This window comes from Falco cherrug, chromosome 2 (assembly GCF_023634085.1).
Source record: "Falco cherrug isolate bFalChe1 chromosome 2, bFalChe1.pri, whole genome shotgun sequence".
NCBI lineage: Eukaryota > Metazoa > Chordata > Aves > Falconiformes > Falconidae > Falco > Falco cherrug.
In genome coordinates this window covers 114153703-114295480 of record NC_073698.1, presented here as the reverse complement: position 1 = coordinate 114295480, position 141778 = coordinate 114153703, and the positions used below count along the sequence as shown (strand labels likewise).

The window sequence follows — 141778 nt, the reverse complement described above, 5'->3', positions numbered from 1 at the left end:
AGTAACAAGTTGTCTTTCCTGGATATATTTCTAAGAGCAGCTGTTCTTCTATTATTCTATCTATAACTTCATATTGTAGTTAATACATGTTTTCCCGTATTGATCACTGCTAAGACTGGGAGAGGCTGTTCTGTTCAGTTACCTGGCTTCTTGTGTAAGGCAGGCTGATAGCATCACGCCAGCAAACTTTTGCTGGGACTGCAACATGTTTTGCAGTATTAGTAATGTCACTGAAAGGTACTTGAATAGGACACTGAAAGTTAGATCCTAAATCTAGGATCGTTATAGATGATGGAAATCAGTGTCACACAAGCAAGACTGAAATGCACTGTCTGAGATTGTCTGATGGGATGCTGACATCTGCTCTAACCTCAGTGGTTGTAAACCACAGATTGTCAGACTGCTGTAAGGAGGTGATGATCCTTCAGACCAGACTTAAACCGGGTGTCTTTGGTGAGGTGTGGCTGTTGACACATGCTTACAGGTGGAAAAGAAGAAAACAAGCCTGAGAGAGAGAACACCTGGGGATGATGATGTGGCATTATGCACATCACAAAGGAACCATTTATCTTCAGATGATCAGCTGAAGGCTATTCTGCATGAGTCAAGATTTGAAAGCTTCCATTTAGCTTTTTTTAGAGAAGGATAAAAAAGTTTCTGCGGTCAGCTGTTTCAGTGCTATCAGGGTGTGCCACTATATTTTGAATATTTCCACTGCGCCCAGGCAAAGCAGTGCTCTCGGTTTGCATGTAACAGGCTCCAAGCCACTGAGTCAGCATCCTTGCCAAACCCTCGGCCCAAGTTTTATTCTGAGTTCACGATCTTCATATTTACACTGCTTCACTGAAGCTGGACTTCTTCCTTTTTCTTGGCTCTGTGTAAGGCAGGAGTGAAGAGGAGGTGGCGTGTGGCCTTCATCAGCCAAATGGCTGAAACTGTATGTGGAAGCCAGCAGTTCCTCGGAATTTCACAGTGCAGGGGCAGTTGCTGACTTCTTTCCTACTCCAGCCACTGCCCATAATTCCTGCAAAAAGCTACAGTGAAGGGCAATGTGCCATCACGCAACCCTCAGCTACCGTCCAGGGTGACCCAGGAGGAGCTCGGCTGTTGATCTTGCAGGCTAGGGTGCAATCCCAGGAGAGCTCCCAAGACTAAGGTTAGCTGTATCCAAGGGTTCCCCTCCACGTGATATTACCCGCCTGGCATTCCAATCAAGACCACATTCTTCTCTCTTCTCCTCACCAACTGTGCCTCAACCAAAGGCCTGTCTTTAGGGGAAATCGAGAGGTGTGAGTTTGCGGTACTCTTGTCATCTTTCACGATGAGGGTCTTGGGTGATGGTGAGCCCAGGGTGTCTGACTCTTCTTTCAGGGCAGAGCAGTCCATGCAAGTGCCATTTAGTGTGGCCTAAGCTTCATACCAGAGAAGACACTACAAATTAGCAGATGAGCCACAAATCCACACTGGCTCATTGCACGCTGACCTTACCGAGCAGAACACACTAAGTGTATTTGTACTCTTCCTTTTCTAGTAGATCAAATAACATTCTTTCTCTCTCTCTCTCTCTCTTTTTTTTTTTTTTTTTTTTTTGTAAGCCTCAGGCGTGAATGTTTATTGGCTCATCACTAAGTTGAAGACTTAGAGCTGGGAGCAGCTACGTATTGTCTCTTAAGATGTTGCCTTCAAGTGTGTGGGAGTCTGTCACCTTTACATGGAAATGTAAGTACGATACTTACATTCCCTGTGAGGAAACGGCTTAGTCTATTACGAAGAACAGAAGAGTAAAAGAAAGAGCAGGCAACAAAGGCAAATGTGTATGACTAACGGCACTTTGTGTTTTTTGCAATGGAAACAGTACCACAGAGATAACTGGCTGGAAAGATACACTGTGTTGTCACACTGTACTCGGTCCTCCGCCCTGCCGTGCAGCGGAGGATGGGGAAGCGTAGCAATGCGGTGGGCTGAACCAAGCATCCTTAGCCATGGGCTGATGGACCTGAGTGAAGAGAGGTCCAGCAGCACCGTACTGGGAGACATCTGCTTTTCCATCGGTGCCTTGGTTTTCCAGCTGGCGCGTGTCTAGCCCAGCAGTGTTGCTTCCTCTGTAGCGGGCTAGAGAGAGGGTGTCTGCAGCGAGCAGAGGCACGGGAGGGCACGGTTATCTGCGGGCTTGGCAGACCTCGCCTCGTCCTGCCCACCACAACTTGGGTGGGCGTTTGGGCTGCGGCAGCACGCAGCTGGCAGCCATAGCTCTCGCCGGGCCTGTCCTGCTGCTCCCTGGGGGCATCGCCAGCTGGAGCGGGGGGCTGCTCTGCCAGTGCCCCCTGCCATAGCTGTTTGCAGGACGTGCGTCCCGTCCCACATCACTGAAGGTAGGCGCTGGTCTCCAGAAGTCCTCTGGGGCAGCAGCCCAAAGCTGCTGTTCTTGCCAGAGATACTTTCAGACACCCTCTCCCTTAGCGCCTTCCCTTGGGGCTTTCCTTGGAAGGAACCAGAGACATCAGCGCAGGGACTCCCGGTGCTTCCCTCCCGGTAACATCCAGAAAATCCTTCCCTTCATTTAAAAAGGGGATTGAAGACAAGTCAGGACTGCAGCATGACATTGTCTTGCTCCTCAAGAGAGAGAAAAGATAAAGCTGCAAAGATGTTGCCATTTCTGCACTTCTTATCTGTCAGGCAGGCTGAGGTTAGAGACCTGCCTTCTCCTTGTCCAGCGGGGTCTGACGGTGCAGCAGGTTTCTGATGCTGGTTAGAAAAGGGGATCCTCAGTGGGATGGACCATGCACACGCCAGGATCTCATGGGGAGTTCTCGCTGCAGGTGGGTGGTGTGCTCCTTTTCTGGCTTGGCTGTGCTTTTGTTAGACAAAATCTCTAAGCAAGTTGATTTTGGTCACACCCCTCCAAGTGCTCAGAAATGTCAAATCCTGGTGCCACTTCTGTGATGCACAGTGGACAGGGGACATCAGCTACTGAGCCCTCACCACCTCTCCCGAGTGTCTCTTCACTCATTTTTGAACAGACCTTTTTATATCCTTTAGGAGTGGTTTCTTGCTCCTGTCTCTTTGTTCCCCTAACAGGCGAAAGCATGCCACGTTTGATGTGCTATGACTGGTCTGCCGGAGCATAGGGGCTTCCAGTCTGAGTAATTTCAGCTGTGATTTTACAAGAGCGCAGGCATCTGGGCATGACGAACTTGATTAACTGAAAGTAGCCAACTTCATTATGAATCCAGGGCATCCTTTTAAGCCCTGTTCTGCTGCTAGGAGCTTTACCTCTCTTCTTTCCCTCGCCTTCACACGCACACACACACACACACACACACATGCATCTTTCCATTTGTATTCCATCTGTCCCAATCCCAGTTGCTGCCTGTAGTCACGAGCAGGATGGCACGGAGCAGGGTCTGTGTGCACAGAGCAGGACAGTCCCTGCCCCAGTGCGCTCGCAATCTGAGGGTGCCGACAAACAGACCAAGCGCAGGGGCACGCTGGAAGCAGGTGGTGGCTTTGAGGGATGTCGCCTGGAGGAAGAAGCGAAACAAGTGGAGCGGAGTGTGGGCAGCGGTTTCAGCGTGCCAGTGGCCTCCTTCCGCTTTGCTTTATGGACCACAGCAAGAAGAACCACAGCGCCAGAGAGGTCGGCTTGCTGCCTTCGCCCAGAGCCCTGTGAGCGCTCGGGCTGGAAGCAGATGGGTCTGAGCATGCAGACCTTGCATGTCCGTGCCAGTGTGGCTGGGGAGAGAGAGGGGTCCCCACAGAGGGGAGAGAGGTCCCCACAGAGGGGAGAGAGGTCCCCGCAGCCCCCCAGGGCCAGCACTGCTGGCACAGTCTGCTGTGCGAGGGAAGATGCCCAGGCGTGGCAGCCCCTGCCCTCAGCTTGTTTTTCTCCAAGGGTAGAAGTCAGGCACAGAAATATCATTTTGCTGCTGTTGCTTCCTCTCTCCTTTTGCATGTGCCTCCCTTGTGCGTTCTTTGTAAGGAAACAGTAACAGAAAGAAGGAAGAAAAGCTAGGTTTTCCCGCGACGTGCAGAGGCAGCAATACTGTGTGACCTTAATGCATTTTACCTCAGGTAACTTTTTCTCCTTTTGTGCAAAAAGGGGGTATTTACCAGCATTAGTACCAGTTACAAATGACAAAGCTGGAGAAGAGAAGGTGTCTTACAAGACCTTACTATAACTTCGAGGAAGAAGAATGACATGAATGAATGAGAAAGATGCATCTAATATATATAATAATATATTACCTAATTATATATATATATAATATATCTAATGGGGAAAATTTATCTAATATACCTTCTGTGCCACAGCTTTTCTTCTGTCTTCTTTCTTGGTCCAAACCCTGCGATACAAAGCTGGAATTGGGAATAAAGATTTTATTAGCCTCTCGTGGTTTTGGACCTAACTCTCATACCTCCTCCCAGCTTCTCTCTTCACCATCTTTCCCACGCCAGCCAGCTTCAGGTTTCTGGTTGCAGGCTAGACCCAGGGTCGTGTTTTCATCCCCTTCCACACTCCCTGTTTTGCAGCTTGCTTAGCTGGCTGTGCCTGTAGGACACCTTTGCGTGGCACTGGCCAGCCCCTCGTAGATCAGACGTGAATGCAAAGCTGATCCTGGCCGTTTCCAAGGGGAGCGTGTCTCCTTTCTACATGTTGTCTCAACAGCTGTTGGCTGCCTGCTCCCCACCGGGGGTCCTGGGCTTGCTGTCCTCCCGCTGCTGCTGAGGCTGGGGGGAAGCAGAAGGATTCCTGTCACCCCCCTGCTCTCAAACCGCCTCTTTCCCACAGGGATGGTGGCATGCGGATGATGGAGTCGAACCCTTTGGGTGAACATTAAAGAGGATGAGGGCTCTGGCTGGCCGTCCAGCTGGGTAGAGAGACCCTGGGGGAATTCCCACATTTGAGTGTGTGTTTTCCGTTGTCCCCATCCTGATAAAACACCCCACTGAGAGGTATTTTTTCCCGTGGTTTTTGTGCCTGTGTGAGAAACGAGAAGTGCTGGGGTGAGAGGTGGAGGAGGGGAGGAGGGTACGAGGGCTGTACCAATGCGTCCCATGACTGCGCGCTCACAGCAGAAAATCCTTCCACCTGCCAGGAGCTATCCTTAGACAAGGCGACACTGGATTTTTTTGATTCTGAAAATGAACTTTAGGAGGATTTTCCTAGCCAAGTGCTTGCTGCTTTTATTTCCCAGTGTAAAATGTGAGTTTTTCTTACTGTTTTTTGCTCTTTCAGGCTAGCGTAGCGTTGTTAAAATTGCATTTTAAACCATTTACAACTTGGTGGGATGTAACAGATAAGAAACTAGTTCCACTTTTCCAATGAGTGAAGATCCTTGGGTTATTGCTATTATTATTTGATTTAGTTTTCAGCCGGAGGGAGGGCAGGACCTGAGTTTCCTATTCCAGTTATAATAAGCTGTAAACAGTTTTGGTTTTAAGTTAATGAGCCCTAATTTGACACATGTATAATGAGAAATGTCAGCATGCAGTTTTCTCTCTGCCCTCGAGGTAGCTTGTACTACATTAGAGATCCAGTTCATGGTGCATTATTGCATGTAATTTCCTTTTCTTATCAAAGATGAGCAAATCTTTTGAAAGTGCAAATTATATTCCATAAATATTAACAGAAAGAGTGATATATCTCAGTGCCTTCAGTGGAGTTGAGGAAGTCTAAGATGTGAAAACAGCAAGCAAGTGCATACATCTTTTATATTTTGCATATTATTGCACTCATTATTTTTTAAAATATGAATCTGAAAACTTAATTAAGGTGTTAACTCATAGATTAGAGAAGGTTGTAAGAAATGGAGACAATGCAATCATGCGTAGATTTCCTCCTCCCCCCTCTCCCCCCATTTCATTCCACTGCAGATTGTATGTCTGTCTCTCTAATGTTTTGCTTTTCCTCCAGAACAAAATTAATAGATAAATAAGGATTTTATTTTTTTTTTCGTACATTATATATAAAACATCTTCCACCGCGGTAATGAAGATTGTTTCCTTGAATGGAAGATTCATTTCAAAGACTTTCTTACTTCTCTAAAGTTACGATGAGACCTTCTCCTTTTAACTGTTTCTTGTGACTGCAAGCGAGCTCTATGCTGCCAGTTTGGGTCTTTCTGCCCCTTGGAGCACACTTCAGTTGGCATGAGCAGAAATGCTGTTGCATTAGCTAGACAGATTTTTAATATCTTATGTGTGGGATACTCAGCTTTCCATTAGCAAGACTATAGAGAACAGATAAATATCCAGAGATGGGGTCTGTTCATAAAGAAGCTACTAAATTATCCTTGAAAACTGAGATTATTTTTTTCTTTACTACCAGAGAGAAAAAGTAAGTGATAGTATCTGTTATGCAAAGAAATCCTGTTGCTAGCTCTAAGTACCTGTGTGTGACTGAGCAGAAACAAGTATCAGAGTTCAAATATTTGGGTATAATCTGTAGCGTCATCTGTGTGGGGGAGGATAGCTGCTTCCAAGACTGGTTGATAGTTTGCTTTCCAAATTATTTCATTAGATATGTCAAATACCTTGTAAGAAATGTAATAGTGAAATAACAGCCTCTCCCTAGACCGGGGGTGAAGTGCCAGAAGCACTTCAGTATTAATTTTCTTGTTGCAGAGGCACACTATTTCAGTTCTTTGATTATCTGTAATATCGTTAGTGTCATAAAATAGTGACTGGGTTTGTTTTCCCCCTTGATAAAGTTTATCATTGTCCTAGATATCAGGAATGAAGGACTTTAATAAAAATATGCATGAATGTAGTTTTTCATTCTGTGGGGCGAAAGTGCTTAAAACATAGAAAATCAGAGCAGAATCAGCTCTATCTGGTGATGAGAAGAGAAATCCCCTCCTGCCAATTGGCTTTATCTTGTAAATTGAAGAGAACCATAAGAAAATGACAAATGCAATAAGCCACGGCTCTGCGTGCACATTCCGTTTTCAGTGAGCTTATCCCACCTGACGCTTGTGACCACTTTTCTACCTCCTCCTGCAAATTTTCCACCCGCCACAGGGGTGGAGACACCACCTTCCTTCAAGTGAACTCCTGCCAAACTTTGCACTCCAAAGCCCCGTTTCCCTGAAGATGGGACTCGTCAAGCGAGAACCCCTTGGGGAGAGGGCAGGCCACCCCGGCACAGCCCGGGGATCCGTCAGTCCCGCTGGCAGTGGCGTGATTGATGGCTATCAGCCCTGGCTTCCCTCGGTATCCCCTTCAGCAGCCACACGCTACGTGCTGCCCAGTCCTGGTAGCACCTTTGGGAGGAACCTCCTCTTGGCTGCTCTGGAGAGGGGACCTGTCACCAAAGGAGTCCTGCAAAGAGAAAGGATGGGTTTTTTTGGCTTTTGCTTGTCTCCTAATGTCAGCAGCACCCGATCGGTTCCCAGGATGTGGTTAGCTCTGTGTTTCTGCCTTACTTGCCCCGTTGTGATCCTGTGCTAGACAAATCAAGTGGATATATTCCAGCGGGGCAGGGGGCCCAGGATGGGTGAGAAGGGGGCACTGCAGGCTGGCAGCACTGGGTCTGCCACCAGTTCAGTGCCTTACACTTACTCGCTGCTTGACATGGGCTACTATTATTATTATTCCTGCCATCACTGTTATTGCTGGACTGATCCTGCTGTCCAGGGCCACAACCAGTTTGTGTTCTTGCTGTCCGCAGTAACGTTTGCAGTGATGGGCACGCCGGGTACCAGCCTGTGCCATGCTCAAAACACACCAAAGTGACCTTATTTTCAGGAAGGGTTAAGTTCACAAGCAGCCATGAGTCTTAGCATCCAAAATCACCCCAAATAAGTCAGGCACAGTATAAAGCCAGGTTTTGAAAGACAGACTCTTAGATTCCTTGCCTCTCAGAATTAAATTGGGTGCTGACATTTATCTAATGAATGATCAAGAGGTGCTTTGGAGCAGGGGAAGAAGACGGCGTCAGTAATGCAGGGAGGCTTAGGCAACTTTGGGGCAGGAAGGGTAGCAAGTGACAACCTTTTTGGTCACCGTTGTGGCTGCCGAGCACGGCAGCCGGGGCTGCTGGACACACGTTGATGGGCTGGTTGTGCTTCCCTTTACAGGCTCTGTCACCAGTTGGATTTACGCGGCAGTGAATGAGTCGGCTCTTCTCAGCATCACCGCTGCTGCTGGGAGCGTATATGATGCAACGTGGCTGAAAGACAGCAGAAGGTTGCTCCAGATAAAAGATAAGAAAGTGAAGTACTATGTGAACAGGGACCAGTGCAGGTGTAAGGTGCTCCTAAATGGGACTTTACAAATAGAGCAGGTGGTGAAAGAGGACAGTGGAAAGTACAGGGTGACTGTTTATCAGCAGGATGGGAAGTTCAAGGCAGAAGAAGATACAATATTCGTCGTTCAGGGTGAGTTTTTGCTCTTCCCATACCATTCTCAGCACAGCTGATTAAGACTTGGTATTCCTGCTCTCTCCTACAGCCCTTCCCACTCGTTGCCCCTCTTTCTGTTTTGGGGGGGCTTCTGTGAGACATATCTCTTTCCTCATGCCGCTGACAGCAGTCTCTCCATGTTCCCCATTCTCTTGCTCCTATTAATGCCCTGTGGTCCCATGCTTCTTTCCAGCTCCACTCTTTGTCAGCTGCCAGGTTTCTACGTGTGCCCAAGCCAGCAGCCCCTGAGCGTGGCTGTGTTGGCAGCAGGGTGAGCCGGTGCTGGGACCCCTCAGACCCTGAGCTGGGGTAGCACCATGCGAGCAGGGTTGTGCTCCCAGCAGCACCCTGCTTCCAGAAACTTCTTATGGGATTGCAGTGACCTGTATGAGGTACACCAGTAGCTGATGCACTGGGCACTTCTGGCACTTCTGGTGCTATTTTACAGGCACTGAGTTACGATTTTTGGTCTCTAGCTACTGTTCCAGCAAGGTGAGCACCTTGGGTTGCATCTGCCAGCCTCCTGAGGAGATCTCAGGAGCCCTGGTGGCACTAAATGCCTGTATTTAGGCAATGCAATCCCACTCCATTTTTGCTTTTAACGTAAAAAATAGCCAGAAGTCACCTCCCCCGAGATACACCACAACAGAAGTTGAATTTGCAGGGGAAGAAGACTCCCGCACCCTATCCTTGCATAGCATAACACAAGAAATACGACGATTGTGCTGTTCAAAGCACACTTGGGCACACGCCTGGGGATATCAGCTGTGTGGCTTCAAAGCTGTGTCTTGTCCTGAGAGACCAGAGCCATGGCAGCCCAAAGCTTTTGGGATGAGTAGGGAAGATGGGGATGGCTATTTTGCTCTTTTGTAGCTGCTGCCACCTCTCCAGATCTCTAAGCTGTAGGGCAGCGTGAGGTTTTTTTTTCCCAGCAAGAGGGTGATTTTGCTTTGTCCTTCCTCAGCCAGCATGCACACCTCTGCCAGCCTCATGAGTTTGTGGGCACCAGCTGGCACTACAGAAATGATGCCTTGATGAGGCACTGATGACAGCTGGACTGGGTTTAGCAGGGTTTCTAGATGGTGGGAGGCCCCGTGGCTAAGGGGCTGCTGAGCAGTGAGTGTCTCACTACTTTGGGAATTATTATTGTAAACTCTCCAGATTCAGGAAGCCATCAGGACCTGATGCTGTTTACTCATGCTTTAAGCCACTGAGCTGTCACTGGGAAGTCCTGGGTTCAATTGTCAGGTTACGGTTCCAACCTAGCTACATGTGCATCATTTCACCTACTGCGCAGCAGAAAGGTTGCCCTACCTCCGACACGCAGGTCTGGAAACAAAGCCCTTTAGTAACGGTCAGGTGCTAGAGCCATTTGTCAGCCAGATTGTACTTTGCTACTAGGGTTGGACGAACAGTTTGCTCCAAAAAAAAGGAATAGCTTAGATGATACCATCACACAACTCCATCACCGGGACCTGGACTGTAGTCTGGGAACACTGAGTTGTTCTCCTGATATATAGGTTACAGCTCGTAGGAGAGGAGTGGCTGCAGGTGTTGCAGTGTGAACCCAGACTGCTACAAGCAGCCCTCGTTGTCTTTAAAATTTATGATGTCTACGACTTACAGTGCCTGTAACTAGAGGTGGCCCTGGCATGTTTTTGTTTACCTGGTCTAAAGGTAGAAATTAATTTTTTTCCATCTGATGTCCCTGCCAGTTGCCCCTAGCTGCGGAAAGCCCCGCAGGCTCTTCTGGCTCTTGCAGTGCCACCAGCGATAGAGAATCTGGAATCAAACTGTAACTAGCTGTTTGCAGGATGTAAGAAGAGACAGACATCAATTCTCTCTGTCACAACCTCTTTGAGAGCTGAGAGGTGTCCATTTTGTGTTTTCAGTTGTGTTTTGATGGGGTTTCATGCTGCGGCTGTTGTGCTAGCTGAGTGCCGTTGGTAGCATAAAAAGCATCGTCAGCAGCTGTTTGTCCTGCCTTAGAGAAAATCTCTTCTGATGGGCAAAGGCAGACCAGAGCTGACTTTATTTGCACCAAAACATCGAAGTTGAAGGCAGCTGTGGCTCCGAGACCCTCCCATCCACCGCCCCCCCTGAAAACACACCTTCCCCCTCGCCTGGCTGACTGTGGGCTGTGAGCTGAGCCTGCAAGTAGTCCACCCATGGTGGTGGAACTCTGTCTTGCTAGGCCAAATATGTAGGCTAACACACTGCTTTTTCTTTATTATTGCCGTGTTCCTTCTGTAGCAGAAGTCTAATTGGCTCTTTGTTCTTCTCTGGTCTCGTTAGCTGATGTTACTCCTTTACAGCTTATTGGGGGCTAAGCTCTTGTTCTGCTTATTAATGGAGGTTTTCAAAAGGAGAAACCATCTCAGACGTGCCTGTCTCTTCTCTTCTTTTCCAGACCCTGTTCCTCAGCCAATCCTCAGTGCTGAATGCATGAATAAAACTGCATCTGTCAAGTGTGAAGTGAAGCCGAAGACTAAAGATGAAACATTTATAATAGAACTGGCTCACGATAAAGGCAAAAAAGTCCAAAATAATGTCACACGGTTGGAATTGCACACACGGTATTCTGGGACGTTCAGATGTGTTGTTAAGAACCAAGTCAGCGAAAAAATTGCTGAAAAAGTACTTAAGTGCTCAGGTAAAAAATTCTGTTTTTATTGGAATCTGCTAGGGCAGACCCACAAAGCCTGACGCAGTTGCATGTATCTGTAGGACTGGTCCAGGTGCCAGGAGCATTGATGGTTCCCAGTACCCGGTATGGCAGGTCCAACACCACCACAGTTCTTGGGAGCCGATGTTGGTGTGGTAGCCAGGATATGAGCCGTGCTTTCTGCTTGGCATTCCCCAGCCTTGTCGCATCTCCACCCTCCCCACCCTGCTGCTGCCTGCCCCACTGCTACCCATATGGCAGCTGTGCTCTAGCAGCAGGGAAGCCAAGCCAGGGGCAGTGGGATGCAAGGTGGGCCACGCTCTTCCTCTTCTCCTGTGGCCAGCGGTGTTTTCCCCATGCTCATTGAGGCCTGGGGGTCACTGGAAGAGGGGAGAGGCTTTTCCAGAGTCAAAAACCTTGTGGGTGGCAGAGAGGCCCCCCCGGGCGCACTGCAATGCTGCTTCCACTGGAGGTGAAGTCTCCTGGGGGAAGCTGCAGCCTGCCAGTGAGATTAGGCAAGAGTGAGAGATTCTTGCGCATCCTGTAATTTTCTCCCTCCCTTCCATCGCTGCTGACTCTTCCTCCAAAAGTTGCCAGAGGTATCCTGACAGACTTCTTGGTGTCAGCATCCTGATGGACTCAGGTGGTGCCAACCATCATTAGTGGTAGACCAATGAAGTAAAGAAGAAACTGGGGAGGTGGTTCTAGAAGTGTTTCAATCACACACAGCAGCCTGCAAAAGGCAGAAGGCACTTTCCCCTCCATTTCTATGCTCCTTCATTCCTTTAAAACTAATGGTACTTCCCAAGGGCTGACTCCAGTCAACCAGTCCAAAGCCAAAGAGCTGATCTCAATAAGATAGTATAAAACTACCCAGGCTACCACAACATAAGTTAACAGCTTATTTTTGGAAAATATGGCTTGGGATCTTCTCCTGTGTATGTGAAACCGCGGCATTGAGTTCAGGGGTTTTGCTCTTGACCGAAATCAGCTGCACGTTATTTTTCTCCTTTCCATGATCATACCTATGAAGGTGGTAGCTGCTCGCTGCCTCTGGATGTGGATGGGTGCTCTCAGAAGGGGAGAAATAAGCTGTTTGGACTAGAAATCACGAGGGAGGTTATGGAAAATTTAGCTGAGCTTTGGGGTGCGTGGCTCAGATGAGCATGGCTCAAATGTACCCTGGATTTTCTTACTCACTTGAAGCGTCATCTTCCTAAACGCCAAACATAGCAAAAGAAATGAAGGAATTGAATTTTAAATGGACAGAGCCATGCTGAAAATTATTAGATAGGCAAAAGAAGTCATCTCTCCCCCTTGTAAAAATTGTGAAAGTTATGGCAAAACCAAGGGACAGACCATACTGGTATGGCACTGGATGTGGTGTTCAGTTCAAAGTTCAGATTTCCAGTGCAGTATGGGGGAAATGTCCTTGAATTCACTGGGCTTGGCTTCATCCCCGCTAACCCCAAGCACTTCATTCAAAGCGCTGCACTCTCTTGCTCTAGATTCCCACTACAGCTGGTGGAGAAGTGGTTGTTGTTGGTGGGGATCACAATAGCGGGCTCAGCATTTCCAGTCTCCAGCTGTTACTTCCATAGTGAATTTAGGGAAAGTGCAAGTCTGAAGGCCAGCCCGCAGTGTGAGAAGGGAGGGAGCAAGCCTTAAGGTGCAGAGACCTTACTGAAGTGACCCAAGGTCTGCTGAGGCTGGCTGAAGGGCAAAGAGCTGAGGGACGGGGTGGCCTCTGCTCTCCTGTGCATCCCTGGCCTCCTGAAGCACACCCCCGATGCCTAAAATAGCCCCCCCAGAAAGGGTTTTTCTGCTGCATGAGCTGCCTGACCTGATGGGCTGCCCAGTTCTGTTGGTGCTGGCGCTGGGAAGGGGCTGGGGTGTGGGGGAGCGGGATGTGGCGTGGGCATGGAAGCCAGGTGTGAAAACATGCTGCTGGATTAGGTCTCTTTATGGCAGAGCAAACTAGCCCAAACACATTGTCTTAATGAGGAAATGATGGCTGACGCTGGCCACCCCAGGGCACAAGCTGGGCAAGCGTGGGCCTGCCTCCATCGATGGTATAGGCAGCCGCTAGCCATCAGCGAGATACTTGGATTTCACTTCTCACCCTTGAGAAATGCTCTCCTTTCACAGGGTCATTTGAGTGGGAAAGTCTGGTTTGTTTTTTTTTTCAAATCATTACATAGTAAAAGTTTTGCTACACGGATCTTTAAGGTACAAATAGAGCACTTCTCAGGCACCAAAAAAACCACTAAACCCCTGTAGCCCTACCTGTCCTATGCAAACTAAAACCACCTCAAACCTTTCTGTGTGGTGGCAGGGCTCTGCCAGGCTCCACAGTAGATGAAAAGTCCCTCAGCTTGCAGCCAAACCTTCTTCCAGCTCTGCTGGCCTCCATGAGTTCTCCATTTGGTCCTGCGTTGGAAGCCTATCACCTTGGATTCTGACCTTTAGCAGACAAGACGTGCTTCAAATGGCCTTCAGCTCCGCTAACTTTTTATATAAGCAGAACTATACGTGAATCTGCCTGGGCTCACCTTACAGTCAGCTGGGAGGAGCAGGGATGAAAAGGGCAAAATACACCTTGGTGTAACACTGGTGAGAAGACCCACATCAATGAGGGCACTCATCTTTTTTTCCACTGGGGCAGCCCAGGCTGATGGTGGCCTTTATACTGTAGACTTCTTGGCTTTGTGTCATCATTCTTAGCCCCCCACACGCATGGCCAGTGGATGCTGAGGACACTCTTTGGAGCTTTGTCCCCCCCCAGGAAGGTAGACTTTTGCTGGGTTCAGCCCCATGGCGCCTGTGCTCGAGCACAAGTGCTGAATGCCAGGACAGCCCCAGCAGGAGGTGGTGAAGGAAGACCAGCATCCAGCAAACCTTATCTGGTGAAAATAAGCAACATTTGTATAAATTTTTTCGTCACTGGGCAAACTGAACTCTCATTTTGAGACTGTGGGATATTTGGTTATGGCTTTTTTCTTTTCACTATTTTTTAATTTGCCTACAGCCAAAAATTGAAGAGGAAGTACCAAAATACTATGAAGCAAGCTAGTGTCAGTGTTTCCAGCTCAGTAGGAATTACTTAAAAAGTTTATTCTGGTTAGATGCTGAGCACTGCCTGGATGCTCATCCTTAAAAGGGTCCATTGCTATCAGGAACAGGGCATTTGTGGTAATTTAAGTAAGATGAGCTAGCACACATGAATGCTCTGGTTTCAATTTTCTGCAGAACGTGAATCCATCAGGGAGCAATCAAAATTCTCCACGATAAGAACCAGCAACTTTCTGCTGTGTTCAGAGAAAAGGCAAAGGGTGGGCTCTCACTGGGGCTGCCTTTACAGTCAGTGGAAGAAAATAAAGAATTCTAGACAGATGTTGTGCAAGTTGTTTCTTTTCTAACACCCTCTTTCATTCCTTTAACTAGGCCAGCTGGACCTTTATCTCATCTTAGGCATAGCAGGAGGTACAGTCGTCTTTGTCACCTTCCTGACTTTGCTTATTTATTGTATCAGGAAGAAGAAAGCAGAACGGCTTGAAGATGATGGTAAGTGCTTAAGGGGCTTTATGTTGCTAACGAGCCACCTAAAATTCTGAAGCTTCCCACTGACAGCAGCCCTGTGGGCAGGAGCATGTTCTCTGCCTTGGCATGAGCAATGACCTGGTTTTGGCGTATGGTGAACCTCGGCAGATTGGTTGGCATTGCCAGCCTCAGTTTCTGGTACATGCTTTGAACAAAAGACTTCATGTCCTCAAGCCCTTTTGTTTATCTGTAGGGGAAGAATTGCCCCTCTAAAGCTGGGCCAAAGCCACCAGTCACGAGCACCCGTGGGGCTAAAATACACAATTAGATATCCCGTCAGCAGACTTTTTCATTAAATTCATACGGTGTAAAATTAAGATCCTTGAAATCATTAGTCAGCAGACTTTTTCATTAAATTTATATGGTGTAAAATTAGGATCCTTGAAATCATTAGTCACATTTGGAAGTTTTGTAGGTAGTGAGTGAGAAGGGGCAAGAAGGGCTCAGCTTTTCTGGGAGTCTCCTCAGGCATCTCACAGAACTTGTCCTCTCTACAAAACAGTGTCCTTGGAGGCCTGTCAACACTGAAGGTCCAACGTGGGGCACAAACAGAGTCGAGGTTTTCCGAGTGGGTAGAGATTTCGTCTGTTGTCAGAAATTCATGCCTCTTTAAGACCACAGGAATTACTCTGCCTGGGCATTGCTGCTGGTTTGGGTAGACGGAGGATGCTAAGCTGCCACGAAAGAAGCGTTATCTGGCCCACTGGAAGGGAGGGCTGAAGCAGGAGGGAGGTGGACCTGCAGGGCTTGTTGAAGGCTTGAGTCCTGCCCCCACACAATGCATCAGGCTTCCTGTGTGGCTCCAAAGGACAGCTGCTCTCTGTGTGAGCCAGTTCTTGAGATACCAAACGGGTGTAAAAGCTCCGTTTTTACACCACAGAGGTCTCTGTCAAGATAAAAAGAGCAATGCCTGAATGAAACCTCAGCCAATACCTCAAAGGTGCCAGCTGTCAGGCTGACAACAAGGGTGAGCATCACTGCTCCCATGGCTGGGGGGAGTGCAGCCCCGCTGCCCCTGAGCGTGGGTAACTTGCCATGGCCCTCTGGCTTCCCCTGAAGCTACAACCATGAAGAATAAGCAAGCTCTTTCCCCATTTGCTGCGAGAGCTCGCCACGGTGCAGCCATGGGTTGTCATCTCAAGAGGCTTGCCACAGCTCGTGAGCGTGACGCTGGTGTGAGCGTAGCCATCGGAGTGTTGTTTGACGTGATGGGCGTTCTTGTTTGAGTGGGATATGTTACTCCCTCCGCTGTGCAGTGGTAGCATATCCTTAGTTCTTGGGTCTGGATTCAGCAAGAATTGAGAAAAAGAGAAGTCTGGGAAAATGAGAACTAACATAAGAGGGGTGACCAGCTCTCTAAAGTGTGTGCTTAAGGTCATTTCAGTGTCTTGAGAGGTAAATCCCTCAATGCCTAAGCTAAGCGGACTGACATTTCAGAAATGATGAGTGAGTGATCAAAAGTCAGCTGGCATGAATTTACTGCTTCTGTGTGTGGAGAAAGTAATGCCGACAAAAGGGACTTCTGGCTTCCAGGTGCCTGGACATCCCAGCACAGATAGTGGCAGGGCAGAGTGCTTTGGTGTTGCCTCCTGGGGTTACATCTCCCTTTCCCTTCAGTGGCCTGTTTCCAAAAGAGGACAGAGCAGCTCAGGCTGGGGGTGTCCACCAGTGGGACATCCCTGGCAAAGTCAGTCCCTGACCGCCCCCCTTCCGCCCCGAGAGGGCAGAGGTGCCCCAGATGCCCCCAGCTACCTTGACCTCAGCCAGGCAGCCAAAAAGCTTTTGGGTTTGCCCGGGATACGTAAGCAGAGGTGATTTTGGTTGTTCCCTGGAGTAGGAGGAACACCTAAGAGTGACCTTCCAAGTGAGACCAGTATTTGGCTTTTTCTTGCTCGGGCCAAGCACTGTTTGCTTTCTGCTTAGTATGTGCCTGACTGCAGGATCCTTCTGTCGTTGCAGATGAGGAGCGAATGATGCAGGCTCGCCAGGTGGACAGTGAGATGGTGGTGCGGGAGCTCCCCCAGCCACCGTGCAATCCCACCCCGAAGCAGCTGCATGTGCAGCAGCGGCCGCTGCCGCAGCCCTATGTGCAGCAGCAAGCACTGCCCCCACGGCCCAGGCCCCGCACTCAGCAGCGGACTCCAAACCACCCCAGAGAAAGACCATGAACATCTGCCCTGGGAGGGACAGTGGTCTCCCTGCTCCACCATTCACTGGGAAAAGAAAGTTTCCAATAGTCAGGAACCCCTCCTGCCCAGCCTTGCGTAACGCTCAGCTATGAAACGGCAGCTTTCGTTGCAGAAAATTAGAGAGAGCATCAAATGGAGATGAAGAGACCCAGTGGAGGAGATTCAAGGTGATGGGCATTCATCCCTGTGGCCATTTTTCTTCAAGTGTCTCCATGTTAGGGTATGGAGCATTGAGCCTTGAAACCTGTGTCTTTCCGTGGTTCACTTGTTTTTACTGCACCTTGTTGTGTCCTCATGCTTTTTGGATGGATTATATCAAGAAGAAGCTAAAGCTCTTGCAAGCCTAAGGATCTTACAAGGTTTTGTCATGTATCTTTCCTTTCTTCTGCCACGCATTAGGACAGCCCCTCTGGCTTCAGCATCAGATGCATGACCTCCAGGATCAAAAAACAGTTGCATATAATCAAATGTTTGTCTGAAGTTGAAAGCATTGGTATCATCTAACGCAGAGAAGGAAATAATGAAAGGAGATGTGGCAGCCTTGAAGCATCTGTGTGGGAAAACACAAGTGGGAAAAGAGTAAACTTTTCACTTTCTCTACCATGTTTAAAGCTAGGAACCAGGGGCTTAAACTGCAGCAAGGGAGAGCAAGGTCAGGATCTATTTATTAGGTTTTTTTGCAAACAAATTACTGAAATAGATTTCTGGGAGAGTATTTCCAGCACTGGGGATTTCAAAGGGCAGATGAGGCAACGATCTGTGAGTCAGCCTGACCTGCTGAGGGCCAGGGGAATGTGCTACGCAGCCTCTCCAAGGACTGTTTCAGTTCGGTTTTCTGTGACTCCTTGCTGGCAAATAAAATGGAATTTTATTTTCAGCATAGATCTGTTCAGCTGTTAGGACAATTTTTTTATTGTAGAAGAGGTCCGGTATCCACTGGCTCACAAAACAAGTGCTACAGAGTGTCGAGCAGTCTGATTACTCATGACATTGTCTGAATTGTCATGGCTTTCCATCATCGGCCCTCCTGCTGATGGTGAGGGACCGTGTCCCTTGATTTTGCTGGTAAGTGCCTCGTGTATAACCAGGTGACGATGACAGCTGCTGAGAGATCTCCCTTCCGGAGGGAGAGGCTGGACTGCAATACCTGCATCACCCTCCATGTGCTGGACAAACGCTGCTCACTCCTCTGGTCCTTGGAGATGTTCCTAACTGCCTCTATGGGACGGCTGAGGAGCCGAGAGAGGACAGGCCTTTTTAGAGAAATGTCTGAATGGGTACACTTGCACATCTGGTGTAAGAAGCAGCACAGCTGGAGGAGGAGAGAGCTGCGACAGCCACAGAGCACGAGACTTCCAGCTAGCGTGTCGCTAGGCAGAAGAATGTGTAGTACCTCTTTCAGGCTTGGCTATCCCAGACATGCCAGGGGAGATAGAACAGCCATCCTTCGTTCCTCCTCAGAAATGTGACTCTTTGTATCTTCTGGTGCAAGGGCAGGGAAGTAACTGTCGGGGAGGAGGAGGTGTCTGCCTCCTCCGGAGCTCAGTCACTTTGCTTGAATTTGGAGGCAAAGCCCTGGGAGTGTCACTTGCTCTTGCCGCAGCTTTCTGCAGCTTGTTTTAGGGCTTTCGCTATTTAAAGTTGCATTTGGTAAACATTTCATGGTTTATTTTGTAACGTCTGCTATATCCCTGTAGTGAATGAATAAAGATGAGTGGGTGGAGAGGATCTTAGTTCACACCATGTGCTGGTACTTCAGGATCTGGATCTCACTTTGGTACAAAGGAGGCAAGAAAAACATTTTGGTCCCTGAGCCATGGAAATATGGACGCAGGAGGTTTCACACCAATCCCCGGGAGGTACCGGCTGCCACCTGAGTGCCGGCAGCTGGTGGGCTCAGGTCGGCGTGGGTGTGCACAGCCGCTGTGCCTGCCTGCCTGCTGTGGCAGGATGCTCTGCCTGTCCTGCGTGGCCAGAGCTTTATCCATGCCCTCTCTAGAGCAAGCAGATGAGTTGAGACTTTTCTGTGGTTACGGGAGCACCAGTCCTTCCTGGGGGAGAGGGAGAGTTACTGGGATCTGAGGCGGAGAGCGGGCTCCTCCTGGGACCCCCCTGCCACTGTGCCCTGGGCTCAACAGAGCTGTAGAGATGCTTTGGAGATGCTTCTTCCCCATGGCTGAGGCTTGGTGAGCTGCTGTCGTGTCTCTGAGAGACCCACCTGGGCTTCCCACCAGCTGCTGCCCCGGGCCCTCCTCTGCCTGGTGCTGGTGGGGTGGCACTTGCCACAGCTCCTTGCAGGGGAGCGTGAGTGCGTGCGTGATGTGGTGCCAGGGTAACGCTGGCCCAGCACAGAGGTGTGCTCGCTCTTCTGGCAAGGAACTGCAGCACTAAGCTAAGGCGTGCCCAGGACAGGAACAGGAGGCAAGAAGCTATTCTCCTGTTGGTCACAAACTGGGTCCAAGCCTGCCCTCCAGACTGGGCTCGAGACCACCCTGTGTACCATGGAAACCTCTGTTGTCCCAGCTTAAGGCATGTGAGGGCTGAGCGCATCCAAAAGCTGCCCTGGGATCCCTTTCCTGGGGAGCAGGACACCTGGGGTGCCAGCGGGCACCCTGACTACCAGGCAGGCCAGAGGCCACAACAGTGGGCACGAGTCAAGTGTGGAGGCGCCTGTTTGAGTACTGCCCTCCAGCTGGCTGCTGTAACTGTGGGCTGAGAGAAGCACTCCCAGCCTCAGCAAACTCACCGAGGTCTTCTCCGGGTTACTAAGACTCTTTTCACCCAAATGTTTCTCTCTTACATGCTAAGAGGCTCAAAACTAAGTAAAAAGAACTGAATTTAGCCTGCTGGGGGAAGTTGCACCACAACATAGACCTCTGTCAGGCAGACAAAAAAATATTACAAGCAGAGAGTACCCTGTGCAATGGGAGTCTCATCAGGGCTATACTTATTTTTAATTGGTGCCTTCCATTTATTAATCACCATTGTTTTTGCTGTCTCGTGTTTGTTCCTGATGTGTTGCAATGTACGATACTTCTACACTCCCGAGTTCTATTTGGTCCCTACTTGAAAAGTCAGTGATTTTTCAGAATGTGTGTCATGGAGCAATCAAATGTCGGGTTTTTATCCTGTAGGGGATGTTTCAGCTCTGGAAAATGAGCTGACAGCAAGACCTAAGAAATAACAGGAAGTGCTTGGCCCTGGTGATACTGGCTGCAACCTTTCGTGGTTCTTCTTTCTTCGACACATCTACGAATGAGTCATACAAGATGAAGTGTTTTTCCTCATTCTTCTTAAAGGAAATGAGACGAGAGGGCTGATGCGCTGAGTTGTGCTTTGTAAGGATGCTGCCTTGTCCTCCCCTGGTTGGAGAGATGCAGTTTATGCTGCCCGGGTGTTAGCAGGGATCAGTTCTGCTTGGTGGTGTGCTGCGGAGCCAGCGCTGAAGGGATGGGAGGAAAGTGCAGCCCGGTGATCCGAGTAGGTCTGTGGTCGTGCTGTGGTCCTGCAGCGCTGGCCAGTTGTGCAGGCTGAGTAGGACCCAAGAGAGTTGTTGTATAGACATAAATCTTCCACCCCAGTCTAAATCCACGTGACATCAGCAGCACTTGCTGCCTAAACTTGGCCTTTCTAGTAAAGCAGACAAGACCCTCTTGTATCTCAGCTGGGTATTAGCCAGTCCAGAGGGAGGTTTTCTTCCTTCTGGCACAGGCGGTGCTGGAACCAGCTAGATAATTCCATTTCTAAAATAAAACTCTGAGCCTGTAAAAGGTCAAGTAGGAAACCATGACTAGTTCAAATGTCTTTCTCAGGACGTGTGCAAAAATGATACTATGGGGAAAAGACACCAATTTTGTCCTTATTCTGCAACAAATCTTCAGGCTCTGATGTGGAGATAAACCCTAGCTGTGGCTGTGCTGCCTGCCAGCTCCCTTCCCCATGCTGTGAGGCAGGGCATCGTCTCCCCAGCCACGCTGAAGCCTTACGATGGAAGTGCTGGGCTTGTCTTTCAAACTGCAGCCCTCTGTGGGATGTACTGCGGGCATCAGGCAGGAGCAGAGCCAGCTGGGTGGGCAAGGCGCTCCACCAGCGCTGCTTGCAGGTGCTAGCTGTGCAGCCAGCAGGCTGGTGTGGCTGTCACCTTCTGCTTCCCAAACTGACTGAGGGTCACCTGGGGTCCAGAGGGACTGAGGGGCTTGTTCATGTGCTGTGACTGATAACGTAAGAGGTCTGGCCTCAGACTTTTGGATAAGATCAGATTCTAGTAGCTATCACGCTTGTGAAATGGCCCTGCTGGGCAATCCTATCTCATGCTGTGGGAAGAAAGATAAAAGTTAATTGAATGGGAGCACAGCAAGAGGCCCTGTGCCAACAGCGTGGCCTCCTGGCCTCCTCTCCCACCCTCATCTCAGGGGAGGGATGCCAAATCCAACCTCCCTCTCACCCTCTACCCCAACGAAGTCCTCCTTCCCTCCCGGTAGGTGGGAGTTTACACAGGTACTGTTCCCATCCTTGCAGCCCTGCTGCTGCCTTGAGCCATGGGTTGGCAGAGGCTGTGGGAGCGCTTCCCTCCCACAGCGGTGCAGCTTCAGCCTTGGCCCTTGCAGAGCTGCTCGAGCAGCCTCTGGTGCTCGCCCCAGACTGGGTGTCCCCTCTGCTCTGCTGCTGGGAGCGGGGGAGAGCTGCAGCTCTGCAGGCAGAGGGTGAGGTTGCTGTCCCAGTGCAGCTGGGGCTGATTTTCCATAGTTGGGCTCTAAGCACCTTCTGGCGAGAAGGGAACCACCCCTGACATGTCTGTCCTGAAAGACCAGGAAAGAGTTTAGACCCCGATGGCCTCCCCGGTCCCCTTGGGAGGGGAGGGTGGCAGTGAAAGTGAGGAACTGAGCAAAATTTCTCACTCTTTGTGGGTTCTCCTGGCAGGGCAAAGGCAAACAACCCCAAGCTGGTGAGGGTGCAAACCTACAGCCCCCTCACCAGAATTTCTCCTCCTTGGCAAGGGGGAGTGGCCCCCCCCCAAGAACAGCAGGGGCCCAAAGCCCACGGCAGAGCACCATGACACAGCTGCTGCTCCCCCTGACCTGCTGGAACTGGGAAGGTGCAAAGGGCAGCTGTGGGGAGAGAGGAGCACGCACGTGAGGAGCTACCTCCCGTCAGGATCAGTATGGACATCTGCCAGGCACAGCCCAGGGCTTCCCAGCTGGGATTTGGGGAAGAGGAGGAGGGCAGGGATAAGCTGAGCTAGCCCGGGGAATAAGCCATGGTCCATGCATGTAGCACACTGGACAACAGGGCAGGTGGAGAGGGATGAGCTGGCACAGAAATGGCAGCTTGAGAAGATGAGGTGGACAACCAGGAAGCAGGATTCGAGTCCCTCATGCTCACAGTCCTGGCGTGGGGCTTCTCCTTCAGTGCAGAGCTCTCATCTGAGCTGTGATTTACCTTTGGGCGGGGGGTAAGTGTTGCATGCCTTGCTGGGCCTCCTGCTTCCCCCTCCTTTTTCAATCCCAGGACCAACCGCCTTGTTGTCACCTCCTGTGACACCTCCCTGGGTAGCACTGCTGCAGCGTTACTTTCTCTTCTAGCTTGCCTTTCCTACAGAATGCCCACTCTGGGTGGTTTATTCTTCCCCTTTGAACACCACCTCGGCACTCCACCTATGCACGTGTCAGCCCGCCAAGAGGGACGAGAGGGGACTTCCAAGGCACCCCAGTGGAGCATGGCTTCTCTTCATCATGCCTGCTCCAGGTTGCTTTGCCGTTGTCAGCCTTTGCCCTCTGTCATTGGGAACGATCCCTGGCTCGAAAAGGACTGAAGAAGGGTACGCCTCTTTGCTGCCTCCTGCCATGGGAGATGCAGAGCTGATGCTGACTCCCAGTTTTCTGAGTCTCACTGGGTGGGCAGTGGGCCCCCAGAGCCTGTTGTGCCAGCAGGCACTGCTCTCCCTCCCTGTGTAACCCTTACAACTCCTTGTAAGTTGCTGCTTTGGTCGAAGTACGCGCAGAGGGAAGGAGAGGGCAAAGGCTAAGGCAGGCGAATGACTAAGGTGATGTTCAACCCTGCCCACCTGGCTGCCAGCAGCACCAACCTCAAAACAGTGCTGGTGCCTTGCATGCCTTTGTTTTGGGTGATATCGTTAGACAGTTTCTGCCTTCGGTGCCTCTGAAATGCAGTTTTTGAGATAACAGGAAGAGATGATCCCACAACAGAGACGTTATCTGCATAGTAGTGCTCATTGCTTGCATTTCCCCTGCGCTTTCTCTGCCTACATAACAGCAGGCAAGCGTGTGGGGCTGCTGCCTGCTCTCCCCCAACAAATACTTGCTTTCATGTCCAGCCCTGCTGGGTGCTGTGGGGCAGGTGAGCGAGGGGGTGCCAGCAGGGATGTGCATGGCTGGAGAGGAACAGCTCTGAAACAAACCTGCCGGCAGGCACCCCCAAACCGCATTTACATGCGCTTACCGCTCTCTGGCTGAACACCAGTGAAGTGGGGACAGGTGGTAAGGTCGGTGCATTAGGACAACGAGCCCTCGAGGAGCCTCACACTGAAATGTAACGCCTGCTGGGACAGTCTGGGACCGCTGCTGTTAGCAGTCGAAGTCAGACAACCCCCTCTTCCTCTGTCAAAGGCAAGGTGAGCTTTCCCATGAAGAATGGGAGTGAAATAAAGGGGTGCTTGTTTGCCAACCAGTTCCTACTCAAGGCTAGCCCTGGTCTCCAGCTTTTCTTCCACAAAACATGTGAGCACCTGGCTTCCATGATGGGCTCTTCCCAAAGCGGGCTCCAGTCCCTTCCCCATGTGGGGCTGGGTGCCCCGGAGCCCCCGCTGTTTGCTGGCAGGTTCATTGAGGGGTCCTGCTGGGCAGAAGCTCAGCCCTGGGAAGGAGCTCTGTGCTAGGGGTCTGGGGGCCTGCCCTGCTCTGCTCTTGCTCCTGACCTCTCATCTCATGCCGATGGCATGTCCTGCCCCTCGGTGGGTCTCCCTGCCCTGAGCATTTGGCAGATGGCAGGGCTGGGGGACCAAGGGTGGGCTGTAGGCTTGGGATGCTCCTGTTCATATCCCTGTCGAGGAGACGGGGTCCTGATTTCTCCTCTTGTCTGAGAAGGGAGTACTTGTCTATCGGTTTATGCTGGCATCACTGTTTTATTCCATTTCTACTTTCCTGGAGGTTTTACAGGTGTTGAAGGCACCACCTGAGGGAGCTGTGTCTCCGAGAATGGCTGTACAACACTGGGCAGTATGAGCAGCTGTACACGGTGCTGGGGCGACTGCAAGGCCTGCATGCTGCAGGCACTCTGGTCACTGTAGTAGCCGAAACTTCAATTTTAGTTGGCTTCAGTGTGATTTCAATAGCCAGGGCCACTGCGAGTGAAGGGCAGAATGAGGATGTTGTTCCTATTGCAGGGGAAGTGCCTGTATCTCAAACCCAAAACCCAACCAGCAAAACCTCCAACACCCTTTCGCTGAGCTTACAATTTCTATAGTTTCTATTTTTCTTTTAGCCATTTAAAAACAGACAAGCTTAGCCAAAAGCTAGCCACTGCAAAAGAGGAAGCGAGTAACGTAAGTGTTTTAAAAAGCACTGATGGGAAGGAAGCATGTCTGCACAGCAAGTGACTTGGAGGACCCTTTAGGCTCTGTGGTGGAAATTAAATACTGAGTGTTGGAGATGTTGCTGGGAATCCAAAGCTTTCCAAAGGAAGGTCTGTTTAATAAGGAAAATGGGGAAACAAATGGTGTCCCCACCTTTTATCTTTATCAGAAATAAAGCCTTGCCTAGAAATTCGGGCTGCAATGGGCTGCCTAGTCCCATGCTGCTGAGAACAGCAAATATGTCCCTGGCTTTTGCTGCCAAAGCACGCTGTCTTATCAGGCTCATCCTTGCCCATCCCACCTCTCTTCCTTGGCATCCCTGTACCACAGGGATGGTTTGCCTGGCATAGGTTCTAGGGAAAAGAGGATGGATATGTACGTCCCTAATATCAAACACTACCTGCAGCAGACCCCTCTGTTGATGTTGAGAAGGTCACATCAGAAAAACAGGGTCAGCTTTAGGAAAACCACCAAATTGCTGCTCTGAAGGGCCACAGATGGTGCCAAGCTTAAGAGGCCATGTTGACAGCTGAGGAGAAGCATTTCAAGATGGCAACTGTAGAAGAAGTAGCTGTGAATCTCCTTTCTCTCAAAGCATCCGTGCTAGAGAACATCTGTGACAGAGCACCTGAGGCAAATGCAGGTGTGATGTCTTATCTAGAGATGAAAAACTGCCCCACTACTGGTGAGGCACCAGAGCAGCTGTCTCAACACATGGACACGTGTTAAACAGTGAGAACTGTTGGTCCTCTCCCTCTCCTCAAGTTTTGAAGGACATGTGCTTCTGAAGCCCTAATAAGATATAGTACAGCAGACTGGTTTAGATTGATCAGAAGGGAAGCAAAAGCTTTTTTTTCCAAGGTATAAAAAGAAGATGCTCCACCCTTTAAGAAACCACTGCTGTAGGAAGCTGGGATGAAAGAAATGGTACAGATGACACCCCTCTGACAGGTGAGGCTTAGCCCAGCGCTGCAGACTGCACCGCAGGCGCCGAGCAGGGCTGAGCCTGGCGATGGGCACAGCTGCCGGGACCTGACACGCTTGGCTCATCTCTCCCACAGGACCTGGCTGCTCCACACCTTCTCCCAGCCCAAAGTGTCATGCCGGTGTGTGAAGAGCAAGTTGGATGGTCTCACGGGGCAGTCGCGCCTTGGAAGCAGAAGGTTGTCTCCAAGTGGCGTGGCTCCCAGCCAGGAGCCCAGGCCATGGGTCTGCCATGGGTCTCCTGGCAGCTTTGGAAGCTGGACATCTAGCTACTGCCACTTCGGGGCCAGCCTTCAGTCAGGTACAACCCAGAGGGGGCCAGGATGGATGCCCTACCTAAAACGTGCCACTGAAGGTGTTCCCTGGGGAGACTTGGCTGCATGAAGGGATTTTGTGCTATGCCTGGTTTACACCTGGAGCTGGCCCTTTCCAGTGGTCCTCGGCTCAAGTCTCTGCCTTAGGTGGTGAACATCGTGGCTGGAGGAGGGGACACAAAGCTGGACCCCTGCCCAAGGGGTAGCTTGGTCAGGGAACTGATGGCTGCTGGGTCTCGCTGGAGGAGAAGGGGAATTCTGGGCCTGGCCGGGCAATGATGACAACAGTTTGTGGATGCTTTAATTAAGCGCAGCCCCCATTAGCCAGCTCCTGGCACACACCTCTAGGCAGGGAAGGCAGTTTACAGCACAGGACTACCTAGCAGCTCCTGCACAAAGCCCTGCTCTGCAGGATTTGGCCCAAGTGCTTTGTTCAGCTGCTCTATCAGCTGTCTCCAGGGCCAAGAAGCAGAGGCAGCAGGTGCTCTGTCTGCAGCCTGCTCGGGGCTGGTGTGTGCAGGGTGCCCAGACCCACGTTGGTGCTGTCATCTAGTGGGACAACACGAGCACAGCCCCATTATGGCTCTGTGCCCTTCATCCCATGCCTTTTACGCCTCCCTTGCGCTAATTTACCTCCCAGCTAATAGACCTGGGAGTATTATTGGCCATAAGGCTTTTCCCTAGAATAGGCAGCGGAAAAGCTGTTGCCATTAAAGGCTCAGTACACAGCTTTTACAGGGCTTGTGTATCACAGGCTAGGCTTAAAGGGAGCTCATCCAAACTCCTGAACTCAGCTGGCCCTCACGTACCTCCCCCAGCAGAGTGTATTTTGTGCCTGTAAAAAGAGATCAGCCCAGTGCACAAACAGAATAATGGTTAATTTAATTTAGATCGTGCTTTGCACCTAAGGAGATCTGAATGGGCTAGAGACTTCTCTGAAACACTTGATTTCTGTTATTCATAAATTCAGAACACATTAGTCGCTACTTTCTGTTTGTGATCTCCATGCCAATCGGGTTCAAGTTTTGGTTCCTCTTGCAGCTGCTCAGACATGTTCTGCCACTTACACAACAGGCGGCAAACCTCCCCGTCAGCTGCCCCAAATTTTCCCAGAGGGTACATTTGAGATGACTTGTCTTCCAGAAGACAAAAAACAAAGACTCAGCATTTGGGTTGTGTTCAAGGCTGAGTGGCAACGGAAGGGCAGAGGTGGGAGTAGGGCCTTGCAGCTCATCTTATGTCTTTCCCAGCCTCCGATGGCTTTGTCCCGCCGGTGCCCCCTCGTTCCTCACACAGCAGAGAGAGTGCTGGAAAATCTGACGCTGCTAATTCTGGTGGAGGAACAGGAACACAAACTGCAGCCTGTGCAGGGTAAAACAGGGAACCAAAAGCAGTCTCCCACATAAGAAACATTGGTGTGGTTTTGTTTTTAGATGCAGGGATTTCTTAACTGTATTTTAAATAGAACTGCACAACAGCCCAGGTTGGAAGGGACCTCAAAGATCCTCTGGTCCAACCTTTCATGGGAAAGGGAGCCTCAATGAAATTATCTGACACCCTGTCCAGTCGTGTCTTGAAAACCTCCAGCAAAGGGGACTCCACCACATCCCTGAGGAGGTTGTTCCAGTGACTGATTATTCTCACTGTAAAAAATTGTTTCTTATACCAAGATACAAGCCTGAAGAAGAGAAGGCTCCACTGAGACCTTAGAGCGGCCTTCCAGTACCTGAAGGGGCTTACAAGAAAGCTGGAAAGGGGCTTTTTACAAGGGCACATAGTGATAGGACAAGGGGCAATGATTTTAAGCTGAAGGAGCATAGATTTAGATTAGATATTAGGAAGAAAGTTTTTACTGTGAGGTTGGTGAGGCACTGGCACAGGTTGTCCATAGAGGCTGTGGCTGCCCCATCCCTGGAAGGGTTCAAGGCCAGGCTGGATGGGGCTTGGAGCAACCTGGTCCGGTGGAAGGTGACCCTGCCTGTGGCAGGGGGTGGGAACTAGATGATCCTTAAGGTCCCTTCCAACCCAAAACATTCTGGGATTCTAAGGTAAAACCTCTCCCAGGGCAATTTGTACTCTTGTCTTCTCTCTGTGGTTCCCTGTGGTTTAGGTTGAAATCCTTCATCTTTCTATCTCTGAAACACTTATTTTTGTGTGTGATGGAAGGTGATCTTGGCTGGTGTCATGAAGGAAATGCAGTTATGAAGGTGTCTCTGTTGGTCCCCATTCGTGCTGTACTTCACCCTTCCTTACCAGCCTTCTAGCCTTTGTCAGTAAGCACGTCCATCTGCAGGTTACCTCTGTTTAAGTGTTTGGTTTCTAAAGGACCCCTAACTTAATTTCTCTTATTCTCTTCTGCTGTGTAAGGCACTCCTTGCCCCCTGGTTAACTATTCCAGTTCAAGATGTCAACTATGGTGACTGCAGAAACTCAGTGGTGCAAGCCGATAGTGTGTGGAGGAAGGGCCTAGCAGGATTCCCTTTCCACATATGGGGATGATATGTGTGTCAGGGAGAAAAAAAAAATAGCCCAAAACACACTTCACAGAATCACAGCATGGTCAGGGTTGAAGGGACCTCTGGAGATCATCCACTCCCACCTTCTGCCGAAGCAGGGGCACCTGGAGCAGGTTGCACAGAGTCACATCCAGGTGGGTTCTGAATGTCCCCAGAGAAGGAGACCCCACAGCCTCCCTGGGCAGCCCGTGCCAGGGTCTGTCACCCTCCGGGTAAAGATGTTCTTCCTCATGTTCAGATGGAGCTTCCTGGGCTGCAGTCTGTGCCCGTTGCCCCTCGGCCTGTCACTGGGCACCACTGAAAAGAGCCTGGCCCCAGCCTCCTGACACTCGCCCCCGAGATGTTTGTGGCCATTGGTAAGATCCCCCTCAGCCTTCTCTGCCCCGGGCTGAACAGCCCCAGCTCCCCCAGCCTTTCCTCATAAGGGAGACGGGCCAGTCCCCTCATCACCTCGGTAGCCCCCGCTGGCCCCTCTCCAGCAGCTCCCCGTCTCTCTCGACCTGGGGAGCCCAGCAGTGGACCCAGCGCTCCAGCTGCGGCCTCACCAGGGCTCACAGAAGTCTGGTTTTGGTGAAAGCTGCCAAAATAGGAACGTGAGGAAGAACGTCTTTACCCTGAGGGTGACAGACCCTGGCACAGGCTGCCCGGGGAGGCTGCGGGGTCTCCTTCTCTGGAGACATTCAGAACCCACCTGGACGCCACGCTGTGCAACCCGCTCCGGGTGCCCCTGCCTTGGCAGGGCTTGGGCTGGGTGATGCCCGGAGGTCCCTTCCCACCCCGACCATGTCACAACGTGACGGCGCTGTACCAAAGGGGGCAGCCGGCAGGGAGCCACAACCCCCACGTCGGGGCCCTGGGGGCAGCAGCCCCCCCGCCTCCCCCCAGCACCCCGCTCCCGGGCCAGGACCCCGCTGCAGCCCCCCGTGCGCCGTGCCCCGAGCCCCGGCCGGCTCCGAAGAGAAACCCCAGCACGGCCGGGAGAGGGCACCTGGAAGCAGCGCTGTGCACGGCTGGGCGCCTCTTCCCTCGCCTTGCTTTTCTTTTTCTCTCTCCTTTTTTCTCACTGTTTTTTTGGGGTTTTTTTGTTGGTTTTTTTTTTTTTTTGGTTTGTTTTGTTTTGTTTTTTTTTAACTCTCCGCCTTCCCCGCCCTCCACCCCGCTTTCCTTTGCACAAACCCTGAAAGCCGTTTTCATCTTCCTGGGAATTTGCTGCTTTGTGGCATGAAAGGAGGGCAGGCAGCCCGGCTCGGTGTGGGAGCAGCAGCATCCAGCCACCCCCGGTCCCCCACTGCCCCCAGTTCTCCGCCCCACATCCCCTCCCGCCAGCTCCACACACATGCCTCTGCCTGCACCCCACAACACACTCAGCTACAAAACGGGTGCATGCGGGTGTATCGTAACCACATAGCGATTCAGAGGTCTGTGTGTTGATTTTTTTCTGCAAAGCTCCCTGAAACATACGGATTGCAGTAAGACAGCACCTGTATTCCAACCACAGTGGGGTCTGGAGGAAGGAAAATCCACTCCATCTCAGTGAGCAAGAATTGCAAGCTGAAAGCAGTGCCGGGCTGAAAAGCAGCACTACGTGCTGGCCCCCTTTGTGCTAATACTGGTTGAATGTTGTTCCCTGAAAAGCCTGGTTTTCCCCAAGGCTGACAAAACACTGAGCTGGAGATCCTGCCCATCAGACTCCAAATCGAAGGTGTAAGCTTGAGAAATGCACGTAGCCCCGCTGCACCGAGGGGCGGATGGGTGCAACACCAGTATCAGCCAGATTAAGAAGCTCCTGGCATTTGTTCGGAGTGAATTTTGACACATGCAGTCACAGCGCAGCATCCCTGCCATGCTTGCCTTCTGGAAGCACGAGCATCCCATGGTCTTTTCCTCTCTCACGGATGCAGAGATGTACTCTTTTCACCCCCAAACGCGCGCTGTTTCTTCCTCACTTCTCATGGGTGCTTGCAGATTCAAGCATGAAATCTCTACCAACAAATGCTTTTTACATGCTCTGCTGTGTGGCTTTGCTGTACACACTCATGCCCTAATTGCATCACTTCCCTGCAGCTCCCTCAGGTGAGCACCCCCGTCTCTTAGTCAACACAGGCACACGATAAACATTTCACGCTCTCTAGCTGTGCCCAGATAGCCCACAGACAGCTCACACCTACAGGTACAGCTCCACTTTTTAAGCACAGAGACGCTGACTGCTCTCTAACAAACTCATACTACAGACGGTGTATACACAGGCACCTTTATCACATAGTCCACACAACTTCAAGTATAAATATACTCATTTTCTTTGCACAGACACACATGCACACACTTACTTTCGTTTCCCTGGAACAGACAAGCCTTTGTTGTTAGGCTGTCTCTGCTCCTCTAGTCTTTCTCTCCCCCCTTGTTTCTGACTCTGTTTTCCCTGATGCCTGTCTCTTCTGCTTGCTCAGGCTGTCAACAAAGCTGCAAGGTGCTGCAGATGAGCCGCTTGAAATCCCGTTCGTCCAAGGCCTTTTCCTGGGGCGACATGTGGCCTGTTAAAATGGACTCTGGGCTCCATCTGTGCTTGCTCAGTGAATCCCCCCTACCTCATTTTAAAGGTACAAACCCCAGCACTTCTGATGGAAAATTTTCCCCCAGCAGGATGCCCTGTGCTGTAGGGGAGAGGGACTGGGCTTCTCCTCGGGGCGGTGCGGTATCTCTTCTGTCACTGTTGCAATAGCAAAACCCCCGATAACCGCTCTTGCAAACAGCCTGCTCTTGCCAGGACAGGCCGGGCGGCTGCATCCAGCCCACCCAGGCTCACCCACACACCTTGGCCCTGGGCGATGTGCTGCTGCCCTGTTCATTTGATGGGGGGGTTGCTCACACGCTGGAGCTGAGGGAGCAGCAGAAAGCTGGGGTGCAACAAGTTGCAGCAGTGAGTGACGTGGGTGTTTGGGTGGCCAGGAGGGGTTTTGGTGTGGTTTGCTGGCATCAGCAAAGGCTTGTGACCTTTGGGAGGGTATAGCTTGTGGTAGGGGGTTCCTGATGCTGGAATGGGAGCAGGCAGCCAGGCTGTGCTGTGCTGCAGCATCAGGGAAGGGAAGGTGATGAGGGTCTCCCCTCACCCCCATGCTGAGTATGGGCACTGCTCTCTGGCCATTCCTAGGAAGGTTTCTTGCACCTTGCTGCTGCCTGGTTTATCTAGGGCTCCCAGGGACCAGCCTCACTGGGGCTTTTGCAAGGGGTGGGGGCCCTGGCCCTGGCTGCCAGCCTCTGCAAAGAGACAGGGCCTGAGCCCTGGGAAAGGGTGTTAGCTCCAGCCAGATTTCAGGTGCTTTCCCAGCTGTGTTCTGCACTTAAATCACACCTTCCTGCTGCTCTGTGTGAGTCACTTCAGGCTGAGGGACTGGGGCTGTAAGGAGATGTGAGGATGATACTGAGAAGTGTTGGCTCTGGGAGATTCTCCTGGTGCAGCTTCTGGCTTTGCACACCTGGATGCTGGCGGTGTCCTGTCCCAGCGCTAAGGGAACCTACAGCAAAAGGAGCTGCACCAAGCGCTTCTGTTCCTCTTCCCTGCCTGTGCTGACCCCACATGCATCCACATGCGGTGGGAGGCGTGTTGTTGTGCGGGGTGAGCAGATGCCAACTCACCTGAAAGGGGTGCGGTGTGTGGGAGGGAGCCCTGTGTTTGAGGAAGCCTCTTTGGCTCCCTTGGGGAAGGCACAGCCAGGCCCCGAGGGTGGTAGCACCTCGTGTTAAGTGGGATTTTTGTCATGAGGGTGACACCAGTGGCAGACCCTTGGGTGAAATGCATTTAAAGACATCCCACTGAGAAGCTGGCCTCCACTGGCTTCTCCCTGCAGTGTTGTGCCAGCAGCCCCCTTGATACTGAACCCATTTTCTTCCCCTACTGGCCTCGGTCTGCTGGGTGCCTCTCACTGAGGTTAGTTGTAAATCGGTCACATGCTCTTCACTTTTTTTCCCCTTTCTTATGTATTCTTTCTGTTCAGAACTGGCATGAGGCAGGCAGCAATGTCCAGCAGATGTGTTGCCTGCCCTGTGTGGTCTCCTCAGGGCAGCCTACCTCCTCAGAGAAGGGACACCGGTGCTGCTCCCACTTGCTTCCCTCTTCACATCCCTCCATCTCAACCTTGTGGTAAGTCACAACAGTTACATTTATGTCTAACAGAGGCAGGGTTTGTGTAAGCTATTTTATTATTCAGCAAGCTCTCTCATCTGCTCGGTCAGGGGATGGCAGCTGGCGCTGCCATGGTGGAGAGCATCTCCAGGTCGTTTTGCTCTGCTGCTCCATTTGCCTCTTGCTTGGGGTTCACAGCCAAACCAAAGACAGGAGCCAAATGTATCTTGTGTACAGTAGAGCAATGGCTCCAGCTTCCCACCCCCAGCAGCTTGCTGACCTGGAGACCTCTGGGCATAAACAAAGCGCAGTGTTAGTGGAAAATTGGTGCAGCCCCCAGAAGGTCCTTAGGAAACATGCGAGCCCGGATGGAGCCAGCTGTTCTGCGTGGGAAGGCAAATGGTAAGCCCAGATGATGCAGAGGAGAAAGTCGAGCCAGAGCTGGAGCACGTTATTTGTCTTGTGGCCGAGAAGATGAGTGGCTTGGGCTGGATGTGGGTAAATGGCGCTGGGCCACGTTTTGGGGAGTGACCTCCAAGGCAAGCTGAAAGAGCCATAGATGTCAGCTCTTGTGAAAAGGATGTTGGAAACCCCACAGCCCCGGGAGGCTGATAGGGCAGCGTATTTCTGTTCATATCCGTTAGCTGGGTCTTTGCACAAGCTTGCTGTCGCCTGCTGTTTTATCTTCACGTTGGAAGGGGCAAACCCAGCAAGCGGGCAGTTGCAGGCACTGTCTTTGCTTCTGGACTGACATTGTGGCATCCAGACTACCCAAAGAGAGAAAATCTCTTCTGTACAACCCCTTGCATCCTGATGAGGTGATTCAGGTTGAAAAGGTCAGTTAAAACGTAATCTGTGTTCTGGAGTCTGGGCTGGATGCGACTGCGGATACTGTGAAACGCGTGTGTTGAGCGGAGTGGTTTGTTGGTGCTAGCGGCCAGAGGCCACAGATTTTTAGCCTCCTTATGAGAGCCACTTGCGTTCTGCATGTGTGTGCTGGAGGGAATCTGGACTCACACACGGAAAGCCCTCCCTCGTACCGCTGCCATGGCTTCGGGACTCCCAGCAGAGGGTGAGGCAGCATCCTCTTTGTGAAGTGAATGAAACCATCCCCTTTTTCCTTCAGAAGTTTCTGGGTGACCAGCCATGTTAAGACAGCTGCAGCTGTGTCTCCACAGGGATGTTGTTTTTTCAAGCTGAAAACAAAAACAATTCCCTCAAAGATGCACTGAGGATAAAAGTGATTAAGCTGTGAGGAGCAGTGTTGTCACTTGAGTGGTGCTTTGGCTCAGACATCTTCCCTCAAAATTGGAGAACTGTAGGATTAAAGCTTAATTTAGGCTGGAGGACACCCCCGTGGGGGCCATCTAGTCCAAGCCCAAACGAACCCCGAATGAAGCAGGTAGACTGTGAGGCATCATCGTGTTGCTGAGTAGAGACACTTTGGAAATAAATCTTGGGTTATTGGGATTCAGCGGGACTTTTGCGACAATGTAAGAGGGGTCAGAGGTTTGGCTTGGCTGTGGATCATGCGCAGACTCTTGGATGCCCATGTCACCCTCCAGAAGTGTTGGTCCAAGCATGATCCCTCACTTCATCATGGATAATGCTGCTGCCTTCGCCATTCGCTTTTGTATCTGGCTGGGAGAGTGTGCTCTGTGCCTGTTATTGTGGCTGAGCTCTCTTTGCTTCGGCTGGGTAAACAATTGTCTCTTTCCCCCTCTAACGTGACTGTATGTCAGTGCAATGAAGAAAGCACAAGGGCTGCATCACACGCTGCTTTGACCCCCCAGTGAAAGGATAGTGGGAATGTAGTGTGGGGGGCAGGCACAGGTGGGCCCAGAAGCAGAGCAGCTGGGAGGAGGACACATTTGATGTCCTGTAGCTTCACGTGGGTGCTGGTTTTGACTTGTTGTTGCAGCTCCCTTCTCCCGATGGTGTCCTACACATCTCTCCTCCCGCCCTTTTGCAGCCAGGGGAAGAAAGGAAGGTGCTTAGAAACTTGCCTCTTTAAAAAGCAAATGTTCTTGCTAGCTAGAAGCAGCCATGCCCTGTTGTACCCTAGGTAGGAGGTGTATCTTACTCACAAAAGTTTAATGCGCCTGATGTTTCTGCTCTCTGCACTTCTGAGCACATGCTCTCGGGGGCCCAAACCTTTCCCAGACCTCCCAGGTTTGCAAGAGTTTGCAACTGCGCTTCCTGCTACTGGTTGGTGTGGATGTACGAAGGGAACAAATGTTGGATGTTATTTAGCACTTCAGTCAGGTCATGCTGCAGCCAGGAAGCGCAATGGTTTGTAATGGAGAACATCTGGGATCTCATGCAAACACCCTCACTCGCTCTGTCCTCGTTTCCCTGCCTGTAAAATAGAAATAATAATTCAATACCTCGAAGAAAAGTTGTGGGGCTTGCTTAGCAAATTAAAATCTGTGAAATGCTTGCAGACCTAACTCCAGAAGGGCAGGTGGGAAGGTGTTGTGTTTTTTTAATCGCAGGAGCATTGCCAGTCTGTCTCCTTCCCTTGCACCCGATGGAAAGGCGATGCTGCGTGGCCTGTTTGAATGGCACGTGGTGGTGCATGGGGGGCTCAGTGGCCCCTGACCACACCGGGACCTCTGGGGGTCCTGCCATGCTAGATGGGGATGTAGCAGCGGAGTGACCCGCCTGTGTCCATCTGCACGATGGCCGCCCCCAGCCCTTGCAGTGGCAGTACCCGAGGTGAGGTCAGTCCCGCTCGGGGGTGGGTGGGTGTTGGATGGTTTTGTGGCCCTGTTGTCCCTGTAGCCATCTGGGTCTGTTTCTCACTGCTGGCATGGAAAACTGGTACCTCCTGTGCAGCCGTCCTTGCACACATGTGCTCTACATCAAATGCTGACTCCAAGAGCAGTAGCATTGAAAAAAGTCCCCACAGATAAGAATATTTCCCCAGATAATAACATAAAGTAAAAGTCAAGGGACTGTTTATTTATTTTTTTCCTCCTCCACCACCTCCTTTTTTTTAAAAAGTGAGGCATTTTATTTTGCCTTCAAGGAAAGCAGTACTTATCTTTATCTTAGAGCTGTTTCCAAAAAATCATTTTCTTTTTCCATGCTGACCTTTCTGAGGCAGATGAAAGGAACAGCCTTTAGTCAGGAGAGCTGTGGAAGGCAGAAACCCCTCCTCTTTCTCCTCATCCAGGGCAATGCATCCTCGCTCCATCCATCCTTCACTCTTGGTGTTGTTTTCCAGGGGAGGAGGACATCGGCTCCATTCTCTTTCCTGATTGACAGGCTCTGACACACACACACTGCCCCTCCCTCCCCCCCACCCCCCCTCCCCCCACCCCTTGGGTTGGTTGATATTTTCTTGGTCTGTTTTCTCCTGCTGAGCCCAACACACTGATGTGACAAGCTTAAGGCTCAATACCTTTGAAGAGCGAAAGTCTGAGCTCCCAGAACACAGCAGGTCCTCTCCGGTCTTCTGTGGCAGGGGTTGTAAGTCATCCATCCTCCTGGTGCCCAAAGCTACGTGTGAAGCAGGGTACTGAGCAGCACTGTGACCAGTGGTGTTTGCAACCAAGTCTCCCAGCATTTCGGTATGGCCTGAAAACCTGGAAGTGTGAGCATGCACTGCAAAGGAATTGTTCCTGAAACCCCAGCTGCTGCTACCTGGCCAGGGAAACCAAATGGCTGGGAGAACTCCTGGGGCCAACAGCACAAAAGGGGGTCCCTGGCAGCCCCCCGAGAGGCAGGGATGGGGCCTGCACTGCTGCTGGGCCAGGGACTCATCCTAGCAATCCTGCATGGTATCTGGTGGAAATCTGTCGAAGCTGAGATGCAGTGAGCACACTAAATTGCCAGTAAAGCAAGTGGCATGTTTCCAGAGAAATTTTTGCTCAGCAGAAACTCTGTGGCTGCATCTGATATGAACTCTGTAAATGGCCATTAGCCTGTTGTGGATGAGAGCAATATAATTGAATTTAAGGAAAAGGTTTAGGAGGGAACAAACTTTTTCTTTTGCATAGTTTCTCAGAAACTTTTATTTTTCCTCCGGTTGATAGCTGAATATGTCAATAGGTTGCAGTTAATGCATGGAGACAAAAATAAGAACCAAGGGAGGGCAGATGAGAAGGAAAACTAGGGATGTCCATCTTCACTAGAGCTGGGCATATGTAGCAATAAACGTTCACAAAATGTGCTTGTGAATAAAACATGCAGCCTGTCTTCCTTAGTGATTGTGACCCATTTTATTCCCAAACACTCTGTTGAAAAAGAATTTTCTACTCACAAAGATGTTCACGAAAGCAAGCTATCTTTTAGAGTAATGTGAATAAATATAATTGAATGCTCAGGCTGGCGTTATACTTAAAGCCATTTTGAAGAGCCCTATCAGTTGCATAATAGGCTTGTGGAACAATTTGGCATGATTGCAAATAACTTGCGATGAGGAGAAGCTGTTTCTCGCGCATATGGAGCATGGCGCCTAGCTAGAAGCGATACAGAATGACTTACATGACCAACGGCGTAAAGTAAAACGGTGAGTGAGGGGCAGGATGTTTTCAGCGAAGGGGTCTCGACTAAGCTATATGTTAAAATGCCTTCACGCAAAGCGTTTGTCACAGCCATCCGGCAAGCAATCCCGCCTGTAAGTAGACAGGCTGCTGGCTGATAATTCGGGGACAGATAACGGGGCTGCGCCTGTCCGAGAATTCATCTGCAGTGAGCTCTTTGATGAGCTTTAATCATATGTGACAGCAACGTGAAGTGTAAAGTTGTGGTCAATCAGTTTGAATTAATCCCTCCATCAACGTCACTGAACCAAAGATCAGGGCGAGTCGGTGTTATTTTCTCACTTAGCCCATCGCCAAGAGGAACGGCTCTCCCTGTATCCCTGCCTCTGCTGCACTGGCCAGCATTCGTCTTCGGGAGCCTTCCCAGCCCACGGTATAAAAGGCAGAGATGGAAATGAGCTATCGGTTCACACAGAGTCCATTCACCCCTGGCTGCTGCAAAGTCCTCTCCAGTGGGCTTTTCATTTTTTTCCGTGTGTAGCAGCAAGTTGCATTTCATACGCCCAAAATGCCTGGGCTTTCCCGGCGTCTCCCAGGCAGCTATTACACATTAAACTATAATTGCACCGTCAGGGAGTTTTCCTTTCTGATGGTCTGCCAGCATGTTCCCTTTAAAAAAATTATATCTATCGAGGTTAGCAGCCTGGGCAGGAAATAATCCAGACAAATGCAGGCAGCCTCATCTTTGGGCCAATTAATCTGAAACAGATATCCAGTGACAGGGTGATCGCGGAAGTGCTGAATGAGATCTGTGGGGAGCGGACGGCAATTTAGCCGGGCTGTAAACTTGCAATTCAGATGCTGGCAGCAGCGCTCGGTGATTATGGGCTACGGAGAGGGCAGAGGAGGACTCTGCTGCAGTGGGTAAGGGATGGTGTGTTTCCGGGCAGCACCTACGACGCCGTGTGCTTCAGGCACCCCAGGGCCAGCTCCATATTCACAAAGGGCTAGTCATTTCTAGGGGAAAAGGCCAGCAAAGCTGCTAGGCTAGGATGGCGTTCTGATGGAAATAACACGGTGGTAAAGTGCAGGAGAAGCCTGTGTTGCTCAGACCCCTGCCCGGGAAACAGTTTTCTGTGCAGCGCAGCACGGGCTGGAGGGCTGCCCCGCACAGGGGCCAGATCCTGGTAGTGCAGAGAACATCTGTGGAAAATTAAGAAGGGCACTTTCTGGGGCAGGAGCACCTGTAGAAAGCTGAGCAGCTGCCTGGATGGGGCAGGGTGGGTTGCGGCAGAACCCACGGGTAGGGAAGATGTGAGCGCCTTGTTCTTCTGCTCTGGAAACTCAGTGGAGTCTGCTGTGAGCTGGCAGCTCCTGGCAACCTCCTGGCAGGGCAATAAATTACGAAAACATGAACTAACATAAACCATGGCAAAGCAAAGAGTAAAAGCTGTGTATTTCATTTTCTTTATTCCATCTACGAGGATTTGAGACTTTTTGGCTTAGAAAGGAATGAAAAATTGTTCCGAATGCTTCATTTTGACAATACTGAAATGAAACCTTTCGGCTGCCTGAAGCGTTCGTGGGTCACTCTTGGTTGTGTTTTTTACATGAACGGCTATGCAGGCTGTGATGAGCCCATGAAGGTTTTGGTGCCATCAGATCTGAACCTACACTGGAAAAGCATTGCCTGTTGTATTCAGGTGCAGCATCGGCTTGTCACCAGTAGAAAAGGGGGGGCCATGGGATAGTGGCATGACTTTCCCCAAGGAGTGGCATGAAGTCTGTGATAAGATTAGTAGTGATCTGATGAACATTAACTGATGGGGGAAGAATGCATCTAGGAAATGTTTGTCAGCAAGGTGTAATACTAAGAAGGCTATTACCCTGAAATAATGACTTTGCACTACAAATTGATTTGGGGTGTGCGGGGGGAAGAGTTTTCACCCATTCTCTCTCTCTCCTGTTTGATTTGTAGTTAAAATGCAAATACCACAATATCTATAAACCCTCTTTCAGAGGCTCTTCTTCCACTCCTGACCTTACCTTAGAAAAAACCTCAAAGGAACAGAAAACCTTAGAAAAAAAATGTTCAGGAATGGGTAGAATGCAATATTTTTATATAGATTTTAGTCCTGCTAGTTGTGCTATTTGAGAATTAATTGGATGCAGCAAGGAGGTCAGCAAGAGCTGTTGTTAATAGCTGCTCGCTTTCAAGATACGTATAAAAAAATCCCAGACACGTTCCCTTCATGAAATAGATAGCTGACATGATAGGAGCTGCTATCCAAATTGCAAGTGGTACAAAAGGTGGATCAGGTATTTGAGCTATGGGAGGAGAGCTGTGACTAGAGAAGAGAGTAGCTGAGTGTAAGCACAGGAGGCCAGTGCAGAGCGAGGGAGGGAGCTGTATCATTTTGTGCAGAAAAGCCACAAAAATATCACCGAAGCAGATAAAGCAGGATGCAAGCAAACATCAAAGAAGGGCTTGTAGCACCTCTTTAGAGAGTTTTAGGGGAAAGAGCCTGAAATAGTGATTTGGAAATCTCTCCTTTGTTTCCCTTCTGTGATTAGGAAAACAGGCTTTGCCACTGCTTGCATCCTCAGTTCTTCTTCCAAGGAGAGAGAGACGTCCCCTGTGAGCAGCTCACTGCCACAGGACAGGCAGGCTTCAAGGGCACAGCAGGGGTGGGGGGTGCAGAGGGGCAGCCTGGGGGACCCTCTTTCTCTCTAATCCCCTGCTCCCCAGTTGCTCAAAATGTCCATCTTTCAAGCAACAGTCACTATTCCAGCCCGGGTCTGTGCAGAAAGGTCGCTTTCTCTGGAAAATGGGAAGAAATGTGATTGGACCAGTTATTAGGAAGAAAGTAGGGGTGTTCTTAGCAGCCTCTTGGCCAAAACCTGAGAGAATGAGAGGCTGAAATGAGGCAGGGAAGTAACCTCTGCTATGAAGAGCTCTCTCAGGTTATGCCTGCAAAGTTTGCTTTCTTTTGAGCACATTTTGATTGCTTTAAAGTAATGTACCATGTGTGTATGGTACTTTTTTGTGTGGCTAAGCTCTCAAAGTGAGCAGCTGAACAAGGCTTTGCAGTCTGCATGAGTGGCTGATTTCCCTGCACGGTGACAAGTCTGGTTAAATGTATCAAGGGTTGCGCAAAATGCACGCGAGGCCCCAGCCTGACCCCCTGCAGAGCTTGAAGAGGGGCAGGAGACCCTGTACCACAGCTCCGTGATGCTTAGAGGCAAAGCATGTGCTGCTGAAGCAGCTGGAGGACAGCTGGGGAAGATGCTCTTCCCTTGGGCTTTAGGAGCCCTGCAGGTGCTGGTGGTCCTGGAGGACTTCTCCCAGACCTTTCAGGGAAAATGAGGTGGACAAGAGATACAAAACTCAAAGCACTGGGAATGGTAAAGCATGTGGCATGTTCTGCTCTTTGGGTGAACAGATGTGATGTCCACAGCTACTTCTGGTAGGTAGCAGTGCTTCAGAGACCTGCAGACCAAAACTCCTATTTTCCTTCTGGTTTTCCTTAAAGGCAAAAATTAAACGAGCTTGGCCTTCCTCACAAACTAGGGAAAACTGGAAATGGATACCAAAGGGAATGGCTATCTTCTCTGGGATGGGAGGCAGGATTTCTAGCCGGGGCAGGTGGGGAGGCAGCCGTAGGGTGCAGCGAGTTGCCCGAGCCATGGGGTGCTGCTGGGCAGAGGCTGCATCCCAGTGCCTCACTCTCACGCTGCCCATGTCCTCACCGCTGCTCCCTCTCCCACCACAGGGGCACGGCACCTGAGCTGCCCCGTCTGTGCAAGTGCTGGTGTGTCAGCATCTGCCATAGGCATTAAATCCCCCAGCTCCTGGGTGCCCCATGGGCTGCCAGCCACCCATGAACAGCAGCTTCATGCACGTGGCCGTCGCCAGCCCCCCCAGCCAAGTAGGGGAAGGGGCTCAAGCCCAGCATGGGGGTTTCTGTGTGAGGCAAGGGGGGACGAGAAGACACAATCCCATTTTGCTCTTGGGCTGTACATGGAGGCATGTGGGGAGGGAAAGCGCGTCCCCCCCAGTGCCCCCCAAAAGCCAGGGTAGGCTGCTTCATATGTTTCCTTCCCAACAAGTCAGCACAGAAGTCATTACCAGAGCCAGTCCCTTTGGACCACTTGACCACTGCTTCCCTCCATAGCGCCCGTGGGAAGGGAAGCAGCATCCTCAGAGGGCTGGGTAGCACCTTGAGACCTTCAGGAGCTTGGTCTGGGGGCATCTGTCATGTGCTGCAGTCCTGATCTGGCTGGAGGACAGGATGGGTAACAGGAGCTGGCAGTGCCATGTTTGGCATCCCATGGGATGGGAAGCTCGGTTTGAACCAAAGGGGCCATTTAGCATTGTGAATTATTGAGCCCTTCGCAACGCGGAGGAGCCAAGTGAGCCAGCTGAGGTCGGGCAACCTGCGCTCTGCTTTTAGAAACGCTGGCTGACCAGAGACCAAAACACCCCTGCAGCCCAGCAAAGCCATGGAGCGCAGGCTGGAGCCTCCTGCAGTGAGGTGAGGACATGGATGGCAACGGGAGGCGATGCTGGGGGCCTCGCTGGCAGCAAACTGGGTGGTGGGAGCAGGGGAGGTGGGGATGCGCTCTCCCTCGGGGGCCAGGGAAAGCAGGCTGGGCAGCGAGCCGTGAGCCCGCTGTCGGTGCTTAATATTTATTAATGACTTGGAAAAGTGGGGGAAGCAGCGAAGCAGCAAGTTTTGCAGATGGTATGAAATTATTCAGGTTAAAGAAGACTCTGCAGGCACCCGTCGGGACTTACCCAAGGTAGGCGAAGGGGCAGGTGAACCTTGCTGTTGACAAACACCGCGGAGAAGGCTGCCTCTGTGCCGCGGCTGCCTCGCTGGGTTCTCAGCGACCACAGCAGCCTGGGCGACAGTGGGGGGGAGGCTGGGTGTCACCACACACAGTTCAGTGGGAACATCTGCTCAATCTGCAGCAGCCGTCTCAAAAGAGAACAAAATGGCTGGCTATATAAAGAACAGGATAAAAAAAAACCCACCATGCTGAAAATACCACCTTTCTGCTATCTAAGCAGAGCAGGTGAATTATGGGCTGGAGTCATCCTCTTGTTGCGCGAGTAACATAGATGAAAAACGGGGAGCAAAAATAGGCAAAGAAAATGATGGATGCAGAGTGACTGAAAATAGCTACTGTCTTGTTCTCACCTGTATGAGGTGATTGGAAAAATAAAGAAAAATCAGTTTCTCCTCCTAAATAAGCCATAATCAAAGAGACATCAGTTGGCACTGATGACCAAAATGGCTAACGTGGGCCAAGGGACGGCCTCTTTTAAGCTGTGCATCATCAGCCCAGGGGATAAGATGGTGCAAGATACATCGTACGCACCAAGAATCCAGCATGATTCAGGGTAGGACTATACGTGTAGGTGAATCACAAAGACATTCACATTTTGTGTCAGCATGGCAGGTTCCAGGGTGCAGCTCCCTCGAGGCTCCCTGCAGCTGTTCCCTAAGGAGCGCTAGCACCCTCAGTGCGAGGGTGATGCTGAGCTGGGAGGGCAGGTGAGTGGCGTGAGGCCATCAGCCAGCACGTGGGAGCCATCGCTACCTCTGACTCCTTTGGAAAAGAGGATTGAGGTGGTGGGCTGTGCCACCAACATAGCTGGGGGGAAGAGGCAGAGAAGACCGGGGTTTACATCAAAACGCCTGCTAATCCTTCCCTCTCCGCCTACCCATCAGCGCCCAGGGCTCAGGTTCACTCTTCTCCTTGCACCAGGGTAGCAGCATCTCTGTGCGTGGGGCTCGCGCTGCCTGGTGCAAATGGCTGCGAGATACACGCAGTGTATGTACAAAGGTTGGGCTTTGGCAGCTAATAGAGAAAAAAATGTGAGTTGGCAATAGCTTTTCTCGGAGATGCATATATTCGGAACACTGAATTGGAGCTGCTTCTTACCTAAGGTCTTAAAGCAGTGGGACTGCAAACAGCGTTTGGTCCCTTGCACAGGTCTTTTTCACTCCTCCAGAGCAAAGCAAGGGGAGTCATCGCTCATCACGGCACTGCTTCATAACATTCTTCTAGGGTGGTTAAATCACTCAAGCAAGACAAGCCTTTGCCTCCGATACGGTTAGGAAATGTGACCTAGTTAAGCCCAGCCGTTCTGGAGCACGATGGAATGGAAGTGACTTGCGCTTGCTGAAATTGGACTCCAGCAATAGGGTATGTGCTGCTGCTCTCCCGACCCCCCAAGCCCACGCCGTGGCTGCGGGTGGGCTGGTGGGTGGACGGGGCAGCCCCCTGCCACAGCACCCCTCTCCCAACCCCCCCAGCCGCAGCACCGCAGCCGCCCTGACAGGCACCAGGGACCCCTACGGCCGCTGCCATCCCCCCCTGTGCCTCACTCTCCTCCGTGAAATCTAATTAAAGGGTGAAATGAATTTTGGAGTCACTGGTAGGGGCCGGGAAATGTCCAAGCATGGGGGGAAAAAAAGGTCTGTCTGCTGGTGCTGGAGCAGGAGAGAACTGGCTCTGGTCTTGTTTGAAGCCCAGCCCCACCGAAAAGCTGCTGCCGCAGCTGCAAGGGAACTATAAACGTACCATGCAATAATGTTATCGCTTTGATGGATGCTGTAAAGCCTTTGAATGCCCCCCCCCCCCCTTTTTTTTTTCTTTTACACTGTGGCCTTGTACCTTGCAGCCTCCCTTGCTGTAATGTGCCCATTTCTTTTGTAACTCAGATCCTGCCCCCTCCTCTCTCCCTGGCTTTTATATTGGGCGGAATACCTTCGTTTGCTGCCCCTTTCCCTGGAGGAAAAAAGAAATGCTCTACTGTTTGAGGAAAAAAAGCCTTTCTCCTCCACTCTCACTGCTCCCAGGCAGTTTATGCCTCTCCAACAGTGATTAGCACAGAGATGACCAGAAAGGAGCTCCAGTGCAGGCTGCTCCAGTGCCTGGAGCTCTTCTTTCGGAGAGGGACTGGCCTGGTGGGGACTGCGGGCTCCTTGGGCCTCTGGAGGAGAAAGAAACTTCTTGGTGCTGAAATTCATTTGTTTTGGCATTTTTTTCCTCAGAAATAGTTTCCCTTTTGACAGTGTTACGCTTGGGGCAGTCCACTTGAATGCACTGCTGATGTCTTGGATCCTCCAAGGGGCTGGCATGAGAGCCTGGGTGTGCATCACGGTGATGTGACCTCAATTTGCCATTTTAGGAGTGCTGTGCAAAGGGCTGGCCAGGCTGATGCAATGGGTCCTTTCCCAGAAGGATCCCCTCCATCTTCCCTCACCTCTCAGCAGCTTTCCTCCATCCCTCCCTCCCTGGTGCTTTCCCCCCCTACGTGCCCTCAGGCTGTGGAGCTCCCTACTGCCAGTTAGGATGGAGGCCAAAAGCACAGAGGGGTTTGCAAAGCAATTAAGTTCAGAGGATAAAAGGTCCCTGAAGGCTATTAAAGTTGCAGGCACAGCCCCGGCTTGAGGAGCTGCTACGCTGCAGACTGCCAGAGGCTGGGAGGGTCCTCTGGGGAAAGTCACACTACGCCTGTCCTGGCCTTTCTGCACTTTTTATCTTAAACATCTGCTCCTGGCCACCGCTGCAGACAGCATCCCAAGCTGGATGCCCACCAGTCTGGTGAAGCACCGTCATTCTTGTGTCCTGTTCTCCTGCAGTTTTCTGGGGTTCTTTTCACCCTCCTTCTTCTGTCTCTCTGTTTCACTGCTAGGACGACTTCTTCTCTTTCCCACTCTGCTCTGACCCTGCTCTTGCCTTACACGATTTGTCTCAATGTTCAGTCCTTGCTTGGCTTCAGCTGTGGGTGACTCATTCTCCACGCCTTGCCTTGGTCCCACCTCTTGGCTGTCTCTTGGACATCTGCTCTGCGCTGCATCATTCAAATGTAGCCTGAAAACGAAGCCCTGCTCCGTCCCCTGAAACAACCCCTTTACAGGAAAAACTTGCCTTCCCTGGAGAGCTGAGGCTTCTCCAAGGGCACAGTGGGCTCCCCAGTGGATAGCATCAACAACAAGGCATTGGTACGGTCTTCTTCTCCCATCTCCAGCCTAAACGTAACTTTAACAATCGTGCAATCAGCCTGGAGGCACAAGAGCAGTAGAGGGATGGAGCAGCAGAAGCTCCCCATCAGGCTCTCTCTGGGTACTCCTTAAGGGCTCAGTTTTTGAGGCTTGCTGAGCACCAGCAGCCATGCACGGCCAGCTCCCTGCTTGCACTGCTGCCCTGTGGCTCCTCCCCGCTCCCTACAACCCATGTCCTGGCCATGCCTTGCTCAGCACGCTGCTCTCCTCATCGCTCCCCCTGCTGCAGGGCGGTACAGCTTCTCTGAGGAGTTCCCTTCTCAGCGGAGAAGAGGGAGGGGAGGGAGACATTTGCTTTGCACTACCTGAGGCCCTGCTGAGAAGAAGGGCTGCTCCATCCCGGTTCGTTTCACAAACTGGGTCCCCCAGAGACCCCAGTTCCTCAGGGGCAGTGTGCACAGGGAGCTCACTGCAGGAGGATGCATTTGTACCCGAAAAGATGGAGTAAAATTTCTTTTAGTCTTACTTCCAAGTTTGCTTTCATGTACAGCTTTGGAGTAAGGTGTAGCTGGTCAGCAAGGGTATAAAATCTAGCAAAAGTAGAAGGCTGAGTTTAGGCCAGTATCGTTAGACTAGACAAAACTTGATGAATGTGTTTTCTTTCTTTCCCTCCTCTCCTAAATGAATTCAGACCAGGCCAATGTTTCCTTCTTGGTGAGGGATTTCTGAGTTCTGACTCCATGGAAAGTTTGACTGGTGTGGATGTGTGGCCAATTTTTGAAGACAGCATTTGTTGAGGGATTTGCTTGGCGCTGGAATATTAAATTGAACTAAACATATACATTCAGTTGCTGCGCTAAAGAGTAAGGGCTTTATGTGTGTACTGTCCAAACATGCAGGAAGGGCTCTGCTGCTGCAGACCCAAACTGACTGGCCAAATTAAATACAAAGATACACACTTAAGAATCTCCCATGCAGATTTGCAGTTGAATAACATGTGTGTTGTGAAGAGAAAAAACCCAGGTGCATTTTTGAGTGAAGACTTCCAGAGCTTCTTAATGTCAACAATAACAAGTCCTTTCATAGGTGCCTTTCACCTTGGAGCATCTCCAAATGCTTTGTAGATCTGGGTGCGTATATGATCATTTGCCCCACAATGAAGGGGAGGCTCTGGGGTGGGCTGGAGCAGCCCTTCCGTGTTATCGACAATGTCCTTGGGCTCCTTCTCCTCCTTTCAGAGCCCTGCAGTGCACATGCAGTGCTGTTAGCTCTCTGCAACTTCCTCCTCTGACCTCCTTCCCCTGCATTTCTCTAGGCTTTCTCCATACCCTACCCTGCATCCCTTGCTCCTGCTTTCGCTCTTCTGTGCTGCGTTTCTTGGGCCTGGACAGCTCTCCTTGCACTCCCCTGTGCAAGCACTGTTCCTCTTCCTTGGCAGTCCCCAGCAAAACCGTCCTCCTGAAGCACTCCCTCCTTCCTTCCTCTCCTCCACACTCCTCCGCGCTTGAACTCTTAACTTTCAGATGAATTTGCATGCCATGCCTGTCTTAGCTTGCATGCTGCCTGGGACAGCAAAGATGTTTTATCTGCAGTGACAAATTGCTGCGTAAATTTACAGTGCTACATGAAAAGAACAACCACCCTAACAGTATTGCAACTTGATGGCCGTGATGTGCCAAGGAGAAGAAGGTTACAGAAAACAAAGGTCAGTGCTGATATATTAAGGTCTGAAAGCGAAGAAACATACTTAAAATGTTTCCTTATCTAATGGTTTGCGTCTAGAAACTTTCCAAGATCGTCTGTTGGTTGCCAGAGTCTCCTGTTACAGGCAGAAGAAGGAAAAACTTCCTTGTACCTCAGGGGTGGCCACAGCATACTGATCTTAAGAGCCATCTAGCAAACCTCCGCCAGGCTGAGGCTGAGGCTCCCCGCTTTCAGTTATACCGATAGCACCACTGCAATAGTCTCAAGGGAGGACTCCAATGCCATGTGCCTAACCTCACCCAGCCCCTACCACCTGATCCTCTGCCATACCTGTTCACCTTAGTCTTTGCTCCTGGGCTGGTCTTCTTCAGGATTTCAGATGACTTTACAAGAACGAGTGCTGTGTGAAGTGCAGGGCAGTTGGCAAGCAAGCTGCCCTGAGCTGCTGCTCATCATCTACCTGGCACTTGCAAATCAGAGTCTACCACCCTTCTCCATGCCTTTGTCCCAAGCTTCATGTCTAGCTCTTCAACACAGAGAGTCATCTATGATGTGCTTGTGTAGCCCCTTGCACTGCAGGAGTGAGGTCTCTGTGTGCATTGACAGCAACAGTAGGATAATAAGTGATGTCCCTCCACCCTGGGCAGGAGCAGAGCTGATCTCAGTGCAACAAGCAGCTTAGAGCCTTTGGCCCACTCCCCTATAGAAGACGTGGTGGATAGTCTGACTCACATGGCATGTGTCCATCAGAAACAGGCTTGAGATTGTCCTCACCAATTTCCACACAAAATGGGACGGAAAGCAGCCAGGGGACAGTACCAAGCCTCAGCTGTGGTTCAGCAAAACAAGGAAAACCTGATAGCTTTGACAGCTCAGAGGTAATTGAACACCACTGGTGCAAAACCTGAGGTTGTTGAATGAGATAGTCATGTGAGGACGATGGAAAATGGTACCGAAAGGGATGTTCTGTACCACTCATCTGGCCTCATCCTATGCTGTCTGGGGTAGCTATGCTGTCTGTAAAGAACCGCCTCACCTCTGCGTTACAACAAGTTGGCAATTTTTTCCCAATAAAACCTCCTGGAAGTCAATCCCAGAAATGCACTTCTTGACAGTCAGGACCTTCTCATTTTCAGCTCAAATTATACCTGGCAAATTTATAGGCACTTGTTCTTGTGCCAGCACTGCCCTTTCACTCAAATAGCTCTTCTCTCTTCCTGGTACTTCCCTCCGGGGCATTTGTAAGCAACAAATATATCTCTTCCCAGGCTGCATTTTGCTAGACTCAAGAAACCAAGCTCATTTAGTCTCTTCTTACAGAAGAAAGCTCTCTCCTACCCTGGCCATCCTAAGAGAGAAAGGCGCAGAAAAGGCATTTTTAAATTAATTCATCTTTTATATGGACATACAATATTCTGTACTTCTGTAATGGCATTAAAATCTTGCTAGTTTCCATTAGAAATCCCTCATCTGACATGTCTCAGGTTCGCATTTGTCTTTCTCACATCTGCATGCTATTGCCAGCTTATAGTCATTTGATCGGCTAGAGCGCTCAGGTCTTTCTCCTCCTCTGTCACTTCCAACTGATGAGCTCCCAGCTGGTAGCAGAAATTCTCGTTATTACTCCCTCAGGGCACGACCTTGCATTTTGTACTATTAAATTTGATTCCATCTCTATTGCTTCTGTCCCTTTTTCGTAGGAAAACTGCTCTGATTAGTCACCGTATAATGCCTAGAGACCTAAAGACATATTCACTATATTTTTATTTTTAGAAACTGTTTGCTGTTTCAGTATTTTCATTCAGTGAATGATGCCGATGTCTCTCCATATTACCACATCTTTCTAACAGAAACTCCAGGCTGATGTGGAAAAGGGCAGGGGAAAATTGCCTCCCAGATGAAATATATGGCAAGAACAGGTATATTTCCAAACTGTTTCAAGGAAATAATTTTTTAAGGTATTTGTCACTCTGCTGCATGAAATGATCAGACACACTGTCCAATCAACAGCAAAACAGAAACATACAGGTATGAAAATGTTCAGGTTTACCTAACTATTTTTTCCAAAGTGATCTACCATTGGCTGTGAGTGAATTTCCAGCGTCTAGCTGCCGGGGTGCAGCTCTCATCTACAGAGCTGTCACAGTGATGGCTCCCAGCACTTTGGGTTTTAACCGTTAAAACTATTTTTATGATGTTCAAAATACTTCAGAAACAACTGCCTTTATTGCTTAGTTGTTGCGCTCAATTACTGTGGCAGTGGGCAGCTTATGAAGATCTGCAATGGTGATGAGAGTTAATTTATTCGAACCTCTCTTTCTCGATTACAAATAATGCAATGTGCAGATTGTCTTACCCAGAGAAGGCCTGATGTAATTCAGAATAACCCCCCTGTCCTTAAGATGCTGTAGTGGCTCTGAAGAGCGTCTGTCACTGCTGGTGCTTTGTAAGGAGCCACCTTTGTGTGCTGAAAGAAAATTGCCACCGTAAGAGCTATTTTATGGAAAAAAGTATTTCAGAAAACAGCTGGGGAGAGGTGCACAAAACAGTATTGCAGAATTATATTTCCCACGTCTAAATTGTCTGGTATACTTTTGTGAGGTGTTTCATAGGGCTGTGAGCTCTTTACTGGCTTTGTAGGTGCTTGAGCAGCACCTAAAGCAATGGGGCTTCCTGCCCCGAGGAGACCTCTGCAAAGTCCATCTCTGAAAATGAGTACCAAGGGCACTTTGGCTGCTTGTAAACCAGAAAAGCTGATGCACGTAGGGAGCTGTAGTATTCACATGGTATTAAAATCAGAGGTGGTTTCAATTTGTTCTCACTTATGTAAATGGCGCACATCCCAGAGGCACATGACAATTTGCCATGGTGGTCTTCAGATGGACAAAATTCCATTCTCATGAAAGAACCATATGTTCTCTCCACGCTCTGTTCTGCATGTGCTGCAAGGATCCCCTTTGTGTTGGGATGCTGTAGCGATAGGGTGTCTGAGGAGAGGATGTTTGCTGTGTGCCTGTGATACAGGCTTTGGCAACACCTCAGCAGCCTGCTCAAAGCATCAGAGGGGCAGGATCTCTGTGCACCCTTTCAAGCTGCACATTGTGGGTTTTTGGCCGGCAAAGACTGTATTTCCTGCCTCGTCCAGACTTGCTAATGAGGCACCTGTGACATCTGACAGGACCTTCCTACAGAGATGTGGGAAAAAAAAATAAATAGCAGAGGGAGAGGGAAGACGAAGCATCATTTTGGAAGCATGAGAACTTCTGAAACATTAATCTGGTGAGTAACTCCCTGCCAACAGAATTTCACTAAACCACTGATCTGAATCATGTCACAGATGGCATCGTCTTCCAAAGTGTTAGCAAAACACAGGGCTCAACCTTCAGTGGCCATGCATCACTATTTCTGATCCAGCACAACAACACGCCTGTAAAAGACAGAGCTTGTAATAACTGCAGCTCAAGAAAAAAGCCAAACACAACACCAAAAAAACCCCCAAAGAACCAAACCTGTTTGAGATCTGAATATCTGGCTTGCAGAAGGAGAATTGCCCATTTTGCTCAGTGCAGCAGTGAAGATGGGCTCACAGGATAAAGAGCACCATGTGCTCTGATAGGCTGTGAGGTCTGCTTTGATGCCTTTTTATAAGTATAAAATCCCAACTGACATTTGAGTGGAAGGCAAAGGTGTTAGGCTTGATACAGTGGGACTGGTCATGACACAAGCAGAAGGAAAAGGAAGAGATTACAAGTGAGCTGGGAGCCTCCATTTATATTATTTCATGGCTCAGGAAGAATTTAGGCTTGAAACACTGTTTTAAATACTAAACCAGAAGTACTAAAGTAAGTACTAAAGTAAGAAGGTACCAGAAGGTGTAGCTGTATTATGTCAGCCTAAGGTCTCTTGTGGCACCTGAGTTTAGGTGCCCGTCCCGGCTTTGTCTCAGCTTCTCAGTAAGAAGAGATTACTGTTCCCCACCTCCGTACACCTGATTTCCATGCAGGAAGACACGCTGGCTCCTGGTGAAAGCTGTGGTTACTCTGAGCGAGTGCTTATTCACGTGGCCGGGACCCTGAGGAGAGCCACACCACACATCCAAGGCACTCTCCAGGCAGCTCTAAAGTATGAGCACTTCTGGGGTCTGGCAGCCTGACCTCAGCCAGAGTTTCACAGCAAGCAGAGCTGAGACTTCCATCAGTCTGGTTTCCCAAGGAGGGACAGGCCTCCCAAGGACACTGGTACCTGTCTCCTGGGCTTTACCCTGGCATCTGACCCAGAGCTACCACTGAGAAGTTGTTACAAAAGATGGCCAGCTTCTGTTAGACATCTTTCTCACACATCCTCCAACACAAAGATGTTAAAAGAACAATGCTAAGGATTGCGAAAGCAAGCCCTCCACATGCAGGAAGGCAACGGAGGAGTGCCAGAATAATGGTTGCCTTGTGCAATCTTATTTTGAGCTCCATGAATGTCTAACTTGCCTGCTGTTTTAGCCCCTGGAGCCCTGCCTCCCTTAGTGCACAGACTGCAGCTGCGGAGATAAACAGCAAAACATGAGGACGGAGGAGGCTCTTGCCAGTTGCTATGATTCTATGACTGATGCTCCTTTCACTGGAGAAGCTGGAAGGCATGTAGTAGTTGAGGTGCAGGCTGAAGGAAGGCACTGTCTCACTGGTGAGACACCGGAGTGCTGTTCCAGAGAGCTGGACTTTCTCCCTGCCTGCGTTGCTATGTGCCTGTGGGATGTCATGGACATCACACCAACCAGGCATTCTCAGGTATTCACTGCCTCCGTGTGCCCTTGCTGCCCAGGGCCCATCTGGAAATCCTGGGCGATCTGATCTCTGCAGTGACAGAGATCAGTGTGAGTCCTGCTCTGAACCTGTGCTAAGATGCTGGTCCCTGGGCAGGCAGACCCTAGGCAGCTTAAAGAGGGTATCAGAAATGACTGCCTCTTCCCATCAGGTGGTGAGCTGGTGATAATAAATGCAGGAGTTGCTGTAAGCACTTCAGCATTATAATGGTGTTTTAGAAGAACCTAAGAGGAAATTAATAGGGCCAGAGTAAGTAGATCTGAATAGCATGTAGTACAAAAGGCTGAGGAATCCATCAGCCTGAGGCAAGACCTTTCACAGAAGATGTCAGCCCAGCCAGTTAAAGTCAGGCAGCGTTAGGAGAAACCGAATATAATGCCAACCTGCATAATAGACACTGCTACCACCTATCACAGTAATGAGATCTCATAAAGAAAAACCCATCTCGGTGGCTTCCAGAAGGATTCCCTTTAGCAGACATCTGGGCACCTGGGCTGATTAAACACAGATACACGTTTGAGCAAGTGGCACAGCCTATCATGTTTTACTGTACCCAGGCAGTTCTAGCTACAAAAGATGCAGCAAACACATCCGGTTTTAGTTCATTTTTATCTCACCTCTGAATGTATACACACTGTGAGATAACTAACCATTTAGTCCCTGCAACGAACATAGTGTAGTACAGGACCCGTTAGCAGTCCTCCATGGGAATGGGCATCCTGCTCAGTCCTCAGGGGTGGGAATAGCACCTTGCAGCCTCCGCCGTGAGACAGCAAGAGGTAGGATGCACAGATTTGCTGTAACCCCATCCGGCAGGCTGACAGAGAAAAGCAGGACAATGGCACTTCCCCTTGGTTAGAAGCCAGGAGCTGCCACGGTGCTTGCTCTGTACTGGAGGAGGATCTGAAAGCAGGACTTAGCCATGAGTCTCTCCACACTTGGCTCCGCACGCTGTACAGCTGTGATGCCTCCTGGCTGGCCAGAGCTGCAGGCACAGCCCTGTCCCTCCCAGCAATACGCTGGTGAGGTTCTTATACCTTTTCACTGGTTTGAACATCAGCTGCTGCCAGTCTCAGTTAAGGCACTGCCAGCTGGAGTTGGGGCTGTGCTTGTGATTTTGATCTGCCATTGCCTGGTAACTTGTTGAAAGCAGTAGGAGTCATCAGGGAAAGAGCTGGAGTTAAGCCTTGCAGACACCGGGCTTGTAGGCAGGGAGCTCCTCAGATCTCATTTCCCCCCCCAGAAAGATTTTGTTTGGCTCTCAATGATCTGTGTCCCAGTTCTCTTCCTCAGGACCCCACTGCCTCCCTGACAAATGCTGTCACATCTCAGCAAAAGAGTGGCTTCTAGCACCAAGCTTTTTGAAACGTCCTACTTCACAGCCAGGGTTCAAGCAACGGTGAAGACAATCTAGTGAAAAGGAGGGGACAGTGCAATTAAGTGAAGGGATGCCAAAGGCAGGGAAGGTTTAGACTTCTCTCCTCGTGAGTCTTTGTAAAGCTAGGGCTGAGGCAAGGCCGTGATTCCTTAAATCAGCCAACACCTGGAAGCCACTGGCAGGCTCACAGCATAGGCAAAATGGACATTTCTGTTACGGGTATTACTATCATCATCAGTCCTATGGACCAAGCAATGATAGAAAAAAGCATCATCCAAGGAACAGTGTCCACCCTCCATTTCTACACAATATGGGTTTAATTACACTCAAAGACTCTAATGACAAATTAAGGCCTAGTCAGTGTCCTTTGAAGTCAACAAAAAGATTCCTGTTGACTTGAGTGGGCATTGCCCGAGGATCACAAGCTGCAGGGGGAAGTCTGAATCACTGTCATCCCATGCAGAACGCTTCTAAGGGATGGCTGTGCTTCCATGAGGAGCTATTGGTGTCAGAGCCAACAGAACTGAGAGCCCAAGGCTGCCAAAACCAGGAGCATGGATTTATCAAAACCTCCATGCTGTGGTGTTCCCATTCACTCCTGATCTGTAGAGGAGTTGCATCCTGGTCCCTAACTCTCACCACTTACACACACACCGCATCCTATCCCATTCCTAGGCAGACATCCTTCTAGGACTACTATTTTCCTAGTTGTAAACTGGGACCGGGTCATAAACTCACGCACCAGCTCAGAATCTGACCTCTTTTTTCTTTTCCCTTCATCTAGAAGAAATGGCAATCCACACCATTTTTTAAAACTGGCAAAGCTATCAAATCAGATTCAATTAGGTTCTTTCCACCCCTTGCACATGCCTGAAATAAAGCTTCTGTTATTGGAGTTTAGCTGACGATGCTTTTGTGCAAGAAAGGAAAGGTTCCAGTTAGTTTTTCTGTAACTGAAGCCATATGGAATTGAGACTTGTTGAATCAATAATGAAACATGTCTGTGTCACAGAGCAGCTTTGATTCCAAGACATACAATGGACTGTTTGCAAAGTCACGTTGCTGGTTAAAACTACATTTTTTTAAAATCGACAAATAATTTAGGGACTCAGCTGCTTAGGAGGATATGGTCTAGCTGACTGCCTGAGAAAGTTTTTAAAAATCCCCAAACCAGCCTGAGGTTCTCTGTCGACTCGTTTTCATAATGCATTTAACTATGCTGAGGCAAATACTTGCCAGCCATTTAGGCAAGTTGCTTAAGACACGACAAGAGACGTGAAGAGTAGAAATTATTCCAACCTCCTAATTTCCCATCCATCCTTCCCAAGACATGCACGGTAGCTACGCTGAGAAGCAGGTGAGTTGCTAATGCAGATTAAGTTGTCCTTTGAGGAGCTCCTGCAATTAATCTGCCCAGTAACCCCTGAACGAAGAAATATTTCCGTGACACATCAGTGTTTCCAGATTTGGAAAGGACTTGACAAATGCCTGACTGAATTTGCACAGCAAGTGAACTGTGGTGGAGAAAAGAGTGTGCAGCCTCCAGAGGAGGGCATGGAATATCTAAGAGGGTAAATAACCTACTTGCTCAATGGTAGCACTTATTTTATTTTATTTAGATGCTTGGTGGTGAAGGAAGAGATTGGAGGACATCAGAGGTGCTTCAGCAAAGTTTGCTGGTGACTAGAAGTTTCTTCACTTTCATGTAGCATGCCCAGAGCCACCTGAAGCCCATCTATTACAATATGAGCTATTCCCCCTCGGTTTTGTTCCTGGTCTCAGTGTCGCACGGCTTTGGAATGCAAATGTAAAGTAACATTTTGTGGAACTCAAAAAGCTTTGGTAATTATTTTCAAAAAGCTGAGCTTTTCTGAATTTCCTTTCTTGTTAGCAGCAGGGCTAAGTCTGCCCTAAGAATATTGCATTTCATAATCTCTTGGTTCCTACCGGCCCCAGGTGTAAGACAAGCGTAAGACCCCCAGACTTTCCGAGCAGGAGGAGCGCTGTGCAGTGGTGGACTCTGGCAGCTCCCGTTTCCTCCTCAGGGACTGTGGGAGCAGATGCCCGGGGCTTCATTTTTCCTGGGATTTCTTTCTTTCCTCTCTGATTCTGTGTTGGGTAATTAAGGACTGAAAGTTTGCCTTAAGTGCAGCCTTGGGAATTGTATTTTACTGCAGACAGTGTTCCCTGTTATCAGTTATTGTATTATAATAGGGCCTAAAAATCCAGTGCGCACGTAATCCTTTCTTGGAAAGGTTTAGCATCGAAATACATTAACCATGGAGGTAGATAAGAAGATGTCTACGATTATGGAGCACTGTGGCACTGTAAATGGAGGTAACTTGAGCCAGCGTGGGCTGGAAAGACGCAGGCACTGGTGGCAAATAGCTCAAATCCCATTTTGGTGCCTCCAGCGCAAAATTTGAATCCCTTAGCAAGGGAATGGAAACGCCACAGGGGACAGAATCGTTACTAACCAAAATAGCTGACATCATCTGTGGTTGTATGGGAACTTGCCTGTCGGTAGGGGTATATATCAATTTCCTGGTGTGGATTTTCCGTAGTAATTTATCACTCCAGCAAAAATAAAAACCCCAACAAAACCCAAACAAATGAAGTGAAAAAAAAAAAAAAAGTGCAATGTCTCATAATAAGCGCTCTCTGTTGTGGCAGCAGCTGCAGTTTCTCCTCTCAGATTTCTTTTCTGCTATTACTCAGAAAGAATCAGCAGCTGCTTAGGAAATATTCCAGAAAGATTCATTGAGAAGTTCCTGGTTGTTTTTCACATACTAATCTGACAGAAGTAACGTCTTCAAGGAGAGGACTGGCTCTCCTGTTTTTTGTCTGCTGCTCATAAATTAGTGGCTTCTGATAACATGGTTATCTGAAAGGAAACAGCAGGAAAAATCCAGAAACAACAGGTCCAGGTGATGGGAGACAAGTACATTCTTTATGTCACAGAGGGGGGTGTAAAAATTGCTTAGGTTATTTTAATGATCAGTTTTGCATCTCTTCAAAAACTTCTGCTCAACCAACTGCTTTCCAAATGGGTGTATCTGGAGGCAACACCCAACAGAGGGATCATTTGGACGACACACAACACAGGCTCCTCTAAAAGTAGCGTACCTTCAGGACATATTAACTCCGGAGTTATTTCGGTGCTGTCTTTGTGCTCTGTGCTTTAGGGCTGGAGTGTGCTGCCATCAGAGCCCAGCCGGAGAAGCTGTCGGGGTGGAGATCAGTGGGACGATCCAGATCCGTGCCTGTGAGCAGGCACTCCTACTGCTGAACTTTGCTGTTCCTTATTGCATGCCTTCTTTTAACTAGGGGGCCTGCTTGACAAGAGCACTTCTCCGCAGAATGAGGATGCCTAACGAGAGCCAGAGCTGATACCTGACCCCAGTCAGGGAGCTGGTAACCAGTGGCTGTTAAACAGGTGAGGGGGATAGAGGGGAGCGATCGTGTCAAGGCTCAGAGTTCCCCAAACCGTGGCTGGAAGCTGTTACCCTGAGCTTTTCCCCTGCTGTTGGCCCCTGGTTATAAAACAAATCACATCCCCATTTCCAGCTCTCTGGTGCACGAAGGCACAATTTGAACATTATCTTTTGAATGATGTTTGCTCGTCATTCAAAATCAAAGCCTGTTTGCCCTTCCCCTGTCCTTCTGTGTCACAGGCAGCCCTGCCTCTGAGGGCGCTCCAGGAAAAATCCAAAGCTCCTGCTGGCATCCAGAACTGGAGACATGGGTCTTCACAGAGCCAATATGGAGCTTCCAAAGCTCTCAAGACCATGAATCTTGCTGCATGGAAAATTAAATGTAAAAGTTGTTTCTTCCTTTTTTGCTGTCACTAGTGGGTAGGGGGGCGGGGGAAATAATAAATCTGGGTAAAAAGCAACGTGGATCTGTGATGTCCAGTGCTGCAAACACTGTCCACTGAAGTATAGAGGCTCTCAGGAATGTGGAAGAGATAATTGGAGGCTAATAGAGCTTTTACTGCTGGCTGCCTGGCCAATTATTTCTATGGAGAAATCCTGACTCTTTCCCTTTATTGGAGTGAGTTCATGATCATCTATATAAAAGAAAGCTGTATGCTGAGAACACATACGCATTTGCATACGGATGGTGTTCTCTTGCAAATTATTTGAATAAAAATAAAAGAATGAAAACAGGAGTTTTCACTCAAGGGAAAAGTTAATGAACTCACTTCTCTTTCTTTCACTCCCTGATTAAATATTATGTTACCATTTTATCTTTGTGCATGAGGAGTAAAGCCCTATTCTGTATTTTGCCAGCTTCATTCATGAAGCTTTGTATTATTTTTACTGCAATAAAAAATTAAAAATTACTCTCTCCACATGAGAAGCAGAATGGAGAAAAGCAGTAATTCCATGCAGTGTGGAGGAAGGAAAAAGTGAAAGACGAGACATCTTCTTTTGTTTGCTTGAATAGGCATGAGAAGTGCTCCAACATGTGCTGATGGAAGCAGTCGGAGAAGACCGGCGACAGAATCTCAACAAGAAATGCAAAATGCATTACCTGCTATGTAAGATATCAGTAAAGACCTTAATTTCTTGAAGATTGTTTTTTCCTTTGATGCTCGTTATTTCTGAGAGCCTGTGGGTTCAGTAGCAGATTGTAATGATGTTTTCAAGTTGACTGCTTGATTGTTCTAATTCAGATCCTGTGGATTTTCAGTGTTGGTAGCTAAGTGGATTTCAGTGGATTTTCAGTTAGACCAGCTGAGCACCACTGGACTTCTCGTTCTGCAGTGGTCAGGTAGCTCTGCTGAGCTGGTGTTACTCACACGGGGCACCACCTTCTTCTAGGTGGCAGCTGAAACATTGACAATATTCAGATAAATAAGTCCAGATTCATACGTCAGAAGATGATTCCAGAATTGGCTTGGCATTTTATTAACATATCAGAAGGCTATTGCCATGGATTTGTCAGTCTCCAGATATATAAAATTCACTAGGAGTCCCTGTCTGAGACAGCACCAGAAAACTAGCTCTATAGGAAAGCAACATCACGGGGAGTGCCTATCACCTGGTAAATATGGCTGGTTTTCAAATGTTCTTGTGAATGAGCATTGTTGCTTTTAATCTAGAAACGGATGCAGGGGTTTATAGAGGCTTAGTGCCTGAATGGCTTGCAGTCTTGTTCGATCGGCTGGTGAGATGTAAGCAGAGGCAACATGAAATCGCAGAAGAGATACCCACATGCAAACCTTGTAAAATACAGTGTTTTCTGGGGATAGAAATGTAAATTCCAAGTAAGTGAGAATGAAAAACAAACAAACAAGAGAATGGGGAAATGAGATTTTAACATTTAGAAGTGGACCCCTCCACCAAGGGATTTAATCTGTGCTGCTGTTACTGGCCCGTTGCTCTAGGTAGTAGGAGCGAGGCTTCCAGCTGCCAGTCAACCATTTTCTTTTTGATAATTATTCACATTGCTGTAGAAACGGAAATTATCTCTATTTTCTCACTTCCCAATTGAAAACTGTAATTGCAGCTGCTCCCTCCTCCTTGTTTGGAAGTTTTACATGCAGAGAGTCATCAGCCAGGCTTGCCTTAAATCAAATCTTCCAGCCTGGGTTATAATCTAGCGAGCACAGCAGCTGCCTAGTCTCAGCAAGGAGAAAAGCAACACATTTCTCCAGCCACTAGTTAGGGAATTCCTGCTAAAAGAAGGGGGCTATGCCTCGTCTGTTGCCTTTATACAGATGTAAAGGAGTCATTTTCCTAAGGGCTTCACAGATATTGCTAATCATCTGAAACTGAAAAGGGGTTTCCAAAACCAGCATGTAAATCCCCATAACACACCTTCGATTTCTGTCTCCAAGGCTACCCAGCTGCCCTGATCCTCTGTGACAAGCTCTGGAAATGCCGTGATACTTCCTTTTGCAGTAGTCCCTCCTCGCTCTCCAATCCTCCTTGCTCTTGGGTCATATTGCTCACATAAGACACCGCTCCACAGCATTGCTGCCATGGTGGTGGGTGAAGAGCTGGCCTGAAAGCCTGTGGGAAGTCTGACTGGCAGGGAATGCACAGGCTGTCATCACTTCCACCAACGGAGGAATGTGGATTTCCTTGGGGATACAAGAAAATAGCTAGAGCCCCTGTGCAGACTTCCCAGTTTTGCTCGCTCATCTGTGCAAAGGCTGGATCAGAAGTCTCTTTAAAACAATACTAACAGTATTTATTCATGCTGCTTTTACCAAACCTTCTTATTCTGCTGTAAAACATGCGATTCACAAAAAATAGCAACTACTCCCCCGTCACAGAAGTGTATTTTGAGGGACATAGTATATGCAGCCTTATTGGATATTTTCCAGTGACTTTATATGCAGGCACTGCTTTCTCACAGCCAAAATCTGCCCTCTTCTGAAGTCTCTTGGGTCTAAATTAGTGAGTCTTTTATATATCGTGATTTGAATCTGAATGTGTTTCCCTGCTTGCCGTCCCTGCGGTCACAGAGCAGGCAAGGAGACTTTGTGCTGTAGTTTACCTTGTGACGTTTTTGCTTGGCTGTCCTGGTGAACCCCATGATCCACAGGCACATTCCCCGTGTTGCCAATACAGGAGCACCTTCTAAAACTGACCATCTTCAAGGATGCAAGATTTGCAAAGGCACAGACGCATGGAGCAGCGTCCTAGCAGACAGCAGGAGCCCCCAGCTGATGGCTCATCTGAAGGTCTGGGGCGAGACACAGCTCCTCTGAGAAGTTAGCGTTTGAGTTGCTTCCCTGGCCATTATCCAAGACTCACAGAAGAAATGCTGGATGAGCTGATGAGCCTTTTGTACTGCAGATACCCCCAAAATGCTGCAGGGTCAACAGCCAAGTGCCAAACTAGAATCAGTGAGGCCTTACGTAGACACTCAGAAATAACAAGCCAACCAGTGGATTTGCAGGCACACTGTAACAGCTTGTTATCTGATGTCCCCTGGGCACAAACACTGAGACATCTGCAGTTTTTGACCTGCTTTTTTTTTTTTTTTTTTCCTTCTTCTTTTCTTTGCCGGCTCAACAGCTAGTTAGCTGGTCAGCCGATGTGAAAACGAAACAGCAAATTGCAATAGGTAGGAAACGTTGGGCTATTAGGATGACAAAAGGACTGGAAATAAAAAAGTACACAGGTTGCTTTGCTGTCCATTATTATTTGTGCATCAAGCTCTTGGAGTTTGTTTCTGGAACTCTGTTAAAAGCAGAGGTTTCACTTCGCCTGTTGTCATTGAACTTTTATATTGGTTTTATTTTGCATGTATTTTGCATCTCTAATCTCTTTGCTTGGCACTGTAAGTTAGAAATGAACCTGAAAAATGCGTATTGAGACTTCACTGACTTCTCCTGATATTTGTCTGAGAACACAAAGCTCTCTTTCTAACATCTCCTCCAGTCCCATCAGGGGGAGGGAAGACCCCCAGAAGACTGACTTGTGGATCGTCCTTTGGACTGAGATCCCTGTTCCTTGGGATGCAGTGAGTGCAGTAGCTTACACTGTGCCTCTTTCCTCTTTCTAGGCTCTCGTTAATAAAGAGTGTGCCCAGATTGTCAGACAGGGTCACGATCACCAGCCCCAGCCTAATCTCATAATGAACTCCTGTTAACGTAAATGCACTTGAAAAGATTCTTCTAGCCACAGTGTTCATGAAATTAGGAGTCCTCTCTTGAAGAGACAGCTTGTCTCTTCTTTCATGGTTCGCTATAGTGACAACACTGGCTTGCTGTATGAGAAGGATTTGCCACATCCTATGGTGCTCACTTGTCATCCTTGGATTACAGACTATTTAAAATCAACTCAGGGTAATAGGTGACAGCTCAGTGTGTATTATGTGTAGCACTTCAGTCCTGCATAGGCAGAGACCTCCAGGCTTCTTGTTTCTGTAATTTCCGTGTCTCAGAATGGCCTAAAGTCAAGGTTGGGTTATGTGCCTTGTGTAGTGGAAGGTAGCAATATGTGAGGTTCTGGGACCTGCCGGAGAAATGCACTAATACTGCTGCTGATTTAACCTGATTTATCCTCATTGTATGGATGTCCTATTCATTGCAATCAAGGTCAGAAAAGGATTTGAGCCTGTTTCTGATGTGGGAAGACAGCAGTCCCACAGGTAAAAACCACAAAGAAGAGCTAAGCTCAGATTGACCTTAGTGGAAAAAAAAAGCAAGCTCCCAAAATGGAGTGTAACTGTATCAAGAGAGTGAATTTAGAGCAGGGTGAGAATTGTACCTGCCCATGTTATAGGCAGAGACACTCCCCTCCCTTGTCACTTCAATTTTGCCTAGGAGGTTTCATATAAAACCAAATGCCAACAGAAATGTTTGCATTGTTTTCCTCTTCTCTTTCTAATGAAAACTGTTCCTTTAAAACAGAGCAATATCCTCCCCTATGATTTTTGCAGTCACAACGCAGAAAGAGAGAAAACCTGAAAGCAAAATTGACTCCTTTTGATTTTTCCTAGTTCAAGAGAGGAAAAACGCCAGTGGGAAAAAGAACAAAAATCATATTGGGTAAATCTGGATCTTAAACTGCCTCTGATGATCAACAGCAATCATACAAATATTTATTCCGGGTTTTATAGGTTTTTTGGGTTTAAGCTGACAGCAGATTTTTAATTTGATATTCAGTCTTCCTTCCATAAAAATACGTATCTTTTAGATTAGTTCTTTAATTATTCACTTCTGTAGGAGTTCAGACAGCAAGTTGTTGGGGGATAATTTTGTCATATTCTGCCTTAGCATGTGCTTTCTGTTCAATAATTCTTTGGTTGCTGATGTTCCATTTGGTTCTAGAGATCAAATCCTGTTTGCAGTGAAGTTGACAAGAAAACACCCAGTAGTTTGAATAGTTTGATTTTATCCTTGCTGTTCATGCCATAGTGGGAGCCAGATTAACATCTAATGCCAAATCTTTAATAACTATCTAGTGCTTTGAAGTGCGGTCCCTCATATTGGATAGTAAGCACCCGCAGTTCCAACCCAAAAGCAACGGAGGGACCACAGCCCTGTTGCTGGAAGTGCAAAAGAGAGGCATGAAATAGGAGGATGTCTCATTTACTATTTAACAGGTTGGATAACTTTTTTGCGTATGGTTTGCTCATGTGGTGCCAGTGAGATGGAGGTGCAACCCACAGCTACAGACAGGTCTCTGCAACCTGCCTGTTTCCTAGTTATTATGGCTCTAACCCGTAGACCATCATATGCAGGCAAGCATCTAGAGATGCTGCTAAATCTGTGTGTGCGGATGGAAATATCACGATACATGGTTTTTCTCCTTATGTGTTTAGTGCTCAAAAATTCCATCAAATTCAACGAGAGTTCAGCACGTAATATAAAGCAGCTGTTTTCGAGTGCTTAAGTAGTTAAGAACCAAACTTCAGGCAGCCAGATTTGAAAAATGTAGTCAGTCTTCAAACGATGTGCTCTATTGAAAGGAGTCTAGTCTAAAACTGTTCATGGAGTCTGAGAGTTTATCATGTAAAGAAACCTGTAGCACGTGGTATGTGCTTCCTACTTTTCCTGGATTTCATTATGCCTTCTTGCCTCACAGAACAGCTGTAACATTAAACCCACTGAAATTTGTAAAGTGCTTAGAGATCCACTGAAGGGAGGCAGAAGAGGAGGAAAAGGTACTCAATTTTCATTGCTATTCTACCAGGCAAGATTGTTTCCAGAGTGTCTTCATAATAAATAAGAATAAATAACTGCAAATGTAGAATCTGTTCTATGCTCACTAATAGATATCTTTTGGGGCTGTGGCTGTGGAGAATATCTTTTAAGGAGAAGGTGGTTGTAGATTTGAAGATTTGAATTCATATTTCATTACCTTTCTTAGAGCCATGGCTTGAAGCATCAGGATGTGCTTGACTAGTGCATGAACTCTATCCGGGTCTACTAGCATTTGAATAATAGTGGCAAACAGTTTGACCATTTTCTCCTGTCAAATTTCAACTAGATTTTCACATAAATCATTCACCAATATTTTTTCCTCATGATTTGGTTACCTTAATAGCCAGCTGAACAATATTCATCAAATAAATTACTCACTTTCCCCCCATCAATCTGCAAATAATTTATTCACAAATACTTTTTACATGAGGCAGTCAGCTCTAGCCAGGACAAATCAAGGTAATTTCCTACTCTTTTGATCAAATGCCAGTAGGACTTTATCTTGGACAGCTCAATAGAGACAGGTTTTAATGCATAATACATAATGGGTAAGCTGAGTTTTTCACAGTTCTTTGTGAGCTCTCTGCTATTGCCTGTATTTCTGTTCAGCTACTGAGAGAGGAATGACAAGGGGGCATATATTTTCCGTCTAGGTACGCTCAGAAGCATTTCACAAAACCGACCGCACAGCTCCGAGGGCGCAGGGCTCACGTCAGCCACAATCATGACAGGGCAGCCCCTTGGCTGGAACATGCAAGCTGTTTAATAGAGCAAGGCAAAATTTAACAAAAGTTGAGGAGAGGAAATGAAGACGAGTATTGTGCCCGCTCCGAAACACAAAGGGAACCCAAAGGCAGAATGAAATCAAGCAACGTGGAATTTGGCCAGCACACTGGGGATAATGTCCCTAGCTCTTGAGAAAAGCATCTTTAATGAGTAGCCAAGCCATGAGACGGCACATCCCCATGTAGATGTCTCCAGGACAACGTTCATGCCATGGTTCCCTTTCCCCGGGGTTCTCACGCAGGCAGTGTGGAAGCTGCTGACAGGCCCCTTCCTGCCCTCAGTGGCTGTCGCATTGCTGACGGAGCAGTTGAGCATGGCCTTATCTGCCTGTCTGCCTGTCCCTCTCTTTTGTTGTGGAGCTTACGGCCGCCACACACCAGCAGCAAGGGGCCTCGCGTAGCCAAGGCAATGGGACCCAAAGATTTCGCAGCGCTTCTGCAGCCTCTGCCTCTAAACAGGGTGCTGGGTCCTCGGCAGGGTGGGTCCTTCTGCCGGTGGGAGATGTAGGGAACTTCTGAATGCGGTTTACCCTTACCCTCCACGCTGTAGATGTGTGCCTGCCACGTAGTCATCTTGCCTTCGTCCTCTGCTGCTCAGGCCACAATGTGGGGAGAACGAGAGTTGTTTATCCATGTGTGTCAAGAGAGGAACTTTGCAAAAGCTAGCAAGTATATGTTGGGGGAGTGGTGCAAGTAGGGAGCAGTCACATGTGGGTTTCTTTAGGATCAGTGTACGTTCATGTTCATGCACATATGTGCACGCATAATAACGTGTTTGACGTAACACCTCAATCTCGATCCTTCCCTGAGATTCTGTTGGCCAATCTAGTTACGTCCAAACGAGAGTTGCCTTCAGCCTATGCATTGTGCAGAAATCTAGGTATGAAGAAATGTAGGCAAATACTTCTGCAGCACCATCAATAAATGAATTATATGTGGCATCTACTCAAAACAACATGCTAAACACTGAAAGTCAGATGGGGTGCCTACCCGAGGAACAAACAACTGACCACATATTTACTCCGGTTCTCATAAATAAACATGGAGAAAGCATAAAACCAGAGAAAGATATTTGTCTTGACTTTATACCGGGAGAAAGCTTTTGGCTCCGTCTGGCTCTCATAGCTGAACTATACAAAATGGAATTGGCAAGGGGAAAAAATGACATGATCGCATACATGTAACAATTCATTGAAAGTAGGACACACAAAAAAGAGAAGAAAACAGGCTTTGAAGAAGAAGGTAGACTAACACAGTGGTCAGCTTCAGGCCTGGTCTTTCTGTTATCTATGCTGGTGATTTATCAGCCTCAGAGAAATGGTGCTCAAATCGAATGAGGGATCTCACAGCTTCTTAAATTGTCACAACATTACGCAATGTATTTTAACACACCCTGCTGCATGGCCATGTAGTGAGGAAGAACATCAGTGATGAATGGCAGGATAAAGATGCTCTCTTGAAAAACACAGATACAGAAAGTGACTTGGGGATTTGTAATGGACTCCACAAGCTTTTTGTGCAGTGTAGGCAGTTAATGGTCTAATTCCATTTTTAGATACATGAGAAGGAGAAAACCAAACAATGACCGAGAAATGATTTTTACTCTGTGCACAGCATGGGTATACAGACCACAATGACATTGTATCCAGAGCAGGGGCCTGTGAGTTCAAAAGCACTTAGAAACATTGGAGAGTCCAAAAAATGCTGCAGTGGCTGAACGTGTACATGAGGCTTCAAAGAAAACACTTCGTTTTAGCAGGGAGAAGTGATAGGAGCACCATGTATAGTTACTTACCCATGAAAATGGGATGGATGTGCAGTTTTGTAGACAAAGGCATATCAAGTTCTGATGTCTTGAAGTCAAAGTTAGACAAATTCAACCTTGAAAGAAGCAATTTCCTAGCAGCAAGGGTAATTAAGCATTGGAATAAATTAGTAGGTGGAATAAGGCACTTGCCATTACTTGGGAGTCTTTCAGACAAGATGTGTTGTCTTTCAGACTCACTTTGATCCACCTGCTAGAGAAAAAAATAATCTATGGCTGGTGTATAGGGGTCAGATGAATGTGTTACAGTGGCCCCTTCTGTCTGGAAGTCTGACTATATGGGAGGGAGAGCAATTCTTACTAAATATGAAGTAAAAGTGTGAGATGACACTTGTTGAGAATACCACACACCACAGCTCAGGGTAGCAGGGGTTTGCCTATTTTTTTCATCAGTGTAACTAACAATGCTTAGCGGTGGCCAAGTAGATGCTGGTATCTGGCAGTTACCGTAAGGGCAGTAGGGAGTTCCAAATTGGACGGTCATAAGGAAAATCTTTCCAAGGACATAATGAAAATCATCGAGTCACTGCTATAACTTTTCAGCACTGTAATTCAGGTCCTGGATCGATGATCCTCAACTGGCACAGAGCACAGGAAATAGGAAGCACAGAGTAAATGGGGACTGGGGATCCTGCAAAATCAGTGGCCTTGTGCATACAGTAAACTTTGCATCCATGACTACATCCATGTGTATGTATCAGGATTGCTGCTGCAAGGCTTAGGAGGCACCAGGGGATATATTTTCAGGACTAGAGTTTGATGAATGATCAGCAGTTTTACCAGTGTGACAGAAGCTGACCAGTAAGGGTGAGAGATCTTCTCACCCGTGTTCTGAATTTGATGTAAGTGACATGCCTTGGTTTACAGAAGTGATGTTTTCCAGTCAAGAAAAAATGTGATTGAATGCGAGCCAAAGGATAAGGTAGAGCAGAATGAATGGAAACAGGCAGCAAGAACAGGCATATAAGGGTATCGTAAATACAGATGAAGACAGTCTTGTTTTGTTTGGGCAGCCCTTTCTCAGTCACACTTGTGGATTCAGCCTCATTTGCAGCTTGGGAGCTCGGAGAACTTCAGTGTAGACAGGACTAAGTGTCCCCGAGGCTCCTTGCGGTTCCAGCTCTACAAAGAGAACTACTGTGTGCAGGAGCTCAGGTAATTGTGGTGGGAGGGCGAAAGTTCTCCTCGTCAGTTTTAGGAGGGTCTTGTTTCATTCCTATCAGGCAACACCCTCTCTACTGTAAAGCGTTACAGAAGGAATAACAAAGTCCAACCTAAAATCCAGTCTGATAATGGTGCTCAGTTACACGCGCATACTTCCTGCTCGTGGGAGCAAACAGCCTCGCCCAGGCCAAGGCGCGCTCAAGACCAAGGTGCGCTGGAGGTGCTACAATAAAGCCTAAACCAGCCATTTTGTGTGGGAGCGGCAGCCCAAAGCTGTGCACAGGCTCCGGAGATTCCGCACACGCAGAGAAATGCGTAATATGGAACCGGCTCCACCAAACAACAGAAAATCAGGCAGCCCGAAGGGAGCCCGGGCAGCAGACAGCGAAATGCACACGAGGAGAGCACGGATTTTACAGTTAATGCAGCAAGGAGGCTGAAACAGCAGATAACTGTCCGAGTTTACTAGAGAGCAGGCCAGAGCCTCAGTTCTTTGTTTTTACAAACAAACAGGAAATTAAATCCCCGAGCAAACAAAAATCTCTGCGAGCAGGCCAGGAGCAAAGGCAGCGGAGTGGTGGCACGAATGCCGTGCGGCAGCAGCCCCTCATTAAGCGGAACCAAGGCAGGGGCAAGGAAACCCAGTCCCAGAGCTGGTCCCAGAGCAGGGCAGCTGCTGCCTGGCGTTGCCGGGGCCTGGCCTTGGCTGTGCAGTGCCCAGGCCCGAGGGCAGCCACGCTTCCCCCGCTCTCCTGCTCCTGACCCAGGCCCCGGGACGGCAGGGACACGGGTGGGCCTAGCTGGCAATAGGTTTTGAGCATGCGGGTGGTGTCACAGTGGGCTAACAGCAGTTAGGGCTGTGCCACCGGGTGTGCGGGAGTCTCCGTGCCCCGAGGGGGTGTGCGGGCCAGCGGGCAGCCCTCACCAGCGGGTGGGTGGTGTGGGGACAGGGGTCCCCCCGCATCCCTGCGGCGGGTCTGCAAGTGGGGACGGGTCTGCGAGGAGAGGGGGCATCGGCCGGCCCCCACGCTGGGGGTACCCACGCGTGTGAGGGCAGCGGCCCCCGACAGACCCCCACCCCGCACTGGCGGGGGCCGGGGACCCCCCTCAGCCGGGACAGAAAAGGCGCCACGGCGACCCGGGACAACGGCCGCTCCACGGGGGCCGGCGCCCCCCGCCCGGGCACCGGGGCTTTCCCGGGCCACGTGTGCGGCGCGGCCCCAGGCACCGGGAGCCGCACCGCCCTCGGCGCGGCCCCGCTCGGCTGAGGACCCGGGCCCGCGGCGGCCGCTCTCCTCCCCTTTAAGGGGGTGGGGGCCGGGCCTGGCCGGACCCCCGCACCGCCCCCGCTACCTGCGGGCGGGGGCGGGCACTGGGGAAAGTTTGTCTCTGTGGTTGGCTGCGCCGCGCGGCGCGGCCGGTCGGGGCGGGCGGGCGGCTCCGTGTGCTCGCAGGCCAGCGGGAGGCGAGCGGCCGGCCGAAGAGCGCGCTGCCGCCGGTCTCCGGGCGAGGCGAGCGTGTGCGCCGGCAAATCCCGCTCGCGTAGGGAGAGGCACCCGCGCAGCCCTGCCAGCATGGGGCATCGCGGGGAGAGGGCGTCCCGCCTGCCTCTCCTCCTCCTCCTCCTGCTGCTGCTCGGTGAGCTCGGGGGGTGCGCGACCGGGGGCAGAGGGGAGGGTGGCCGGGGAGGACCGCGCTGGGTTGGGCTGGGCTCGGCCACCTTGCCCGCAGGTAGCGAGGGAGGGCCGGGCCCCCGGCGCGGGCCCCTCGGCGGGGCGGAACCGCCCGCCGTGCCGTGTCCGCCCGAGGCGCGGCGGAGCCCAGCCGGGGCGCTGCCCTCCGCGGGGCGGCGGGGACCGGGCAGCGCCGCCTGCCCGCCGGTCCCTTGCCGGCCCCCGGCTGCCCGGCCCAGCGCCGCCTTCACCCTCCCGCGGGGGTTAACGGCCCTAACGGCTCCGCGGCCCCCGCCGCTCCCTCCGCGGGCCGGGGCGCGTATGGCCGCCGGGTGTGTCCCCGCAACTTGGGGGGGGCCCTCGGGGGCGGGATGGGGCGTGGGGGCGCCGCCAGCCTCGGCTCCCCGCTGAGGGGGGTCCCGCGCGGCCGGGGTCCCGCAGCTGCTGTTACGCGTGGGGCTGCGGCCGCTCTGAGGTGAAGGTCCCTTCTGGCAGAGGGGTGACGGGACTCGTTTCGGGGCCGAGGGGACGATCCTTCTGCCCGTTCCACGGGGGGGAGGCCCCCGGCGGCTGGGCGCGGGTCCCCGGGCACGCCGGTGGCGGGGGGACAGCGCTTACCCCCGGCGCCCCGGGCTTGCTGCCTCTGCCGTGAAGTTCTCCAGCCAAGAGGTAGCGAGTAGTGGTGTGGGTGACGTTCTGTGCCGGGCTCGCATCACCGGGGAGCTGTCGTTAGCTTAACATGTGGCATTGTTCCTTACGGGTGGCAGTGCCAGGCAGGCAGCATGCAGGCATCAAGGCTCTGGTAAGAACTACAAAAAAGGGTGGGGGGTGGGCTTGGGGGTTTTGCCTTCCCCCCGCCCCCCCGTCCCCCCCCTTTTTTTTTTTTTTTCTTCAACATTGGGCTTGTAGCATTGTTGCTAACAGTGTTACTGAAGTAGCAATGAGTTTAGAGAGCAAGAAGGATGTTCGGGGAAGGCAGTGCAACATTGAAGTGGTTCTGTGTCAGCCCGCCGCGGTCAGGAGCAGTTCAGGTGCTGGGGAGCTGGCGTGCCCCACGCGTTGCTGCATGCAACTCCTCGTTCAGACACACGACTAATTTTCCAGGTAATAAGCGGGAGCCTTTCCCAGATTTGGGGTGGAAGAAGTGAGTAACTAAACAGTACCCCAAGTCCCACGCTGCAACATTCTTCTTTAAACAAAACTCTTACTTGCTGACTTAGTTTGTGCTTGTACTTTTGACGTTGCCATGACTAACTCTTTTCGTGTCTGCCAGAGTGCTTTCTTCATGGTTTTGCTGTTGAATCTTGCATAGCCAGGTCTGCAGAGCAGATAGTTAAGAGCTGAAAAGTCACCTTCCTAAACCCAAGCTTGTCCCAGTCCCTTTCCTGAGGCTCCTTGCAGGTGGTGAGGCAATCGGGCCAGAGGGGTGTCCACCTACAAGTCAAGATCCTACCACACAAAGGTGTCTAGTGTGCTTTCTCCTACTTGCAGCTGAGGTTAGTCATCTCGTTTACAATATAGGCATTCTGCCAGCTGGGGAAATGGTGAAGAACTGGAGAGAACACCATTAGTGTTTTTATTTAGAAACAGAAATGGTATACATTTTTTCAGGGGAATGGTTCAGTAGGACAGGTGGAAAATCAGGGCTCTCAGATACTCAAGGTCTTGCAGCAAAAAGTAAAAATTAGTGAGGAAGATGTGCAACAGGAAAGTTGTTTCCTTCTTAATTCCAGGTGAAATAATTAGAGCTTAAAACATGCAGGCACAGATATCTGGCCACCATTCATGATACAGTTTGTCTGGATGCTCCGAGTTGCCTTTTGGACATTTTTTTTTTTAAATTGAAATGGTGGTGTTAAAATTGAAAGTGCTTTTGTATGCAGGAAAAAAAACCCAAAACAACCTACCCTGAACTTTTCCATCTTACTTGTAGTATGTGTTGTGGCATCACCATCTTCTGATACCATTATTTGATAGCTTCTGTGAGATATTCCAAATGTTAAGAGGTTGGGAAGGTGTTGTTTCTCTCACTTTGGACGGGAAAAGTATGCTTCTGTGAAAGTGTGTTTTCTAGCAGCTCTTTAATAGAGACACAGGTTGGAGCTTTTTGTTAACTAATGTGCTCTAAGTGTTGAGGAATTCTTGTGTGAGGGAGGTGGAGGAAAGGAGTTGAAGCATAGAAGAGTTCATCCCTTGCATGTACTAAAGACTTGATTGTTTTGTTCAGATCTTTATGAAGTAACGCCGCAAAAGGATGCAGATGGCTGAAATATTTGGCTGTGATGAATGTTTTCTCATCCTTTCTCCTGGATCCCGTACAGTTATAATTTGTTTGGTAGGGAGACTGTGGATCCTGAGATTAAGGCTTGATACAGTCTCGCTTCCTTCCTATGATGTGGTTCAATCCTGAGAAGAGAGGGCAGCATGAGGGCATTTTGCACTGCCATTGCCTGTTTTTTGTGTGATTTCATTCTGCAATGTGCCTAATCAACCTGTGAAATGCTCTAGAAACCAAAACATCCCACCCAGCACAAGACACCCAAAAACCTAAACAGTTGTCTGGTGGTTTATCAGGCTCAGACTGTACAAAGTAAGCCTTGCAGCTCTTGGTTTCTACCCCCTGATTCTTGTTTGAGATTCAAGGTAAGAATTTCAGTGTATCTGGAAAAAAAAAAAGCTGTTTTTTATTTAAGTGCTGTGGGGCTTGAGGAGAGCAAGCACTCAGTAGATCCTGGGGGAGAACCACTGATGATGGGTTTCCCAGAAATGGCCTTTTTCTTATTACCATTTAGACCTGTGTGTCACTTGCTGTCTGCTATGATGAAAGTCAGTTCCAGCATGTCAGATCCCCAGGAACCTTCTGTATATGTGAATAAGTTGTTTCCTACAACTCGTATCTGAAATTCTTTATTGTGTTTTGGGTGTTTTTTCTTTTCCTCAGAAGCTACAACAATTAGTCATTTGAATCAAGGTTTAATTCAAGTTCTGCAATAGAAAGCTTTTGGTAATTAGTATAAGTTATTGTGATCATGAACTTCAAGGAATGCGTGCTTTAATCTTTTCCTGCATTTGCAGCTCAAGTGAAAGCATTAGAAAATGGGAGAGCTTCAAGGTTTAGGGCAGGGAGACGATGTCAGGATGATTGCCCAAGGAATGTTAAAGGTGTGTTAGAGTGGAATCTCCTTCCTCTTCCCTTGCTGGTGCCTGCTGACCTGCCGGTGAGTCCAGGGCTGGTGCTGGTGGCCTTTGCCTGCCTGCTGTTGGAAGAAGGCAGGCTCAGATCCTCTCTGGTACTCAGAGAAGGAGCTGTCATGTTGCTAGGCGTGCTTATCTCTGTTGTAGCTTTAGAGGTGGTTAAAAAGGCTTCCAAAGGGGAAATGCTGACAAGCCTGTCCTGGTCTTAGCAACTGCAGACTGCTAAGGCAGTAGAAGTGCACACGGTGTTGGCACTGAAGGGCAGGTGGTGTTGCTGGGGAGGAAGGGCTTTCCGTGTGGTTTTGCCATGCTGATGTATTTTCTTAGCAGGTAGGCTGTGAGAAGGTGTGGGAATCAAAGGGCGCGCCGTGTGGCAAGTGTTTCTTCCTTTACATCCTGTGTTCTTCTGGGTTGGCAAGTGATAGCTTAGTCACCTTTTCTGTCTTTCTTGTGTCTTTGTAGGTTCCTATCCAGGGCTCCTTTTTAGGATGTCTGGGTGTTTTTTCCTGAAATTCTTCGACCTTGTTCTCCAGGTTTCTCGATTGCTATGTTTCAACATAGCAACAGCTTGCTCTCTTTAGGTAGCCTCTGTTGTGTTTGGCTCTAATCCCTGAACTGAGGTATAAACCTGTCTGAACAAGATTTGAAGTTAGCAGTAGGGGTCATGTAAAAATGCAGCCACATGCTTGATTAGAGGGAAATGTACTTAAGAAATAATATATATCCATCCATCTAACTATATAAACAAACATTTAGGGACGTTTGAGATTTCAGCTTTCACATCTAATAAATTTATGGGTTGATTTGTTTTTGTGTGTTTGTTTTTTGTTGTTGGTTTCCCCCCCCCCCCCCCAGTCTCCGTAATGCTTGTCAAACACCTGCAAAACAGACGTGTATATGTTTTGGTTTTTTTTTTTAAGTGGGGAAATGGTTGCATATCTAAGTTACATACTTTCAGAAAGTGAACATTTCAATTGTCTGTTTTAGATGCCTTTCATGGATATATATATTTTTGTGTGGAGTTCTGTGTTTGTTTTAAAAGGAAGGGAAATGGACACATCTGAAAATGTGAATTCTTCCTGATTTATGTATAGAAATCAATCTGAACATTTAAGTTGGAAAGAACATGAGGAAAACATTGCTAACATGAGCTGGGTCAAAGTAGGGGTTATGTCAGTGTCTATGAAGGTCTCAGTAGTTTTGGAAAAAGGTATTAAATGGAGTATAAAATAAGAATATCATAATGCGAAGAAAAATATCTTTTTAATACTTTGCTTTTGATGTATTGGAGAAGATGCGGTTACTTCTCAGGCTCCTGCTAGACATCCTGCTGTCTTAGATCTGCAGTAGTAAGTGATAAAAGTCTGTTTTCTAGAGACCTGTAAGGTGAAATTTTCTAGGGATACCAACATTTCATTTTTTGTCCGAGAATAACCGGTTTCCTGCATGGCCCTAGTTCCTAACCTGAACAACATAGCTCAAAACTGGATCGAGCAAGAGAGGGAGAGACTGTAACACAAGCAGGTTTTGTCTGGGTTGTCAGTATCTCCTGCCCTAAAGAAAGAATGAGCTTCAGTAAGATGCTAACTTCTCTGATCATCCAGTTTTTCTGTGAGTTGATTCTTTGGAAAACCTCAAATTGTAGCTTTCTTCCCAGGCTTGAATGCTTGCTGGGAAGGGCTTTAAAAATAATGAGGTACTTTTAAGAGACCTTATACATTAGGTTTTGCAAGATGCAAAGGTATAAAATAAGTTTCAGACCAAATTGCTTTCGGGATAGGATGATCTGAAAAATACTTGCTTAGATGCCAAAAGCCTTGAATAATGTCTTTCCAGATCATCACTATAGCTAAAATAAGCAGCAAGACAGAAGTCACAGAACTTAAAAGTTTCTTAGTTTTTTGAGTTTCAGAAACGGGCTTATTCATTTACATGTAAGCTTTCATAATTGTAAAGCATAACTGCTTTCTTCTAACTGAAGTCTGAGACTGAAAAAAAGATGCTCTTTTTTTCCTCTGGAGTTGGAAGGGGTTGCAAAGCTGGGTTTCCAGTGGAAACCATTATCAACTTTAACTATGGCATTCTGATGAAGTTTAACACGAGCTCAATAGAAGGTAAAACCATTGTTGCTAAATGCCTTTGAGTCTTGTAAAGCAGTATGGTAATGCTGGTCGATTTGAGTTGATGTAATTTCCATGGGGATTGCTTGAAAGTTGTTGTAGAGTGTTGCAGTTGGTTCTCCTTTTCATTACGCTGGATGAGGCAAGTTGCAGGGAAAGTCTTACGTGACAGAGTCTGCAGAAGCAGGCTGGAGAACAGTATCTTTTGTATGCAGCAATGGCAAAATACTGCTGCAGAAATACAAAGAATTGCTGAAGCAAGCTGAAGTATTTGACTAGCGATAATCTCTGTGGCCAGATGGAATTTGCATGGGTGCTCTAAAGGGTCTGGACTGTTAGTTGAGCTATGGAAAGAGTAGGGTAAGTGTAGGGTAAGTAAGGTAAGAAATCCTGGACAGGATTTCCTTTAATAAAGGATCAGAGGATGGTTTTTGGAATTAATTGACTTGTGAACTTGAGGAATGAGAACTAATTAAAGACTGGAGCTCCCAGGCAAGCTGTCACAGCTGCTGATAGGCAGTACTGCCAGCTATGCCTGTAGTATATCTGCTTGATATTTTTTGTTATGAGGGTCATCTCTATAATTGTTTATTATTCTGCAAGACTTTAGGCATTCATGCTGAAATTTTCAGGGCTAGATGTCTACCACAGATTGACTTTTTTTTTTTTCTTCCTAGGAAATATATTACCTACCCAGCCCCCCCAAAACCCCCCAAGACAACCCCAAAAAAACTTCAGTATTTTCAACAGTTATATTTAGGGAGGGAGATGGGAGAAGAAGCTTATTTTCTTTGTAATTCTTGCACATTCTGGCCAATTCTCCCTCCTCACTCTTGAACAAATAATAATCTTAGCTGCTAAGCTGAGAAGTTATAGCACCTCCATGCTTTAGAGCAAGAGCTGGAAATTTGGCTGGAGAGTTAACTTTGCATCAAGAATGTGGCTTTCGCTGTTCTTATGAAAAATGTCCAAATTTGGCCACATTGTAAGACTTGGAAAAGCATCAGTTTGTAAATGCTTGGTAGGGAATTAGTCTCAGGTCCCTAGAGAAAGCAGTATGTCATTGCTTTTAAGGTGTCAAAGGATTACAGCTGGAATTGGGGGTGGAGAAGTGGAAGTCTCCTTTTTATTCCAGTTTTACTTCTGTAAATGTGTTGTGAAGTCGTCTTTTTGTCTTTTGTTTTTTCTTCTCTCCCTTCTCCCCCCCCTTCTCTTTCCCTTTTGCCAATTGGCCAATGCTGAGCAACTGCTGGTCTGTGTGGATCACTGCTCATGTTTGTTGTGAAAGTCTTCTGCTTGTAGCACACAAATATATAAAATCTTTCTTATATGTGGCTTTTAATGTAAAAGTTATGTTAACTTTTGTTCACTGGCTTCAGTTCTTCTCGGGCTTTTTCTCAGGTGTCCCCCGTTGTCCTTCCATGCTGGCTGTAAAACAACTTCTGCTATAGTAGTGCTGTCTCTCAGGAAAAAAAAAAGTCAAGAACTTATGCCACTCTTTCTGTTTAGCAGGCTTGATTAGTCTGGACTTGTCTTTCTGCTGACTTTCTTGAAGAAGTAGTTTAGCTATGCTGGTTAGTGCTTGCTCCATGACTGCAATTTGCATGCTTTCATGCTTTTTGAGTTACTCTTTTCTTGCCATATCAGTAGCTATTGAAAAGAGTTTGGTGGAACCATTACTGGGGGTCATGTTCGTTGGCAAGAGTCTAACTCCGACAAAAGCTAACTCTGCTTAGGTTTGCCAGTCAAAAAGAGTAGCTGGCAATGTAAAGGACTTTGTTTCCCTGCATGTTCCACTGTTGGCTCCAACTGCAGAGATTTAGCATTGTGTTTCAGTTGGTCTTTGATGCGATGTGGCTGTGGGGAATCTTTGAGCAGGCTGTAACAGCATTGTTCTCCTACACGCATTAAAATGATTGTTGCAAGAGAGGCATCCACAGGGACCTCTGCCAGCTTCTTATTGATGTGTTCAGTTTCATCTATTGACACACTACCCTTCATTATGACACAGTGAATCCTGTGGCAGTGGAATTTGCTATTAAATCTGCCCCGCAAAAGAGAATTGGCAAGAGCTGCTTTAAAAACAGTGTGACCCCTGTGTTTGCAAAGAATAGCTTCTAAATACGAAACAGATGCTGAACTAATAGTGGATGCTTCCTAAATTTTCAGGGTACCAAACGTAATCGTTTTGAGAAAAATTCAGAATTCACTTAATTTGTGAATAATCATTTAAGTTTCATACCTTTTTTCCCCAGAAATGTATGTCTAATCAGTACATGTATTCATTTGTGCTTGGATACAGCAAGTAATACTGAGGTGAAAACAGGCAATTATTTGTTAATGGAAACTGTTAGAATAAGCAGTGAGGTGTTAGTCTTTCCGTCTGTGCTCTAATTTTCTTCTGAGTGCTAGAGGGTGGGAGAGGTGATGCATCTTCCTTTGCGTTTACCGTGTGACAAACTATTTTGTGCTTTCAGAGCACCACCTGTAATATTTACCCAGATGTTACAACCTTCACCATCTCCCAAAATAAGTATTGTGTTCTCCAGAAGCACAGTGACATACTGAGTGCTGGCAGGTGGTGTCAGTGGATGGAATTTATGTCTATGTAAAGAGCCTTTATGTTGTATATAGAGTGTCCTTGTTCATAGTCAGTTCATACAGAGATTTAAATTAATGCGGAGTAATAAGTCTATTGCATCAACCTTGTTTCCCTTTGATCTCAGGGTTTGGTTCTAGACAAGGCATGCTGTACCTTTTGGCTTAGAGAGCTTAAGTGCTTGGAGCAGGCTTCATCAGTGAGAAAATAAAGAGCTTGACAGCTTATCAGAGACAAAATCACTCTGTGATTGTCTGGAGGTGGGAAGTTAGCAAGGTAAGCCTGGGTCTTTCATGTCTATCACAAAGCAGGGTTGAAAGGACACTAAAAAGCTATTGACTGAGCCCTGGTTGCTGGCAACTGTATTGATAGGCACCTGTCAATAGTTGCGAAGCTGTTGACATCCCTATGTTTGTGTGTTTATTTAAAAAAAAACAACAACAAACAAACAAGGTTGAGAAAATAGCATATATAGCCAGGGGTCAATGGGCATGGAAGCGTGGCTGTTGGTAGAAATTAGTGGTGGGGTAAGGAAGGTGAGGAGAGAGTACTGAAGCAGGACACACATTCCAGAGAGAAAGGGAAGTGGGGGAATGGCTTGTTTAAAATGGAAGAATGAGTTAAAGGTGTGCCTGTATGAGATGGTGGTGTTGGGGCAGTTATCACCACAGAACAGCCTCGGTAAGAACCACAAGTTTCTCAAAGCTCTGCAACCAAGTCTTGAAATACCGTAGTTTTCTAAGCAAAGTTTTCTGCTCACCACTGGCAGGTAAATAGAATATCTAATTGTAGACTCCTGCAGAGTTTAAAGCAAGGACTGAAGCGTGATGTGTGTGGCTGCAGGGTATGCTGTGGCATCTGAATTGATGCTGGTGTCTTGCCTTTTGACTCTGAAAGGGAGGGACCAGGAGAAGGCTGCAGTGCTGTGAGTAGAGTTACTGGGTGGGGATGTCCTTCCAAAATAGCTGAAGAGCAAAGGAGGCTTCAGATGGTATCCTTGTTTCTGCACATGACCAGAGGGCGTAGGGAGTGTTCGTGTTCCAGACTTTGCCTCATAAACCTATAAGGAACAACGGAGATATGCCAAAGCTACTTAGAAAGGAGCTGTTAAAAGGTGATTTAAAGTATTTCTCACTGACCCTCCCCTTGGTGTGGGCAGTCAGCTTTTGGTTTGTATGTATGTATAGAGATTTTTCTCCCTGTCTGAAGCTGTAGAGACACACCTCTTTGCACATCAGGGCAAAGGCTAGTAACCTACAGGTGGATGCAGGGCTGATGCACTGGATGCTTCTGTACCCAGACTTGTAAGGTGGGTCCTTTCCCTGCTTTGAAAATCCCTGCCCAGAGTAAGAAACTAGTCCCCTTACAGTGCTTTCATGGAACACACATATGCCATCAAAGCAACTTGCTGGCTTCTTTTTCTTCTGTATTCTTATAATCAGTTCTGATATTAGTGCATTGGGATGAGAACTTGCTTTGCATATGTGGGTTTGGCCAAAGTCCAGAGTGAATCCTGTTCTCACATGAGTGACAGTCTGGGGTCAGCAGTAATCCCTCTAGTGTCAGGGTTGCCTTGTTGCTGTAGTGTCTTGCTTCCAGTCCACAGTGGGACTTCGGTCAAGTGACTGTCATAAGTGCACAGATATTTCTTGGAATTAAAGCCCTGCAACTGAGGTTTTCACCTTGGAGGAGGCTGCTAACATGAGATATCCTGCAACTGTAGCTTGGGCTGAAACAAAGTGTTCGGAGAAGCTGTTTGCTGGACCAGTCACGGAGCTACAGGTTGAGCCTTGAAGAAGAGCGGGTGTGCAGGGAAGTGAGAAGATGCTTGAAGGTTTTGCCAGGGAGGAGGCAAGGGCCCAAGCTGCAGATTCTGTGAATGACATAGTGATGAGGAACACTTACTTAATGCTGATGATTTTCTTTTTATCTTGGCCTGCTGGCATAAGGTCTTCTTTGACCTTGGGTGCACGGAGGGTAAGAAGAAAAAATGGCACTTGGGGTACCTGGTGTGAGGAGAGGGGACCATGGGCTCATAGAAGATCTAGCAATGATGCATGCTGGACCTGCTTAGGACCCTTTCCTTAGGGCCGATGTGCGTTAAACATATTGAAGGCATATGGAGAAGACTGATTGTAGGTTAGGTGCTCTTTCTCCCTACCTCCTTGCTGAGGTGTCAAACTCTCATGTTAAAAGGGTTACTGTGGTGGACAGCTTTAGGCTTGAAACCTTGTGCTAATTGTCAGAGGTTGAAGATATTTGACATATGGGCCCATGTTGTGAATTGATGGTGGAGGACGGCTAGTCTCAGGGAGTTTGGTAGCGTAAAGCTGAAGTTTTCTGCTTTTGAGTGTTGCAGGTGTGAATCCAGCCTTGTGTTTAACTTTTGCTGGGCCTGTGTAAAATGAATTGTTGGTTTTGCTCCAGTTGAGTCAACATATGTCTGTTGGCCCGAGCTAAATAGCAGCAGGTACTGGGTGGTGTTGTAGTCACTAGATCACTCTTTGAACAAGGCTGAGAGAGCTTGGTACCCAGCTTCTGATACAAACCAGCCAGAGGTATGGAGGCTGTTGAGGGGACAGCCCTGTTTGCCCTGTTCTTGACTGTTCTGTTCGCATGGGTGAGCAAATAACTTTGGCCTTCAAAGTTATTTGTGTGCTTCTCAGTACTATTTAAAATCCCCGCTTCCCTCTGCCACCTCCCCAATTGTTGTTTTTACAGGCATTATAAATTTGAAAGGCTTGTGAATTGACAGTTGCTTTCAATACATAGAGCCAAAGGGATTTTTAACTTGTGGTAAGTAATGCCCTACCTTTAAGACCTCTGTGTAGTCCTAGATGTGTGCCACCAGACGATGTCAGGAAATACCCAGGTCAGACTATTCCTGTCTGTTTAGCAAGACCCCTAAACTCCTCACAGGCAATTGCTTGTAGCTACTGTCTTGTAATTTGATACAAAATTTGCTCCCGAGTGTTAAGTTTACCCTGTTTAAAACAGATCTCTAGTACCTCCTCAGAGGCAGCAGTGTGTATGGGTAGGTCCTGTTGGGCTGGGGCACTTAACTTTTTAAAGATGTGCAGCAAATATGGCTAACCTTGTTCTTGTTGTGCTGTGGCATTCTTTGGGGACGGCAGGTTTGTACGTTGGGTGCAGCTTGGACAGCTGGTGGGAGCTGGTGTGGATCTGTGGCTCTGCTGCCCCAGCCTTAGCCTGCCTCCTGGCTAGCCTGCCTGTACGGGGGTAGTTCTTAATTTTCTTGAAAAAGGTGCCACGCATGCTTTGTATTGAAGTAGATAAAGGATGGTGAATACCTGCTGGGAAGCTTGAATAGCACTCATTTCCACAGAATTCTGCGTATCTGTTGTATATATTCTTGGCATTTTTAGGAAAGCGGAATCTCTCTCTTTCAGAACATCTGCTTCTGTGCATGAAGTAATCTTTTGCCTGCCTTTTTTCCTCCATTTGAATCCGTTTCTGCCTAAACAGTCATTTTGGCAGCATCAGAAAAGTGTGAATGCCAGCAAGGATTTTGTCAGGTCATCTTGGGTGTCCTGTTCTACAGGAAAGTCACTATGGGTAGGAGCACTGGCGTGTATATATATTTGATAGGACAGAACTGTGAGAGGCTGTGGGACTTGAGCTGAGTTTTTTGCTCGTTGATGCAGGGTGATAGCGAAGGTATAACTGTGCATGTGAAACTTTATAGAGGTTCCTCCATGGCATCTATTTCAGAAGGAGGACTTGTATGCGATTTCCTCTGACTGTATCAGCTGGTCTAAAGAAAGATCTCTAAAGAATATTGCCTTAGACAACTGTGGCTACATTACTGCTGCTAGTATACAGTTATTCTGTGACTTGAAGTTATAATTCTGATGATGATTTCTGCCACATGCATGCTGAATTATGCATTGCATGGAAGCTCCTGTCACAAGTCCCAAGTAATAATAAAACCAGAGTTTAAAACCAAGTGAGCTCTAAAAATGAAATAGTTGGCAGAACATTCTTTGAATTTGTGGTGATGTACAGTGGAATTTCTATATGACTATTTCTGGATTACACACACACACACACACACACCCCGCCCCATCATCTAGCTCCGTTGTAAGAGTTTTTTCTTATGTTGAGATAGAAACTAATTGGAATGAGTTAGTGTTTTCTTTCGCTGTCCTTTGACATTTCTGGCATTTAAGGAGGAAATAGGGGCGAACATTTAACTGAGTGACATCCAGGCTTAGCAGGAGCTTGTGAAGTTAGGCTGAGGAAGTCTGTCCTTTTTTTCTTCCCTTTTACAGACAGCAGTTAAGGAGCGTCATTTTAAACTTTTCTGCAGGATGTTTCTTGTAACTGCAGTACTGTCTCATGGTCTTAGTCTGGCTTTGATGTCTGTAATTCACCATTCAACTGTTGTGCATTTCCACAAATATACAGAAATGCTGAAACAGTCCACAATGGTGATTGATGCTAAATTTGTTACTAGCTTCTCGTGTTGACATTCAAGGACGCAGCTTTTACTTCTGCCGTTGTTTGAGGAGCTCTGCAGATAACGTACAGGCTTGGTTTACAATAAATCTGTTTGGGTGGGTTTCACTCAAAATTTAGGCTGAACAGTGTATACATATGCATCCTTCCTGTAGAGAATAGGGTTCTGATTATAATCTCCGTTGAGTTCTGCTGCTTAACAGATGGTCGTTTCAGTGATAACCAGTTGATTGACCATGCCTGTGACTTTTTCCTAGCAGTCAGCTGTGTACATACCCTTTTTTAAAGCTCTGATCAGCTAGGAATAAGAAGTGGTTTTGGTGATTTACAGCACCATGCCCGAGAGCTTTCTTTTCCCAAAGATTTTGTGATCTGAATAATGGGATGTGTGTACAGCTTTATTAGAATTGTAAACTCCTGTAATGATTAGAAGGGAAGACTACTTCTGCCAGGCAGATTAGTGAAGATGGTTCTCTTCATCAGTAGAGAGATTTTTATCAATAGGATCTCAGTGAATTCTGGGAGATCTCACTGATTGTACTGAGCAACGGTAGGTGATGGACAGGTAGAGAATTTCTTGAATTGAACTACTAATAGATGAAAGTACAGTACTGTGAATGGGACAGGCAAAAGTACAAATACCTTAGAACTGCCCAGGGAGATAATTACTCAAGTGTTAAACTGATTTTTTTTTTAAATTTTTTTTTAACACCAGTTCTCTTTGACAAAGAGGATGTCCTTTTACGATAAAAGACAATAAAAGAGTGCTCTTTTCAATCTAGAGACAGTCTGGACTTCTGTACTTGAAGATTTCTTAGCAATCCCTTGTCCAAGGCTTATTTATTCCTTGTGAAAGGGACAAAGATCTTGAAATAATCTGTGTTTTGTCTGGGAAAAGGCAAAACTTGATCTAGTTGTGTGCTTTGTACCCTGTTTTTTTGACTCTTGGTAGGCTTAGGCTATAAAACTACAAACAGTGGAGGCGCTTGTAGGCTGCTCTTGCATTGCATTACGGCGGGTGCTCTTCTGCTTGAATTCTTTGAAATGTCTTAATTTGATGATGTGGATTTTAACTGGTTTAAGCTCCTGGGAAATTCTCTTCAGATCATTAATCTCTAAAAACCTGTTCTTATTTCTGAAAAATTAAATGGGGAGGCAGGGGTTGAGGGGAGAGGGAAGCTGTAGCTAACTAGAGCTCTTTAAGTGCTGTATGTACCTTCTTCTATTCAGGTCTTCACTAGCAGCAAGAGTGCCTTCTAGGTACTTTGTTACTTGCTTATAAAAGTAATAATATTGATTGCTCTCTAATAATAAACAAATTTTATTACAGGGTAGTGTTGTTAACATGATTTATGACTGCCATACCGACAGGGGAGCTAAACCCATCTGATTTTGTGATGTAGTAAAATAAAAAATGAGCAGGGAGTATAAATAGTAATTTTAAGCCTTAAAGTATGAATTTACAACAATGAAGAAATTAAGAGAAATAAACAGTTTTGTCGTATCTACATAGGGCTTGTCAGTCGTCTTGTTATGGTTCTTATATTGTCACGTATCACTGATAGTGGACATAGCTAGATGCTGAGCTGGGAGGAGGGTCCTTTATTTTTAAACGGTCCATTGAGAAGTCTGACTACGTGTATACTGCATGTCTTTCTGAGTATTAATGAAGGCATAACTCCTCTTCTTTTGCCCATTGGGGCTTAGATATAACACCGACTTTTTCAAGCAATGCTATCTTTTCAGTTGTTATCATGAAGTATGGGAGCAAGGGGAATTTCCTGATATTGCACAGCATTCAGTGCCTTTCTTGCTTATCCTTTTTTTGTTAATGTTTGTGCGATCAGGCTTTCAGTTCAGTTTTTTGCAGCCAGAGTTCAAGGCCTAAATGCCAAATAAATACCTCTTGGGTATAGGTTGCTGTGATACAAATGTATTTCACATTTCTGTTTTCTTCCTTTTTTTTTTAATTGTTTTTGTTGGTTTGGTTTGTGTGTTGGTTTTTTTGGTGGGTTTTTTTTTTTTTTGTTTTTTTATTTTATTACGTATGGGTCTGTGTTTTGTGTTTGCATTCTGAAGGATATGTCAGTTCATATCGCCTCTGGTGCTAAGGCTGGGTGACCGGGCCTCCTTGACTTGACATGGCTTTCAGGATATGTTCTCTAAAAGGGATCAGGGCTTGCTCTGCACGTTGGACAGCAATGTTTTGTGCCCCAGCTTTCCGGACCTCATCAGAAGTACCTCTGGGGAATATTATCTCTCCCTGTGCATTGAGTACATCTCCTTTCTTACCTGAGGGCTGTTTGTCCTCAGGTAAAGGGGGCAGTTCAGGAAGACACCTGTTAGCTAGGAATCTCAAAGGTGCTTGAAAGTTACTGCTAAGAATCTTCTCTTGCAGTTTTAAAATGTGGACTGCTATTTGTAGTGTCTGTGGGCAAGTCCATCTATGGCTTTCCAGGTGAATTTTGACACCCTTGACTTTCTAAACTAGTGGTGTAATTTCCGCTTCTGTTCTCATGTTGCTCTATATTGTATGCTGTTAACAGCTGCTGCTTTTGCACCAGACATAATTGCCTTTCATTTGAGTTAAGAGTAGATACTACTGCAAATGCTGAGTTAGTCAAAACAGGTAACGGTGAAAACTTGCTGGCATATAATCTAAAGGGAGAAAAGACTTTCAGTTTGTGCTGGGGAATGTGAGAAGACAGCTGGACTTCTTCAGCCAGGTACTGAATTGACAAACCCTACTATTCTACTACTGGAGATAACAAAATACCTACAGTGAATACAGGGCAAGCTTTTCAGAGGTGATTGAAGGCTCGAGGCTCTGACCCTGAAACTTTACAAAGAGACTTAGTTCCCCAGAATATTAATGCTCAGGGTTCTTTGAAAATTGAACCTCTTCATTTCTTGAACTAGCTAAATTTGGCTGTGAGTGGAGTGGTTTTGGTTTGGGTTTCTTTTTGGTTTTTTGGGGTTTTTTTTCTGCTTTCTCTAGAAGGTGCAAGTACAAAGGAGCTTGTTTCTCCCCAAGAATGGGGTAACTGGGAGCAGAGTTGTACTAGGTAAATGTCTTGCATGAGGTAGTTCAGCTCTCTGCTGGTTTTTGAATCGCTTGTGTGCTGTCGACATGCACATACCTGCCCACCTGTTCCAGAAGGTTTCTTCTTTTTGTCTGGTAAAATTAATCTTCTAGTAAATCAAACAGCAGCAGCATTCGGTACCATTTCCTGTGTGAGAACAGCTTTCTAGAGGTAGAACTGAGGGGCACGGGCAGCTAATTACACAGCTAATTTGCCTTCAAGCTCTTGGAGGCAGTGAATGCCAGCAAATTTTTGACTCTTGCATGCTTTTTTGAAAATTTTGGCTGTTAAATTTGTGTAGCAGGGATAAGCAACACTGTGAAGTGTGGGTGGATATCATATCCTAGCCATACATTTGTTCATGGCTTAGCTCACATTTGTGGTTTAGGGAAGAATTCCCATTTCCACACTGAAGTTCAGGTAAAATTATGAGCAGCCCTTTAAGTGTCCTTTAGGAGCACGCATGCAGCATGTTCATTACCATTTTAGTTGGGGCAAGGACTGAATTTCTGAGGTGAATCTCCTCACTGCCCCGCTTTCTGCACATTGCTTTTCTTCACCCGGAAGCAATCTGAGTGTGCACTTAGGATTCCTTTGGATGTAACTGAACCAGAAGTGTTACTCTAGGAGTGTATGTGCTGTGCTTCAGGTACCCTTGGGTCTTTGGCCTGTGGCACTGAACCTGGCCCAACGCAAACCGTCAAACATGCATAGGATGCTCCTTGGGGCCTCAGTACCAACTGTCCTCCACAGCCTTTTCTCCTTTTGGACTGTGCTAGCTGCTAAAGTAGAGAGTTGTGCTAGCCTTAAATTTCTGTGTGATGGGAGATAAGCTTTTTTTGCTTTTTAAATATTAGTGAAGTAAATAAGCAGGCCATCTTGAGTTCCATCTACTGATCTAATACTTTATTCTCAATTTTCAGGCGTCTTAATGCAACCAACTATCTTGATTTGAATGTTGTTTATGAAGCTTTTTCCTGTGTTTTCAGAACTGTCCATGTTGATATTTGTCTCTTTCAGCTAATGAAGAGTGCTGTGGGATGCCTGTTTTTTAAAGCCAGCTGTTTTGCAGACCCATCTGGGGGTAATTTTATGTAATGGTCTGTGGGGGTGTTACACAGACCCTTTTAAAGACCTTGACTGGAATCCCTGTGTGCCTTTAGATGTTGTTTTACGCCCCTGAGCTCTTGTCTTTTTCTTATCTGGATCTCTTGCCTGCTCCAGACTGCTGACCCTCTCCTTTGCAAGAGGAAAACAATACCAGAATGAAAAATGTCTCTTCCTGAAATGGGTAAATTCATGTGTCCGCTTTTTTTATTCTGGAGACCAGACTAGCTGCCTTTTCTGGGGCAAGATAGTTTCTCATCATCAGTGCCATAGTAAATGATAAAAGCTCAGCAGCAACAAGTACTGCAAATACCTGCAGTCCTGTTCTCAATTACAGAATTAGTTATGTAAATCTTGTATTAAAGGAGGAAGAGCCCTGATGTCTCTTAAATCATACTCCATGTGCACACATGCGTACAATTCCTTCTTGTCTAGGAGAAAAATATCTGTGCTCCTAACATGCAGGCTCCATAGAGATTAGCATACTAAACAGTATTGCTCTGCATGACCTGAAACTGGCTTTTGAGAGCTAATTGGATCTATGGGCTCCGAGAGAAGGGGTTGGAAAACACTGGTCTCTAGTTTTCCAGGTTGTAGACAGGAGTATGGTATGGTGGTGGTATGGGTGCCCAAATGAAGTCCTTGGGGGGGGCTCCTGAGCTATGGGGGTACCAGCTGATAGAGCACAAGCTGCCTGCTTTGCATTTGCTTATGTCATCTTTACCTAGCTGTGCGTATCTTTGTTTTCATCTTTATGTAAAGAAACAGTGTAATACAGTGAAATGAGCACTAAGCCTGAAACCAGGAACGCCTGTGTTGTATTCCTAACTGCTCCTGCTCTGCTGCCTGACTTTGGTCTAGTCAGTTAATCTGTCCGAGTACATCTGCATTGAAAAGCTGGCAATAGCTGTGCTACTGGACTTACCTGCATGTGCCGATGAGGCACAGGTACTCATTCCCGTGCCCTAACACCCATTCTGTGTGCATCTGGTGTTGACATTTTTAACGTGGCTGCTTGCTTGGAGGTTATTTATGGTGAAGATGGGACAGTTAGATAATTAAATTACAGACCAAAAGGATTACTCTATAAACACTGAGATCCATCTCTCCACTGGCTCCATGGCTGCAAATCAATTGTCAAGCATGGAGCCAAGGTAGGCCAGTGCCATATGCTGCCTTGTTCAGCAGTTCCAGCAGCTTTGCTGCCCAGATACCTCCTTCCATAATCTCTCATAACAGCAGATGCAAACAGAGTAAAGCTGCTCTTCAGGATCCCAACCAGAGAGTCTGAGAGCCTAACGTGTGTGCTGGGTTGTTTGGTGGTGTGGCTGCTGACTTCTGTAATTGGGTTTTGCTCTGTTGCTGTTTTTTGCTGAAGCCGATGTGATGCTTTTCCTTGTCCAGTGGAATGCTTGCTGGGAAACTAGTCTCTGTGTACTGAGATTTGAAATGATCCCCAAAACCAATTTTTGGGGAAGTAGAGGTTAAGTTTAATAATATCTGGATTATGAAAGCATGTGGCTTTTTTAAATCTCATCTTCTGATTCCCTTTAGACTTAACTTTGCTTTAGACAGGACTTTGTCTGGTACGGATGTGTCTTGAGTTAAATAGTGGTGGATAAGTGCCACCAGATTTAAGGTAAAAAAAGCCCCAAAAGTGAACACTGACACTCCCAGCCCCCTGAAAACCCAAACAGCAAAATGACCACCCAAAAAACCAACACCACACAAACCCCCCCAAATAGATGTTGGTGTTTTTTCTTTTTTTTTTTTCTTTTTGTGTTTAGTATTTTTGTCAATGAAAAGTAAAAGACTTTATATTGGAGTCAGCACTACTTATATTTGAAAACATTTTTAGTGTTTTTCAGATATTACTTAACCTTAAAGATAACTTGGAAAACTAGTGATTACTTCACACTGGTAAAAATCAGTATCTTCTGCTCTGGGAGGAAAAGGGGATGATGATAATGGAAATTATTTTTAGGAGAGTGGAGGAGGGAGCATTCCAGGATTTTGTTTTTTTAAATGTATAATTTGTGAAAGTATAGATTTGTGAAACACATGGATATTGCTACATGAGCATTAAAAAGTCTCTTGACAAAAGTACTTTTTCTGAGCTTTCCAGCTTTCTCACCTTGGCTCGATGCTATGTTCTATTTAAAACCGTGCCGGTTGAAAAATGTATTAGCTTTTATAGTTTAACATGATCTTGCCTGGGATTTGTTTTTTTTTGTCTTGTCTTGGATTTTCACGCTCAGTGTGTGATTCTAGTTAATGTAGATGCAGATTTAGAAATGATCTATTACAGCCTGATTGTTTTCTCCAGTCAAATCCAAAGAAAGTTCAGTTTAATCCTAGTGGTGTGCTGCATTGCACACAGAGCAAAGAAAAGGGTTGGTCTCTGCCCGGAGGAGACTGCGGTATAGAGTGAATGGATTTGGACTGCTCTGCTCAGTTCCACCTGCTTTGGGAAAGATTTAAGATTACAGATAAGAGCAGGTTAATGATGTTGCAGAACAGCACTGATTTTAATTCTTTATATTCCAGTTTGAGGACTTTTAAAAAATATTGGTAAATTTATGCAGCCTCTTGAGTTGGAATTAGTATTACAGTTTTTAACCTGTATCCTTCCTCTTCACTAAAGAACATGTGAAGATACTTTAGATGTACAGCATTCCTACAAATATTTGCAGCCCTGCCTCCAACTCTGCTAGCTTTTCAGCTTTGAGTTGTGGGCTTTACTGCTTTGTCGACTGTTTTCCTTAGAACATAACATATTGAACTTCTCCTCTGGCAATACAAATTGCTTCTGAAGCAGAACAACAGAAAATCACCTGTCTTGTGTGGCAGACTAAATACCACTTCCAGAGTCCCTGGACTTTTTGGGTCAGATGTCACCAGGTAACCTAAACGGGCTGCTCTGGCAGAGTACGGTAAAAATTGATTTCTGTGAGACTATTGGGATGAAAGTAAATGAGGTAGCAGGGACAGGTATTTCAGGTGAGACCTGGGAAGAAGCAGCATGTTGACTCTTGCATTTCATTGTTGTTTTTTTTCTCTCCTTCCTCTTTTGATCCCAGCTGCATTTTGGAAACTGATCAAATGTAGTTCTTTAGATTCAGCCTTTTATCTTCAACTGTCAGTCAGTGGTAGGGAAAGGAAACAGAGATCATATGTGATGGAGTTCTTTGACATCCCTAGGAATCTAAAACATGATCTTTAGTATTATCTCTGCCAGTTAGATGTTTGTTCTGTTTGGACCAGTGGTGCCACAGCTCTTTGCCTGCCAGAGGCCACTCTAACAAACTAGCTTTGTGCTTTGCACAGCTGGGAAAGGTTTATATGGCTTCTTCTTTCCTCTCTACCTGCTGTAGGCCTTGCTCTACCTTCCAATAGCGTACCTCTCCCCATGACTGGGAAACAGTGGTGCACAGTGGGATCTGTGCTGTCAGCAGCCAGTGATTGTGTTTTACACTCTAATTAGTACTGCATATGCAACCTGGTTTCTGCCTTACAAGCTTCTACTGTAGTTTACCGGTCTCTTTTCCTTGTATTGTAGCAGGAATAATCCACAAAAGCACTTAGAGCAAATTCTTGTGGCTCATTTTGGCATGGCTTGTGTGCTTGGATGAAAGAGATGCTACTCAGCTGGTCTTCAAAAGGATGGAATCGAACAGGTGAACAGTGCTTTATTCCTGGTAGCCCAAGAGACAGCCAGAGAGGCAATTCTGCCTGTTGCGGTTGCCTTAGCAGAGAAACATGGCAGAGGAAGGAGGCTTTCCTTCCTGTGAGACAGTTCAGTGAAATTTTTACAAAACAGATGGTTTTGGGCAGTGATCAGGCAATCTGCGGACTATCTGCAGTGGTGTAGTGGCTTGGTTGTGTTGTTTTTTTTATGTGGTGAAGTATCATTCTCTTTCTGTCCCAGTCTTTTTAGATAACAAGAACTTCTGACTGCTGTTTCCAGATCTGAACTTGCCAATTACTACCTATTTATCCTAAGTAACATCATTCAGGCACTTGTGTTGGGCCGAGCAGATCAGGTCTGACGCGCTGGATGTTCATGTGACTCATTGTGCTCATGTTTTTAGAGTGGGAGTGGTGGGTTCTTTCATTGGTGAAGGTTTTTTTGGGTTTTATTATTTTTTTTAAAAGGGGTGAAGGAGAAGCATGGAAAATCTGTTTAGTTTTTCTATTAAGCTCAGGTGGCTGTCCCCCTCAGCTCTAATTAGAAGCAGCAGTGGGAGAGAAGTTTTTCAGAGAGCTTCTCTCCATTAATGACAGATACAGCTTGGGTAACTAGCTGTATAAGGCAGCAAACATCTAACAGCTACGTAGAAGGACTCCTGGAAATGGAAAGATGCACCGTAGCGTAACTTAACTGCTTGAGTAATCTGATGGCCTTTGATGATGGAGTGACTGCATTGGTAGCTAAGGAAAGAGCAACTGTTGCCTACCATAACTTCTGTAAGGCCCTTGACAGTCCCACACAGCATCCTTGTCACTGAACAGGAGAGATATGGGTTTGATGGGTGGACTGTTTGATGGATAAGGAATTGGCTGGATGGCTCTAAAAAGTTGCAGCCAGCAGCTCAGTGTCCAAATGGAGATGAGTAAAAGTGATGTCCCTCTAGGGTCTGTATTAGGACTGGTACTGTTCAGTATCTTCATTAATGACAGACAGTGGGACGGAGCGCACCCTCAGCAAGTTTGTGGGTGACGCCAAGCTGAGAGTGCGGTTGATTTATTTAGAGGGAAGGGATGCCACACAGGGGAACCCTGAGGAATGGGCTGGAGGAGTGGGACCATGTGAACCTCATGAGGCTCAACAAGGCCACATGCAGGGTCCTACATCTGGGTTGGGGCAATCCCCAATATCAGTACAGGCTTGGGGGATGAATGAATTGAGAGCAGCCCTGCAGAAAAGGACTGGGGGATACTGGTGGATGAAAAATTGGACGCGAGCCAGCAGCGTGTGCTCATAGCCCAGAAAGCCAACCTTATCCTGGGTTGCATCAAAAGAAGCGTGGCCGGCAGATCAAGGGACTCCCCCTCTAGTCTGCTTTTGTGAGACCCCACCTGGAGTACTGTGTCCAGCTCTGGAGCCCTCAGCACTAGAAAGACACAGACCTGTTAGAGCAGGGCCAGAGGAGGGGCAGAACCACCTTTCTATGGATAAAGGCTGAGAGACTTGGAGTTCTTCAGCCTGGAGAGGAGAAAGCTCCAGGGAGGCCACATTACAGCCTTTCAGTACTTAAAGGGAGCTTATAAGAAAGACAGAGAGAGACTTTTTACCAAGGCCTGTAGTGGCAGGACAAGGAGCAATGGTTTTAAACTGAAAGAGAGTATGTTTAGATTGGGCATAAGGAAGAAACTCGTTACTATGAGGGTGGTGAGGCACTGGAAGTTTTCCAGAGCAGCTGTGGCTGCCCCATCCCTGGCAGTGCTCAGGGTCAGGCTGGACGGGGCTTGGAGCGACCTGGTCTGGTGGAAGGTGTCCCTGCCCATGGCGAGGGGATGGAACTGGATGAGCTTTAAGGTCCCTTCCTGCACAAACCATTCTGTGGTTCTGTGATAATTAAGAACTGTGTCCTAGTGAAAGCCTTGTGGTTTGCTTAGGTGCATTTGAAACACCTTTTCTTGGAGGTGGTGGGTTAGGGGGGGTGAAGGGGGAAGACAGCAGGTCGTTACTGTGCTGCAGCATATGTTGTTTTAATCCTTTCACGTGAATCTTAATCAACATGGTATAGGTGGAGTCCAACTGGGAAGGTACTTGCTTTTTCACCCAGTGCTGGATATGTGGCTTTTCTGAGATAACTCAGATGGTATGGAGATTAAAGCAATCCAGCAGCCTTGCAGTTTGATAGCATTTCTGAGGCCTCACTTAAGATGCAGTATGCGTTTCTTCATCCTGATAGAGATAATGGGTTTTAAGCAATTACACCCAGGCTAATTCCTTCTGATAAGAGCTCTACATTATCTAAAAAAAGAATCCTAGCCGCCTGGGAAAGAACAATGTAAATGTCTCTTTCATGGACTTTTTCATTCACTCTTCTCTGATATCTTCAGATTATATGCTGCAGATCTTTCAAGACACAAAAATCTATCATTCTTTTTTTAGGTAGGGAGTATTGCAGTCAGGGAGGTGTAACAGTACTGTTGGCTTGCAAGACGTGGACAGTGTCTTGTGTCCTTCAGATGATTCTAGGCTACCGTGGTGATTACAGTTTCAACATAAGAAATCAGATTTGGTCTGACTCAAAGGAGCTCCTTGTTTCCTCCCTGTGCAGGCTATCTGGTTGTAAGGTGCGGGTTGCTTCTGCAGATTAGAGTGATCTGAATTTTGTAATTTGGAAAGAGTAGCAAGAACCTACCACTTTATTTAGCATAGATCCCAACCTCTACTGTGTGTTTGTCTGCACTGGAAAGTAGAGTATGATGTTGTCATGTGTTAAGCAGGAATGGTAAGAGATGTCACTTATTTAGATTTTTTTTTAATTTTTTTTTTTTGAGACCAGTAAAGAAATTTCAATAGTTAGCTGCGTTTCTGGTACTTAAAGAAATTCCTTTTATTCTGCTTAATCTCTCTGACTTTTCCTCTCATACAGTGTAGGATAGAAAAGTTAATTGGTTGTGTTTAAAAAGGGGAGGAAATCCCAAAGCAACATGCTGTTTGTGTACATGTCTCTTCTGGGAAAATCATGTTATATATTTTTAAAAAAATGTTTGCATTAACAGTATTAAAAGGTTTTCAAACATTGTAGTAGTGTTTGCTATAAGTTGTTCTTTCTCTCCCAGATAGTCGCAGATGACATTCTTGATGTGTAGCTGCCTGATGATAATTGGAGTTGGGGGAAAAGGGGAAGACTGGAGATAAGGATTATAGCCTCCCATGGTGATATGCTTTGGTTCTCCTTCCCCAGAGAAGCGCCCGTGAATGTGTGGCGTGCTGTCTGTCCCTTCACCTGCCTGCTTGCTAGGGAAAGTCACTGAATGCCTCCCAGTGGGAGCCTGATCAGTTCTCTGTCAAAACTGAGGAAGAGGATTTGTGGGGACATGTCTCTGGTGGGACAAAAGGAGACGCAAAAAATACATTATTTTTTTTCCTCCATTCTGTAAAATGGCTTCATGAATACCAAATATTGTAGTTAAGCAGTGTAGTCCAGAAGTGGAAGATTTGGGATTTTGCTAGAAATAGGAGGCCGACTGCACAGCTTTGATGGCAGGGAATTCATTTCTTCTCCAGTGTGGCACAAGAAGGGTTGTCTCTGCTCCATCCTGTCATTTACACAGTGCTGCAGCAAAGCGGTGCCTAGGTTGAAAATAAATGGAGTTCAGGGAGGGAAAATTGTTGCCACCATTTGCAAAGTTGGCTGCAGTATTTTTTTCCTGTCATAAACTGTTGTGAATTTGAACGGGCTGCCATATTTCCTTCCCAGACATGGTAATGTTTAGTTGGCAAGTGAAGCAACCTTTTGTTTGGAAAGCTCTTTCGAGATGAAAGGCATCAGCAAAGTTGTTGCTGTGTCTCCCGTGACTGCCTTGGTTGAGGAGCTGGACTCTGTGTGTTAAGTCTTTCTGATGCAGAGGCTTGAGTGCTTAGTCTGAGCCAATTTACTCATTCTTCAGCTCTTACTTTTTTGGCCTTAATTGGCTTCCTGCTGCATGTCACGTTGCATTTGCCTTTGGCTGGCAGACATAGAGTCGACCTCCTTCTCTGTGCTGCTAAGAGAACATGTTTTCTTATTAGAGCTGTCTAGTGCCAGCTGAAGGAAGCACCTTGTGTAAGAGTGGTGGAGCAGCAAGTGTGTTCTTGCAATGGTAGTACCTTCTCAGCCTTGTGGGCAACTCCACAGATTATTTTTCATCTCTTTCTTTCATAAAAGATCGTAGATGCAAAACTTGTACGGAGATGAGGCTCCTAGGAGACTTTTTCCTCGTCTGTGGCAATGTCCCTAATGCAAGAGGAAATCCTCACCAGACCTTTCCTTGTGTGGTTTGTTGAGAGTTTAAACAGGCCACCTGTTCTGTAGATCCTGCTGCAATTTTGCTGCCTTTTTTTCTTGGTTATCCTCAAAATGACAGGTTGCTATCTAATGTACTCGGATGGACTTCACAACCTATCTATTCAGTCATCTGCTTTCCTTGTTCTCCTCTTCGAAAGGATTTCATTTAAGGGCAGCAGTGAGGTGGTGCATCTTGGTGATGGGACAAATTAAATACTTCATGGACCATTGCTAGGGAACAAATGGTAGCTCAAAACTGCCTAGGCCTTGTCTGGGCTACCTTGCCTCTCTATTATTAATGTGGCAGGCCCCAGTTTATTGTTCTACCTTGAGCCACACTTTGTCCGTCTTCCTGGCGGAGTACTTCATGCATTCCTTTGGGAGAATCCTCTAATCAAGTGCTCGACAAACAGCCATGAAGGCTCTGTGGTTGCCCTGCTGCATGGATGTTTCTGGCCCAGCCCAGCAGAAGCACCAGTGTTGCCTGCTAGTCCTGTCATCTGTCTAACGAGCCCAAGAAACAAATTCCATCCCTTGTGTTTGTGTGCTGGCCTCCTTACAGGGGCTCCATTATCTTTTTTTTTTTTTTTTTTTTTTTTTTTTTTTTTTTTTTCTGGAAAATTGTTCCTTGCAATTTCTTCTGGTAGTCTGGTAACTCTGTAAAAATTTTTGTATTTACGCCGTTAATCTTCTGCTCAGGCAGGTTTGATGTCCAGCATTGCAGTTGATGACACAGAGCCAGTTACTGAGTTCCTACTAAATACACATCTTTGGTGGTCTCCATGATACTGAAAAATACTGAATTGTCAAAGTTCTGTTGTTTTCTGTCACTAGTGTATACACTACTCTGTACTGCTCCATCTGTTTCTGCAGTTAAATGGGATTCAAGTGAATTCATTAAGAACATGTCACTTTATATTAACAGTGAAATATATTAGGTGTCATGAAAAATAAACGTTCCAACAAATTTACAGAGTTTGAAGCTCTCATATCATGAAAGCTGAACTTTGACTGCTCTGGGAAGGTGGAGAAGGGTCTATGCCAGTAATACAGGGCACTGCAAGAATAAAATATTTGTAAAAGCCCCTCATTTATCTGCCAGGGTAATGTGGAGCTCACATCTTGCCAAGATCAGTGTCTGTAGCTCTGTGCCTTCTGCTACAGTTACATGAAATGTTAATCCCTAATGCACAGCAAAGAACCTAACAGCTTGCTTAGTAGCTAGGGATACTATTGCTGTTGACTGTTGCAGGACAAAAGGCAGAACTCTGAATCCACAGCTTGCTAGTTCCTGAGCCTCTTGGGTCACCTAGAAATGCAGCTGACCCTTGGAGTGTCTGCCCTGTGCGTGGTCCTGCTCACCTGTGGGCAGTGCACAGCAGATGGATGCTCTGCAGTAAGGTCTCATTCTCTTACCTGGTGATGCTGTCTCTGTGTGCCCCTGCCTTACGAGAATCCTAATTTGTCTTAGCAGTAACAAACAGAAACAAACTTTACAAGCACTAACAAAAAATGTTAACAAAAAACCCCATTTGTTACTGCTTGTTAAAGTATAAAATTGTAACTGTTACAGGCTGTCCCCTCTTCTCTCCTGCAGCCTGTTCCATTGCCATCCTTGCAACTTTGTGTTAAACTGGAGTTGCTTTTGGGACTGTGCTGTGGGGGAGGGGGATAGTCATTGCTTTACAGCAATAGGGTACGGGTGCTGAGCACACCCACTGAGCAATCCCTGGGACCCTATCTTTTGCTTTGGCCTGCCTTCTCTTATGAAGGTGCTAATCACCCCTTACCTTCCTTTAGTGTTAAAGGGTCTTTAGTGACCCTGGAAGAAGAGAAACTGAGCTGTCTGTGCTAATCTCAGACACAAATGTGCAGCCCTTGCCACATTAGTCGTGCCTTTGTCGCCTCTCGACTGGATTAGTGCAGTGCACTGTATGTGGGTCTATAGCTGGAAACACATACAGAACAGTGTTGTCTGCTTGTTTTAGTGTCACAGGAGAGTATTTTCCAGAGAGACATCAACGTGAGGAGTGTCCTCAGTCAGGATCCTGAGCTGACTTCTCACGGTGGTCTGTTGGAAGCTGGTTTGGCTATCAGGCAGTGCTTTAAAGCTTACCTGCTGCTGTTACTGTTTTCTGTAAGAGAATAACTTGAAGGATTGAATGGAGCTGCCACTGAAGACCTAGTCAGGAAGTATATTGGAGCCCTACAGCTTGATTTTTTTTGTTGGTTGATTTTCTGTATCAATGGTTTTACTCTTCCTGTATCAATGATTTTACTATATGGTGCTGGTGTTTAGAGAGATGTCCTTAAAGACATCTGGTTGTGGAACAGTACATAGGCAGTGGAGGTTTTCTTTGCACCATTCACACGTGAACTGGAGAGGAAGTCTGGCTTTCTTATTAGGACTAGTCAATCACTTGATCAGGTACATAATAACCGTCTTCTGGGAGGGATATAAGGGGTAAGAGATTAACCTCAGTCTGCATTACAAGTAAGTTTAATGAAGTACTAATGTTGAATACAGAAGGTCATGGCAATGAGGCAGTTGGACTATTATGACTGAGCCTGTACACGTGAACAGCCTGCAAAGCAAAGAGTGTGCTGGGAGTTATGAACTGGGGAGGCAAAGATAGTGTCAGTCCTTGGTTCAACTGTTCGTTGAACTGTAGCTAGGGATAAAAATAAGCTTTTTCTCTTGTAGTTTTGCTCAGTGTGTACAGCTGCTTGTGTAGTTTTCTGATTCTTTAATACATCCTTCTCCATGCTACTCTGGAGGGGACAAGCTGCACTTTATAACATGTTCCCCAGTGGGTGGTTTCTGTCCACAAGACTAACTTCTTTGCCCACACCTGTGTACCTATTGGCATGATGGTTCTAAACCAGGGAATAGGGTCTTAATCTACAGCAAGAAGACGTACAGAGTGATAGGAGGGGAAGGCTCAGCAAGTGTGTTGGTGTTGACACTAGCCAGTGGCTTTCCCAATGTAGCCAGTGAATTAGAGCTGTTGTGCATTGCTGGACTTTGTGTTGATGGGTGATTTCTTTAAATTTGGCTTTGCCTTTATGGTATCTCAGACCAACCTTCTGGTCCAATTGCTTTTGATGTTATGGCCATCTACTTGGTTTTAGCAGGATCTGTCCTTTACTGTTCTGGCTTCTGTTCTACCTGGCTGCTAAAATATTGTGCTATGGGTATGGAGCTGGTGGGGTGCAGTAGGATGCTCATGGTTGGAGACTGAGTTTAGGTAGTACCCCTCTCTTTCTGAGAAGATTTCTCAGGTTGGAACTATGAATCCAAGCAGTTCGCTCTCTTGGGAAGTAAGAACCTGCCAAAATCCACATGCAGCTGCTGGGGTTATTCTTTGGGCTACAGAGTCAAATCAACCAGAAAAGTCTCCTGCTGCATCTTTGCTAGGTCCTCTGGCTAGTTTAAGTGGTTCACATTCTTGCCTGGAGCATAATTTACTGTTTTGCCAGCCTTCTGCAGAGAACTGCTGTTGTTCTATCTTTCTAATGAGACAGTCCCAGAGAACACGGTGTGAACATCGTGTGTTCCTCTGCTCTGGAGGAAGCCTGCTCTGCTCATGCTCCCGTGTTCTGGAGCTTAGACCAAAGAGGGGATGTGTGCTATAGAAACAGGTGAGGCTGTAGAAGTTCATTCAAGCAAACTGTGTTGAAATCAGTTCTTCCTTTTAAATTAATTAGGAAGGCAAGGGAGTTTACCTGTGTTAGAGAAGCTGTGACCCTTCAGGGCAGAAATGACCATGCTTTTTTTTTTTTGGAGAATGTCAACTTACTGTTCTCATGGCCCTCAAGCTAGGGGAGAGTTAGTTTTCTACTTCAAACCCTCTACTGGTGTCAGCAGAAGTCTTATAAAAGTGCCTGATAAGATTATGCTCTCACTGTAGTAATGCAAACCACTTATTAATATTTTTAAAGTGTTTTACGTAGCACTTGGTCTGTAGTAGAGGAACTGTTACCCATTGGATCTACGGCTAGTCCTCCCCCCTGCTCCCAGATTTCATTACCTAATGTGTTAGTAAATAAGCAGTGAAACAAAGATTGCCCAAACCAGACATTATGTGTTTAGGGGTTCCTGCTCCAGTGAGACCAAATGTTAATGGGAAATATTGCTCTTACTAGTGCTAGCTTTCTGCAGAGTGGGATGTCCAACCTTACTTTTTTTTTTTTTTGTCTATCCTGGTAATTCCTTTGTTAACTATGTGTTCTCCCTCTCTTTATTCTCCTGCCTAGCTTTCTGCAGAGGGCGTGTTGTGAGGGTGCCCAAAGGTCCTCTTATTCGAGTCATGGGCACGGAGGTGGTGATACCTTGCAGTGTTAGTGACTACGATGGACCCAGCGAGCAGAACTTTGACTGGGAGTTCTCCCGGGAGACTGACTTCGTGCGGATAGTGAGTACCTGGGATTCTACATTCACCTCTGAGGAGTACCAAAAACGTGTGGGCCACGGGGATATCAAACTGAGACGGAGCAGCAACGATGCTGTGGAACTTGTGATTAGAAACATCCAGCCAACTGACCAAGGGAGATACAAATGCTCCACACCCAGCACTGATGCCACCGTTCAGGGAAATTATGATGCAGAGGTCCAAGTGAAAGGTATTTCTGAAGAGTGAGGTGTGCTCTAAATTTGTTTTCAATATTGATTATAGATGTACCCTTAAGAACATTATGTTTCTATTGCTTATGAGCGCATTGTGGTTTGGATTTTTTCCCTCTCTGTTCCTGCTTAATTCTCCTAAAGCCAAAATTGAAAAATGGAAAGTATGATAGCAAAGGCAAGTGGGGTGAAGAAGCAAACAGAGGCTGTTTACTATAAACAACACTTTCCTTTTTTCTGTCTAGTAAATATGTAAATAAAAATGGGAAAACTGAGCTCTGGGTTTTCTGAAGATGTCTGCAAAACTTCAATGTCCCTAAGCCTCTGGGTAGCGAGGCTACCTTTGAGGAAAAAAACACAACCTGTCTTCTGTCTTGTTTAGTGTCATTTAGGGATCTTTATATACGAAGGAGGTAATCTTCCTTTTCCTCTTTAGCATGTCGATGCTGCAGTCATGCTCTAGCTTTGTTCTCTCATTTAGGGTTCTTTAGTAGTAACTTGGGAGACTATTTTTTTTTTTTTTAGTGTCTTTTTTTCCCTTGAAAATCAAGATGGTTCTGGGTAGAAGTAATACAAATGATGATGTGTGGATGAGAAACTAAAGTGAGAGGAAGGATAAATGAACACTTGTCTTGGCTTCTTTAAAGTGGAGCGCTTCCTTTAATGGATTTTCAGCTGAATTTTCTTGTTCCTGGAATATATTTGTGTGGAAGAAGGAATGACTGGCCGAGTGTTGTTCTGTGGTAGTTTTACTGCCTCATACCTGAACAGGTCAGTGTGGGTGTTCTCTTCTTGCTTCCATTTTATCATGCTTGTGTCTTTTGGTTTTTTAAATAGTGATTTCTGATGGCTTATCGGTGAGTGGTTCAAAAGCACGTTCCTCAATGTCTCTCAGACTGTCTGAGGGTGACTCCTTCAAGTTGCGCTGCTCAGCCGTCACCACCTCACCGGAGCATACTCACCTGCATGTGACTTGGCAGATAAAAAGTGGATCCACTTGGCGGGACATCCTATCTTTGACTCATGAAGGCAAATTCCAGCCAGGTCCCGGCTATGAAGAACGCTACCGCAATGGAGATATCCGCTTGGACACAGGAGCGAATGACACGTATCGGTTATCTATATCCCAGGCCTCGTCAGTGGATGGTGGCGTCTACAGGTGTCTTGTGAGTGAGTGGGTGAGAGGGGCAGATAGCTCGTGGCAGAAGATTCAGGAGAAGAGCGTGGAGATAGCAAGTGTGGCGATCCAACGGACTGGTGAGTGTTACTGATGGGCTGGGGTCACAGCTTGCAGCTACAGCAGTGCTGTGTCCAGACTGTGATGCTTTGAGAGCAGAACTTGCATAAGCTGAACTAAATGAGGGCACATTCCAGGAGAACCTAGAATGTTGTTTGGATAGCTGTCCTGTTTACATCTGAGTTGATAGAAAAATTATGCCAAGCATTTTCTAGCTTTTATTGTAGGGAGAAGGGGGTTGATGGCATGGAAGGATTGACTGGAACCTCTCAGATGCTTAGACCTAGATTTTCTCATCCATAGTTCACTTCAGATTGCTTCTGGGTTTTATATTTCTTCAATAAACATTTTATTTAATCCCTGAGCACCTCAAACCTTCTCTCTGCTCTCTCATTAACATAGGCTTGCCCCATAGCACTAAACAGCTGCACTTCCCCTGTAAAAGTGGCTTGTGATTCAGTGACAGATGTGAAGCTTTTCTGTATGTTTATTAAAATAGCACAGAAAGATTAAGAGAAAGGAGGAAGGTGGTGATAATTTAACAGGACAAATAATCTAGTGATTTTTATCACTGACACTGGATCCACGGGTCTGATTGTTCCACCGTGTTGGCAGGGATCTAGGACAGTAATGGTTCTGTTAAACACATCATTGCACGCTTGACTAAGAAGACAAAAATACATGTAGTGCTGTGCTGAGGATATCCAGATATCCCTGCCCATATGCATTTCAGGAGTAGATGCACTAAGCATTTAATTGCATTAGCATTACCACTGCTAGTTGGAGGAGGGAAAGCGGGGGGTGATGCATCTTGTCACTCAAGAGGTGGAAAAACTGGCAGTGATGATCCCTCAGAAATGTGAGATTATGATGATATTTTAGAAGTGTTCAGACAGTAAGGGTATCTCTTCATTTTTGTAATCCTTTAATCACCATAGGGAGAACCCAGAACTGCTGGGTTTTTGGCTGGCTCATTTGGATGTAGTTTTAGTATCCTGGTGGTACTTGATCCTGTCAAATTTCACAGACTAATCTGTCCCCTCTCTTTCAGGGTGTCTGTTACACAGTAAAGCTTGCAGGTGCTCTCTGCCGAGGCAGGGTTTGCTTAATTAAGAGCTGTAATTCTCTGTTTTGTCACACTTTTGGAGAGTTTGGTTTAAGTAGGTGGGGTTTAATCAATGGCTGAAAACAGGGTGAGGATGGCCAGGAGCAGTAATAGTGCAGTTTTTTGTGTGGTTTGGGTGGTAATGTGGTTTTGTTTGTGGAGTTTTTTATTTAGGATTTTTTTGGCCGTCATTTTTAGCTCAGTCATTGGAAGCACTGGTACTTTGTCAGGGGCATGAAGGGTTTGGTTTTTTTTAGGTTATGCTAAATGGGATAGGTTATTCTCCACCAAAATGCTGTGGAAACTTTTACCCACACATCCTGTAGGACTTGTAGAGCATCTTGTGCTGACATCTAAAACCTCTGCACTTGCATGCTAAAATGAACTTGAGTTGTAAATGGTACGCTTGGTTGCTGCACTTCCCTCATTCTCATCTGCTGTATACTGTGGGGTTGAATTTGTAGAATAAACTTAAAAAAATCCCCAAGCAAACAAAAAACCCCAAACTTAAAACCCCACAAAACCCCTAAAAGATGAATTAATATATCTAACAAAGGAAGCCATGCACAGGTTACTTGTGTAACTCTGTGTGTGCGTGCCTGTTGTTGCTCTTCTGTCTACTTGCCCATCACTTTCACCTCCTAAAATCATGATGTCTTTGGGCCTGACTTTGTTCTCCTATGTCTTTTTTTTAACAGTGCCTTGTACAACAGGTATATAACTCTAAGTAAGGTCTTCGGACATGTCTGTAACCAAAAAAGGAGTGCTGAGAATGTACATGAGGGTAAACTTTCATGGAGTCCCTCTCTATGCATACACTGCCAGATTCTCCATGCTTGTCACTATTTCTCCACAGAACACTTTTGTTTTCATGAAATACTGCTCTTGACCTTGCAGATCAGTCGTCTTTCGTGTGTTGGTATTAGTCTGTCAAAGTAACTAGCCTTTTCTGCTGACTGCGATCCCATGATGAGACAGTGAGGGAAGTCCCAGTGAGATACTCATCAGATAGTGGACTTTTCTTTACCGCTTGGGTGGGGCTTGCTGCTCTCTGTTCAGTTTGACTGCTTTGTGCTGTCAGGTGCTGAGCGATGAGATGAGTATTGCTGGGTTTTCTTGACAGTAATTGTGGCTGCTCAGTTTGGCTCTGGCCTTTATACCTGATGGTAATTCTAGAAAGCTTTTACTGATGGGTACCTATTAGGTAGTAGAACAGGGTTTTACACAGAAGTCACAGATCTGCACCAGGGATGTAGCTGCCTGTTTAAGGCAGGAATCTATATTTTTGCTCATGAACATGGTTGTAGGTCTGCTGAGAAGAGCCGCTGCTGTAGCAGCCCTGTCTACTGGCCTCAGTTGAGACTTTTAAGAGCAGCTGCATTACACACTGTGGGAACGGTGTTGCACTGAGATCCAAATCTAATCTTTAGGCAATGTGGAGTGAAGGAGTGAGCAAGTGAAGACATGTGGTGGCCAGGTAACTTGGTGAATGATTTGCACTGAGGTTTAGAAAACAACATACACAGCAACCCTGGTTCACCTCTCACCAGTAACTAACTCCAGCTTTTTTGCTTCTGGTCTTGACACTTCAATCTCATGGATTGCTTTAATAAAGCTGTGGCCAGCCTGGTAACCTACAGAATGCAAAAGGTCCCATTTGAATACTTGGTATGACCATATGTGCGATGTATATAAAAAATACTCACTAGCCAGTGGAGTTTGTTAAAATGCACTTTAGGTGGCTATTGATATTGTTTGAAAGTCCGCAGTTTCTGTTGGCCAGAGCAGTAAGTGGAGGGATCGGCAGTACAGGGAGTATTGCTGCCTTCTGCTTGCTTCCATTTCATGTTTCTGTAACACACCTGAGGTCAGTCAGGACTCCCAACATGTGGCTGTGGCTGCCTCTCATCCAAATCTGTTCTGTTGGAGGAGCTCAAAAGCACTTCAGCAGAAACCAAGTGGAGTTCTGATGTAGTTCCTAGTGATTTCAGTGGACAGTTGTTCTTCTGAGGGATAGTCCCAGAACACCTTGACCCTCCTGTGAGAATGGGAAAACCTGCACATGTTTTCTTGCTGTGCAAAGTTGACATGCAGTCTGTGATTGGGATAAAGCCTTCATGGACTAGTTGCTGTTGAGTTATAAAAACCCTGTTCTCCCTCCCTTTCTCCCCCTGGCCTCATCATGCATCCCTTGCTTGACTGATGATGTGTACTTCCCTTGTAATAGATGATGCAGCTCAATATCCAACAGGCATTTGAAGGTAGGGCTACTGAGCTACTTCAGAAGCTTCTGTCAGAATATGAATTCCTAGATAACTTTGGACTTTTTTTTTAATTATTATTATTATATTTATTTTATTAATTAATGGATTTTTTTGTTTGAATTTTGTCTCTTCATTTCTAAGCTCTAGATGTGGTCATCTCAACAAGCAATGTGTCTGTGACTGAAAGAGACTCCCTGGATCTTATATGCAACATCACAACAGACAGAAGTGGTATTTTCCAAGCAGAGGTGATGTGGTATTTTTCTGCATCACCTGATGATACCTTGTCAGATGCTCAGGTTTTGCTGAGCATGGACCACGATTCTGTTGTCAGTGAGTCAACTCTCATCAGCCTGAGCCATGTAGATAGGAATGCCTATCGCCTGTTAGTGCGTGATGTGGATGTGGAAGACTCTGGCTACTACTTCTGCCAAGCAGCTGTCTGGGTACCACTGCACAATGGGAGCTGGCATAAGGTGGTGGAGAGGACATCTGCACCAGTCAGTGTGGTGGTGACAGCACTAGGTGAGTGATTCTGCTTTCAGACTCAGTCCTTGGTCCCATCAGAAAAGGGAGAGGACCTTGCAAACTCACTTCTGTGCAAGTTTCTCTCTCGTTTGCATCGATCATCTCTATGTAGGTTATCTCTCTCACATATAAAAGTACTGATCTATCTTACGGGGTTTGGGGTTTGTACATTATAGGCTTTTAGGATCTATTACTGCATGTCCCACCCGTGTACTCCACTTTCTGGTGTCATTGAGCAGTCTGCAATTGAACTTAAAAGCCTGCCTTGTTTTCCAGGGGCTGAAGCTGCTCCTGTTGTCATGTTGTCCTCTTTCACCACTCTTGTACCATTAGCAGAGCTATGATCCGGTAACAGGCATTCTCTCTGAGCTCTGAACACAGTGATATCGGATGCTTCCCCTGGATTTTGAGTCATATACCATAAAAACTATTTATAATGGCAACTTCATAATGAACTCTAATAACTTTCAGACTTGTTGGGTTTTTGCTTTGTTTTAATCACTAGAGAGAAACCACATCCTGCTGATGGATTTAGAACGGGACCTGACTCTATACGGCTTTATTCTCCTCCCTCAACACACAAGTCCATTTTACGAGACCATGTCACGTTGCTGTTGAGTAGTGTGAGTGAGTGGGAGACACCTGGCTTGTGGCTAACTTCATGCTAGCAGTGTTGATTAGCATAGTGACCAGTAAAACAGATTTTCCTGCAGTATTTAACATTCTGCACAGCGGGGTGCATTTTTTGTAATTCAGTCCTGGAGATGAGAGAATATTTAGCCTTTTGGACAAGCAAAGGATTGTTTGTGCACTTGAAGTTATGGCTTCCATATGTTACTCCAGCATTTCTGCACCAAGTTCTTTTGATTCACCAAAGGGGGAGGGGGAATCTACTTAAAGGGAAACTTGATGACCTCTTTATTCTCTCCTTCCTTTATCCCCCAGTTGTTTTTGGTGGTTTTCCCTTCTTACAGCTCTAATACCATCAATGTCCATGGTTTTTTTTGCAAGGGGCTGGTTAGAAGCAGCTGTGTTTAACAGTTGTTCATTTAAGACTTGTGGACTGAATGATGAACAGGAGCTGTAGGTAAAAGATTCAACAGGCTTATCTGATCAACCTAGACTACAAGAGCAGGCTGACAGTATCTTTCCCTAGACCCCTTTCCCAAGAGAAATCTGTTTTGGAGATCCACTGTCTCATATGCATGCTGCAGATTGTAAAGCTTTTCCTTTGCTTTATCCCAGCTGAACTCTTAAGCTTTGATCTCTATGCAAATATCTGTAGAAGTACAGTTACTTGGGAGAAATATTAAAAATGAAACTCCTGCAAAACTTCTGAAAAGTCTATCGTTTTAGGGATAGGTCTAGATATGTCAACCTCCCCATCCTGTCTGCTAATTTAATCTTGGGGAGAGAATAGCTTCAGTTTCGAAGCAATGAAACTCAGGATGGTGTTGCAGGATGCTGTAGATAAGGTATCTGTACCTGATAAAATCCACAAAGTATTGATTGTGTTGGAAGCATCAATGAACCTAGATGTGAGCTGGGGGAGAACTGACACAGCTGTAGTAGTTGGTGTTTGTTCCCAGTTTTAACTGGACGCAAGTATCCAGGCCTAAACCCTCTCAATGTACCCATTCAGAGCCTCTAGTCATCAGGAGCTGGGGGTACTGTCCAGTTACAAAGGCAGAGCTCCTCCATCATAAAAGTACTGAACGAGGCCAGCATACAGAGAACCTGCTCTGAACTCTGGTTTTCAGAAATAGCTAGCTATACCACAAGGTTAAATCCCAGTATCAATGACTTGAAATTTTGCATTTTTGTATTGTACAGAGAGCTAAGCTGTGGCTGTTTCCAAGTTTACTTGTATTGTGTGCACAAATGAACGTCTTCATTTCCTGTCCTTCTTAAGCTGTTTAAATCGCACATTCAGCTCGTGAGCATTCCCTCCTTTCTCCACTTGTGTGCATGTGCATGCATGCACCCATGCTCCTGTGTGCATAGGTGCGCTGCATGCTCATGTGCTCTCTCATAGTGCCTGTACCTGTAGGACTATTCCTTATTCTTTCCATTCCAATTGGGCATTATTTGGGAACAGGAGAGAGTAAAATCTGCTCTTCAGCAGATGCTTGGTTGCTAGGGCAAGAGAAAGTGGAATAAATTTTCAGCATTTGAGGTTTTCAACTGCATCCAGAATTTACCAGCTCCTCCTCCTTAATGGAAGTTAAGAGCTGCTGGAGTATTAAGTCATTGAACTGTTAGTGAGGCTGTTCTTCGACAGCTGACAGAGTGGAGGAATGAGGTTTATCCAGCCAGCCTTTTATTCTTCCTAAATCCGCTGTTTGAGTGTCTGTCAGGGTGAAGCGCCTATCTGGAGTGGTGCTGTCAAAGCCAAAACTCTTAGCAGTCCTTCCCCTGCACACAAATAAACCAAACCTAAAGTGATTTTCTAAGAACTCAAGTTTCTTGCAGCTTTTTCTGTCTTGTGTTCCTGTCTAGAGAACAGTTTCTGCTTTTGTAGTCTTTGTTGCTGTGAAAATATCAATTGGTCTTGAATGCCTTCTTTTTAGAGGGGAAGGGGAGGTGAGGAGGAAAGATAAAAAAATTGCAGAGCGTGAGCAATATATCATGAGGCCCTGGAGAAGACCAGGCTTTTGTGAATGAGACAGGAAGCGTAGTGTAGCTGTAGGATCTATGGAGACTTACACCAAAAGTGGATTTTTGCCACCATTAATAATCTCTGCCTTGGTTGCAGCAGAGGGACTCTGTGCATTTTCTTTTTTGTTTTGCCTTACTTACACTGAAATGTGCAGAAATCTACACTTCGTTGGTAGAAGGTACTACGGACTTCTGTAAACGGTACTTTTATGCTTGTGTGTTACCTAACACTGCAGAAACTCACCATTAGTATCACTAGATACTCCGGTGTGTATCAATGCCCTTGTTCTTGTTAGATGCAAGGACACTGCATGCATAACACCTAATGGTGAGAGATCTTTTTCTGCAAGCTGACACAGCAGCAGCCAGCTTGCTTGATACAATTGTTTTTATCCTTTGCATCTGAAGTCCAAAAGTGCACGTGCACACGTAGTTTGCACAGCAGTTCTATTAAGATGCTTTATTATCTTGGCTCGTTGGTGAGCTAAGCCTATGTTTTAGCCTTGGACTGCATTTTCTGCCCCAATTATAGCTTCAGTTAATTGTTTCTAGGAGGGCAAAAAGCCAAGTAAAACATAAAGCAAGAAATAAATATAGAGCGCTGAATGCTTACAATGTAAAAGCCATGTGATGAGTATTGGCCAAACACTTGGAAAGCTGGTCTTTTTCTGAATTAGAGTAGACAGCAAGACAGAAAAATGTTCTAACACTAGTAAATAAATATATTTCCTTTGTGGTGCGAGGTTCTTGTAATCTTTTTCCTTTACTATTGCTGTAGTCTAAGAGAAAATAGTCATGTGGCTGCCTTATCGCTTTTAGGCTGTGGATGGCCAGCTCTTCCAGATTTAAATACAACAGCCCCATTTTTAACCCGTGAATTTCAGGCACTCCTTTTCAATCTTGAGGTATTCCAGCCTCATAGCTGTACAGCATGTACTTCTCTGTTCAGACTGTGAAGGTCTTCTGATCTGTGCATCTTTAAGCATCTTTAACTCTTAATCTACTTAGTATTTATTATGGTGCCTGCTGAAATTTACTGTGCGTGGCTGTTGGTGCTGCCTGTGGCCAGTGCTAGTGCTGGTACCCGTGCCCCCTGGTTTTGGTGTCTGGGTGGGCAAGATGGTTGGTTTTTGGGTTGTTTAACATTCTTAAACTGTATCGTAGAGACATGATGGGATGGTGAAGTGTGGAAAAGACATTTCAGGACAGAAAACTGCCTGTTATCCTGAAGACAAATTGGGGAATGGGTTGTGTCTGGTCAGTGCAAAGCCAGATAATAACCAGTCTCCTGTGGCTGCAGGCTGCCCCAGGCATTTGAACAGGTGCAAAAGGTGACTGGCTGGGCTGAAACTGAACCCGCATGGTGGGTTCTTGGGGCTGGGCCTAAAGAAGGGAATTATTTTGCTCAACAGTATCCCTTAGACCTGATTTTTCTGAAATGGTCTGACTAGACATACGAAATGAAAGCTGTTGTTTGGAAATGCAGGCTTAGGGGTTCTTGCGTCAGAGTGGTGCAAGTCTGAGAGCTGGAGTCCAAATTCCCGTTCCCCAGGTCTTGTAAGAAAAATACATATTCTGCCACTTGGTTTTCAAGCTCAGGTGCTTTCACAGACTGGATGTTACAAGTTAGCAGTATCTATTAATAAGGTCTGACACTTTCTCCTTTCTGCTTGTAGCTTTTAACCTCTTTCTTCTGGGTTTCCTCTCCTGCAGAGCCAGACTATGAGGTGTTTCTGAATGCCTCTAAAACACCCAAGTTTTCAGATGACCCCACAGAGCTCAACTGCAGGATCGCAAACGCACAGGACACCGAAGCAAACCTCCGCTTCACAGTTTCCTGGTACTACCAGCAGCGCCTGCGCAGCGACGATGTAGTGACAAAGGAACTCCTGGCCACGATGGATGCAGACTGGACTCTGCTGCTTGGGGACAGGAGCAGAGAGCGGACTCAAAACGGGGAAATAATCTTCTCTAAAAAGGCTGTTGACACCTTCAGTTTAAGAATCCAGTGGACTTCAGAAAGTGACAGAGGGGATTATTTCTGTGTCATCTCTGCATGGACTAGGCACCGCAACAGCAGCTGGGTAAAGCGCAAAGATGTGACTTCTGCATCTGTCAGCATTTTCTGGGCTACACAAGGTAGGAACCTTGCACCTATTTGCTGAAAGATCTGGAGAGCAGAGATAGTTTCCTCCTGAGTAGGCCCGTCAAACCAGAAGGCCTGTTAATGGGCTTTGGAAATGGGGTCCTGTATTATGAAGGGGGAAAAACACTATTACACCCTTTACACAAGGGTGTAAAGGCCTCTTATTTGTGGAGGGAAGTAACTACTTAACAGCACTCACCGGTTTTATGCAACAGTTTGGAGTGGAAGTGCAAAGCGGAGATATGTTAGTCAAACTGCGCTGAGAATTCCAGGAGCTGGGCTGTTGTTGTGGCAGGGGTGACATCCAGCAGTGGTGCTGGGCTCATTTTCCCCTTTCCTGACTTGGAGTATTTCAATCTCTAGGATGTATCTTGCTGCTAGCAACAAGGTTGTCTTGAGGTGAAAAGAGGAATGTCACTCAGTCTTCTTTGTCTGCCAGTATGAGAGGGTTTTTTTCCTTCTCTCTGACAAGCCCGTGTTTAGAAGGCAGTTCTGAGGAAGTTCATGGGCGTAGTAGTCCCGGAGTATCAAAAAATAAGTGGGTGGCAGAGCAAAGTAATTCAGTGATTTGCTTAGTTCTGGGCCTTTTTTAGGCAGAGGCAAACTAGCTCTGGTCAGTATTTAAACTGACTGGGAGAATTTCTTAGAAGCTAAAGTTACTTACATCACTTAACACCAGTTTATAATGGGTGTACATATCCTGGACGCCCTGTAGAGTGACACTGTTTTGGCTTAGGTGTGAGGTCATGCAAAAGGGTCTGTTAGATAGGGACAGAAGGAACAGGATAACCTGGGGTGTAAAGTCTGGCAAAAATCTGTGCTTGGCTAAGCTGCATTTATCCTGACGGATTTGTTTAACAGTCTAGCTCTGGCATCCACAGGCAGAGAACTATATTTCAGAGACAAGTGGTTTGAAATCAGTTTAAAGTTGTTTAGGGATAATCCCTAAACAGTGAATTGGAGAGCTGCTGTGATTCTGCTTCAGTGAAGAGAGAAATGGTGGGCTGCTTGCTCAGTACTCCCTTCATCCCCAGACCAAGCGTGGTCCATGAAAAGGTCATTTTTTTTTGCTTAAGCTGGCTTCTGCAGCAGGAACGAGATGTCTCATTAATGCTGAATGCTGGTCACAATTAGTTCAGTTGTTATGCCACAACACGGAGTGTGTGTGTATGTGCATGCATGTGTAATGGATCATCGCCTTCGGAGCAGCTAGAGACACCAGCTGGAGTTGAAAAGTCTCAGACTGTGTTGACATTTCTGAGGGAAAACAAACTGTGACAGGTGTGAACATTCCCTTGTTTCTGGTTTTATTCCAAAAACTCCACTAATTTTGCAACACAAATGTAAATGTTATAGTCCCCGTGCTGAAAAGTATGTTTTGTTGGCAAAACTTGGAGTTCGGAGATTTATGATGTGAAAGTGAGCTCTCCTACAAACACCTTCTCTTCCTGAAAAAGTATGTTACATGTGTATAAGGGGGAATAGAGGGGTGGGGTGACAATATATGGGTTTGATTGCCCGTTCTTCCCTTCCACCCCAGCAGCCTAGCCCCAGATATGCCTTTCTGTGCGTGCCCTGTCCCCTGCCATAGCCTATTCCTGCAAGCTCCAGACTCGGCTGCAAGCCCAGTGCTGTAGCCGGCAACTATGAAGGAGTTAATCTGCTGCTGCCTCTGCTCTCTGACTGTTGTTTTGACAAGTATCTCTGGTGATTTGAGTCCCTGACTGCTCCCAGTGCTTATAAAAGCAAGCAGCCAGGCTCCCACGTGTTTGCCTAAGGAGAGAACAGAAATTTGCCTCTTCCTTGGATAGCTTGTGCCTACATAGAGGCTTTTCTAACAACTATTTCAGTGCTTGCATCGCCTGTGTTAACTTCAGAGCAGTGCTTGGGGCAGGGAGCACTTTGGGAGAAATCCCACTTTGGAAAAGGTTGTTCTGAATTTTTGAGAAAGGAGAAGCTGTTTTGTGTTGTGTCTGTGGGTCAGTCAGCACAGAGGGTGATCAGGATAAGGAAACTTTCTTGAAATGTAAACATCACGTGAAGATGTCAAAGTCCTTTTTGTGTATGTTGTATAATAAATTGTACATTTGCCCATTTTAACTTGACGGTTTTGATCTTCTTTTTCTGTTTTGTTCTGTTGGGACCACTAACGCTCACATGTCTTTCTGCTTACTCAGCTTTGCAAATGCAGCCAATTGCTGTCATAGATCACAGTTGTTTTTGACGTGGTCTGCCTGATTTGTTTCTTCCTCTTTCTTCTACCCTTTCCAAGGTGACAAAGAAAGCATCTTTATCTTGCCTCAAAAATGAAAAGTATCAATTACGTTGTTGGTTTTTGCTTATTTAGAGTACAAATTCCAGTCGGTACAATGGGGTAGAGGAAGGGAGGAAACCTTTTTTGACTGATCTGTAACCCAGATTTTTCAACCCAGAAAGAAGTTTGATAGTTCAAAAAAGATAATTTTATTTATTAATTTGAATGTGAGTGCTGCCTGTATTGCACAGTTGCTGTTTGTAGTGGAATGCAGAACTGGTGCTTGTTTCCTAAACCAGTGTTGCCAGTTTTGCATCTGCATGGAATTCTTTGCAAAAGAGAACATTAGCTTTCAATTGAAATTTCAGATCCCAAAGGTGCTGCTATTTGGGGGCTTGTTAATTCTTCTGTCTTTAATTTACAAAATAATTGTATTTAACGTGATGGTACTTGTCCTAAATGCTTGCCCAGGCCCTGCCATCACATTTAATTGGGACCGAGGGCATCTTAATCTTTTAGAAAGTCTTGCAAGTAGAGAACAGGTGATGTTTCTGCCACCCACTCGTCTTTACCATTGCTGGCGTGTAATAGGCACTGCATAGTACAGACATGCAGTTCCTCCTGAGCAAAGAAATTCCTTTACCCATGGCACCGAGCTGCCAGGCGAACGTGCCAGTTCGGGCGTAGAAACAAGAAGGTGGCGTTAAGTTAAGGTGTACGAGCCCTAGCCAGGGGTGACTGGGCTGCTCGTGCCCGTGGCACTGTGAGGGTGTAGTGCTTCTGCTCTTTGCTTGGCAGGGGGGTGGGCCAGTAAAGGTGGTCTAGTTGTGTGTGTGTGCAGCAGTGGGGAGGGCTGTTGTGTTGTCCGTACACGTATCAGGCTGTGGTGCAGGCCATAGCGCGCCTGCTGTATTTTCAGAGCTGCAGGGGCTGCAATTGTACCTCCGGGTGTTGTATAGCCGCCTTGCCGTACAAAGGCAAAGCTGTCATTACCTTAATGTCTGCTGCATTCCCTGTACACGCAATCTAGCTGGTGCACTGGGGGATGAAGAAATCTTTATGAATATTGAGATGGTGTTACTTGAAGCTGCTGACAAGACATTAGGCTCTGAGGTTACTGTTAGCCATGGCCATTGAGCTGCTTTTCTGACCAAAGTCAGCGGAGTGCGGGGAAGGTGTGTGCTGTTTCCTAAGGTCTCCTTGCCCTTGTAGCTGTTAAGCTTCTCTAGCAATTTGACTGGCTTAAATTAGGTAAAAGCTCTTTTTGGTCACTACCCAGGAAGTACTCTTGAAGCTGAGCAGGCACTTTGTGGTAGAGAGCAACAGGAGAATTACAGTGTGGCTTAACCACTTGGACTGGCCAGTGATGGAAGGCAGAGGTGTGCGCTGCCAGGCTCCAAAGTACAGTTTATTACTCAAATTTTATCTGAATCATTTGGCTAGGATTTCTGCTGCTGCTGGCCCTGGAGTAGCGCCCAAACTAGTTATAAGCTTTGGGTATGGTTTACTTAGGATCTCTTCCTCTACCACTTTCCAGCATAAACTCTGCAGGTTGCAGCCTCCTGTCTATGACCGACCAGGGTGTGTTTTGCCATGCTTTTCATTCATGGAACTTTACAAGAAGGAAGTGAGACCTTGCATGGGATTGCAGGCATGTGTGCAGAGGGGCAAGTGTGCAGCGTAGCAGCCAAGACAGACATTGCAACTCTCAGATTAGAAATGAGATCTTAGGCTGTAGTTCTTCAAAGAGAATGTTCTTTAACCTCTCTGGCCTATCTTATGCTATAAGATCTGATGAGTAGTTTCCGTTAATACAGGAAACATGAAGAAGCCTTCCTTTCCCACATAACTTTCCTTGCAGATTACTGTTATTTCTAACCTAAGTGCCAAATCTTAGGTCTCTTTTCTTTTTCTGACGTGCGCTGTTAGACACAGACAACTACATGCTTTTCTAGGTGGGGGCGATGGTAGCAGCAGACAAAATGTAATTAGCGCTCCAAAGGAGAACAATTTTGGCACAGAAATGTACTGTTAAAAATGGTGATCCAGGCCTTTCTAGTTGTTTAGGATATGGGGCTTTTTTTTTTTTTTTTTTTTACTTCATGCACAGGTCTCTAATATTATTGCAGGTTAAAAATGTTCCTTTGATATTTTGACTTTCTTGCAACAAGAAACATTCAGCACCTGTATGTGCTGGTTTTTTGTGTCCCTTTTTCTAGTCTGGTCTGCATTGCTTATGGTCTCACATAAGAGGAGGCGCCTCTGCCTTCTGTAGTCATCCAACCTAAGGAGGTTTGGGTTTTTAAAAGGTAGAAAAATCCTTTGAAAGGACTTTCATAAGAATATATCTCCCTGTTCTCTGTTCAGCATCCTCATTTCTAACCCTTTTGAATTCTACTGCTGTTCTCCAGCTACATCTCTGGACTTCGGATGTTCTCTTCCACAAACTGTACAGATGGCATTTCTGCTGTTCTCCCATGCTACCGCCACTTCTTTCTCCTTTTTCTTTAGTAAAAATAATTGGTAAAAGCAGCATTTTCTATAGCCCTCAAATGGAAAGTCAAGAAAGGATGCCAAGGAACAAAGTTTGCTCTGTCCTTGCAGGGGACAAGATACTCACTCTCCTGTGTACTGCTGCCTGATCTGTGGCTTGGAATTTGGTGCCCAGGTAGTAGGGAGAGTTGTCTCTTCTCAACTACATCTGTACTGCTCTGATCATCTGAAGATGTTTGTCTTAAGCACACACGTGAGAGACCAAATGCAAGATTTCTTTCTCAGTGTCTAGGACCCAGTGTTCTGACACAGAGATAACAGCATGAAGAATGTTTACATCGGGAGGGACTTTTGCCCAGAGCCTCCTCGTATGGTCTAGAAAGCAGCAACACGTAGTATAAAAGTACAGCTAGCTGTTTGTGCTTCACCTTCTGGGGTAAAATATAATTGTCCACTATATTCCTAAAATGTGGCAAGCTGATCTGTGCTGGATTCGTAAATGTTGCAACCTTATGAAGAGGGTGATAGCAGAATCTTGTGGACGCAGAATGAGGAAAAAATAATTTGAGGTCTAGACTCAGGTGCATGGTGAGTTCTCTCACAAGGGAGTGGGGAATGATTCTGTGTGTGCAACTTCAATTGTCACTGTACCCCGAGTGCCTAAATGTGCAGCTCTTGTATTCCCACTTGTTTAGTGGGTGTAAGTGAAGGGGGTTTGGTGTGGAGTATCAAGTAATTCTGTGCTCAGCTAGACCACTAGAAGCAGCTCAGCCTTCGCCACTCCTGCTGTTTCTTTATATAGCTTTGTACTGTGATCTGCTTTATACAGTACTGATTTAAAGCTGTCATACCGGGTTTCTCATCTTGTGGGCTGTGTCTACTCATTGTGAAAACTGCTGCTTGAAGGCAAAACACTGCAAAATGTAATCTTGACAAGTATCTTGTCGCTCTTATAGGGAGGGCATAAATATTGCTGCATTTAGTTCAGTTTTTGGGGAATGTGTTACAATCTCACCATTGTTTATTTCCCTTTTCCTGAGAAGTTTCACCTTGTGTAAAGGTGATCTGCATCATTTTTGTTTAATGTGTCTATGCTCATTTTTTTTGTAAAGGGGGGAAGGTAGATTACGCTGCAGCTGACTAAGTCCAGAAAGTAGGACTAGCTGTATTTTTGAAATACTGCTATTTTGGGAAGTGGCTGTAAGCTGTGTAACCTGCACCGAGCCCTCCTTTAAGAAGAACCTGGGTGTGCAGGTTGTCTCTTCATCACAGTGCCAGGAACTAGCAACTCGTTTTCCTTTTATCTGGTTCTGATTTCAATCACTCCTCACTTTCTCAGTTTCTCATTGTGAGCTTGTGTTTTTCACGTCTTGGGGCTGTGCTCCTAGATGTATAATTTTCTCAGACCCTGTAATTAAAGGATTTTTGGGATTGAGGAGCTGGCAGACTTAGGGAATGCTGAAGAAAGTGCAGGACACCGAGCAGGAAGTGTTGCCGGCATTCTTGATGCCGAATGGGCTGTCAAGGCTCCTGGTAGGCTTCTACTCGGACGAATGCATGAGAAGCAAGGGAAAAGAACACAATGTGGAGGCAGAGGTATAGCGAACTCCTTCAATGCAGAGGTGTGTATGTGGGGGTGCTGGGGACGGTGACTTCTCCCATTACCTCCCAACTTTTTTGTCCTTCAAATTCAACTGATCTTGGGAGTTCAGCTGAATGTGTCTGGATTGCTGTTAGGGTGGGTTTTCAAGGGAAATAAAAGAAGCTACACTAAGTGCTGCCGATTCCGTTAGTGGCAGCTTTTCTCGCTAGTCATGAGTATGTCAGCAGTGACCTTGTACCCTGTTGCTGAGGGTGCTCTTCCTCCACATCCAATGTAGAACTGGGACTCTGAGTCTTGTCTGACTAATATCTTTACTCCTGAATAAAAAAATCCTGAAGATCCTGTCACGCTATGACCTGCGTATTGTATTATCTGTCCAGTATTTGGTGTTTGTTTGAATTCTTGCATTTTGACCCAAACTGTTGTGTACTGGTGTGTGTGTGTGTGTGCTGTTGAGTAACATTTTGGGCTGTCAATGAGTGTTTAGATAAATCTGCTGGGATTTTTCTCTCCAAAAAATTACTTTGCAATCTTTTTGTAATCTTCTTACTTATTGTAATCTTCTAGATTGAAAGGTGCTGCAGAAATAGCTTCACCTTTTTATTAACCCCTCTCTTGCTGCTTATTTCCTTCCCTCTTCAGATTACACGCTTACAGTGGAGGCAGTGAAACTGAAGCCATTCTTTGTAGCAGGCCACACCTTTGAGATGACATGCAAGGTGTCTTCGAAAAACATCAAGACGCCACGGTATTCTGTCCTCATTACAGCTGAGAAGCCACTGACAGATCAGTCGAATCCCAATGGAACCACTCGCATAATCTCCTTGAACCAGGATTCAGTAGTGCGGCTGGAAGACTGGACAGACCAGACTCGTGTGGACGGTGTAGTTCTGGAGAAGGTCCAGGAGAATGAGTTCCGCTACAGGATGTATCAGACCCAGATTTCTGATGCTGGGCTGTATCGCTGTGTGGTGACTGCCTGGTCTCCAGGTGGTGGTGGCATGTGGCGTGAAGCAGTGAATGGCTTATCCAACCCTATCCAGATAGACTTCCAGACGTCAGGTTGGTATAGAATCTGGCAGCTGTGTGTCTAAGCCAGAAAAGGAGAGAGTTCTGTGATGCTCTTCTAGTAGTTTCCCTGTCTCTGGGAAATACCTAGCCTTTGAAACATGGAAGGGGTCTCCAAACAGCGTGACAGCTGAAAGCTGGGCTTGTCTCCCTTGGTAGTACTTGTGTCCTTTGTGCTATTGACTGTTTACAGAAAGGTGTTTAATGAATTGGCTGTCATCATAGCGACTGGATTTTTCTTTACTAATGCAGCCCTTATGGTCCTGCAGGCTCAGAGATGGTTCTCAGTATGGGATAACGGCTGCCACATTTGCCAGCTTTGTCACTAGGTTGCTGTTAAGGTAGTGGCTGCTTTGAAAGAACGTTAATATAACCTGGATTTCTGTTCCAAACCAGACACGATTAGCATAGCATTAAATTGCCTAAGCATACCTTCCTGTTGATGTAATTGCAGAAAATGATCAGGTCAAGGCAATGGTAAAATTTCAGCTATCGCAGCAAGTGTATCCTGCCACGGGAAGACCTTAGAGGCCCTTTGTGGCTGGACTACAATGCAGCTCTACAAACTGGCATGAATCTCAGCACACAGAAGCGCATCATTTCCTCATGTCTTTGCTGAAACCCTCACCTTCAGCTGCAACGTAGCCCATATGTTGAGAATTATCTAGAGAAATGCTCCTCTAGAAAAATCTGGTGCTGGTACATTGTTGTGGGGGGACACAACAACAGCATTGGTTTGGATCATCAGAAGATGCATGTCAACACTGACTTCCTATCATGCTGTGTGGGTGGGAAGTGCTGCGGGAGTTGTTTTGATAATGATGGTGCACTTCTGAGTAGAGGGCTCATCTCATGACTTGGTAAACCAAGCTGGTGACTTCTTGAGCATTTTTGAAGAGCTGTCAGTGAAGCCCAAAGGTGTGTCCTATGCTGGAGCTCTCTAGGTAGCTGCTTTATCTCAAACCTTCTGCTCTCCCCCATTCCTATTCACAGGCACAGCTTGGATGGGGATCTCTCATCGTATCCCTTGTTCTTCATGTGAGTTACTCTGCTTAATATAGCAGGGCTGTATGGTTTTTAGATGTGTCTGTGACTAGGCAAGAGCAGCCTGACTTCTGGTTGCATCTATAACTATGGTAATTGTTCTCTGTGAGGTGTTTTTTAAAAACTGAGCTTCCTTATACTGGGCAGACTGGGAAAAGGACAAGGGCTAAGCATAGGCAGACAGCCTTGCAATGAGGACATCGCTTTAAGAAGCTTGAAATGTAGCGTCCTGATACAAGCCTTAATGAACATTCAGCCTGACCAAGGCTGGCAAGAGAGAGGGTGTTGACTCAGCTCAATGCTTCTTTCAGTTCTAGGTAATTTCTGGTTGGCTTTTTGTTTGGTTTTGTGGCAAGGTACTGTTCTGAAAATGTTAGTTGCCTGTGCTCCAGATGCCTTTTAGAGCAGCACTATCACAGGTTAATATTGCTGTAGATTTGTTGTCTTCTCAGGGTGGTTTAATGAGCTATAGTTTTAGCCTTATTACTCTTGATATCTGGGTCAGACACAGTGGGAGAGAAGCATTTGCGAAGGGGTGATGCAACAAACCATCAAGAATGAAATCTGTCCCAAACCTCTCCCCTCCCCTACAAGCTCTTGCATGAAGGCTTTCCTGCATAAAAGTGGCGGTTGGTGACTCTCCCAACATTGGTTGTGTTATGTCACTTTGAACTCCTGACCAAAATGTTTGGTGGGATGCTATTAATATCCATGGTTCAGAGGGAAACCTGTGAGCTATGCAAGGGAGGGAAGTGTGCATGTTGCAGTCTTGACTTCTTTTTGCTGTCACTCTACTCCCAGCCTCTTCACCCAGATAGGATTTCTGGAGCATGGAGTGAAGAAAGGGAGAGAGAGCCTGTAGAACTACCCTGGGAATGTGTGAATTCCAGTAGCAGGGCTGGAGCAGGGGGAGGGATGGTCCTGAAGCCCTGTCAGCCTTTCATTCTTTACAAAAGAATGAAGAGAGAAATGAGATCCCAGGCACAATTTACTGGAGAGCTATTTCCCAAAATAATCTTGGCATGTGGCAAAATCTGGCTTGAAATACCTTCCTTTCTTCAATTGATGGATGAATTTTGTGTCCTTCAGTTGCTACTCAGATATCTTTGCTGGACATTCATTTCTCGGCATGATGAGGATGTGTGAGGGCACAGTTAGAATGTATTAACTGTGGAATTATTATTTAGAGAATTATTTGGAATCAGGTACACGAGACGGGAGACATTTTGTGGGTGTGTTGTTTTGGTTTTGTTGGCTGAGGTGTACTTTGCAAACTGAGACTGAGTCAGGGAGCTGGAGGTAAATGGCAAAGTTGTGGAGCAGCTACAAAAGCATGGCTCAGATATCACGCCCTTGCCTTGCATCCTGTGGTACAGGCAGCTGTCAAACTTGTTCTTCAGAAAAAGAAGTTGGTGCCAGATTTTCCCTAATGGGAATGGTGAAAGGCAGAACTGCTTAGATAGGTTGTAGTTTCTAGGGAGAATGAGAGGCTCCCCAAAACTGGAGGGAAGATACTAACAGGAAAGGGTCAGAAAAAAGCAGGGGCATGCAACTCTACAGGCAACTGTAAAAGCTGGGGGGCGCTGATATGCTAAATCCTGAATTAATGGGAGGGTGGAGTGTGATGAGTTTGAGTGTGGTTGTCCCTGATAGGAAAACTGCTAACGAGTCAATTGCACTGACTTCTGGGGTTCTCAAAGTGTAACAAAAAGACATCTTAACTGTGACTGCTGGAAGGGATACAATAAGGCAGAATAATTTTGAAAAATAGAAGGTATTCCACTCTCTTCCCTACTTTGAAGGCTTGGGCTTTGACAGCATTTTCAGTTTGCACCATGGCAGATGAAGTGGGGAGGTGATCAATACGAAGCAGCATTTTCAGCAGAAGGAAGCCCTTAAAGAGTTCTACATGAAGCTTTTAGTGGCAGGAGAAATTTCTTTCTTGGTTGTTTTTATTGATTCCCCTTTGATAGAAGGTGGGGATACTTGTTAGCATTGGAAATCCTTCCCTCCAGTTTGACTCCCTTCCAGATCACTCTGAGTTGAGTGATGTTTCAAGGAGGGGCTTTCAGTGTGCATATACGTTGTGCAATGTGATCTATCTGAATGGCAGGAGGCCTGTAAGCTTTTTGTATATGAGCTGGGGAGTGTGCACATGAAACTTCAGTGTTTCCTGCCACAATAGGTTTGAAATGTGGCAGTGCTCGGAAATATTTTTCCATGAACATCTGTGGAAAATGTCTTGCTCAGATTCTTTCCATTCAAGGCAGAACTTGCTGGCTGCAAACAGAGACCTCCTCTCTTCTTTCTCCACTTGCTGTTGCAGAGGGATGTATTTATTCCATTTGGTTAACTATCTGAAATGTTAATGTAAAGGCATTTGAAACTTCCTGAACTAAAAAATGAAATGTGAGTTTTGCCTGCTGACTTACATAAACTGGAAGTTGGGGGCGGTGGTGGTGGTGAGGAGGAGCCTAGTATGTCATTAGTTTTCAGATATTCAATCTATGGCAGATTGTTCTCTGCTGGATATGTTTTAAGGCTGGAGAGGATCTTGTGAATCCTCTGGTCTGGCCTTATGAATAACATGGATCATGAGATGTAAATTCATTAAATGAATGCCTGCTGTATGTCCAGTAGCTGTAAGCAAACTAAGCTTAATGAGGCGGGGCAGGGAGAAGCTGTCACATATGAAGACAGTGCTTCTTTTTGGTTTTCTCAGTCTAGACCAGAGGTTCTGCCATCTCTTTTTCAAAGGTTACCCAGCAATGCAAGGGGCAAGAGCAGCTGTCAGTGCTTGTCTTTAAATTTTCTCTTAATTTCATTGCATCATTTCTGCTCAAACTCAAATGCATCCTCTCTCCTCCTGAGCTATGGGACGATGTATGTGTACATGGCCTTTCTTTCAGCCTGGAACACACCTGTCTTCTGTTCCTTGCTGTCCTTCTGAAGCCAGTGTATCCAGACAGCTTCTTGTAAGACTTGTGATCCTACCCAGCCACACTGAAATCTCTCACTTGTGTTGTGGTCACCTGGAGGTGTTGCTCCGGTGGCAGTGCTTTTGCACTGCAAGGGGTGAGCAGTGGAGGAGAGGGGCTTTTTTTCATGCTCCCCTTTGCCCCCAGCCTTAGTTGAGCTGGCCACCAAAGGTGGGGGCCAGAGAGCTGGGAACTTGCTTGAGATCAGAGCGCTTGTCTGATGCAGGTCTGTGTACAGGCATCTGGCTCAGGTGGCTCCAGCTGGCCTGCTGCTGGTTTTTTTAATGCTGAGGCACCCGGTCTCTGTGAAACCCACCTGGTTTATCCCCACATCATAAATTCTTCTTTAGCATTTGTCCTTTAATTTTCTATCCCTTTTACCCTGATCCTGGCAACCCAGGTTAGTGTTTAGTGTCTTTGCCCACAGCACATTCTCAGGGATTTTCACAGAAGTGACTTATTTTCCTTTCCCTTGAGGAAAGTGGGGAGAAGGAAGCTTTTAATCTTGCATTGAGAAGTATGTTATGAGAGGAGCACCATTTGGAGCTTGGCTGTGCTCTGAGATGGCTTCCCCCCCACCCCCTCCCCCGTGCCATTCAGCAGAGGGCAGAAAGCTCTGGAGAGGCAAAAATAAAGAGAACTTTTAAGGAAAGCGTCTCAATGAAATCTTCAACTCTGGATTACATCTGCATGTGAGCTCATTGCACAGCAATGTATTATCATTCACTTTGGAAGAAGCTGAGATAAAGCAAGAGCTGCTGAAATATGAGCTGAGTATTGATGTTGAACTTGCAATTAAAATTAAATGATGCCCTGCAATGACCCCGAGAGATACTCAGTTTCAGGAAAGAAGAACAGAAAATTCTTAAAGGAAAGAAACCTTAATCATGGAAATGAATGAAGAGCAATATAGCAGAAAGTCTTTGGCAAGAAAGGCTGGTATTTTCCAGCCACTGTTAATGGGCAGGAACGTGCTTTGTCATTGTGTGCCTTTGTGTCTGTGTGCATTAAGTTGTAGCTGGAAGTAGAAACCACAGACTAAACTGCTAGGGGCTTCTTCCAGTAACAGCTATTATGAAGCTTGGGATAAAACTTGTTAGAGAACAGTTCCATGAAGAAGCAGGGAGAGGGCACGAGGCTGGAATAGTGCCAGTGAAGGAGCTCATTAGCTGGAGAAAGGCAGGTCATGGGACTCTCTGTTCAGGAGTGAATGATTTGGTGCCAGGGCAGACATGAGTAATATTTTGGAAGACGGAGAACTTGTGGGTTGCATCAGATTTTTTCCTGCTTTGTGGTCCATGGCGCTGGCTGATTGCAAGGAAGAAAGCTGTGTGCAGTGATTGCGGCCTCCCTGCTGGGTAATGGACCGGGCACGGGCCTCTTTGGTGGAATGGTCTGCTCTGGATCTCTGTTGTCAGTCAGGTTACTTGACCTTTCTCTGCTCTATTTTACTTGTCTGGAAAATAAAGGTAACTCATGTCTGTGGGAAGACTATACCTTATTTTTGCAGAGAAGTACTGGCTAAAACGTCATGGAACAGGCCAAAATGTCATCTAGGACCCAGGTAATTAGGATCTCTTCTGTTGTAAATCTAGATGTTAACTGGCTTTTGGTTATTGTCCCTCCTTTTCCCCTTCTTTTTCTTGCAGATTTAAGGTGTTTGGATTACTGAGCAGGGAAGGAAAGCAGGGAGAATGGGGTGACATCAGGTAAATAGGGTTCTAGATTTTTTTATTTTTCTCCAATATGTAAATCTGTAAGTAAATTAACTCAATAAATTTGAACTCCTCCTTTCCACCCTGCAACCTGTTCAGTGTGAATCTGGTTGAGCATAAAATAACAAACCAAACTTGGTGCAGCTTATAAACATTCTTTCCTTTCGTTTTACATACATGGAAAAATTTGCAATACACTTTTTAGCTGAAAACTGTATTGCTATAAAATTTGGATCCTGGAGTTTCCTTCCTGGGTTGCATGGAATCGGCGGTTTGAGCAATGGGGTCTGCCATTAAAAGGGACGTCCAGCAGAAATTATACCAAATAGGTCCTGATCCTGGTTTCTCTTCAAGCACTTCTAGATTTATGCTAGTAAATGTCTAACCTCAGTTTCTTTGCTTTCCGTTTAAAGTTATATAGTGTTTAGCAAGCATTCAGAGGTCAAGAAATGCCATGAAAACTCTTTTTATTCCTATCTTGACTGCAGATGCTTTTTAGTATAAAATTTTTATTACCTTAATAAAGAAGAAAACTTCTTCTAGGGGTTGTATATAAGCTTACATATGGCCTTACTCTATTGAGGAACAGATTTTTTGGCTTAGTTTAAATCAAAGGTCTCAGCAGAAGATGGCAATTTAGGGGAAGGGGAATGCTGGTTTGTTTTGTAAATCTGTGGTCTTCAGTTTCAGCTGAGGGCATGACACCTATCTTCAGACCTAAAGTTACAAAAATCCAGTTATTTTTCAGCTTTCAAACTTGCAAGCAACTTCCCTACACTTAACTGTGCTTTGTTCTCTATGAGCTTTACAGGATCATGCTTGATCTGTCAACCCTGCAATTGAAACTAAATTCTGGTTTGTTTATTCTCCTGAGTGACCAGTAGGTGCCAATAACAGTATTTCAAACTGTTAAATACAGGTGGCAAGGTGAGCAAAGCCCCATGATCTGTTATCTGTAGAGTTCTGTTTTTCTCGGTGTTAATGTAGCATGAACTCAAATCTCATTGAAGGGGAGTTCACATCACCTCCCCGACCCTGCCTGTGACACTGCAAGCACTTGAGTGTGGCGATGCTGAGACCCTGATGGTAGTCAACGTTGTCGGTGTCTACTGGGAGTTCCCTGTTACCACATTCCTGCATCTGTAAGTTTGGGGTTGAGGTTTGGGTTTGTTTTGGGGTTTTTTTTTTTGTTTGTTTTGTTTTGGAGGGTAAAAACTTAAGAAGAGCACTTGGGGTTTGTGTGCCAAGCTCTGCTTGGTGGAGTCTGGATCCAGGGCCTCTGGAATACTGTGGTATAATGATAATGCGGGGGGTGGAAAACCCAACAGTTCTTTGTGACCTCTGGGGAGGCCCTCTGGAGCCTTGAAAATGTGTCTGGAAGCATCCTTTGTCTGCTGTCATGCTGGTTTTTGCCCAGGTGCTGTTCTTGAGTCTTCAGTAAAGTGGATGTCCAGTTAGGTAAGGTGATGGTTTTGCTTGTAACCCACTAATAAACACTGGTTTGCTGCTGCTTTTGTTTGAGATTGGCGTGCAGCTCATTCCTGCTTCTCCCATCCCGTTGCCAGAGAAGTTCAGCTGAAGCTAAATTGTTTAAGCTGGGGACACAAGTCAGGCAAGTTATAATCAGGTTAAAAGCAGTGGTCAGTAGTTTATTTTCTTAGAAAAAAACTGGACAAAACAAAGACCAGAACCCTTCTACAGAGAGGGGAGGCGTGCAGATGACTCTTAATTGAGGGATTAGAGAGGGAGGAGGGGTCCAAAATGTCAATGCTTACACCATCACATCCAACTGGGGAATAAGCCAGGCCAACCAGAGCAGTGATACATGTTCCTTAGCTGCCTCCCCAGATGAACAGCAGGCGGCCAGCCACCTCAAGGGTGCCTGCGACTGTGGTGGATCCTCTCGCACCCCTCCTGGGAAACCTGCACGCTGGATTACTTGGCTGAAATGCCCGTACGCCCACACACGCAGCATGGGGAGCAAACAGGAAGAATTACAGATCTGCGTGCCGTTGCAGGGCCGTGATCTCTTTGCAGTTAGAGACACGGTGGGAGCTCGCACGACTGGAATGCTGTCATGGATGGCTGTGACTTCTTAGGAAAGACAGGCCAGCAAGGAGCAGTGGGGGAGCTGCTCTTTATGTGAGGGAGCAACTGGAACGTGTTGAGCTCTCCCCAGGGGTGGATGAAGAACAAGTCAAGAGCTTATGGGTAAAGATTAAGGGACAGGCCCACACGGGTGACACTGCTGTGGGTGTTTGTTACGGGCCACCTGATCAGGAAGAGGAGGTCACTGAGGTCTTCTACAGACAGCTGGGGGTAGCTTCACAGTCACAGACCCTGGTTCTCATGGGGGAGCCCAACCCCCCTGATGCCTGCTGGAAAGACAACACAGCTGGGTGCTCACAGTCCAGGAGGTTCCTGCAGAGCATTGAAGATAACTTTTTATGCAGGCGGTGGAGAAGCCAACAAGGTGAGGTGTGCTGCTGGACATTGTACTCACAAAGGATGACTGGCTGGGGATGTGAAGGTTGGGGGCAGCCTTGGCTGCAGTTACTGTGAGATGGTGGAGTTCAGCATTCTGTGTGGAGGAAGCAGGGCAGTCAGTAGGGTTACAGCCCTGGACTTCAGGAGAGCTAACTTTGCCCCTTTAAGGACCTGCTTGGAGGGTTCCCATGGGTGAGGGCTCTAGAAGGTACAGGGGTCCAAGAGAGCTGGCTAATGTTCAATCATCACTTCCTCCAAGCTCAAGAAAGGTACATCCCCATGAGTAAGAAATCAAGCAAAGGGGGAAGGAGGTCTGCATGGGTGAGCAAGGAGCTTCTGGAAAACCTCAAACAGAAGAAGGAAATTTATGGGATGTGGAAAAAGGGACAAGCCACTTGAGAGGAATATGGGGATATTGTCAGAACATACAGGCAGGCAATGAGGAAGGCTAAGGTCCATTTGGAATTAAATCTGGTGAGGGATTTAAAGGACAACAAGAAGGGTGGCTTTAAGTACATCAATAGGAAGAGGATGATCAGAGGAAATGTGGGCCCATTGCTGAATGAGGTGGGTACCTGGTGGTGAAGGACACAGAAAAGATGGAGTTCCTGAATGCCGCCTTTGCTTCACTCTTCACTGCCAAGGCCAACAGTCAGGAATCCCAGACCCTGGAGGCAAGACAGAAAGTCTGGAGAGAGGAAGGCTTTTCCCCAATTGAGAAGGATCACATTAGAGATCACTTAAGCAAACCTGACACCCACAAATCCATGGGCCATGATGGGATGCACTCCTGAGTGCTGAGGGAGCTGGCAGATGTTATTGCCAAGCCACTCTCCATCATGTTTTAAAGGTCGTGGAGGACAGGAGAGGTGTCCTGTCACTCCACTGTCACTCCAGTCTTCAAAAAGGGGCAAGAAGAAGAGGACCCAGGAAACTACAGGCCAGTCAGCCTCGCCTCCATCCCTGGAGAGATGATGGAACAGCTCATCCTGGAGGTCATCTCAAAGCATGTGGAGGAAAAGAAGGTGATCGGGAGTAGTCAACATGGGTTCACCAAGGGCAAACCCTGCCTGACCAACCCGATAGCCTTGTGTGATGGAGTGACTGGCTGGGTAGATGAGGGGCGAGCGGTGGGTGCTGTCTGCCTTGGCCTCAGCAAGGCCCTTCACAGCGTCTCCCATGACATCCCCAGAGGCCAGCCCAGGCAGTGCGGGTGGGCTGAGGGGACAGTGAGGTGGGCTGAGAACGGGCTGAACGGCAGAGCTGAGGGGGCTGTGACCGGCGGCGCAGAGCCCAGCTGGAGGCCTGTAGCTCGCGGGGTTCCCCAGGGCCAGTGCTGGCTCCAGTCCTGTTCCACTTACTCACCAGCGACCTGGGTGGAGGGGCAGAGGGCACCCTCAGCACCTTTGCTGGTGGGACAGGCTGGGAGGAGCGGCCGATACCCCAGAGGCTGCGCTGCCATTCAGGGAGACCTGGGCAGGCCGGGGCGTCGGGCGGAGAGGAACCTCATGGAGTTCAGCCCAGGCCAGCGCAGGGTCCTGCCCCTGGGGAGGAGCAGCCCCAGGCACCAGCACGGGCTGGGGGTTGAGTGCTGTGTCTGGTTCTGGGCTCCCCAGGTCGAGAGAGACGGGGAGCTGCTGGAGAGGGGCCAGCGGGGGCTACCGAGGTGATGAGGGGACTGGCCCGTCTCCCTTATGAGGAAAGGCTGGGGGAGCTGGGGCTGTTCAGCCTGGGGCAGAGAAGGCTGAGGGGGATCTTACCAATGGCCACAAACATCTCGGGGGCGAGTGTCAGGAGGCTGAGGCCAGGCTCTTTTCAGTGGTGCCCAGTGACAGGCCGAGGGGCAACGGGCACAGACTGCAGCCCAGGAAGCTCCATCTGAACATGAGGAAGAACATCTTTACCCGGAGGGTGACAGACCCTGGCACAGGCTGCCCGGGGAGGCTGTGGGGTCTCCTTCTCTGGAGACATTCAGAACCCACCTGGATGTGACTCTGTGCAACCTGCTCCAGGTGTCCCTGCTTTGGCAGAAGGTGGGAGTGGATGATCTCCAGAGGTCCCTTCAACCCTGACCATGCTGTAATTAGAGCCATGTCATCAGCTTCTGTGCATCTTTCCCAGGCTGTGTGGTGACTATGACTGACTCAAGTGTACCTTATGGTGGAGTGTTGGGGATGAAATAGTTTCTGTAGTCCAGCCCCCTGCCTTTTCGCGTTTTGTAGTGCGGGGAAAAAAACCCCACATATGAAGATGCTTTATTCTGCCCTTTCATGCATCAGGGCAGCCCAAAGCCCAGGGCATGGAGCACATGGGCAGAAGGCCTGAGATATTCCCAAAGAAGAAAGATGCTTCTCCTAGGAAGTTGTAACCATGCAGTTTTCAAGACTGAACTAGGAAGCTTTCACTGTAATGAAGCCTGCTTAGGTTTTAAAAAAATATAAATAAATAGTTTTCCCTCTTCATCTGGAGAAGGGGAGAGCACAACCCCTGCCACATGTCTTGACTCTCTCTTGAAATCCAGTTCCTCTAACACAGGATAGTGATTCCTGCAGATTACCATCTGTACCTCCAGGGAGGAGATGTACCCTGCTAGGGAAATAACCGAAGGGAAATAACTGTTTGTGGCTTACCAGGGGGAAGTATGATCATGAAATGCCAGAGCAGCTGCTGCCTAGCAGCGTTCCTTCTGCCCAGGACGCTTTGACTCTTCGTGTGGGAGGCAGGGTAGAGATGCGCTTGGTGACCCAGAACTGAAGGGTACGGAGGGAGGGCTGCGTTACCGTGATGCACGGCCCTTCCCTGGCTGAGTGACCAAACAAGCCTAGCGTTTTACCCTCGTGACATCCAATGGCCAGGAGTGCTCAGGCTCCGCTCTGCATTAGTGATTTGCTGGCGTGCCAGGGTTTGAAGCCAGTGCCTGCTGAATGCGGTAGATGCCTGGATTTCAACCTAGAAATAAGGCCTGAAAAGCCCTGTCTGTGTGTACCCTCTGTCTTTCCTTGTTTGCCCTGCCAGGACAGGGGTAAGGCAGCCCATCCTTAGCCTGACAAAGTGGGGATCATGCAGTTCATCTCCCTTGCTAAATCCCTGACAGCTTCTAGGCAGGACAGAGAGCCTGTTTGCTGGAGTAGAACATGTCCCCTATTCCCGATATGATGTCACCTCGCTCACTGCTGGGACTTAGGATAGACCCCAAGCTACAGACAGTGCCAGGATTATTATGGTGCCGGTTTGCCTTTGATCAGTGTGGCCGAGGGTATGTGCTGGGAATGCAGGGATGTTCCTAGCAGATTTTGACAGTCTCTTTGTTTCTGTTGCTGTGACAGTTCACACGCAGCTTGAGATTTTTCTGGTTACAATTGGCTGGGGTGCCCTGGTCCATGCTGCCTTTAGTCCTCTAGGACCTTGAACTTCTGCCTGCACTGCTCCAAAGAAAATGATAGAAAATGTCTTGGTTTATTTGAAGATGAATAAGCAAATAGGCTGCAAGGGGTATACGGTTGGGGTGTGTGTGTGAATGTCGGGAAACAAATTGTATTCACATAGAGAGTTTGTATAGAGGCTGAGGAAGCAATCAAATTAATCTCTCTCCATTTCCCCAGAAAAGGATCCCACCATGCTGAGCTTAAGTTAGGGCTGCAGCCTGCTCATGAGGTCACTACCTGAACAGCTGACCTTCAAAGCGTTCTGGGTCTCTTATTTCCTTAAATATGTTCTAGCAAAAGCATGTAGGAGTCTCAGCTCGTATTCCATGTGTAACCCCCATTGCATCTTCACCACCCTTTCACTCTTGCTTGTTGGGAGGATATCTACTGTCAAAATGTATACAAACCTCTGAGATTATATGTCTATGTACTGCTCTTGTGTACAAAGTACAACTGCTTCTGGGGCAGAGGGCTGTTAGGAATTTATGGTATAACAAAAAGCAGTACATTGTGCCCAGTGGGAATTCTAAGGGGAATTTTGGAAGCCGCAGAAGTAATTATTGTGTTGTAATTGGAATTCATTTCTTAGTGTGCTGTGTAATCTCTGCTGACCAAAACAAGCCAGGCCCTTGTAGTCTAGAATAGTTTCACCAAAAATGACCGCTGTAGCTTCACGGCACATCCAAGTTTCTTTCCAGAACCTCAGTTTGGAAGTGATGTGATAAGTTTGCCCGGTGTGGTGAGTTATCAGTATAGCTTCCCACAGAAACCTCTTGGGAAGGTAAGAGACAAGTGGGTTGTCTTGAATGATTTCCTTAAATGTTCTCCACCAAAAACATTGTTTGCTTCTGATCTTCAGTGGATTTAAAATTTATGGTTCCTCTACTAAAACAGTAGCATGTAAGAAAGGAGCAGGGCAAATATTCCAACAGTTTTTCATTCCTCCCAAACCATCTTCCCATGCTTCTTGTTGTTGCTGCTGCTGTCCCAGAGGTTGCAGAGCCAGGTAATGATGGTAGCTAATGGGGTCCAGGGTGGGTAAGAAGGGTTAGTTCGCAATCTGAGTCCCAAGTTTCTCCTTCAGTTCTTTGGCCCCTTCCCCCAGAGCTATCCCAGAGGCCACCATTAGCCTCAGCTTTCCTCCTACTCATCTCCTTTGCCTTGTTTAGTAGAGAAATCACTTAAAGGTATTTTGGTACGTTCTTCAGTTTCTGCCCTGTGAAACAGAGAGTACTAGCCATGTTGGTATATCCGAGATGTGGTTTTGTTACTTCTGTGTGGGAGATTTAGTTGTCAAAATTTGGAGTTTTATTTTTTAACTTAGGTGCCTTGGAAGTCAAACAGCATGTGTTGTCACGGTGCCTGAGCATTTCATAACAGCCTAATGGTTTTTGTTAATACCATCGCCACTTTGCAACTGAAGGAGTTACTGTACCTTTTGAGACAGAAGAAGCTATCTGTGGCAGAGCTGGAAGGAAAACCCACAGAAAAGTGTTATCAGATGCACTTTTCCTGTTGTCTGTAGTTTAGTTCTGTAGCAGAACCATCTGTGTTGTTAAAACATTGGTTTGCTCTAACTTGAATTTCTATTGACGGCCTCAGCCAAAAAGATCCATGTGGGATTAGCCAGAAGACCTGAACTCTCATGCTTTTAGAGGAGTCACCAGTGGAAGACTGGCTCCTTTCATGCAGGACAGTAGAAGGCTTGGGCAGCAGCATCTGGGTTGAGTGACAGATCTGGCAGTTTGAGTGCTTTATCCTAGTGCAGGAATTAAAGGCTAAAAATCGATAACTATTTTATAAAAGCTTCTATGAATGCTTATCCCTACTTCAGAGCTCTGTCTGCACAAACTAGCAGAGAATATTTCAGAAACACGCAAGAAAGGTTTTGGACACTGAAGAAAAGCCTGTCATGAATTAACTGTGGTTACTCTTTTCTAGGTCCCGTGTTTAATGTGTCAGTGCATTCTGACAACCCGACGATTTACCAGGGTGAACTGGCAGATTTGCTGTGTATCATCACAACGGAAGGAATGACACTTGAGCCAGGTATTTTGGCAGAATTGTTTTATTTGTAACTCATTTGCCTTCACCAGGCAGAGTAATGCCAGCAGTTTCGACCTTATGTCCTTTGAGTGAGGCTGGAGAATTGCGAACCAGCATTGAAAAATCCTATAGAACTAGATAAATACAGGAGAGCATGTTTACTTTACACAGCCCAATTTAAACCAAGGGGGGGTTTGTTTCACATTCTGAGGGGAGGGCGAAAAAGTGTTCTTACTGCTAAGCCCCCCTGAGCTGGCTGCACCAACTGACCCCACTGCTGACAATCTCAGCTTGCAACCACTAGATGGGCCATGAAAACTATTCCTCTTTTCCTTCTTTGGAAAGGAGGACCACTGGCAAAACCTGTTAGGAGAAAATGGCCATCTGTAAACAAATCTTAAAGTCACCTGGCTGGTCAGCTTCACAGTTCAGAGTGAATTTAAGGCTTAATGTAAATCTAAAAATCACAATAACTGAAATGACAAAAACGAATGTTTATTGCTGATGCCTTCAGAGGTAAGCCTCCTTTTTTGTGTGGAAGAAGAAACACAGTAAGTAATTGTTGTGAAAAGGCTGGCAGATACATCAAAGGTAAATTTTTATAAAGAGCTGAAAAGTTCAAGAGAATTGCTCAAAATCTAGCTGCTTTGCCAAGCATTGCCTGAGCTGCTCTTCATCAAAATATGGTGATAATAATTCTGGTTATTATACCCAAAATTTGGGTTTGGAGTGAGTTTAGGTTTTAAAAAAGTAATTTTTATTTATATATATATATATATATAACATAAAAAACATATTTAAGATTAACCTGCAGGTATGGAAATATAAATATATAAATGTATATACCTAAATATAAAGATGTCATGATTCATGTGAAACTTTGAAATCTACGTGTAAGCCGCTATGAAAGAGGTGCTGTGCAGTAAATATTACTTATAATGCAATAGCTGATGAGGTGAAGTATCAAGCTTAGTAAAGGCCCATCACTTTGAAATTCCAAGATGTCTGTGTAGTAGGGAAGCAATTTGCTAGATTACAGTTGTGTGCTGCCTGTGAAAAAATGATAGAAGTCTGTAGATTTTATTATTGAAATGCTTGGAAGGGAGGAAAAAGCTGAGTAAACTTTATTACTGTCAAAAGATTTATAGCCTGGGATATTTGACACAGTAAGTAGTGACCTATGCCTGTACACATACCTCAGTCTGTCCTGCGGTTTCTGCTCAGCTGGAAGTCTCTTCTAAGTTGAGGTGTGCCCAGGCTCTTACAGGTACTGTTGCAAGGCAGTGCCCGCAGCAGCTGCCTGCCTTTGCAAAGCAATAATTGCTGGCAGGGAGCAGCTGCTGCTTCTGCTGCGGTTCGACAGCTAAAATAAGCTTGGGGTTGCCTTGTGAAAGAGGTCTCAGCATCCCTGACTCACTTAAAACTTGAAAAGAGGCCACTTAGTAACCATGGGGCTCTCCTGTCAGTGCTCGGCTGCAGTTGAGTTTGTGATGGCTCTTTGTGTGTTAGGTAGCTTGAGACTAGGATAAGCACTGACAAGATAAGGATAGTCAAAGGGAGAGAAGTAGAAAGGTGTCGTCTTTGAGGAGCTGCTCATCAGCACAATTAAGTTTTAACTGGGAAACTTCATAGGGATTCTTGGATGTCTGTTGAATTGATAGATGGCACCTGGAGCTGGAAATGATGCTGTTTCCAGTTGTCATGAGCAGCCAGTGTAGAGTTTTAAACATCAGCACTGTAACCTGTTCCATAGCTGGATAATGTCATTTTGAACATGGCAGATCTCTGCCTCTGTGGGCTTTGGTTTGGTGTGGTTTTCTTTTTGTTTTGAGTTTGGGGGTTTTTTTGCATCTGTAATGGGGCAGATGAGGCACAGACAACACCTAGAATGGAGTAAAGCGTGACATTGTCACAGGTTTTGAGGGAAACTTTCAGTCTGTGCTCTGAGCCTCCAGTTGTTGAATGAGAAGGATTTGGGGGCTAACCAGCCATGCTGTGTGGAGAAACCCCAGCTGGACCTTCCCTATGGGCCTGAGAAGCTGGCCCCTCCAGTCCTTGCTGGTCCTCTGGGTGAGAGGGGCAGAAGAGCTGCCAGGAACAGCTGGAATCTGTGCAACAGCTGTAGGATGTGCAGCCTTCCCTTGTCAGGCTGCCACCTTGGCCTTGAGAGATGGAGGGGACTAGAGCAGTGGGGTAGCGGAGCAGGTCAGGTGAAGAAGGGCCGTAAGGGCTCATATGGTAACAGACAGATGTAACACCTCAGTAGTGACAGTATTCCCCTGCATCCTGTCTCTGGCATGTCTCTATGCTCGGTCAGTATCACAATTTAATTCACAACTGGAATGAAGAACTTGCTTTTTAAATTAGTGCTGAACATTAGACAGACTGTGAAAATGACGGGGCTGTCTCATCCCAGTGGAGAAATGAAGCATGTTGTTAGAGAAAGCCTATAGCAGGGAATCAGATAAACAGTGCAAAAGTTGCCAGCATCTCCTAGAAGAAAACAGATGACAGCAGTACAGACATGGTCTTTCCATTTGGGAATGCGATGAGAAAAGGAGAGCAGAGCAATTCCATTTGACTCTCTCCTGAGGGGCATGTTGGCTTTCAAAGGCCATCTAATCTTCTGGTGTCAGACCTGCTGCAGGGCTGTGTTTTGGGCCATGGTGAGCAAAGAAGGATCAGGGAATTTCATAGGATATCTTGTTAAATGCTCATCCAAAACACTTCGGACACACTCAGTGTGCCAGCCAGCTCTGCTCCTGTACATAAAAGCACTCATCTTTGCAAGCACACGTGTGGGTTAGTATGTATGATTCCTGTATTAAGTTGAGATGACAGGTGCCACCTCTTCTCCCTTTTTGTATGCGCAATTAGAAAAATAAAGTACTTTCAAGGAGCTGAGGAAAAGTTAAATGACCGATGATCTTTGTCGGTGCCCCTTGTTATAGTTAGATCGATCCGTTTGTTTCTAGAAGTGTTACTTACTGGTTGGACCCTTGTCTGGTAGAGGCAATTCACAGTACTCTGTGTGTACCCACCCTGTGGGAAATTTGCAAAAGGGTGGAAAAGGTTTTGGCGTGACTGCTGCGTGCTTTAATTTCCTCTGCTTCTTTGAGACCCTGCTGAAATTGAGTGGTGTGTATTACTAAGCTCAGTACATGGCAGTGCTGTTCCATCTAAAGAGCCGCTCCTTTGGCTTGGCAGCTGTGGTTGGTGTTTTGAATTGATGTGAGGGGAGTATGTGTGTGTCAGGGGGGAATAGTAGTTCTTCTGTGCCCTGAAGATATAAAAGCTGCTTCTGATATTTCTGTTGAATACACATTTTCACAAACGATCTCTCCAGACTTCCCAGATCACCCCTTCTTGGGCTGTGTGCTTAGGGATTTAAAAGTATTACTTACTGTGCCTGAAAGGAGATGGGTTTTTATCTGCTCCAGACAGACCCAGTGGGCACTCTGGAGAATTTAACAAAACCAGCTTGTTTACCTCTTGTATGGCTTGAAGTGGTTTGCTCAGCTCTCTAGGAAGCCCTATTCAACCTCATTTAAATGTAGTAAACAAAAAGGGTCTCAAAATTGTGATTCAGCACTGTAACAAGATGCTGAGAGAGCTCCATTCTAAGCAGTGGAAGTGTACGGTTCCTAAGAGCTGGTCTAGAAATAGGATTCCCTGTTTTGAGGAGTGATTGGCCAGGGAAGCAGCTAAGACCCAGACAGCTTAGTCCTGTGTGTCAAATTGAAATGTGCGTAGAGATGTGCTTTACATGTTGATGATCCTCGCCAAGGAGGGGAGGAAGCACAGCACCACTATTACGCTGCTCACAGAGCTCTGAAGCATCCAGCTCCCAGTGCTTTGTGTTCCTTTATGAAAGCTGAGTTGCATGACCTGGGGTCACTGAGGTCCTTGATGGCCTTCTGAGCTTGGCGCTGGGATGTTATGCTTTCCTCTAACATGGGGCACCTTTTCCAGGTGTCCCACACTACTTACAACATTGTGGAGCACAGAAGGAACCAGTGAAAGAAGCCTTTCAGAAGTAGTGTTAAGTGTGAGTGAGGTTCTTGTGGTTGGGTTTGGTCTTTGTAGATTGAGGACAAAAATTGGAAGAGTGACTTGTCAACATTGATGCAAGGTGTGTGGGGAATGGAACGGATACTTTTGGGAAGCCTAGTTTGTGACCTGTTCTGTGGCAGTGAAACTGCATATATATATTAGCACTTGGGAGCTGCTAGGCTTGTTCATCACTGACCTTTAGAAAGCACCTGATTTATGTCCTGCTTTTGCTAAATTTTCCTGTGTTTTTATTGCATGAAAACTAGAGATGTATAGAATGAATCAGGTGACTTTGCTATGTTAAGCTGTTTCAAGGAGGATAGTGACAAAGAGTACTCAGAGCCAAATCCTCCCTCTGACTGTCTGTAGTGAGTCACTAATTGCACACTGTGTATACTGACTAATAAAATATGTTGGCATAATACTGTTGTCCCATGTTGTAATTACAGAAGATAGATTCAGCTATTTCAAAATGACAACAAGTGCCTGCACTCATCTTTGTACGTGGAGGGAAGGGAACCTCAAATTAACCGAGACTGAAAAGAAGGAATTCTTCAAAGGTAGCAAGTTGCCTGGGAATCTGAAGGCTAGAGGGGGTTTTTTTTGATATCTAAATTTATTGTTTAAACCTTTTTTAGCAAGTGCAAGTGGTGTTTTCAGCATAGTTGGACTTGGCCTGGAAGGTGTCCATATGCTCCCTATGGTACCTGGAAACACAAGAGCTAATGGCAGTCTTGATGATCTTTGGAAGGAATTGGTTGTTCCCCACGTGCCTGCCTGTGGACCGGTGCTGTTACCGTATTTGGCATAAACAGGCAGCAGAGATGAAGATTAGTTTATAGAAAGGGAGCTCTCTCCAGTAGAGGCCCCGCTTCCCACAGACAGCTGGATGAGTACACAAAGCAGAGCGCTGTTTGGTCCCGATAACCGAACATGTGCTTATGGTAATTTTTATTAACTTTAATTTCAAAGGAAACCGTCTGGGTGCTCTGCCAAGTAACTAATAGTAGTATTTGTAGTATGATAGGCAGAAGTGGTTGTTTTGAGGGCTGCTGGTCCGTATGACCTACGCTGGACCCCTGTGTAGGACTGGGAGACCTACTCCTGCTGTAGGGCTGCAAAACAGTCTGGGTGCTCTCCTGAGGTTCTGTGCTGTCACCTGGAGCACCTGGCCATGGCAGGCAGGGCAGGACACTGGCTGGTGTCCCAAAACATTTCGGTCAGCCAGCATCTCCGGTAGTAACATGTGCTTTCTTTTTGATCTGTTTTTGAAGACGTGTGTAAAACCAGTGCACCTTAAGAGGAAGTTAATTAGATCCCAAACAGTGGGGGTTTTGTTGTCTGCAGTAAGGAGGAATGTTCTACCTGGCCAGCTGATGCTGTCCTTCAAGTAGCAGAGCTGAGGATGTCCCTTTACTTCAGTACAGCAGCAGGTTTAGGGCTTCAAATGTGAAAATTTAGAGAAGAGCAAACACAATTAGATGAAAGACTGGTTTTAAATGTCAGGTTGCCAGTACTGTATTTTTCAGACATCTGAATGCTAGCAAACGGAGGTTTGATACATCACTAAAATCACTGCGACCGCCTTAGGTGTGACCAGGTTAAGCCCTATGCACACATTCTGCCAAGTACCTGAAGCTCAGGACAGAAATAGTAAACTCTGTTTCCAGTTTAGGCCCATCAGTTTGCTGACGTGCCAGGAGGGAAGAGCTGTTGATGAAACAAGTGAGCAGGCTTTCCTTTCTGTGCTCTGGGTCACGCCAGGTTTCAGACTCTATGACAGGTGTTGCTGGGCTCGTGTTAGCAAAGAATAGCAGTGATTTTAAAAGCAGATACTCAGCTACATCAGCCTAATAGAGTTGGCTGGGATCTGCTAATGGGATCAATAGGATCTTGCATGAACGTGGAAAAAGCTAGACGTGCTGATGAACTCTGCCTGTCAGCTATGTTAAATGTGGAAGGTGTTGCAAATGCATTTTATAGACTATCTCCTTGGGTGGTAAAACTTGTACAAGGCATAATGCCTGATGATGTGTGACAGTAACCCACAACTCTGGAAAAAAAGTGTATTCAAGCCTAGTGGTCAGGCTTTGCTCCAGAATGCTTTGTGCTTTTGTAGAAATTTTGTTGTGTGCTCTGTGTTAGAAACACTGTATTCATTTAGGCAGACTAAATGTAACGAAGGGGCCTTCAGGAAAGAGCCTTCTGTCTTTGTGGTTGCGTAGACCCTGCACGAAGATAGCAATTGCAAATCCCTCTGCGAGCAAATACCTAGTACTTCCACTCCCTTTTCACTGTGGGTTCAGCATAGTTGTAGAACTTCTTATGACACTAGGTCTGTTTGGTGAAAACTTAGACCAGAGATTAAACACAAATTTTAGGATAGCAGGTGGGAAAGCAAGAAGTCTCCTCTTTGTTGTCCCTGTGGTAAGTCACCCTACCCGTGCAGCTACATTCTTGCTGCCAGTGCATTTCATTGCAGTTCACTACTTGAATCTTCCTCGAAAGGACACGTTTAGGGCACTGTCTTTTTTCTTTTCCTTCTTTTCTTCCGCTGTCAGGCCAGTGTTGGCTATGCTGCTGATTAATCCTTCTGCCAAGAAGCAGCACTGTGAATACTTTTCAGAGCTCACCAATATGTCTAAATTCTTTGTCCACAAATGCAGATGATATGTCCTTTGATGTCTCCTGGTTCGCTGTGCGCTCCTTTGCACTGGACAGAGAGCCCATCTTGCTGGCCTCACTGGACCGAAGAGGGATTGTGTCACAGAGCAGGAGAAATGGCAGCAGTGATCTCAGCCTGGAAAGAATCAGCCCGCTGGAATTCCGGCTCCGTGTGCATGGCTGTGAGGACCATGACTTTGGGAACCACTACTGCATAGTGACCCCGTGGGTGCGATCTGCCACCGGTGTATGGCAGCGGGAGCCTGACATCAAAGCCAAACCCATCTTTCTATCTGTGAAAATGGATGGTAAGAGATTGCAACATGTGTTACACTATTTATTTATTTTTTTTAAACACCTTGTTATATCTTTCTGTGACAAATATTCCCATAACTATTTTTAAAGGTGCCTGTGAGAATCTCATTAGGTGGTGGTGTTTATCCTTTTCTATTGTTCACAGCTTCTGATTCCAGATTCTGTAGACTAGGTAGACCTGAACAGATTGCAGTCATAATACTGGAGTATGTTCTTTCCTGACCATCTCTTCGTGATGTTTTGCATAGCTGGAGCATCTTTCAATCAAGGCATAGTGTTCTCTCCAAGTATTAACCCTTCTGCTGCCTGCAGGAGGAAGCCTTGGTTTGCAGATAGGGTGTGCCGTAGTGTTGTGGTTAGCATCAAAGCTGAGAACAGAAAGTGAGAGCTCTGACTCCTTCCCCTCTCTCCTAACGAGACATGCTGCTTCACACTTAATGCCTTGTCTGCTTTACAACCTGAGTGGCAGGTGTTGCTATACCTCATGAGAAGCAAGTTGCACACTAGGTGCTGCATTCAGCATGTAGCTAAGGAGGAAGATTAATGCAGGAGAGGTTTTGAACTAGTTGCTTGCTTGTCAGCGTTTCCAGGAAAGGTCATATTAGAAAGTCCCATGAACTTGAAAGGAATCAGAAGGGTTTGTTCTCCCTACTGTGCAGATAACCATTGTAACTGTACTTTTCAAACTCCTTATAGCTCTTGACCCTGCCTTGTAACGGAACAGTAGTGCAAATCAGATTTCTTGTTTAGGTACCAACTTCGGAGGTTGATTAGACAGGGTTGCTGAGTGGTAGTGAATGTATTGTATGAGTAGTTCTAATCAAGCAAAACTTAAAGTAGTCCACTCCTTGCCTTTTGGAAACATATTACGAAGTGTGCAGCCATAGTCCGCCTCTGATGGGGAAACTCTGCAAGGCCTTTGTTTGGAGCAACAGGTAGGTAATGGGATACATCTTGGAACTAGCTCTGCTTTGGTATCTCACTCCAAGGCTCCTCTGGTGCTTCCAGCCTCCTTGAGGCTTTGAAGCATTAGAGAAATAATTAGGGTGAGGAGGTAAGGGAGTCCAGTAAAAGACCAATTTTCCAAACTTCAAAAGACAGAAATCAAGAAGGAAAATTGGTTTAATTTCCTTCTGAAACAATTAATCTGCCCATGACTGAATAATGTGGGATTTTCTCCTTTTTTAGACAAGAACAAATGAATGGGACCTCTGAATTTCTCCGTAATTATCTAATGACTTTGCCTTCCTCTTTCAGTTCTGAATGCTTTCAAGTATCCCCTGTTGATTGGCATCGGTCTGGCCACTGTCATTGGACTCTTATCCTGCCTCATTGGCTACTGCAGCTCCCGTTGGTGCTGCAAGAAGGAAGTGCAGGAAACAAGACGAGAGCGTCGCCGGCTAATGTCGATGGAGATGGACTGAGCGTGGGAGCTGGACACACTTGCATTTCAGGAGAGACTCACAGGGCTCTCGGACTGTGCTGAGACACTCACTCACAGGCCCAGACAATACAGTGTGTTTCCTCTCTGATTTCAGCCTGGACCTCGAGCTTCTCCTTGTTACACCTCACGTCCTGAGAGCATTCAGGCCATATTTAGCGACTCAGAGTTCTCCTTTTCCAGCAGCACTTTCTGCATAGGGATCATGTCCTTCTAATGTGCAAATTGTTGAGCCTTCTTTCAGCAGGACCCTGTGACAAAAATGACTAAGGTTTTGTTTGTTTGTTTGGTGAGGTTTTTCCTCCCACCCTCTTGGTGTTGAAAAGATGTCCCTGTGTGAAAGCATGATGGGCAGGGTAACGAAGGGGGTGGTAGAAGCATTAGACTTCCATTGTACTAACCGATCTAGTTTTCCCCTCTACCCCCATCACACCATCCTGTTCCCTTTCTCTGTCCACCTTGGTATCTCACAGACTTCTCTGTGTTGGGTTGAAGGTTGAAGAAAAGGTTCCTCTGCTGGTGTCTCTTGAGGCTGTTCCAGGAAATAATTGGTTTATGGTTGTCAGCATGCTTTGTCCTCCCTGGCTGTCAAAGGATTTGCAGTTAACCCCAAAACGTAACTTGCCTGAAGGTCTTTGAGACACTTTTTTTTTTTTTTTTTTCAGTGCTCAAAGCTCTTAGCTGGGGTGAATAGGGGCTGACTTGGCAACCCTGAAGGGTCAGTCCTCAGATGAGCATTTGTTGGATGTCTGCTTATGGCCACCTTCCCTCCCACGCTTCCACCTTCTCTTCTTCCCACTAGAGCTCACATTGTGCCTGAGACCCTGTTCTGCTTGTGGCAGAGGAGCACGTGGTATCCCCAGACAAGGCCCAGCCTTCTGCTGGCCTCAGCAGAGAAGTGGGAGACCTTGCCCCCCTGGTGATGGTGTGACTTATGGGTAGAAAAAAACAAAAATGAGATGGATCTTTGTCTGCAGTTTGCCAGCTGATCATGTTTAGAGAAGATTTGTAAACTATGTGTTACCAAATGCACAGACCAGACTGCAGTGCTGCTTCTGCCAGTCACTCAGTGGTAACCCTTGAACCTGTGAGCATAGTCTGAGATATCTGCAGCAGCTGAAGTGCAGCTCAGGGTAGGAATAGGAGCAAGCCCAAGAGGGCAGCAAGAATCCCTCAGGTTCCACTGGTCCTGGTCTCGTACATGGGCCTGCAGCAGGGCTTTCCCCCTGGGTTTGAGACCTATTCCTAGGTGCTATAGAATAGAAGTCCTGCTCTGGTCTTCCACGTACGCTGACCTGGCTCCTGAGCGGGGCAGCTCCTTTTTCAGGCAGTTCTGTCTTCCCAGCACAGCTGGTATTTTAAGCAATAAAAGTCAGAATAAAGATACTGTATATAAACAAACAAGGAAGTAGGGCTGTACCGCAGTCTGATGTCACAGCCAGGGTTTGGCTCACATCAGGAAGGGTGAGAAATGTGGACTTAAGGGTAGGTAGGGCTCAAACCTTTCCAGATATTTTTAAGATAAAAGATACTGAAGGAGAGCATCCATGGGAGGTAGTGGCTGTGGTGTGCAGCAGCCAGTCTAGATGTTAGTTATGTACTAGACAACCTGCTTTACTAATAGCTCATCCCATTGCATTTTCCAGAGGAGCTGCAGGTCTAGTATCTGCTATGAAGGCTTCATTTCACATTGGTGTTGTGGAACCTTGCACTCAATACTGTAGCTATTCCAAAACTGGGTTTTTTTGTGGTAAGTTTTCTCAGTCTGGGTGTTGTGTGTTATTGTTTTGGGTTTTTTTTCCCCCCTGTGTTGAATTGTGACCTTTGTTTTGAGGCTGGTATGAGGGTTTTTTTCTAGAAGACTGTTTCGCTTCCCACGTGCAGTCACATACATATATATAGGTATTCAGTGGTGTCCAATGATCTTTTGAAAGCTGAATGTGAGACATCTTCAAAATGGACTTGATTTGCAGAGTTGGGGCTTGCAAGTTATTTGACTCCTTAAGACATTTCACGTGGGACACCTGAAACCTATAAACCCCTGAAAGACTTTGGCCTGAACATTCATAGCAACTTTTCTTTCTGGTCTGATGTTTTTCTTTCTGGAAGAGCTCTGAAAAGGCCTGTGTTGCAGGCAGACATAGCTGCCTCTGCTGAGGAACAGGGCAGAAGCAGTCTCCAGCTTCCACACTGAAAGCACAGAAATCTGTAGCGATGCTTTTCCCAGAGGAATGGAGTTGAGGAAATTATTCACTCAGATATTACTTTGACAGCAAGAATTTTTCTTCTTCTCCTGTCTGTCTGCTATAGTGAAATCTTGCTTTTTCCTTGGACATTATGGAATGCACTTCTGATGGCTGGGATGCTGGCTGTCCTTCCCACATTGATCTAGCAGCTTCCTTCCTGCATTAACATCTGCTTTCTTTACAGAAGGCCTGTGGCACTGGGGCGTCTTGGGAGGGGTGGTAGTAGTGGTGAAGTTTGAAGCACAGCATCAGTCACTTTCTGTCCTCGCAGGCTGACACCTCATTTATGTGCTCTTGGTTAAGTTTTAGGGGAAGAGGATGGTGACTGTAATGCAATAATTAGGGAATGAATGAGCAGGGAACCGCCAGCTCTTCGCAAACACACGGCATAGCACACTTTCTCCCTGCTGGAAAAAACTCAGGGTTATTTTGGTCAGGGCTCCCTGCACCTCTAGTGAAAGATCCCCATGTCCTTAGCTAATGCTGACCTTCTTTCATGGCCCGTAACAAACCATCTTTGTCATTCCAAGTGAAGCAAGTTCACCACTAGCTCATCCTGCTGCCAGCCCCTTGGAAGGCAACGCTGCATCCCCTTCCACCCTGTACTTGCTGTAGTTGGAAGGCTAGGAGCTGAGGGGCAATACTTACCTGCCAGATTTCCTTCTACTTGTGCCAATTTTGTATTATCCCCTTTTTTTAAAATAGAGTGGGAATCTTATCTCTAATGAAAAAAAAAAAAAAAGCTAGGTCACTTTTCATGTTTTTTATTATTATTATTTCCTGTGTGACCAGGGTTTGTGTGAGTGGAGGTGTGTGTGCATCTGGTTGTGTATTAAACTTGCAGAGTATCAGAAGAGTAAGCTGCCTGAGATGCAGTGCAAACATCCATATCCTCCCTGCTGCAACCTGTGGTATTGTCAAAGTATCCTAAGGGCTCACGTTGATCTTCCTCTGTTCGCATTGCCACATCTCCTGGTTATGCTGGTAAATTCCTCCAGGCACTTGGAATTTTGATCCAGGACAAGCTTGAACATCATATAGCAGAAGGGCAAGATATTTTCTTTCTTTTGTTTTAATTTCAAAGTTATAAAATAAAGTGTTTGGCACAATCCTGGAATGCAGGTACTGAATAGTTCTAACAATGCTGTGTAAAATGTTTCTTTTTATGTTTAAAATAAAGAGCGAGCCTTTTTGATTATGTCTGTGCTGTCTGGATGTGTGAGGTGTGTGGGCAGTTCTTTCCTTGCATGTTGCATGTATGCAGACCCCATCGTTGGGGCAAGGGTATGAAATGTCAACCTTACAGTCCTGTTTCCAGCACTGTTTACCCTGTAAAATAAGCACGAACTCTATTTTACAGTAAGTTTGAACTATTTGCCCACATTTGTGTGATGAATTGGGGAATGTAACTGTTTTCTGAGTCTGACCTGTTTCTACCCCACTGTAAATCAACCTTTTTGTTGGGGGAGTTTCTGATTACCTAGGGCTAGGAGTCACAGGAGTGTGTGTTTAATATCTGCTGTAAAACCTGGGCATTAGGTGTTGAATCTTCCTTGAACCCTTCCTGAGGTTTCTCATTTTCAAGGTACCAGGAAAAAATCGGTAATGTTGGAAGTAAACTTCCTGCTTACCTTACTGATGGCTGAATTTAAGATGTTTTCCCCCCAGCACCCGTGTAAGGACACGGTGATAGTGCAGCGAGGAGGTGACCTGTTGTGGTTTAACCCCAGCCAGCAGCAAGCCACCACCCAGCCGCTCGCTCGCTCCCCTCTGGTGGGATGGGGGAGAGAATTGGAAGGGTGAAAGTGAGAAAACTTTTGGGCTGAGATACACTTTAATAGGTAAAGCAACATCCCCGCATGCCAGCAAACTGAACGAGGAATCCATTCACCAGTTCCCATGGGCAGGCAGGGGTCAACCCATCCCCAGGAGAGCAGCGCTCCAGCACGTGGTAAGGCAAACGCCATCACTCTGAACATCCCCCTCTCCTTCCTCCTTCCCTCAGGTTTATGTGCTGAGCATGCTGCTGTGTGGGCTGGGATCCCCCTTGGGCCAGCTGGGGGCAGCTGTCCCGGCTGTGCCCCCTCCCAGCCCCTCGTGCCCCCCAGCCCGCTGGCTGCTGGGGTGGGGTGAGGGGCAGAGAAGCCCTTGGCTCTGCGCGAGCACCGCTCAGCAGCAACGAAAACAGCCCTGTGTTATCAACACTGTTCCCAGCACAAACCCCAACCTGCCCCATACCAGCTATGAAGAAAATTACCTCTCTCCCAGCCAGAACCAGCACGCTTGCTTTCCAACAAGAAGTTGCTTCGGGCAGAGGTGGTTTTGGGAGGCCAAGACAGGCTTTGGCAAGGCAGGCTTGTGTTCGCACTGGTGCGTGCTCGGTCCGAGGTGGCTGCAGCGCAGGCCAGTTGACAGCAAAGCATGTACCTTTGGCTTCTTTCCAGACGGTGATGCTGCAGCTGACATGGAAAGATGTCCCCTGTAGAGCACGCTTACAGGAAGCTGGGAGGTGGCACCAAGCTGTAAGTTCTTAAGGCATGACAGAGACCATCCGCTGGGGTAGAAAAACATCATAAATGGTCTCTGATCCCTCAGCAGAGCCTCTGGCAGCTGTAGATGTTTAACGCATCTGTGAGTAAAGTGTGGCATGCTTGTGGGACAGCAGTTGTTGGCCTCTAGCTGTGCAGGTTATAGCTTACTGGTAAGTTTGGATTAGTTTTATGAAATCCTCTTGCCTCCCCCACCCTCCAGGGCGACCTGGATCTTAATAGTGTTCTTGTAAGCATGCTAGGATTTTATCATAAAAAAGAAAGCCGAAACTTGGAAGCCTGGAGATGAAGGGGGATACTTGCAAGTAACTGCCTGAGTGTTGCAGTGAATGACGGGAGTT

At 46.9% G+C, this 141778-nt stretch overlaps 2 protein-coding genes across 7 annotated transcripts; both read left to right on the top strand.

The window, feature by feature from the left end:
- Positions 1-2491: 2491 nt before the first annotated feature.
- On the top strand, positions 2492-18584 carry CD2 (CD2 molecule). 2 transcript variants are annotated; one of them, XM_055702968.1, is made up of 5 exons: positions 2492-2819; positions 8079-8378; positions 10813-11055; positions 14512-14631; positions 16627-18584. In XM_055702968.1, the coding sequence occupies exons 1-5, from the start codon at positions 2774-2776 to the stop codon at positions 16833-16835; spliced, it is 918 nt and encodes a 305-aa protein (XP_055558943.1). In that variant the 5' UTR covers positions 2492-2773; the 3' UTR covers positions 16836-18584. The 2 variants fall into 2 exon arrangements, with proteins under 2 accessions (XP_055558943.1, XP_027670127.2); XM_027814326.2 differs by lacking the exon at positions 2492-2819 and adding an exon at positions 5037-5203.
- Positions 18585-67493: 48909 nt separating this feature from the next.
- On the top strand, positions 67494-140086 carry PTGFRN (prostaglandin F2 receptor inhibitor). Of its 5 annotated transcripts, none has more exons than XM_055702557.1 (9): positions 67498-67870; positions 96752-97117; positions 97956-98375; positions 101866-102249; positions 106624-107049; positions 114049-114468; positions 128065-128172; positions 134889-135194; positions 136459-140086. In XM_055702557.1, exons 1-9 carry the CDS (start codon positions 67807-67809, stop codon positions 136623-136625), a joined length of 2661 nt encoding a protein of 886 aa, XP_055558532.1. In that variant the 5' UTR covers positions 67498-67806; the 3' UTR covers positions 136626-140086. The 5 variants fall into 5 exon arrangements, with proteins under 5 accessions (XP_055558534.1, XP_055558532.1, XP_055558531.1 ...); XM_055702556.1 differs by having other exon boundaries at positions 67498-67883; positions 96762-97117; XM_055702558.1 differs by lacking the exon at positions 67498-67870 and adding an exon at positions 68268-68380.
- The last annotated feature ends 1692 nt before the right edge of the window (positions 140087-141778 follow it).

Bases quoted from the DNA above. Each gene is read 5' to 3' on its own strand.
- CD2 (XM_027814326.2), top strand. From the start codon at position 5,143: ATGAACTTTAGGAGGATTTTCCTAGCCAAGTGCTTGCTGCTTTTATTT. The intron at 8,379-10,812 runs GTGAGTTTTTGC...CTTCTTTTCCAG, and splicing joins TACAATATTCGTCGTTCAGG to ACCCTGTTCCTCAGCCAATC. The intron at 14,632-16,626 runs GTAAGTGCTTAA...CTGTCGTTGCAG, and splicing joins AGAACGGCTTGAAGATGATG to ATGAGGAGCGAATGATGCAG.
- PTGFRN (XM_055702556.1), top strand. From the start codon at position 67,807: ATGGGGCATCGCGGGGAGAGGGCGTCCCGCCTGCCTCTCCTCCTCCTC. The intron at 98,376-101,865 runs GTGAGTGTTACT...TTCATTTCTAAG, and splicing joins TGTGGCGATCCAACGGACTG to CTCTAGATGTGGTCATCTCA. The intron at 135,195-136,458 runs GTAAGAGATTGC...TTCCTCTTTCAG, and splicing joins TCTATCTGTGAAAATGGATG to TTCTGAATGCTTTCAAGTAT.